Source organism: Bubalus bubalis, chromosome 9 (genome assembly GCF_019923935.1).
Source record: "Bubalus bubalis isolate 160015118507 breed Murrah chromosome 9, NDDB_SH_1, whole genome shotgun sequence".
NCBI classification, from domain to species: domain Eukaryota; kingdom Metazoa; phylum Chordata; class Mammalia; order Artiodactyla; family Bovidae; genus Bubalus; species Bubalus bubalis.
This window is the reverse complement of record NC_059165.1, coordinates 49,024,557-49,146,452: the sequence shown is the minus strand read 5'-3', so window position 1 is coordinate 49,146,452 and position 121,896 is coordinate 49,024,557. Positions and strand designations below refer to the sequence as shown.

The window sequence follows — 121,896 nt, the reverse complement described above, 5'->3', positions numbered from 1 at the left end:
TTTTTTAAAAGATAAATCACAGCATGCCAATGGAAATGATGCAAGAGAGGGAGGGGGAGAAACTGCTGAAGTGCATTCCTTGAATAGGTAAGAAGGTGAGACTGAGCGCAGTAAGTGGTGGCACTGGCTTTAGACAAGAGGAACATGAAAAATTCACTACAACAAGAGGCGGGAAAAGCTGAGTACAAATGAAAGTGGATGAGTGGCTACTTGTACATTTAAAAGGTATCTTTGCAAGCAATGATCCAGGAGAAAAGTTGGTAGAGTCCTAACAATGTAACATTTACACAACAGTTCTGAGATAGGGAGCTCAAGCAACATCTACCTATATAATGTTACAGTGAACTCAGCTGAGGTTTTACCTTAGTTCATTTTAAGAAATGAGAAGGGAGCATGCCCCACTGACTCTCAGGCTAACTGCGGACTCCACCCTCCCCAAGCACTGGCATGCTACTCCAATCAGCCATCATGAAACCAAACAAGACACACTCAAGCTTTGTCTGCTTTATTTCACTACATGAAGTTAAGCAATAAGGCAAAATAGTGACCTGTCATTCATAAAGACCAAGGAGTGCCTCTCATTCCCAAAATGGACCAAAAAGTATATTTCTTTACAAATATGCGTGACATTTAGCTCATTAAGTCTATTAACAGTCTGAACAAAAGAAAACTCTAGTGGGCCAATCAAATCACAAATTCAGATTAAGTTCCCCAAATTGCAGTTTCTAGTGCTAATGACATCTAATTTGCTTGCAGTGGTACACACTCACCATACTTTAAAAATCTTGCACTGATCTAATATAAAAAATGAACAAATTAAAGTCCAAATTCACCAGCTGCAGATATTGAACCATTTCTCCTAACACACAGAATTACCAGCCTGTAGTGAAAACTATCTCGAGGAAACAGTAAATCAAGAGCTCTGTTATTCTGCAAGCTAATTTGACTTCTGAGGAAACAATTCTATGATCAAAAGTGTTTTTGTGTTTCTGTGTCACATGGGGGTGATGAGACCCGTGACTTCAACACTGTTATTTCTGGGAACAAACACCAGCTATATGCCATAAATGCCTAACAGTGTGTAGTCTGTGCAAACATGTAAACACAGGACGTTCTTCTCTACCTTGAGGCTCATCTCCTCCACTGGCAAATATGCCGCACTGGCGTCACAGCAGGCTGTAGCGGGCAGTGAAATAGAAATTGATTTGACACTTTGTACGGTCACAAAAACTTAAACTATTTCTACAGTTTGCAAATTTGTCATTATACAACATGCTGCCCCAACTCCTAAGAGACTAAGCCTTATTACTGTCATAATATTAGAGATATGAGTTCTTTTTTTCTTACACTGCAGCATATATATTACTCTGTGGAATATTGTTTCATAATATTGGTTTGATCTTAAGAGTACTATTTAGTGTCTTTCAAAGGTTTCCTAAATATTTCTACCTTCCAAGGGGAGCTGAAAAGTTACTGTGTCCTATATTTTAAATTGCTATATACATTTTTTTTTTTAACTAAAGGCTTGAACTTAGAAACAAAACCAGGGTATACTCAGGAAATTTCTCTTTCCCCCAAAAGTCTGTTGGCCACTTGCTAACAATACATTTATGGAAACGTGGTGCAGCTGGTGGTCTACTTTGTCAAGTCTCATTTTAGAACACATCACAGAAACTAAGGTTGGCAAGCCAACTCCAGGATACCAAGTGAAAACAGCATGTGTGTTGTCAGGCAAGTATTCTGGGCTGCTTGTTGAACTATTTTATGGTTTATGATCAAAATGGTCTTATTTGACAAACCTATGATAAAAGTCATAAACTCAGGAAGGAGGAAGGTTTTTTTCTTAATATCCAGTTTTGGATTCAAGAGATTACAAATGTTACTTTCCTCTTCAATCACTGGAAAGAACATTAGTTCAGATCATGATAAAAATCTAACCTTTAAGATATTTTCTGCATTCCAGAAGTGAACTTGCCCACCAAGTTTTCTTTGGGCTCTTTCCGGGTCCCAAATACTCAACAACTTACTGAGTTAAAGAGGCAGAGAGGAGAAGGGGTATGGGGTAAGACATATAAAGCATGCCTCCCTGTGGCAGCATCAATCCCTGGATATTGTGGCAACAGTTAAAATGAATAGAATTTGCCACCCCAGTGACATGACATGCAATTGCTTCCTTCTCAAATTTTCCCTAAGAGAAAAAGTTCCATATTCTGCTGGGAAAAAGATTTTTAAAGCAACTAATACATAAGTATCCTACATTCACTTAAAGAGGTCAAATAAAGGTGCATTAACTATTTCACAGGTCCTTCCAATCATCGCAAAACTAAAGACAATGTGACAATTCTATTTTCCTGTCAAATGGATGGAAGCCAGGAGGCAAGGGAAGGGATATATATTTAGAGTGCTAGACTATATCCAGTGGAATGCAAAAAGCAGTTGGTACAACACTGAGACCAGTGCCAGGTCATCAATAGCAGGTCTAACTTTTGGTTATTTTACGTTTTCATCTGTGAGACTGATCCTTTATGAGATCAGGTCAGGAGATAGGATGGAGTTTCTCAAGTGGTCAATTGAATGCCACTCCAAGGAACAGCCACATCCTTTCTTGAGATGGAACTATGCTGTTGTGAGTCAACGTGCAGGGTTCAGTGAGGGAGACACAGACTTACGGGTGTGAACAGAGGAGAGAGCCAGAGGTACAGCAGTCGCTGTGTTCCTAACGCCTTGCCTACACGCCCACCCTCCTAGGAACAGGACTCAGTAGTGCATGGTACATCATTATAAACAAGGTCTAACAAAGCAGCGGCTTCCACATTTTAACGCAGGTTCGTGGTGATACTGTCCTTGGGGATCTGCCCGCCAGTGGAACATTTTAAGGAAGAAGCGGGCCCAAGCTGAGTTCCACATGCTGGGTGAGCCAGATGACTTCTGTGCCTTGGTCAGTTTCTTCGATGGGGCGGATGGGAGTGGCCAGGTTTTTAAAATCATGCTTCATCTTAAAGCACACGGTCACTTCGCCCTCCTCACGTTGTGGGGTCACTTTGATGAAAATACCCACTTTGTTGGCCTTTCTGAAGGCTATAATGCTATGGAAGGAAATAAGCACAGATTAAGCAGGTCACAGGTCAGCCAAGCCAGTTAGACTCACAGTCATTTTATGGCCCACAGGAAATCTCCGACGACAAAATATGACCAGACTCCCGTTTGTCAACAATGAAGAGTTTCTTCAGCAAAATGCCGATCTCCTTATTTTATTACAAAAGTAAAATACAGTCATAAAACTTAAGATAGGAAAAAGTGAATCTTTCTTCTTATTTTCTTCTCCAGTACGCAGAGAAAAACTGTCAACAGTTTGGCTCTTAACCTACTACGTATTTTTCCATGCACTTACTCTTTTATGCTTTTTTAACCAAGACAAAAGGGACACACTATTCTGTAACAAGTTTTTTCCCCACTGTTTATCACAAACACCTGTCCATATTGGTGTACATAGATCTCCTCCATCTTACTTAATGAGTGCATAGCAACCATAATTTGTTTACACCGATTTTCTGTTACAAACATATCTTCACATTAACTTTTATAAACATGTGGTTATATTTCTACAGGATACAGACTAATGCTAACTCAGAGCTTTAAACAATTTCTGGAATATCATAAATCAGTGTGTCTTGTAAATAGCCTCTGTGAATTAGGAATTTTTAGAATAGAAAAAAAATCTCTAGTTCAAGTTTCCATCTCAGTTTTTGATATGCACTTGAAGTTTGTGTTTAAACAGTTTAGCTTCAAAAGTAAAAAACAATGAAATAAACAGAACTTGATCTACTATCCAAATGATACTCAACTACTCTAAGAAAAGTAACTGAAACTAAACATTTACATATTATCCACTATTATGTACTATTAATTTCCAGACATCTGGAAGTCCTAAAAAGTACAATAATGTGAAATATAATTAAGCATTATACTAGCACAACCATTTTGAACCAACTAAATCTTTTATTTATATTAGATTCATTTAAAAAATTCAATTAAAAATAGTTAAAAAAAAATTCTTTCTAGCCTTAATTTCCCAGGCAACCACTGATGCCTGGGAAGCTTTTTTTTTTTTTTTTAAATTCAGATTCTTGGTGCCTACCTAGACCTGCTGAAGAGAAGCTGTGGGGATTGGTACTCTATATGGAATAAAAAAAAAAAATTAAAACACCCAACCTGGTGCTTTCTGAAGTTAACCCAAGTGTTGCAATCACTGTACTAACCTCACCTTTGCAGTCACTTGGTTTCTCTAATTTGGCCCATGTTATTATATTTGTTCTCTCCAGTATCTTGGTGAGGAAGCTTTTAATCATTTTGTTAAAAAGTCTTAAATATGCCCTATACTAGTGTATTAAATGCTATTGCTTTTCAGCTCAAAGCACATTCTTTGTTTTCTTATTTTCTTGGCTGCACCACACACCTTGTGGGATCTTAGTTCCCTGAACAGGGAAGGATTGGGCCCTCTGAAGTGGAGGTGTGCAGTCCTAACCACTGGACTGCCAGGGAATTCCCTAAGCCCACTTTCTGTATCTTGCTTTGTGACACAGGATTCTGCTAACCACACTCCTGCTTTTTAGGCTGGCTCCCTGTCAGGCTCCCTTCAGGGGCTCTAACAGAGACCAGTAGCCTGTGGGAAGAAGGGCTGCTCCTCCGGGGGAGCCTCCTATCTCTGTGCAGCTCCAGCGGGCAGCACTCCAGCAATGCGTCTTCACTCAGGAAGTGGCATATCCAGGTGCAGTTTTCCAACTGCATAACCAGCTTCAGCATGCCACTCCTCCTCTGCCAGCCTGCCATGCCAGCACTAGTCAGGCAGTGTCCCCTCCCTCCCCCATTTCCCAGAGGTCTGAGTTGCAGCTCCACGGGACTCCTCCTTCCTTCAAGCTTCTAAATTCTAATCATTTTAACCATTTCTCTTTATCCTCTTAGGCCTAGGGATGGTAACTGCTTCACTTAATTGCCATCTCTGGGATATTTCAGATTTCTTTTTAACTTTTAAAGTTACCCAGTTAACAAGTCTTCATATTAAATTTTCTCTGTTCAAATAACAGATGTGATTTCTGTTTTTTAGACTGAAAGCTAACCAAAGTATTCCTCATCTGGGAAAGGTTTCGCTTTTACTTCTCAGTTAATAACTGAGAAGTATTAGGTATGAGAGAATAAAATCTATTAATCACTCAGAGGGAAAGGTGGTGGGCAAGTCGACAAATCTAACGATAAATCTCTGGGGACAGAGTACTGTACCCTGTACACAACCATTAACAAACACACACCTGAACATTTTTTACCATGGGAAACACAGGTTAAAAAACTGTGCTTACAGAATGATCCTAATTATGGAAATGTTACTGGTGTTTATCTCTAGTGGTGAGATTTTATTTTCTTCTTCATATATATGATTTAATATATCATATAAAAATGGGCTTCCTTGTGGCTCAGCTGGTAAAGAATCCACCTGCAATGTGGGAGACCTGAGTTCAATCCCTGGGTTGGGAAGATCCCCTGGAGAAGGGAAAGGCTACCGACTCCAGTATTCTGGCCTGGAGAATTCCATGGACTCTATAGTCCATGGGGTCACAAAGAGTTGGACACGACTGAGCAACTTTCACTTTCACTTCACTAATATATCTTCATATATATCAGTTAATAATAATAAATAGGAAGAAAAAATTACTTAAATTCAGGTAAGAAAACTGAGATCTATCAGTGGGCCTCCTGTAAACCAGCCAACTGTGGTATGTGGGTGGGTGGGTCGGGGGCGAGTCACAGAAAGATCACTTACTCAGGATCGTCCTGAAAGTCCTGGGGTTCTGCCAACTCGTCATACTCTGCTGCTGCATCCTTGCCAGCTAAAACGAGCTCTTTGGGAGGCACCACCACCTGGAGAGCAGCACAGAGAGGCTGGCCTCAGAAGGGGTCAATGCACTGTACAACATTCATCCAATAGAATACAGCAAAGTACTGCCCTGACCCAGACATACAGAAGGAAGCAGCAAGTTTCAAGAAACATACATTACTTCACTTACAAAAAGTTTAAAAACATATTGTTTGGGAATACAGACATTTATGATAAAAGATTAAGAACAAAGAAATTTAAGGGAATGAAAAAGTCAAGAGAGTGCTTAGTTCATTGGGGTTGCCATGGGTAATTCAAGTGGGAGGACACGGGGGCTTCAATTGTGCCTTCACTGTTTCATTTCTTAAGGGGCTGGTAGAACATGGGTGTCTGTATATTGTTCTCTATACTCTGTGGTATAAAAAAAGAAAAAAAGGAGAAACACATAAAACATAAAAAGAAGAAACATATAACATAAAACAAAGGAGAAACATAAAACATATAAAGGAGAAAAACACATAAAGGGGAAGCTTAAAACTTCCAACAACGCAAGAGAAGACTCTACACATGGACATCACCAGATGGTCAATACTAACATCAAACTGATTATATTCTTTGCACCCAAAGATGGAGAAGGTCTATACAATCAGCAAAAACAAGACCGGGAGCTGACTGTGGCTCAGATCATGAACTCCTTACTGCAAAATTCAGACGTAAGTTGATGAAAGTAGGGAAAACCACTAGACCATTCAGGTATGACCTAAATCAAATCCTTTTTGATTATACAGTGGAAGTGACAGACTCAAGGAATTAGATCTGATAGACAGAGTGCCTGAAGAACTATGGACGGAGGTTCATGACGTTGTACAGGAGGCAGTGATCAAGACAATCCCCAAGAAAAAGAAATGTAAAAAGGCAAAATGGTTGTCTGAGGATGCCTTACAAACAGCTGAGAAAAGAAGATAAGCTAAAGGAGAGAAAAGGGAAGATACACCCATCTGAATGCAGAGTTCCAAAGAATAGCAAGGAGAGATAAGAAAGCCTTCCTCAGTGATCAATGGAAAGAAACAGAGGAAAAACAATAGAATGGGAAAGACTAGAGATGTCTTTGAGAAAATCAGAGATACCAAGGTAACATTTCATGCAACGATGGGCACAATAAAGGACAGAAATGGTATGGACCTGACAGAAGCAGAAGAGATTAAGAAGAGGTGGCAAGAATACACAGAAGAACTATACAAAAAAGATCTTAATGACCCAGATAACCACAATGGTGTTATCACTCACCTAGAGGCAGACATCCTGGAATGTGAAGTCAAATGGGCCTTAGGAAGCATCACTACAAAGCTAGTGGAGGTGATGGAATTCCAGGTGAGCTATTTCAAATCCTAAAAGATGATGCTGTTAAAGTGCTGCACTCAATACGCCAAAAATTTGGAAAACTCAGCAGCGGCCACAGGACTGGAAAAGGTCAGTTTTCATTCCAATCCCAAAGAATGTCCAAACTACTGCACAATGGCACTCATCTCACACGCTAGCAAAGTAATGCTCAAAATTCTCCAAGCCAGGCTTCAACAGTACGTGAACTGTGAACTTCCAGATGTTCAAGCTGGATTTAGAAAAGGCAGAGGAACCAGAGATCAAACTGTCAACATCTGTTAGATTATAGAAAAAGCAAGAAAGTTCCAGAAAAACATCTACTTCTGTTTTATTGACTATGCCAGAGCCTTTGACTATGTGGCTGTTTCCACCACAAACTGTGGAAAATTCTTCAAGAGATGGGAATACCAGACCACCTTACCTGCCTCCTGAGACATCTGCATGCAGGTCAAGAAGCAACAGTTAGAACCAGACATGGAACAACAGACTGGTTCCAAATTGGGAAAGGAGTTCATCAGTCAAGGCTGTATATTTTCACCCTGCTTATTTAACTTATATGCAGAGTACATCATGCAAAATGCCAGGCTGGATGAACCACAACCTGGAATCAAGACTGCCAGAAGAAATATCAATAACCTTAGATACGTAGATGACACCACTTTTATGGTAGAAAGGGAAAAAGAACTAAAGAGCCTCTTGATAAGAATGAAAGAGGATAGTGAAAAAGCTGGCTTAAAACTCAACATATAAAAAATGAAGATCATGGCATCTGGTCCCATCACTTCATGACAAATAGATGGGGAAACGGTGGAAATAGTAACATTTTATTTTGGGGGGCTCTAAAATCACTGCAGATGGTGACTACAGCCATGAAATAAAAAGATGCTAGCTCCTTGGAAGAAAAGCTATGACAAACCTAGACAGCATGTTAAAAATCAGAGACACTACTTTTCTGACAAAGGTCTGTCTAGTCAAAGCTATGGTTTTTCCAGCAGACATGTATGGATATGAGAGTTGGACTATAAAGAAGGCTGAGGGCTGAAGAATTGATGCTTTTGAACTGCAGTGTTGGAGAAGACTCTTAAGAGCCTTGGACCGCAAGGAGATCAAACCAGTATATCCTAAAGGAAATCAGTCCTGAACATTCTACTGATAGGACTGATGTGGAAGCTGAAATTCTAATACTTTGGCCAACTAATGCAAAGAACTGACTCCTTGGAAATGACCCGGATGCTGGGAAAGATCGAAGGCGGGAGGACAAGGGGACAACAGAGGATGAGATGGTTGGATAGCATCACCAACTTATTGGACATGAGTTTGAGCAAGCAAGCCCCATGAGTTAGTGATGGACAGGAATGCCTGGAGTCCTGCAGTCCATGGGGTTGCAAAGAGTCAGACACGACTGAGCGACTAAACTGAAGTGAAAGGAGAAACAGTGGTTCCAACATATTTTTTGAAATGGGAATACTGGCTATGTTTATGGCCATGAAAAACAGTTTTCTTCACACTTAGCCTTTGGTTGTAACTAGGCTTCAACTTTGCTCTGTTAGAGGTTAACAAATAACAATGTTAATAACATTTCTAATTATGGAAATAAATGTGGCTGGGGAGCTGAAAGAGAAAAGCAGCAAATTCATAAGCTGGGTATATTTATCAGGCACTTATTTCTATCTGGATAGAGACACTGGATAGACAGCTCATTAGTGTTATTTTAAAAAGGAGCAAGGACAGATGGGTGTCATCTCTCTTTGGAAGTGATGCCGGGAAATGATTCCATTAAAAAGCAGAAGGAAAAATAAAGAGATAAATTCTCTACTAAAAAGCATAACTCGAATAACAGCTAATTAAAGATATAGGCATCTTTTCTGCTGATTTGTTACAAATACCATGCTGAATTATGAGACAATAAAATGGCCTATTACAGAGAAAAGTTCTTGTTCTAAAATTTCAAGTACTAAATGAATCATGAAATAAAATGTAGAAAGGTCTCAGTTCATTCATTCAAGTAATACTGAGAGTCAGAATCGCCTATTTTAATATTTAGTGCCATGTATACTCTCACCGACTCGAAGGACGTGAGTTTGAGTGAACTCCGGGAGTTGGTGATGGACAGGGAGGCCTGCTGTGCTGCAATTCATGGGGTCGCAAAGAGTCGGACACGACTGAGCGACTGAACTGAACTGATACTCTATGTAGGCCTTCCCAGGTGGCGCTAGTGGTAAAGAACGCACCTGCCAATGCTGGAGACATGAGAAGCGGGTTCAATCCCTGGGTCGGGAAGATCCCCTGGAGGACGGCAAGACTACCCACTCCATTACTGTTGCCTGGAGAATCCCATGGACAGAGGAGCCTGGCAGACTATGGTCCACAGGGTTGCAAAAAGTTGGACATGACTGAGGTGACTTAGCATGCACACACACATGCATACTCTATGTAAGCAGAGGGCATCTAGCTGAGGCACATCAGCTTTTAAAAGGAAATGTCATTTCCTTTGCTTCTTGAAGAATGAGTATGCCTCAGGCAGAAAGAGAGGTATGGGCATGTCTGTCAGAAGAGTGGGATGAGAATTAAGAATTCTAGGTAAAATGAGTAGCATATGTAATTCTCCAGGAACATTAGAGTTTATGACCCATTGGATCTGCTTGGATCTCAACCATTAATGTGCATGATCTAGAGAACGCTAGATTTAGTTGTTCTAGGGAAGATCGTAATGGAAGAAAAGAGACGAGGATATTACGGAGCTCTTAAGCTTTGCCACGGAGAAGGCGATGGCACCCCACTCCAGTACTCTTGCCTGGAAAATCCCATGGATGGAGGAGCCTGGTAGGCTGCAGTCCATGGGGTCGCTAAGAGTCGGACACGACTGAGCGACTTCACTTTCACTTTTCACTTTCATGCACTGGAGGAGGAAATGGCAACCCACTCCAGTGTTCTTGCCTGGAGAATCCCAGGGACGGCGGGACCTGGTGGGCTGCTGTCTATGGGGTCGCACAGAGTCAGACACGACTGAAGCGACTTAGCAGCAGCAGCAGCAAGCTTTGCCAAGGAATCTAGTTTATTCCAATGTCAGAGAGACACCAAACAAGCAGCCTGCCATGATCAAAGCTAAATCTTAGAAAGATCATCCTAATGGCAAGAGAGAAGATGGGCTGGAGTGGAAGTGGGGGTGAACTAAAAACAGGAAGTTAGAAAGTTACTGTCCTAGTCCATGTGAGAAATGCTGAAACCCTCAAAAAGGGCAGTGGCAGTGTGCCTGCGGATGAAGTAGAAAACCCTAGAGGTGAAATCAAGAGAACCTGAAGACTGGATGTGAAAATGAGAGTGTGGAATCCTTTAAAGCAGGTCAAATGAGGCCAGTCCAGGAAAGTCAGGGTCACTCAGAATGAAGCAAAACACTCCTACCTTAGCAGTGCTGTTGATATTATCAGGGTCCCCCTCCTCGCACTCCAAAAGAGTCACGTGGGTAAGGTTCTCCACTGGATTCGTGAGAGTCAGGAGGACCTGGCTCTCCTGGGGAAAAGGAAAGGTATCTTTCAGACATGCTCCCTTGCTGCCACCTAGGTCCACCTTCTCTCATGATTATATCACAAAATCATCACCCCGTGCGCCCCCGCCTCCCACCATCACTCTTGAGCACCCCACCTGTACCTCTGCATCACTGCATTCTTAAATGCTCATCAACTCCTATATAACTTATACACTAGACTATATACTCTCTAGAGTTGCTATGTCACTGAGGAAATGAATCAGATTCCATAAAAAGGGCCAGTTACTCGATCCAGAAATTCTGAGACATATACATTATCTAAGTGACTGTTTAAAGTTTGTAACTCTTACCCTACCCAGGATGTCACTAGGACTTAAAAGAAGGAAGCCCTCATAAATAAAATATAGAAGCCACAGGCCAGCCAGATGTATTAATATAGCAAAAAAAAAAAAAAAAAAAAGGCATATCAAGACTATAGAAGACTTTTAAGATTTCTTGAACTTTTTTGGTATGCTCTTTAGCAAAAAAAAAAAAAAAAAAATCTTTGAAAGGAACAAGGACTATAAAAGTGTCTTTATTGCTGCAGAACATTCTGTAATTTGTTGGGAGGCATATGTGGGAGTTAAGGACTCAAAGAACAGAGGGGCTGTGGTAACGAAATCTATGACAATACACACACACACACAGATGGTGGAAAATCACACACACACACACACACAAAGATGTTAGAGAATCATACACACACACACACGGTGTACACACACACACACACAGGAGGAGAGCTGAAGCTGCCTGTGGGGTCTAACATCTCCTTTTTTACCAGCCATGATTCTACCACCATGTAATGTGCACCCTGCTCCTTCTGCATATATTTCAAAGACACTTAAAATCTCAGTCCCTTTATTATTTCAAACTTTCTTCTTTTCTATCTCTTGCTCATTGAATCCCCTGTCAAATATGCACAGCCACCACATACACTAAGCACACCTCCTCGACCAATTAACTCTCTCTCCCCATTAATATACATGGTACTAACCTTCATGTAGCGAAGGTTGGGAATTGACATGATTCTCACTTCTGGGATATAATTGCTGTAAGTGAATAAAAAATGCATTAATGTTCACTGCAGTCTCTTGTAAGAAATGATTTCTTCTTGTTAATTAGAACAAGTCAGAGAAAATTTTAAAGATTCTTCCTATCACTACAATAAGAATTTAAGACGTGAAATCAAACCGGTAATGAGTTCTTTCTGAAATCTCACGCATACCTCTATATATCCATGCATCAAGGTGGATATCTCCCTTATGTATTTATTAGATATGTCTTTTGAGATTTTTATTAATTCATTTCTGTAAATCTATAAGGCAACTGGCGATAAGATCCAACACTGATTTAATAATACATTGCAGGGGTACAAAAACAATACCACATACTAAACAAACACTTTTACGTAGCATTTACTATGTGCCAGGCAATATTTGAAATTTGTTAAAAATATTAACTCATGTAATCCTCATTGCAACCGCATTAAACAGGTATTACTATTATCCCCATTATAAAGATGAAGACACCAGGCTTAGGAGAAGCAGCCTGCTGGAAGTGGCCAGGATTCAAACCTAGGCAGTCTGGCTGCAGGGTCTTGCTCTTAACTGCTCTGTATGCTACCTCTCTGAATAAGACAATAGAATATTGTACTTATGTGTGCTTGTTCTGGACTCAAAACCATTGGGGTTCAAATTCCAACTTAGTATTTATATACTAAGATATTCCTTTGTAAAGAGCAGGGCAAGATATTTAGCTCTTTGTGTCTTGGTTTCTTCAATCATAAAATGAGAACATTGAAAGTTCCTTTTTATTGTGAAGAATAAATAGTATGTACAAAAAGTGCTTGGAACAAAGCACGCATAAATGTTATCATGCAAATATTAACTGAAGATAAAATCTTTTGCAGAAACACTTCAAGAGGGTGCGTGTGGGAGGGCATCTTAGCATTACGGTATTTTAACTTCCGACTAGGTATTTTTCATGATGGTCATCACGATTATCTGAGTAATTTGATATAAAATTCAAGGGCCCCCACTATCAAGGATTTGGATTTAGCTGGTCTGATTTGTGGCCAGAACATATGTATTAAGATTCCTTGGTGACTCTGCCATGATGCCAGGGAAAAAAAAACACACACACTTTTTTCCCCAAAGAACTCTTAAGAAACTGATGTGAAGCACATCTGGCCATTCGGGATTTCTGCAAGGAGTGTAATTCTTAATTAGGAAAGGAGTTTGTACCACATGTCACTTCTGTAGTCCTAATCAGTCATGAATTAAATAACAGTAGTTAGGAAAACAGAACATACTGTATGGGGATTTACAGTTACAAAGCATTTGCAAACGTAATAGCTCATTTGATCCTTCTTAACAAACCCAAGTGGAGAAGGAAATGGCAACCCACTCCAGTGTTCTTGCCTGGAGAATCCCAGGGACGGGGGAGCCTGGTGGGCTGCCATCTATGGGGTCGCACAGAGTTGGACACAACTGAAGCGACTTAGAAGCAGCAGCAGCAGCAACAAACACAAGAGGATGGCAGGACTGGTGTTATGCCCGTTCAGAGATGAGGAAAATCAGTTCAGACAAATTCTGTGACAGAACCCATATCTGGCCCTCCTAGTTCCTTCCTCCTAAGTTACCAGACCAGCACTTATCTGCCATTTGACTGCCAATGATTTACTTTTAATTGTTATATAATACTCTACATGCATGTATCTCAATTCAATCAACTATTTCTTTGTTAATGGTTAATCAGTTTGACATAAAAACTGTTTCCAGATTTTTACCATTAAAATGTTACAACACACATCTTTTAAAAATGTATCTTTATATATTACCAGTCTTTATATATTGCTTTTATTTCTATAGAATAGATTCCTGAGATAGTACTACCTGGTTAAAATGTGTATGTCATTTTGTCTTGATATTCCAAGTCACTCTCCAGAAAGACTCTAGCAACTCACTCTACCAACAATATGTACAAGTATGTTTACCCACATTCCCATGAGCACTCTGAACTAGTATTTAAAATTTTCCTATCAAGTCCCAGCATCTTTCCATGTATTTACCAGCCATTTGGAATTTCTATTCTGTGAACTACATATTCAAATCCTTTGCTCCACCTCATCTCCCCATCCCACCCATTCCAGGGATATTCAAGTTTTATTTATCATGCAGTAGCAAATATTCTTTCTTACTCGACTGTCTTAGGACTTTGTTGTCAATTTTGTTTTTTATAACTCATATTTTTCTGCTAAGGTCAGAGCTGGCTATTTTCCTTACTAGCTTCTGGGCTTCCTGCCTTATTCAGGAAAGGCTCTCTCACCCTAAAGTCAAGACAATAATTTACTAATTATTCTTTTTGATAAATGATTTTCATACACAAAATTCCCTTCTACTGACAAGTCCTAGTGAGTTAACATGAATTTAATTATTTTCATCCCATGCAACAAAGCACTATCAGAACATAGTTCAATAATAGTGTTACGCGATATTCTTCCATCTGCTATACTTTTTTTTTTTTTTTTTAAAGAGATCATTCCCAAACTTAGGTACTTTATCATTTGGAATGAATGACTCTCCAACCAACAACATACCACATTGCCAGAGACCATACTATTACATGTCCCTGATATAAACACCTTGGATTCTGTGTCTGTAGACTTGCCTTAAACTTCCTGTTATGTATTTCAAAACCAAAACAAGAACAGAATAGCAAGATTACTCTGATGTAGCTTCTCTCTTCTTTTTTAAGCCAAGAGTAAGCACATTTCATAGTGGGGGAAAAACAAAACAGTAACCTGAAACATCAATCCCAAATACTCACACAGCAACCATCTGGATTTTGAATTTGATAGATGTTGGATTAAATTCTGGCTTGCTCAGATTATGTTCACATTTCTAAAAAGAAAAAATATACATAATATGTATCAGAGGAAAACAAGAATAAAATCTGCTGATCTACACAGCTGCTAAATTCAAAAGCACAGCATTTAATACAGTTTGATTTTGCTGCAAGATCACATATATTTTAAAACAGTGTATATTAACTGATAACCAAAATATAGGAAAGATGATGTTTTGGACTTTTGGAAATAAGCAACCACACTATCAAATATTATAACCTTTAGTGCTTCAAATTGAAATAAAAACTTACAAATACTTAAAAAAATTTTTTATTTTTAAATTTATTTTTGGCTATGCTGGGTATTCACTGCCATGCACAGGCTTTCTCTATTTGTGGTTAGAGGGCTTCTCATTGTGGTGAGTTCTCTTGTTGCAGAGTACAGGCTCTTGGAGAAGGCAATGGCACCCCACTCCAGTACTCTTGCCTGGAAAATCCAATGGACGCAGGAGCCTGGTAGGCTGCAAGTCCATGGGGTCGTTATGAGTCAGACACAACTGAGCGACTTCACTTTCACTTTCACTTTCATGCATTGGAGAAGGATACGGCACCTCACTCCAGTGTTCTTGCCTGGAGAATCCCAGGGGCAGGGGAGCCTGGTGGGCTGCCGTCTATGGGGTCACACAGAGTCAGACAAGACTGAATCGACTTAGCAGCAGCAGCACAGGCTCTAGGTTCGCAGGCCTCAGTAGTTGCAGCTCGAGGGCTTAGTTGCTCCACAGCATGCAGGATCTTCCCGGATCAGAGAGTGAACCTGTGTCCCCTGCGTTGGCAGGTGGACTCAAAACCACTGAACCACCAGTGAAGTCCCTAACACACACTTCTAATTAAGTGTGAACAATGTGAATTTTGCTGAGTTTTCCTCTTTCCCGTTTTCTTTTCTTTTTGGCTGTGGCTTGCAGTGGCATGTGGGATCTTCCCCAGTCAGGGATTGAACCCATACCCCCTGCAGTGAAAGCATGGTGTCCTAACCACTGGACTGTTAGGGAAGTCCCTTCTTTGTTTTATGTTATTTTTATTAGTCCTTTTTAATTTCCTCTCTACTAGTCTAAAAGATACCCATTCTTGGTTTAAGTGAACTTAAACACCACACTGACTTGTAGGAGGTAGGTGTAGGTACTGTAAATATTGTCTGTATTTCACAGATGATAAAAATTGGGAAAGGTAAATAATCTGAGCAAATGTCACAGAGCCAGTAAGACTTGGAGCTGGGATTTAAATCCAAGTGCTGTGATTCCAGATCTCATGCTTTAGAATAAACAATTACTTGCTTACTATCTTGAATTGGCTCCACCTATATCCAGTTAAAAAATTTTTTAACTCTAGAAAAAAAAGAACAGTGTAAAGATACCAGTTACTGATCCTACTGTTCCTCTCCTCAGAGCCAACTAGTTTCTCATGTATAGCTGATGAGCATAAAAAGTATACACATACATCATCTTTCTTTTTCACAGTAACACAAAAGAGAACATTTTATATTCTTCTGCCTTTTCCACCAAATCTATCTCGCAAATTATATACCAACACACACAGAGGTATCTCTGTGTCCTATTTAATAATTCTGTAACTTATTTAACCAGACCCAAATTGATAAATGCTTCCACAATTTTGCTACTACAAATAACACAGCAGTGAGTAATCTTGTATGCAAATCACTTCCCACATGCATATATATAATCTGTAGGATAATTTCCTAAAAGTGCATTTGTTATTTTGATGGATATTGCCAAATTGCTAACTTCTGCCAATCTGATGATTATGAAATGGTTTCTCATTGCAGCTTTAATGTACACTTCCCGATTACTGTACATGTTTGAGTATCTCTCCTCTTTACTGGGAACTGGGATTCCGTCTGCCATAACTGGCACATTAGTATCTACTTGTCAATTTTACAATGGGGTATTATCTTTTCCTTACTGATTTGTTATACTTCTTCATATATTCTGGATACTAATTCTCTGTCAATTACATACTTTACAAATTACTCTTCTCAGTCTGTGATCTATCTTTTCATTTCTTTATGGGTTTTCCTTGTAATGGGGGTACAAATTTTAATGTGTCAAATATGTAATTTTATCCTTTATGGTTTATTTTACTTATGGACTACTTACTCCCTTAACCAGAAGCCATAAAGCCATATTTCCTTCTAGAAATATTGCTCTTCATATTTACTCTTTAAAGTTTTCAAGGTTCCTAAAATTGACTTCTGTGTATCATGTAAGTTAGAGGCCCCATTTTTTTTTTTCACAGAATCATTTGAGATGATTTCACAAGCTATTCTTTCCCCAGTGACTTGAAAGGCCATTACTTGGTAAAATCAAGTTTCCTGACATGCATAAGTCTATTTCTGCTTTCTCTATTCTGTTTCAACAGTCTATAAATCTAACATAAACATTTTTTATATGTGTGTGTGTGTATATATGTATATATTCCCTCTTTTCTTACATAAAAAGTTATGTGCCTGCTATACACCCTGTTTTTTTGCATTTATAAATACATCCCATGTTATGACATTATTTCTTATAGATCTACAGTACTCATTGGGTAGATGTATCCTAATCTCGGTCGGAAAAGGCAATGGCACCCCACTCCAGTACTCTTGCCTGGAAAATCCCATGGGCGGAGGAGCCTGGTAGGCTGCAGTCCATGGGGTCGCTAAGAGTCAGGCATGACTGAGTGACTTCACCTTCACTTTTCACTTTCATGCATTGGAGAAGGAAATGGCAACCCACTCCAGTATTCTTGCCTGGAGAATCCCAGGGACAGGGGAGCCTGGTGGGCTGCCGTCTATGGGGTCGCACAGAGTCGGACATGACTGAAGTGACTTAGCAGCAGTAGCAGCATCCTAATCTCGACATATTTTGGCTTGTATTTGTAGAGGTGTATCTCCAGGGAGGTTGATAGGTCAATATAATATTGATTTTTTGCCTGCTGGATCCGTCTATTTCTGAGAGACAGGTGTTGAAGTCTCCAACTATGATGGTGGATTCATCTATTTCTCCTTATAGCTCTATCAGATTTTGCCTCACATGGTTTGACACGCGATTGTTGGGCAAATGTACATTAAGAATGGTTATATCTTCTTGGAGAACCGACCTCTTTATCATTATGTAATATCCTTCTTTATCCCTGGTAACTGTCCTTACTTTGGAGTCTGCTTTGTCTGAAATGAATATGGCTACTCTTGCTTTCTTTTGATTAGTATTAGCATGGTATATTTTCTTCTTTCCTCTGATCCCTTCCTTCCTCTCTCTCTCCCTTCTTTCCTTCTTTCTATGCTTTGTTTGAATCAGGAATTAAAGTCTATATACTGTATTTGTTTGGTTGACAGGCCTGTCTCTTCTAATCTAATGCTGTGTTATTTGATAATAGCAGCTATTAGTCACATGTCATTATTTAAATGAATTTCATCTTAGAAAGACTCAGGACCCACAGCTGCACTACCATATTTCAAGTGCTCAGTAGGCTACATATGACTTGTGGCTAACATGCTGGACTGTAGAGATAAGGAACATTTCCATCACTACAGAAAGTTCTGTTGGATGGTACTGATCTAAAATGTTTCCTTTCCCTTTTTTGGGTATTTTTTCTTTTACAGTATTTTTTCTATTAACTGAAGAGACTGATGTTTCATAGATTCCCAGAGCCTAGATTTGCTTATTTTTCTTTCTTGCTTTTCTTTTAAATTGACTTTTAAAAATCAGTCCTTTTTGTTTCCTCCCTACTCTCCTAAAAGCTTTATATTCTTTCAGTATTCTTTTAGGGGTTAGCAGTATGAACTTAACCTTCAGATACCCCAGCTTCCACTTTTATAAAATAAGGCTAACAACAGTACTTACCTCACTGAGTTAGGGGCTTTAAGCTTATCTTGAAAGCTTTAAAACAGTGCCTGCACAATGGAACATTCTCTATAAACATTTTCTAGTTACTACTTTCCAGAGGTTTTGATACTGACCAGATCCCAACTGCATTTATTTTTGCTTTTCTCTTACAAAATGACAACTCTACAGAGAGGAATACTTACTCGGCAGCGCAGGGACCGTTTGATCAGAAGATGCTTATGACGAGGATAGAGCTGTGAAGCACAGACTGGCTGGAAGTCAGGCTGTAAGAGGCGCTGCTGAAGGGTGGTCACTAGCATGAAAGGCAGAAACCACGCTTAGTTTAAGTGACTCGCTCAAAATCAGATGTATATGTGATAACTACACAAAATAACACTGCCTTTGTGACTAGCACTCTTCAAAAAAAAATATGGAAATTTGACAGACATTTCTTCAAATGATTACCTCTATCTTATTTTCTGCATGATTCATTTTAGTACGAACAACTATACCACTAAAAATCTCAAATCAAAAATAAAAATCACAAGGCATAGAAGTAACAAAAACAGAATTAGATGTAAAATAGAAACGAAGTAGAATCATGTATAAAATTACCCTCTGTTAAATTTACTGGTCTCGTATAATAGTCTTCAGGTAGAGGTTCCACTTCATCTACAGCCTGAGCTGGCTCAATCTTTATCTCCTTCTGGTCCTCTCCTTCTTTAAGGCTAAAAGATAAAAGCAGTCATTTCTCAAGGGTCCACCTAAAAGTCCATGATACCACTAACTGAAGTACTCCTCTATTGTAGAATATTCTTTCTGGCTAGGTTTTTCCTAAATATGAGCATCTTCTTCCCCACTGGCAACTGTTACTTTAAAACCACATTCCTTCAACATTCATTTTGATACCAGCTTTTTCCTTCAAAGCCATTTAATGTCCAAACTTACGAAAGTCCAGCAAGGGTACTGATGGTTGTACCAGCTCGTGGTCGCTGAAGCCTGGTTCCAAGACCGTATTTGTCCTAAACAGAGTTAAGAAATTTCTCTTAGAAATTCTCTTTGTATATGTGTTATGTATCAAATAAAGAATTTGGGGAGGGACAGCATGAGAAGCTCAGGGAATAAGCAAAAAAGAAAAAAAGCTAATTTAATAAATGCTTCTTTTAAAGAGAGTAAGTGTAGCCCCACATCATCTTATTCTTAAAATGACAACAAAAGCACCAAACATGGAGACTGAAACTACATTAATACAGTGAAAAAGAGCAAAATGTGATTTTTAATCTAAAAATACCTAAGCAATAGCTTAGACCAGAAAACTATGTGAACTATCTAAGACACACGATGAATGTCTTCTTGGAACACCAGTGATCATCTGCTAACTTTAGGGTCAGCAAGAATCATAAAAGAACTTACCACTACATGAATAGTATGTTGCTGTAGGCACCAAAATAGCAGCAGGTTGCAACAGAGACAAAAAAATGCAGGATAAGATACAAGCAAACTCATACAGCAGGCAGGTCATAGGGGAAAGTTGGAAGAGTAACACATTTAATTCCAATTCCTCCCTAAATACACTACTACACATGCTGATTATACCACTGGATTGTTCAAAAAAATTCACGGAGACGTCATAAAAATCTCTGGCAAATGTGGATGCTTTGCAAATTGTAATGTTTTATTAAATTCTAAGACATTTTTATATGACTCTTACCAATTCTTAGGGTTTTAATGGCTTAACTAATTCTCAGGCAGAAGCAGTACAAGAATTTATTTAACCATTACAAGTCTCATTCCCTTCAGTGTAAAATGGGAATATACCACCTACTACACAGGACTGTTGTGAGGATTAAGCACAGTAATATGGATAAAGAACTCAGCACTGAGTTTGATACATCACTGCCATTCAAGAAACATTATTTATTAAATGCCAACCTGCTTGGCTCCAAGCAAACACACAAAAAGTAAATTATTCTGGGAGCAAATAAAACTTGGGGGGACAACGGCAAAAACTTCAAACCCTAATTTCTCATTTCTAACTGGTAGTTTACAAACTAGTAGAGAATAACTTTGATCAATAATTTCTATCAAAATTACACCTGTATATATTACTACTTATTTAACCATAAAAAAGCTCAGTATAAAAGTCAGTATTTTTCACATTGGAGAAATACTGGAAGGTGCCAAAAAATTATGATAACTGAAGTCCAGAAATCACTACTACCAGGATGCCAGAGGTGGGTGGACTACATGTGTAACATGAATAAAATCTACCATTTGTTCATATTCTTTTGACTTTCTGTAATATTCAAAAGCTGTAAATGTGGGTGCCTACAAAACTAATAGTAACCTCTTTAGGAAATAAGAAGATGATAGAGGGGAGTGATGGAGAAAGAAACACAAATGTACTTAAAACTCAAAGAACTCAAACAGACCTAATGATATGGCAAAAGCATACCCGTTGGACATAGACACCTATCACCTAAGGGACCTTTTTTTGCTAGCTATTATTCAGGAATCTAGGGACAATGGCCACTTTCTGAAATGTTCACCACTCTTATGCCATACTGGTCTTGATCAGTGAATTGGAAACTCCTCTTTATACCAAGTTCTCACCGAAAAAGCCAAAGGCATATAGTTTCTACGCCGTGCCAGTTTCTTGCGATCTCGCTCAACCTTCTCCTTCTGAGCAAGCTGCTGGTAATATTCAATCAGTTTGTTCATCTGTAAGAAATCAAAGTATTTGAAACAGCTAACAAGAAGCTTAGGAAATACATCAACTACACTGACTAGAGATATAATGAATAGAAAAGACACATTAAAGTGGGCAAGTGTCTCTTCCCAGAAGAGAATCTGTCTTCCTTACATGATCTATTTTCAGAATTGAAATGGAACTTTCAAGTTCAACAACAGAAGAAGTGAGCAATGAAAAGGCTTGAAAATTCCATGTTCTCTTTTCACTGCTCTTTTACTTCACTGCTTACTTCCCCTCATAACCAATCCTATTTTCCTGGCATGGCCACGGGACCATCTATTTCCAAGTGTGACATTTCATACTCTATTTTCTCCTCGACTCCAACATATATTTTCATTTCAAAAATATAGTTTAATCATAAAAGACATACAACTGTGAAAAGTTCAAGCAATATAGAAATTTAAAGAATAGAAAATAAAATTTCTCTTTTATGTCTTATGCCCATGTTCATTCTTCTCCTCACCACAGGTATCCACTACTACAGGTTAGAAATCTTTCTTACACACAGGCACAGGTATGATATATTCTGCATACATTAAAAATGCATGCATAGACATAGAATTTTTATATGTGCAAAATAAATATAGGTCTTTATATTTTTCATATAAGGGAAAAAAAACTTGCTCTTTTAAAACTTTTTTACTTTATGTGTGAATTTTCCACTCAGTACATATATTAATAGATTCACCTCATTCTTTTTAAAGTTTGCATCTTATTAAATGGTACAGGTGTCCTAAAGGTATTTAACCATTTCCTCTGAGAGCACTTAAATGGTCTCCTGATACCCACTCTTGTTCTATCAAGTCAACAGTAATTATTTTTTAGAAACACTTATCTGATCCTGTCAGCTCTTCTGCTTTAAAGGCTTCTCAAATGCCTTAACTTGGTCCACATGGTTCTGCACAGTTGGGCTCCAAATCCTTTTCTCTATTCACCTACCGCAACGCTCCACTATGGCACACTTGCCCACTGATCTACAACTTGTTCCTTCCACTTACAAGCTCTTTGCCTTGGGTGTTCCTCCACCCTAAATTCTTTCCCTTCTCTGCCTGTTGTCCTCAGATCCTAGTGCAATCCTCAGATGTAGACTTATCTAATTCAAATTCCCTACAATAAATGCTCACACGCACAGCTTCTCTCTCCTTCACATTACTTTGAGTTTTTCCTTTATCTGGGGATTAACTGATTTTGTTTTCCCATCAGTCTTAAACTCTGAGAGAGGAAAGGTCATATATTCCTATTGCTCAGCATGGTCCCTGGCACACAGAATGGAGCATATGCTTGGTAACTGAATATACATATTTTCGTGCATAAGTACAAGTATTTCTGTATGTCAGAGTCCAGGAAGTAGATACTGCTGAGAGACCAAGAAAACTGTACTAGTTCACACTGACAATAGTATATGAAAAGGTCCAACTGGATACACTCCCATCCAGGATATTTTCAGTATTTCTAATTTTAGCGGAGGTCATAAGTGAATAATTATTCATTATTATTTAATTTCCAGTTTGACTGTACAACTTCATTTCAATCACATTTCACCATCTTTCTAATACTCTGCTTCCGAGGCAACAAAATCAGTCCTAATTTACACAGCAGAGATCAATTCACTGTGAACTATTAAAGGATGTCTAAATCATGATTGCTACTGATTCCAAGAGCATCTTCTAAATTAGTGGTGTTTCCAAGACTTAAGATGTTTATATGCTGATATGTTTACATGTTGATGATATGATATTTCTGAGAACAAATGGACCTTTAACTTAGTTCATGGGTATATGGAAAACAGAAACATATTATTTCCTTTTTCCAATTCACAAGCGTACAGAAATAAAATTACTCTTAGGTTTCTCTATTAACTTAAGTCAGGTTGGAAAAAAACTGTCATTATGATGTAATGTCTTACACGAGAAGCACTTTCTAAGTGTAAAAGACACCAAAACACACACCATGGATTTATAAGCCTAAGCCATATTCACTGATAAAATGGTCTTTTTCCTCATCTTTCCTGTCATCCTCTCTCTGATGACCCTTTACTCACCCGTTGCGTGTGAGGATTTTCAGGTTCCTGCCAACCACCACTAGCTGAAAAATAAAGGAATATTAAACAAGGCTTACATAATCTGATTTTATTTTCACAAAAACAGGTCATCTGCAGGCCACAGACTTAAACTTAAAAACATAAAATCACAGAATTTTCAAGAAAGAGTCCTAGAAATTACATAGGCCAGAGTGCTTAGAATTAAATTCTTTCTTTAAATATAATGATGGTGATAATAATAACCACCACTAGGACCACCTCTACAACTAACACATTTATAATTTCTCTGCCAGGTATTTGAAATGTATCAAACTTCATTTTATTCTCATAATAACCCTCTGAGGTAGGAACTTTCATTATTAGTCTCATTTTACAAATGAGGAAATTGAAGCTCAGAGAGTTAAATAACTTGCCCAAAGTCAAGGAGATAGTAAGTAATAAAGCCACAATTCAAACTCAGGCAGTCTGACTCCAGAGAATTTGCCCTTCCCTATAATATTGTGCAATTTCTATGTTCTATGACCTTGGTTTAGAGAAGAGTTTCTTAACATAAGAAACAAAAGCACAAACAAATCATAAAGGAAAAAATTATTCCAGAAAGCTGAAAGTAAAACTGTAACGAATACTTTCAACAAATGGTACTGTAACAATTTACACAAATTTATAAAAAATTAACCTCAACCCTTAACCTCACAACATTTACAAAATTTGCCATGAAATGGTAATAAACTCACACTTAAAAGCTAAAACATAATATTCCTGGAAGAAAACAAAAGTGAAAATCTTAACAACCTTGGGTTAAGCTAAAGTTTCTTCACTAGGACACAAAAGGACAAATTATATATAAAAAAAATTGATAAACTGAACCTCATCAAAATTAAAAATTTGTGTTTTTCAAAAGACACTGTTGAGAAAATAAAAAGGCAAGCCACAGACTGGGAGGTAATATCTGTGAAACATATATTCAACAAAGGGCTTATATCCACAATACAGAACTCTCATAACTCAACAAAAAGATAAAAGCTCAGTTTAAAAACAGGCAAATAGGCAAAAGATTTGTACGAACACTTCACCAAAAAAAATACATAGATGGCAAATAAGCATATTAAGAAAATGCAACTTAAAACCACAATGAAGTATCACTATACTCACTAGAATGGCCAAAATGAAAAAGACCAACAATACTAATGGTTATTGAGGAAATGGAACTCTCCTCCTTTGCTGGTGAGGACCTGAAACTGTACAGCCTAACTGTACTTAGAGAAACAGTACTCTAACTGTACTTAGAGAAACAGTTTTCAGTCAAGGTAAACAAACACTTAACCCCATGACTCAGCAATTCAATTCCTAGGTAAATACTTGTGAAAAATGAAAATACATATTTACAGTAAAATTTGTAAGCAAATTTTCATAACCAGTTTTATTCATATGAGCCTCAAACTGGAAAAAATTTCAGTGTCTATATCAACTCCAGAATGAATAAACAAAATATGGTATACCCATACAATAGAATACAACTCAAAAAAAACCCAGCAAAAACATGAAAGAATCTCAGAAGCACTATACTAAGAGAAAGAAGCCAGACACAAAAGATTAAAACACTCCAACTATGTAAACTTCTAAAAAAGGCACAATTACAGTGAAAGAAAGCAAATTAGCTGTAGTCAAGGGCCAGGAGGTGTGGGGAGGGAACTGACTGGGGCATGAGAAAACTTTTTTGGGGTGACAGAAATATTCTATATCACCACTGTGGAGGTGGCTATGTGGCTATACATATTTGTTCAAAATCAAAGCATTCTACACTTAAAATTGCTGAGTTTCATTATATGTAAATTATATCTCAATAAAGCTAAGCCAAAAAAGGGAAAAAAAGTAGGAGGTGCCATTTCACAACCATGAGTTTGGAAAAACTTGAAAGAAGTCAACAGTACCAAGAGCTGCCAAGGATGTGGAGCAGTGAATAGTTCACTCATATATTTGTGGGAGCAAAAATTGGTAAACACGTTTTGGAGAGCTAATGATGTACACATCTTACAACCAGCAATTTTACTTTAAATTATGCAGAGAAATCCTTGCTCCTGTGACAGGAAACACATGTAAGAATGATTCTAACAGCACTGTTGTTAGAGGCAAAAAATTGAAAGCAACCTAAACGTCCATTCGGAAGAGACTGAAGAAGTAAACTGTGGTTAAGCCAGGCATGAGTCACTGACCATCACTACTACACACCACAAACAAGCTGGATAGAGAGAAGTTGTAGCAGGATACATAAAACAAGGTTCTATTGGTTTCAAGTTGAGAAACACACTTGCTAATGGCTACATAGGTTATGTGGAGAACTGCAAAAATATGCAAAGAACCGATGAAAACCTGAATTCAAGACTGATGACCCTCTCTCTATAGGAAACAGAAGGCAGATGGAATGGGAGGAAGGCTATACTGGGCTGACACTGTTTTAGTTCTGTTTAATTTCTTAAGTTGAGTGGTAAGTTGATGAATGTGTATTATTTTTATAAAAATAATTTTTTTCCCAAATAAAAACGACTCCTGTTGAAGGTGATACTGTAACTCCTTGCAGGAGATGGCAGCCGTAACAACCTTTAGTACAATATTTATATTTTAAAAGCTGTTTTACTTAAAGCAAACATGAAAAATAATTATGTGAAAAAAGTGTTTCAGTAATTAGAAAAATCTTAAGTTTTACCTAATTGCATTTTTAGAACTGCTGATTGATTCTAAACACAAATTTGAGAGCCATTATGATCTCATTATAAGTTTTTGCACATTACTGACACAAAGGCTTACTTATAAATAAACAAATAGTTGTAACTAAAGTGGTTTCAGGGCTTCTCAGATACCAATGACATCATGGAAGAAATGAAATTATTTGTACTTCTTAAGAGCTCCGAGTATTCAATTATCACTGTCAAGATACCCTTACAGAAGCTAGATTTCTAGAAATAAGCACAGGCTTTAAATTCTAAAAAATAAATTATCCAATCCTAATGGTTTATAGTTCAAAAAGTATCAAAAAAAGACTTACAGAGTAACAAACTGAGAAATCTATTTGGATTTCTAGGTTTTGTTTAAGCTGATAAAAACAAACAAAATACAAACATGGAAAAAATACACTTGAATTCACTGAACTAAGTGCCACTTTGAGGTTGTTTTTTACGTTTAACTTAAATTCATAAACAAATTTAAACAATTTACTTGCTACACTGACATTAAGACACAAATATTTACTGACAATCTAAAAAGATGGTACAGAAACTTTCCAATATAAATATCATATTTCAGGAAATACCTACCCACCAACAAACACTTTAAGAAACTTGTTTGTTAAATTTTTGAAGAATGTTTTATCAATATAATGTATGAAATTAGGAAAACAACCAAGAGCTCAGGCATTCCACACCAAAGCGCAAACTCAAGAAAATCAAGAATTAAGTTTTAAGAACAGAGTTGAATCTGAAAGAACTTCACCCATTTTTACTACCAAATTATATAAGAAACTATAGGAAATTTTTACCTAATGTCCATCTTTATTTGAGTTACATCAAATAACATAGTAACTTTTTAATTGGCTTCCTCATATATTAGTAAGCTCATTATTTTTCAAACTTTAAACATTTTGTATTGGGGTACAGCCGATTAACAATGCTGTGGCAGTTTCAGGTGAACAGCAAAGGGACTCAGCCATACATACACATGTATCCATTCTCCTCCAAACCTCCCTCTCATCCAGGCTAGCACATAACACTGAGTTCCATGTGCTATACAACAGGTCCTTGTTGGTAAGCTGACATTTTTAATGAAAACCTAAAAATGGTAATTTTTAATAAGTCTAAAAAAAAATTTTTAGAAAATTAATGAAATTTCAGAAAGAAAAAAGACAATGGAGAGTTAGCAGTGCTACTGTTTATATAAAAAACAAACAGCAACTCAAGATTCTGAACTGACTGTAATAAAGAGTGTGTCTCTGTTATTAACCATGGAGTACAGAAAATGAAAAAATAAAGGAAGTTTTCTAGTAAAGATTAAGTGCAACCTCTGCTTTGAAACACAAAAATGATGGAGAGGTAATTAACATTTTAGACTGTCTTTAGGTCCAAACACACATAACTTTTCTGTATCACTTATGATATACATAGATGTCTCTTTAAGCATGTGTTTGAATGTTCCAGGACATGGAATTTTTGGGTAAAAGAATAAAAGCAATTTAAAAGTTTAATAAATGTCAAACTGCTATCTAAGGTGGTAGCAGACAAACGATTTTCCTATATTTCTGTCATACTACCAGATTTTAAAAATTTTGCCAAATCAATGGATTAAGTTTTAATATGCATTTTCCTGATTACTAGTAAAACTGAAACATATCCTTTTGCATATTTATTGACTTAAAAAAAATCATCTCACCAAGTTGTGTGCAAAAAAATAAATTCCAATGATTTGTGCACATTCTGGTTATTGAACATTTTTATTTCCATTTCTGAGGGCTGCTGTTCATATTGACAATTTTTTTTTCTCTTGGGTAGCTTCCCTATTGATTTATAAGGGGTTCCTTATTTTTGGTTATTTATCTGTAGCCTGTTAAATATGATATAAGATTGGTCACTTTAATCTTTTAAGTTTGTTCATGGTGTATTTCACCATCAGCAGCAATTATTTTTTATGAAGAACATTAATCTTTTGATTGTAAAAAAAAATGTCAGATATATAAATGCTATTTTACCAACCTTAAGAATACCCAGTTTCCAATGAAATATCATGGTCATAAATATGAGAATTTGGGAACATAGAAGATTTAGTGGCAAAATACTCTGAATTTATCACCTACCTCCCAACAAGTAACAGAATTCATGATTTGTGTGCAATTACAACTCTGCTGATTTCACAAAATCTCATGCTAAAGTCCACCTCACTCACCCACAGATTTATCTGCCATGCCCACATCTCTAGATGTCCAGCGACAAAATCCACAGGCCAAATAGTAGGCTTTCTTCATGGTGGTCTTGGCTGGGTCATCTGGAAGCTGTGTAGAGATGCTTGTTGCCCGAGTGGAGAGGGTGTGCATACAGCCAGGACAGTCAAAGCAGTTGGCACATCTAGAATACAACAAACAACCACTGATTCATTCAACAAATATTTACCAAGCATCTACTACGTCAAGACATTGTTCTATATGTCAGGAATTCAAGACAGAAATATAAGGGTGGCTCCCAAACAAAAAGAAATCAAAAAGTACTCTGAAGAGACTTTTATAAACTGTTTTAAAATTTCAAAAACATTACATGCTAATTATTTTTTAAAACGTGCCATCATCACCAAAGTTCCTGATAACTACAACATGACGCAAGCCTATTTCACAGAGGGAATCACTGTTAACAGTCTGGAGTTAACTTTTAGACTCTTCTTATGCTTGCACAGACCACAAAGATTCTGTGGACAAAGAAACGTCACAGCTTATGACTTTAGAGAGGACAGACCAATTGAACAATGGAAAACTGAGAGGCAACAATTCAATAAGCTGTGAAATTGGGTTTGGAAAATAACTACTTGTTTGCTGTGCCAGAGAGCTGAAACAGATACCAAATAATGCTACCAAGGTGAAATGGTTCAGAAGGGTGGCATTTTCAGGGCTTTCTGCTCTCTTCAGGCATTACTTTTCCTAGTGAACCAGTCAACATTCCCCTACAGCAGCCCCCATGCCTTTTTGTTTTTCTAGTAGAAAGTTTTCTACTTTTCTACCATCTGAGATGATCAAGACTGTACCTTCAGTCATAGACGTGCTCTAAAGTTCCATAACTCCAATTTTCTGTGATATTTTGCTACTGGACAATATTCTCAAGTAAGAATAATAATAGTACCTACCTTAAAGGGATACTTTGAGGATTAAATGATAAAATAAAGGTATGGATGGCATACAAAGCTGGTTTATATGGACCTGTTTCTCCAGGACAGGAAGGACAAATAGTGGTTTATATCCATGGAGGTACAAGGTGTGACTGGTTGCAAAGGACTTCCACACCATGCTAAAAACCAAAATGGCACCAGTAACAATGAGCATATCTACTACTCAGATCTTGATTTTTAATACCAATCTCTAGTAAAAGGAACAAGGGCTCCTTGGAGAAATGGCTCTGGGACAGAAAATATAGGTAAGCCTGGAGTAAGTAGGAAAGTTCTCAAACAACTGAATAACGCTTCACTCCCCCTCAATGCCATAAAATGATGGGGGTACGCCAAAGGGAGACAGAAATCTACTAAAAGAGGGTTATAATGGCCAAAGCTGGAACAACCTGAGTTTAAAAAAAAATAGTAGTATTGGAGTATAACCTGAAGTATACAAAAATATTCACAAGTCCACACTGCTCTAAGTAAATGATTAAATAAATAAAAAAGAAAAAAGAGAAAAATCTTCCATGTAAAAGAATTCCAAATAATTCATGGAGATAGCTCTTATGGAAGGGAAGCATAGCTCGCTACTAGTTAAGTGTGGGCTGTATTAGTACATTTCCTTCCCGAGTATGATATGGAAAAGGAAAAGGGGATTAAAAAAAAGGGTAACTTTACATCAGAATAATCTGACAAACAATAGCTCAAGCCAAGTAATCAAGGTTAAAATCTACAGTGAAAAGTCATATTGGTGGTATATACCCCTGATATGATGTGGTGAGAGATACACTTTACCTACGTGATCCTCTTCCCCATAACACATTCTCTCAGATGATGACAAAAGCATCAGACAACTTCCAATCAAGGGACATTCTACAAAATATCTTACCAGTACTCCTCAAAACCAAGGAAAGTCTAACAAAACTTCACAGCAAGAGGGGCCTAAAGAGATATGACTATTAAATACAATGTAGGTATCCTGAATAGGATCCTAGAACACAAAAATGAGATTAGGAGAAAAACTGAGGAAATCTAAATTTAATAATAATGCTACCAATAATATTCATTAATTGAGACAAATAATACCATACTAATATATGACATTTACAATAGGGGAGACAGGGTAAGGATTAAAGGGAATTCTCTATATCATCTTCACAATAATCTTAAGTCCAAAACTGTTATAAAATACAATTTATTTTTTTTTTAAATGCAAGAGTCACCTTTGGCAAAAAAATGATGCTAAAAAAAGAAAAACAGCTAATTTCATGTGTTTTCTTACCAGCTATTAAAATATAGCTGTGGAAAATAGGAAAAATGGATCCCAGTCTTACCTGTTCTTTTTTAATTTGGCTTCAGCCGATGGCATATTTTCTAAACAACTGGGACAATAATGGGAGTCCACCTAGAATCAAACAAGAAATCAAAAAATCATCTTGGCTTGTGTATATACTTATAACAAACAGTGAAATTTAAAATAAATTATTCTGCAGCAGAAGGTGAGAGACCATCGTTGTGGCAAAGAACTCGGACTGTTTCCAGCATAGGGTTTATTCTTATAAAAATCGCCTGTTTTTTTCTTAACCTCTGAATTTCCTGAAATCCTTTTATTTTTCTTTTCTGAATTTTCCTATTCCCTTTCACCAGGGTTTTATGTATTAGACATGTTAAACTATGTTTATGTTAAAGAAGACTCTATGATAATCTAAATAGATTAACACATAATCCAATTTATGAAGCTGTGATCAAATATCCTTTTATCTAATCTAGCTTTACAGGACTGCAATAACTGGACTACACTTTAATAGTTAAGAGAGATTTTAAAAGTTCTCTAGTTACTGATATATTTATTACATGTTCACTGAAGAAAAGTATAAACTAACAGTTACAAAGTCAGCTATAGCCAACCAACTAGAGATTTTTAAATGGCAAATTAAACTACTAAGTTAACAAGATAGTCTTATTGTATTTAGCTCGAAAACACAGTATAAAAATTAAATTCACTGATAAAGTTGCTGCTCAAATAGTCACCAGGAACACAAATACAGTACTGTTAACTTATATTTGCACTTACTTATCATAAAAGGCAAAATGTAATTCATTTCTTTTTGTTCCTTTCTGAATTATGGTCCTCCCTTCAAGCGCAGCTCCAATTCCAGGCTCCCCATTAGAACTTTCTGGACTGCTTCAGCCCTCATTGGCATCATCCTTCCCCAAACCCTAATGGCTTCGGTTTCACAGGTGCACACCAGTCCATAAAAGATACAGTCACAGACTGATGTCCTAGCTGATGGTGTCCTTACAGATTATGAAAACTAGCTCCCTACTGATCACCAAATGAGAATCTAATCAGTAAATTCTGGAGGTGAAGCTGGGACAGGGAGGCATCATAGAGACAAAGGACCTGCCAAAGGGATAAGCATACAAAGTGCTAATAGAGAAAAACAAATGCTGTATATAATACAGCATTGATTTTTCTTTTTCCCTTGTGTTACTTAACTGCTTTTTCTGACTATTCTGAATAGTATGAAAAATATTCTCAATAAAATTGTAATTAATAATGTGTAAAATGGCTTATAGTATAGGACATATTCTCATAAGCATTTTTAACAGTCCAGGGATCCTGACTGAAGTCCATTGAATCAGGCTGCTTGGTTTCAAATCCTGGTCCTTCCTTCCTTCCTCAAATTTCTGGCTGTGTGACATAATGCAAACATTATGTGTGTTTCTTTAACTGTGAAGTACAAGAGTCATCAGTCACTTCTGTCCTGTCCGACCCTTTGCGACCCCTAGGCTGTAACCCACCAGGCTCCTCTGTCCATGGGATTCTCCAGGTAAGAATACGTAAGTCGGTTGTCATGCCATCCGCTAGAGGATCTTCCCCATCCGGGTATCGAACTAGCGTCTCCTGCACTGCAGGCGGATTCTTTACAGACTGAGCCACCATGAAACCCCTTAAAACGGTAAAGTGGTTTTTTTAAAAAAAGGTATTTATTCTGTTGGTTTGTAGAATGATTAAAGGAGATTATATAAAGCACATGGCATACAGAAAGTACTGAATAAGCAGAAACTATGTATTATTAATACTAATCAGCTTTTCCTTCAGGAGCCTGCAAGTAACTCAAGAGCAGGATTTATGTCTTAACCCGTCTTTTAATCCCCAAAGCTTACTGAATGAACACGTGCCAAGTGCTGCACACGTTTTGGGGCTTTGTTATTCGTTGATGATTTCCCCCTCAGGGTGGGGTCTTCTACATTCCGGGCAATCCCACCTCCAACGCCCACTTGTATCAGTGAAGGACAGAAATGTACCCCCAGGAGAAGCGCCATAAATATAATACTTTGAGCTTCTTAAACAACAGATCCGATTCTAAACGCTTTTCTCTTAGCTCACTCCATCCCAACCCTCTTCTCTGCTGCAGGCCTTGGGCTGGGCCAGGAAACAGAACAAGGCAGTCAGAAGGCGGGGTTTCTGCCCAAGGAGGGACAGGCAGAACTTCCAGGATAGGAGGCGCTTGGATGAGAACGACCGCGGACTTTCCCACTACCTCAATCAATCCTGGGAAGACCGTATCTCGCCCCTCAAGGGGCCTTAACTAAGCACCCCCACCATCTTTACCCCCCAAAACCTGCCCAATTACCAAACCCCCTAGCAGATAGCCAGGGTCCCCAAAGTCTAGTTTGTCCAATCAGAAGACGCGCTAGAACAGAAAGGCCGCTCAGCCCCACCCAAGGCCGCTCCTCCTTTCCAAGTGACAAATTATAAGCAAATTAAATCACAGACAAAACAGAGTGACGGAAGACAAAGCCAATCAGCATGCTAGGAAAATGACTACCCGCCTCCAACTGGCAGAACTTCCCCGCTGGTCGCGGTGACTAGGGGGAACGCCTCCCCCATCCCCCAACACACACACTCTTCACGGGACGACTGCATTACCTCGTGAGACACACATTCCAGCGACCGCAGATCGCTACAATAGCGGCAGAAGTAAAGCTGAGACAGCGGGGCCCGAACCTTCTTTTCTCCCTGGACTAGATACAGAACCCGCTCCGATTGCAGCAAGGACGCCATCTTGTGGGGGAGGAGTCAACGACGCTCCCGTCGCATCACGTGACCCGAGGGCCGGCGTTTTCCTAGCTTCCTTCCTTACGTATTTCAACGTAGACTTTGACGTAAGCTTTCCGAGCAAGTGGGGCTTTGCGCAGGACGAAAGTCAAAATGCGCATGCTCAGCTGGGATACCAGCTTTCTCCCCCAAGTTGGGGCCTGTCCTCCCAACTTCGACTCCCCAAGCTCGTCCCCCTCCGGCATTTTTGTGAGTGTCAACCGCCCGGACGGAACTCAGACCATTGTTTTGCTAGATGTGGAATCGCAGATCAAATCCAGACAGACTCAGTACTGTTCTTTCCTTCATTTCTAACAGGAAGGTTGCTCTTTTATTTAAAACTGCCTCTCCCGCTCTCACTTTCCAAACAAATCTCCAGAAGTTATATGGAGGGTTTCTGAGACAGAGTTTCTTGGAAACTAGAAACTTAAGAGTGCACACCAGCACTTCCCCTCCGACAATCTTACTATTGACCTATAGGAAACTTTCACAGATACTATCTCTTTTGTAGTTTCTTAGCTCAAGCTCTTGCACGCAGAAGGTATATCTCATTTCCTGGTTTTCCATATTTAGCATTAGAACCAAGTCTATATTGTGGATGTTAATGAAGCAATGAAATCAATGAATAGTGTTGCTAGGTGTCATTTACATTTTTCTAGTGCATGCATTAAGGCTTAGACATGTAAAATGACCACTTACAGCTAGGCTGGCAGAGACTGGAGCCCATGTTACCTGCTTCAGTTTACTGCTTTTCTCTTTATACTAGAATTGAAAGTGAAAGTCGCTCAGTAGTGTCCAGCTCTTGGCAACCCCATGGACTATACCCATGAAATTCTCCAGGCCAGAATACTGGAATGGGTAGCCTTTTCCTTCTCCAGGGGATCTTCCCAATCCAGGGATTGAACCCAGATCTCCTGCATTGCAGGTGGATTCTTTACCAGCTAAGCCACAAGGGAAGCCCAGTGTTGTATTACTACCTGTCTGATAGAGTTGGTGACTGAGAAGAAATAGAACTGAACAGTAATAATAGTCAACGTTTATTGAGCACTTACTGAATGCAGGACACTGTGTCAAAACTACGTAGTCTCATTTAATTTTCACCAGAACTCCAGAAGACAGGTGCTATCATTATTTTTATCTCACAATGCAGGACAGTGAGATCCCAGTGCTCTTCTCTTCTCCCTGGAAAGCTTGGCCATAACTGGGGCAGACTGAGATTCCTCTGCTTTGTGACTAGTAGTCACCAGTAGCAGAATCCCTAATGCATAGGGTAGTTACCAGCCTGGGCCCTGAGAAGCAGCAAGGCCCAGGCACTGGCATGGGAGGCAGGCACTGGGAACAGAAGGGGAAAGTGAGTCACAGGAGGATACCTGGCTTAATTTCTGAGGCTCACAGGGCCAGCCTGCGTCAGTGGTGCTGGCAAGTTTTTACCAAAACAGACAACAGCCACAGGTTGGAGTTTGCTGATGCATGCTATTGCTTCCTGGGGTAGTAGACCAGGTAACTGAGAATTATCATATACTAGAAAGATCCTAGTTCAATCCTTGTAACTTTCAAATAGAGAAAATGAAGTCCTGAGAGTCAAAGGAACATGCCCCAGGTTTTCTCACTCCTGGCAGAGTAGTATTTTGTGTTCTGATTCCACAAATGCAGTTCCTCGCATACTATGTCAATTCATTCATATTTACAGTTGAGTAGGAAACCAGTTGCTCTTTTAAAAAGAAAGCAAATGCTTTCTTCTCTTTTTAGAAAAAAGTGGAACATTAATGGATAGCCTACTCATTTTTGCCCTGGAAGTTTGCTGGGATTGCATCATTCCCATTTGGGACACATGAGTTTCACATCTCTAGAATGCTCTCTGCTTGGCTTCAACAGGAATTTCCCAAGCATATCTCAAGCCTAACCAAGGCTTGTCCCCTTCCCCTCACTTCCTCTGCTTGGTGGACTAACCATTTCAGTTCAGTTCAGTCACTCAGTCATGTCTGACTCTTTGTGACCCCATGGACTGCAGCATTCCAGGCTTCCCTGTCCATCACCAACTCCCAGATCTTGCTCTAACTCATTTCCATTGAGTTGGTGATGCCATCCAACCATCTCATCCTCTGTCATCCCTTTCCCCTCCTGCCTTCAGTCTGTCCCAGCATCAGGGTCGTTTCCAAGGAGTCAGTTCTTTGCATCAGATGGCCAAAGTATTGGAGTTTCAGTTTCAGCATCAGTCTTTCCAGTGAATATTCAGGACTGATTTCCTTTAGGATTGACTGGTTTGATCTCTTTGCAATCCAAGTGACTCTCAAGAGTCTTCTCCAGCACCACACAAAAGCATCAATTCTTCAGCGCTAAACTTTCTTTATAGTCCAACTCTCACATCCATACGTGACTGCTGGGAAAACCATAACTTTGACTATTTGGACCTTTGTCAGTAAAGTAATATTCCTGCTTTTTAATATGATGTCTAGGTTTGTCATAACTTTTCTTCCAAGGAGCCAGTGTCTTTTAATTCCATGGCTGCAGTCACCATCTGCAGTGATTTTGGAGCCCGAGAAAATAAAGTCTGTCACTATTTCCATTGTTTCCCCGTCTATTTACCACGAAGTGGTGGAACCAGATGCCATGATCTTAGTTTTTTGAATGCTGAGTTTTAAGCCAGCTTTTTCACTCTCCTCTTTTACACTCATCAAGAGGCTTTTTAGGGCATCTTCACTTTCTGCCATAAGGGTGGTGTCATCTGCATATCTGAGGTTATTGATATTTCTCCTGGCAATCTTGATTCCAGCTTGTGCTTCATCCAGCCCAGCATTTCGCATGATGTACTCTGCATAGAAGTTAAATAAGCAGGGTGACAATATACAGCCTTAATGTACCCCTTTCCCCATTTGGAACCAGTCCATTGTTCTATGTCTGGTTCTAACTGTTGCTTCTTGACCTGCATACAGATTTCTCAGGAGGCAGGTAAGGTGGTCTGGTATTCCTGTCTCTCAGAAATAGGTGTTTTTCTGGAATTCTCTCGCTTTTTCTATGATCCAATGGATGTTGGCAATTTGATCTCTGGTTCTTCTGCCTTTTCTAAATCTAGCTTGAACATCTGGAATTTCTCGGTTCACATACTGTTGAAGCCTAGCTTACAGAATGTTGAGCATTTCTTTGCTAGTGTGTGAGATGAGTGCAATTGTGCAGTAGTTTGAACATTCTTTGGCATTGCCTCTCTTTGGGATTGGTATAAAAATTGACCTTTTCCAGTCCTGCAGCCACTGCTGAGTTTTCCAAATTTCCGAATGCTACTTTGTGGCAGCAGGGAACACTTCCTCTGTGCTCTGGTGAGGATGCAGGGAGCTGAGATGGCATCCTCTTTTGGCTAAAGTTTGCAGAGGTGACTTCAGGTTAAACACTGCAGCCATTGCCTAGTTGCTGCTGGTGCTGAAGGCAGACTGCAGGCCCCTCAGGTGCTGGCTCATAAGAGATACTTCATGGCCATGCACTCTCTGTGCCACTGATCCCTTACTCCTGCTTGTTTGTCCACTCACCCCTGAGAACTTGCAACTGACACAAGAAGTTCATAGCTCTCAGTGAGAGTGAGATAAGGGCAAAGTCATGGAACTACAGAGCCAAAAGTGACATTCAGTTCAGTTCAGTTGCTCAGTTGTGTCCCACTCTTTGCGACCCCGTGAGTCGCAGCACGCCAGGCCTCCCTGTCCATCACCAACTCCTGGAGTTCACTCAAACTCACGTCCATCGAGTCAGTGATGCCATCCAGCCATCTCATCCTCTGTCATCCCCTTCTCCTCCTGCCCCCAATTCCTCCCAGCATCAGAGTCTTTTCTAATGAGTCAGCTCTTCACATGAGGTGACCAAAGTACTGGAGTTTCAGCTTTAGCATCATTTCCTTCCAAAGAACACCCAGGACTGATCTCCTTTAGAATGGACTGGTTGGATCTCCTTGCAAGTCCAAGGGACTCTCAAGAGTCTTCTCCAACACCACAGTTCAAAAGCATCAATTCTTCGGCACTCAGCTTTCTTCACAGTCCAACTCTCACATCCATACATGACTACTGGAAAAACCATAGCCTTGACTAGACGAACCTTTGTTGGCAAAGTAATGTCTCTGCTTATGATTATGCTATCTAGGTTGGTCATAACTTTCCTTCCAAGGAGTAAGCGTCTTTTAATTTCATGGCTGCAATCACCATCTGCCTGGATTTTGGAGCCCCCAAAAATAAAGTCTGACACTGTTTCCACTCTTTCCCCATCTATTTCCCATGAATTGATGGGACCAGATGCCATGATCTTAGTTTTCTGAACGTGGTCCACTGGAGAAGGGAATGGCAAACCACTTCAGTATTCTTGCCTTGAGAACCCCATGAACAGTATGAAAAGGCAAAATGATAGGATACTGAAAGAGGAACTCCCCAGGTCGGTAGGTGCCCAATATGCTACTGGAGATCAGTGGAGAAATAACTCCAGAAAGAATAAAGGGATGGAGCCAAAGCAAAAACAATACCCAGTTGTGGATGTGACTGGTGATAGAAGCAAGGTCCAATGCTGTAAAGAGCAATATTGCATAGGAACCTGGAATGTTAGGTCCATGAATCAAGGCAAATTGGAAGTCGTCAAACAGGAGATGGCAAGAGTGAACGTCGACGTTCTAGGAATCAGCAAACTAAAACGGACTGGAATGGGTGAATTTAACTCAGATGACCATTATATCTACTACTGTGGGCAGGAATCGCTTAGAAGAAATGGAGTGGCCATCATGGTCAACAAAAGGGTCCGAAATGCAGTACTTGGACGCAATCTCAAAAACGACAGAATGATCTGTGTTCGTTTCCAAGGCAAACCATTCACTATCACAGTAATCCAAGTCTATGCCCCAACCAGTAATGCTGAAGAAGCTGAAGTTCAACGGTTCTATGAAGACCTACAAGACCTTTTGGAACTAACACCCAAAAAAGATGTCCTTTTCATTATAGGGGACTGGAATGCAAAAGTAGGAAGTCAAGAAACACCTGGAGTAACAGGCAAATTTGGCCTTGGAATATGGAATGAAGCAGGGCAAAGGCTAATAGAATTTTGCCAAGAGAACGCACTGGTCATAGCAAACACCCTCTTCCAACAACACAAGAGAAAACTCTACACATGGACATCACCAGATGGTCAACACCAAAATCAGATTGATTATATTCTTTGGAGCCAAAGATGGAGAAGCTCTATACAGTCAACAAAAACAAGACCAGGAGCTGACTGTGGCTCAGATCATGAACTCCTTATTGCCAAATTCAGACTTAAAATTGAAGAAAGTAGGGGAAACCACTAGACCATTCAGATATGACCTAAATCAAATCCCTTATGATTTTACAGTGGAAGTGAGAAATAGATTTAAGGGACTAGATCTGATAGATAGAGTGCCTGATGAACTATGGATGGAGCTTTGTGACATTGTACAGGAGACAGGGATCAAGACCATCCCCATGGAAAAGAAATGCAAAAAAGCAAAATGGCTGTCTGGGGAAGCCTTACAAATAGCTGTGAAAAGAAGTGAAGCGAAAAGCAAAGGAGAAAAGGAAAGTGACCTTAGAGATTAATTAATCCTCTCCCCCTATTTTCAAGATGGAGAGCTGAAGCCCAGAGAAGGGAAGAGATCCACCCCAGATTCCCAAAGGGCGTTAGAGGTGAAGCTAGGGCTCAAATGCAGATCCCTGTTCCAACTTTATACCCTTTGCACGTTTAGCTGGACTTCCATGTCTCTACAGTTCACCTTCCAACCCTAAAGCTTGCTTCTAGGAGACTGCCAGTGTATTGCTTGAATTGAATAAAAGAGAATTGAAAATTAGATTCCAGCCTAACTCAGTAATACAATCTTCAACTATCTGAAACCTCTAAATTTAAAAAAAAAAAAAAATTTTTTTTTTTTTTGGTCTTTAAGTAACTTCTTTAAGAAGGTAAAGGAAGAAAGAGGAGAAGGAGGCTGGTCACAATTTTAAATAGGGTGGTCAGGGTTGGGCTCGTGAGAAGGTAAGATGGGAGCGAAGATTTGAAGGAGGTGGGGAGTGGACCAGGTGGCCATCTGGGGAAAGAGGTTTCCGGCCAGAGTCTGAGCAAAGTTTTAAGGCCTAACTGAGGAACAGCAGGGAGGCAGTGGGGCTGAGAAGGAGTGAGCAAGGGGGAGAGGTATAGGCATGCAGCTCGTGTAGGACCTTGAAGGCATTTTAATGACGTTGGATTTTGCTTTGAAAGATGTAGGGGGCCATTACAGAATTTCAAACAGAGCAGTGATGTGATCTAAAGTACATTTAACAAGTGTCACTCTGGATGCTGTTTTGGGAATGGACTTCAGAGGAACAAGGATAGAAGCGGGGGTTCAGTCTGGAGATGACTGCAGTGACCCAAGCAACAGGCAACAGTGTTATGGACCAGGGATTCTGACTATATTTTGAAGTAAAGCTCACAGGATTTCCTGATGCCAAACTCTGGAAAGACGTGTATAGAGACTGGCATATGAAGGGTAATTTGGAGTCTCATCAGAGATGTCCTTGTTGGGCTGGGGAAAATCCATTTCATGATTTGGCCAAACTCAGCTGCTGGGTGATTATTTCCTCAGCAATTATCAAGACTCTCTGTTTCTTGTGCCGGAGATCAAAACAAAAAAGCATCACGGAAAGGATTAGACAGTTTTATGTTTAAAGGAAGCAGATAAAGCTAGTTTGTTTGGTCTCTAGTTAACTGTGTTCCAAGTCACAAAACATGATGATTGCCACACAGGAAAGCATATTTCACAAGAGGCCCAGAGAAGGAGCCAGCCCATTACCAAACTCATGAATCAGATCTTTAGAGCTCCAGCTCAGGCTGAGAATGGGAAGCTGGTGTGGGAGCACCCAACCCATTAGCAATGGTGCCAAGAGCTCTTCCAAACAAGTTTTGCCCTTCATCGTGGAAGTAAAGTGTGTTGAAAATTAAAGCGACATGACAGAACATGATAAATTGCTACCTAAGCATTTGTTCTGAGGCCACAGAGTTTAGCCCAGTCTCTTCATTTACAAGTGAGAAAACAGTTCCAGAGGGAGGAAGAGTTTGTCTGAAGTTACACACATCTCCGGCTTACTCAGTGAACACTGAGCTGCTTTCCTTTATTATGTTTGGACGATTGGGATCTCCAGGCTTTCCCACCCTCTCATCTGTGCCTCTTGAGTGCCTCTTACAGCTCATTTCTGGGAAGCTCTTTTAGACTTTTGAGCTGTTGCTTTGCATCAGAGACTCTTTCTGCCCTCCCAGGGAAGCTCAATGGGTTATTTTGTTACTTTTGACTACCTGTAGAAGCCAGCCTGCACCTTGTCCTTCAGTGGTATTATACCCTTGTATATCCCCTTCCTCACTGTACCAGGTTTGGTCTGTGCGACCAACAGCATACAACAAAAGTGGCAGTGACACTTGTGAGGTTACCTTCTGAAAGGCTGTGCTTTCTATGCGGGTGCCCTCTTGCTGTGTACAGTGCTCTCTCCTCTCTTGTTTGGGATAAGCAAGCTGCTGTTTTGTGAGCAGCCCTATGAAGAGGCTTGCGTGGTAAGGAACTGAAGCCTCTGCCAAGAGCCAGTGAGGAGCAAGGCCTGCCAACAACTAGTGTGTGAGCTTGGAAGTGGATTCTCCTGTTCTAGTCAAGTATTGAGATGACTACAAACCCAGCTGATAGCCTGACTGCAGTCTCCTGAGAGACCCTGAGTTACAACGGCCTATCTAAGCAGCTCCTGGACTTCTGACACTCATAACTGTGAGATAATAAATGGTTGTTTTAAGCTGCTAATTTTTTTTTTTTGAGATGGGGTTCATTATCAATTTTATTTTGACTCTTTCATTTTTGAAAAATGTAAATGTTAAGAAGTTTTGTTCACATGAATAGGTAGGAAGAAATGAAAAGTTTTTCTCACAGCACTGTCACACAATTCTTTATGTACCAAAAACTGCTTTCCTCTGAGTTATGTACCAAAAATTCCATCATGATCCTCAGAAATTAATGTTCATGATTCATTAACTGACAATTCCATTAGTCACTTCAGCAATTTTGTTGAAAGCAAAGAATTAGCAACCACTTGTGTTGCAAAAGTTCCTGCAAGGCAGAGATTGGAGTCATTCATTTTTCCGTATCAACACCCTTGTTTTGGCTGGCCCAGTTTTTTAGTGCTCAGAGGTTTCTGCCCCCTGGGGCAATGCACCAAGTTCAGCCACATTGGGAGTAAAGGGGAAAGAGGATTGTGTTTCTTCTATAAAATGAGAGAAGGGCTGTTGAGAAAGAGGAGATGGGGAAGGAGAACCTACCTGTCAGAAACTCAGGTACGTCTTTTAAAGAAGTCAGTTCAGTTCAATTCAGTCATTCAGTCATGTCTCTTTGCAACCCCATGGACTGCAGCACACCAGGCTTCCCTGTCCATCACCAACTCCCAGAGCTTGCTCTAACTCATGTCCATTGAGTCAGTGATGCCATCCAACCATCTCGTCCTCTGTCATCCCCTTCTCCTCCTGCCTTCAATCTTTCCTAGCATCAGGGTCTTTTCCAATGAGTCAGTTCTTTGCATCAGGTGGCCAAAGTATTGGAGCTTCAGCTTCAGCATCAGTCTTTCCAGTGAATATTCATGACTGATTTCCTTTAGGATTGACTGGTTTGATCTCCTTGCTGTCCAAGGGACTCTCAAGAGGCTTCTTCAACACCACAGTTCAAAAGCATCAATTCTTTGGTAGTCAGCTTTCCTTATGGTCCAACGCTCACATCCATACATGACTAATGGAAAAACCATAGCTTTAATTATTTGGACCTTTGTTGGTAAAGTAATGTTTCTGCTTTTTAATATACTGTCTAGGGTAGGAATTTAAGAGTCTAGAAATTGTTTTCTTTACAACTGAATGTGCCAACGGACTCGTGACAACTCTTCATGTTGCCATGAAGAACATACATACATATCTATCACACTTTTCTCATCCTTTCCTTCATGGCTGGATACTTGTTTTGGCTACTGTAAATAATGCTGTAATGAACACAGGGGTGCAGATCTCTTTTCAAGTTAGTGCCTTCTTTTTCTTCTGATAAGCTGCTACATTTTCAGATACTTTGTCACACAGGAATAGATAACATAACCAGCTTCCTTTCCCACTACAACAGTTAGTCTTTTTTGCACTGCGACTTGTCGTTCCATCTCTGTCCTGTCCACCATCCTTGTCTCATCACCTTGTGCCTTCACATGTATCCTCATCACGAACACTCCTGAGGTCAAACTCAGACGTCATCAAACCTGCTAGACTACACATGGTACCAGTTGGAGTAGATTGTGGACTTAACTTGGAATTTGAGAAAAGCTGAATAAAGCAACTACTTGCAAAAGTGTGAGTAGGGCAGAGGGTAAGGAATATTGTAGTACCCCAGGGCTAGTAGAGGTAAGCAGCTGTTACAGCCTGATGCCTGATGGAATAAGGTGAGGAAGCACTAGTTGGCACCTCGAGACAGAGAGAACTCTGTGAAGAAGGCCCCCTGACAGGAGTTGGACCTGTCGGTCCAGGACCCAGCCAGGCATTGACATGCCAACTGGGAGGGTAGAATGCAAAACACCTCAGTTCCTGCTGGTGCTTCTCTCTCAGCTAAATCTAGCAGGAAGACATCAGGGAAACCTATGTTAGTTTGGCTTCCCTTAGAAAACTATGCAATAAAGGCATAAGTAAAAGTCATTCATTTGAGAGGTTCAGGGAAAACTAGTAGAGAAGGGAGGAAGTGACGCAGGGAAGAGAAGGTAGCCAGGAAGACTGTGTTATACTAAACCAACTATCAGAGTGGGTGCCTGGAGCTGAGTCCCACAGAGCAACTCAGGAAAATGACATAAATGCACGCCTCATAAGGGTCTCATCATTTCTGCTGTTACAGAACTCCACCAAAGGGTGAGGGAGTGGGGGCGTTTATACCTCTAAAGTCTTTGGTTGAGAGCTGTTCCTGGGGATGACTATTAATTCCTGGGTATGTATAGAATGCCAGGCCAGCAGATTGGCCTTGTGTGGTTCTGGGAAAAGCCCTCAGACACAAAGATGCAGATACAGTAGCAGTTGGAAGTCTGCAGAGAATGGAAGAGGGTGAAGTCTGAAGGTTTTGGGCAGGGCATCAACAGGGTCTGCCGCAGGGGCTGGATGCAGTAGAGACGCCCCTCCCCATATACAACACAGAGTGGAGAAGTGTGTGAAGGGTGAATCTGGAGGGACAAATAAAACTTACATGCATATCCAAAGTAACTAGGTAATCACTTTGCTGACAAAGATCCATGTAGTCAAAGCTATGGTCTTTCCAATATCATGTACAGGTGTGAGAGCCAGACTGTAAAAAAGACTTGAGCACTGAAGAATTGCTGCTTTTGAACTGTGGTGTTGGAGAAGACTCTTGAGAGTCCCTTGGACAGCAAGGAGATCAAACCAATCAATCCTAAAGGAAATCAGTCATGAATATTCACTGGAAAGACTGATGCTGAAGCTCCAATACTTTGGCCACCTGATGCAAAGAACTGACTCATTGGAAAAGACTCTGATGCTGGGAGGGCTGGGGGGCAGGAGGAGAAGGGGATGACAGGGGATGAGATGGTTGGATGGCATCACCGACTCAATGGACATGAGTTAGAGCAAACTCTGGGAGATGGTGAAGGACAGGGAAGCCTGGCATGCTGCAGTCCATGGGTCTCAAAGAGTCAGACACGATTGAGTGATTGAACAACAACTATATTTACCAATACTCTGTAAAATTTAGTAGCACTGTTTGCTTTCAAAACTGCTTTTCCTTTTGAGTCTCACAATTACTTCCTCTATCACTGCACTTCCTCTATCATGCATCTAGTGGTCTGATTGTGCATTAACCATGGCAGGAATTACTCCAGTACATGCAGCAGAAAACAGAGGCACAGAGAGGACTTAACTCAGTAAAAGTCAGCTTGGTGCAGGGCATTTAGAATCAGTTCTGCCACTTAGTGGCTGGGTTATCTTAGATAAGTGAACTTATACTCTTTGGGAGGTTAAGTTAATAACATTGAGGGTACTGACATTTTCACAACAGAATTGTTGCAAGGAATAAGTGGTATGATGCATGTAAAATCCTAGCTACATGGTATGTGCTCTTAAAGGAATGTTTTTTAAGTGAGTAATCTTTTTTGAGGAAAAAAAAAAGCAAAGGCTTTTATTACATGTATTTTTCTTGAGCTCATAGTTTACTTCAAAAATTAGTTCAACTGGACTGAGATATCTTCCAGTAATAGGCATTCTCTTCTCTCTCAGCTACATGACTGTGTGATAATTGAACAGTCTGGAATTAAGCCATGAGAATTGATTCAAATAATAACCACATTAATGAGACCACATGACCGCCACTCCACTTGAAAGCTATAAAACAGAAACTTTCATTTCCTTTTCTTTATTCCTGTACTCTCAGAAGCCTGTTTTATCTCAAATTCCACATATTTGGAGAGAGTTATTTCATTTTACCTTCTTGCCTAATCATTAGTTCAGAAAGTTCTTTCAGCTGCAGTTAAAAAAAAAAAAAAGTTGTCAATTAAAAAATGCCTGTATCTAGTTTTCAGACTAAAAGCGTATTTCTTTTCATAGTTAGCAAGCAAGTGGGGCTTCCCCAGAGTAAGAAGGCATTTTGCCCAAGGGTCTGTAGAGCACAAAGACCTTGAGAATTTTTCCAGGGGGAAGGGAAGCAGAGAAACACAGTGATCAGAGGAATCCTGGTGCCCAGTGCCTGAACTCTCTGGAAAGAATTGAGCTGTCTGGGGGCCTGTAAAGAGGGAGTTTATGTCTGAGCCAGGCCACAACCATACCTGGAATGAGATGAATCACCCCACATGCCTATGTTTTTAACTCAAAACTGTGGTCATCTTATGATCCGCGAGTCTTAGCTTTAAAGGGATTTTGGAAGTGTAAGTGTCTTAAAAGAATACCTAATTTATCTCTCCCCCCGACCCTTTTGGGGTCAAAAGACCTGGAGAGGGGTAGGGACTCACTGAAGATCACTTTGTAAGCTAGTTAGAGCCAGCAGAAGAAGCCAGAATACAGTATGATTCAGTGGCAGTTTTATGCCCATTACTTTGTGTCCATGGGGCACTCACTTCCCTCTGACTCCCCAACTTTCCACCATTCCAACGGAATCCTCTATTTGTGTACCTCCAATGTAGGGAGCTCATGACACCCCAAGAAAGCTCATTCTGTTCCATTTTAAGACAGCTCAAAAAGAATTCTTCTTTAGAGTGAACTAAGAACTGCTTCTCCTTGGCTGAAATTCTGGGTCTAGGCTGGCCCTCGAGGTGGCTCTCTTTGTCCCAGTATACCTTAGAGCTTTGCTCAGAGTCCACATGGCCTCCAAGAACCCCCCATCTCTGCATCCTGGTTTCTTATAATCCTGTATTTTTTGGACTGCTTTAGAAGCTGAGAGGAATTTTATATTCTCAGTTCAGTTCAGTCACTCAGTCATGTCCAACTCTTTGCAACCCCATAGACTGGAGCACACCAGGCTTCCCTGTTCATCACCAACACCCGGAGTTTACTCAAACTCCTATCCATCATGTCAGTGATGCCATCCAACCATCTCATCCTCTGTCATCTCCTTCTCCTCCCACCTCCAGTCTTTCCCAGCATCAGTTTCTCATTTCCAATGAGTCGGTTCTTCACATCAGGTGGCCACAGTATTGGAGTTTCAGCTTCAGCATCAGTCCTTCCAATGAGTATTCAGGACTGATTTCCTTTAGGATTGACAGGTTGGATCTCCTTGCAGTCCAAGGGACTCTCCAGAGTCTTCTCCAACACCACAGTTCAAAAGCAGCAATTCTTTAGCACTCAGCTTTTTTTATAGTCCAACTGTCACATCCATATATGACTACTGGAAAAACCATAGCTTTGACTAGACAGACCTTTGTTGGTAAAGTACATACAGAATTACCTAGTTAAGGTTTCCTTGAGACTGGACGGCTAGAAGTAAACACAAATGTGATGGCTAATTTTGTGCATCAGCTGGGCAATAGTACCTAGATACTTGGGCAAACACTTCTTGGTGTTGCTATGAAGGTACTTTTTAGATGAGATTGCTAATTTAATAAGTAGACTTTAGTAAAGCAGATTATCATCCATAATGTGAGTGGGCCTCCTGCAGTCAGTTGAAGGCCTTAAGAAAAAGACTGTCCACCTCTGAAGAAGTGGAAATTCTGCCAACAACACTTCCTCTGGGCCTTCAGCCTGCTATTCTACCCTAAAGATTTTGAAGTTTTCAGCCTCCACAATCATATGAGCCAATTCCTTAAAATAAATCAACCTGTTTCCCCCCATCTCTCTTTATCACACACACACAATTGGTTCTGTTTGTTTGGATAACCCTGACTAATATATGTTTTCAAGTGTAGGACTTTGCCTTTAGGCAGAACTTCAGACCTCTCAGCATCCTTCAGTCATTCATTCAACAGAGAGAACATTATTCTGAACCAAGTGCTGGTGATAGAAAGGAAAATATTGCAAAGACAGTTCTGAACTTAGGGCCTTGATAAACTCATGGCTCAGAACGTAAAGCATCTGGCTGCAATGCGGGAGACCCAGGTTTGATCCCTGGGTTGGCGAGATCCCCTAGGGAAGGAAATGGCAATCTACTCCAGTACTCTTGCCTGGAAAATCCCATGGATGGAGGAGCCTGGTAGGCTACAGTCCATGGGGTTACAAAGAGTCAGACACGACTAAGCGACTTCACTTACCTTACCTTAAACTCATACTCTGACCAAAATCATAGTGCAGAGTGTCAGAATGATACAATGCAATCAGGATAGTCCTGGGTTCCTGTCCAGCTTTGACAATTGCCAGCTGGTGTCCTTGGGAACTCACTCACCCTTCCTGAGCCTCAGTTTAGTTTCCCCATCTGTAACAGGAGGGAATTGGATTAGATGATTGTTAATTTTCCCTTTGATTTTATATATTCAGTGTCCTAGTTTATTGAAAATTCAGGAAGGGAAGAACTGTAAATAGTATCAGGCAACCAATGGGATGACAAAGAATGCTGAAATAAGACTGATAAAATTAGATGCAGAATTGGTTAGTGCTCTAAAGGGCAATAAAAACATCTACTTTAGGGCTCAGGAAAAAACCTATAGATGAATATATAATTTATATTCACTATGTATACATAGTGAAAGGAGTGTGACAAAGCTGTATATTGTCACCCTGTTTATTTAACCTATATACAGAGTACATCATGCAAAATGCTGAACTGGATGAATCACAGCTGGAATCAAGACTGCTGACAGAAATATCAATAACCTCAGATATGAAAATGATACCACTCTAAAAGCAAAGAAAGTGAAGAGGAACTAAAGAGCTTATTGATGACGGTCAAAGAGGGGAGTGAAGAAGCTGGCTTAAAACTCAAAAAACTAAGATCATGGCATCCAATCCCATCACTTCATGGAAAATAGAAGGAGAAAAAGTGAAAGCAGTGACAGATTTTATATTCTTGGGTTCCAAAATCATTGCAGACAGTGACTGTAGCCATGAACTTAAAAGACACTTGCTCCTTAGAAGGAAAGCTATGACAAACCTAGATAGCATATTAAAAAGCAAAGACATCACTTGGCTGATGACAAAGGTCCAAAGAGTCAAAGCTATGGTTTTTCTAGTAGTTATGTACAGATGTGAGAGTTGGACCATGAGGAAGGCTGAGCGCCAAAGAACTGATGCTTTCTAACCGGTGCTGGAGAAGACTCTTGAGAATCCCTTGGGCTGCGAGGAGATCAAACCAGTCAATCCTAAAGGCAATCAACCCTGAATATTCATTGGAAAGACTGATGCTGAAGCTTAAACACCAATACTTTGGCCACCTGATGTGAAAAGCCAACTCATTGGAAAAGACCCTGATGCTGGAAAGGATTGAAGGCAAAAGGAAATGAGGGCAGCAGGATGAGAGCACGGAGTTAGTGTGAGAGTTAGTATCTCACACTAACTCTGTGAGGTAGTGAAGGACAGGCAAGCCTGATGTTCCGCAGTCAAGGGGTTTGCAACAAGTTGGACACGACTGAGCAACAGATGTATACCAATAAGCAGTGTTACCAGTTATAAGAAGGGAAAATTGAGACTCATAGACAGTAAATGCTTTGTCCAAGTCACATAGTTAGTAAGTGCCAGAACTAGGATCTATTCCTAGTGCTGTATCCTCTCTGAATAGTTTGTCCAGGTATAATTTTGAAAATGCTAAAAGTATTCATATATATAGTAAGCATGTATCAAAGTTTTATTTAGATGTTTAAACAAAGGAAATATAAGATGACAAAGAATGCTGACAAAATATTGCTGTTAGATGCAAAATTGGTTAATGCCCCATAGGCCAGTAAAAACATAACTTTGGGGGTTATCTTTTCTATCAGACAGGAGTAATTTGCATCTCTACTGGACAAACCAACCAAACAACCAACTAACCAAACAAACAAACTATACCTTATCAAACATTCTACAAGTTAGCATCTAACTTTATACAATTAATAAATCTCTGGACCCTAATTAACAGTAAATAGTAAATCAAACAAACATATGTGTTTCTAGAGAGTCAGATGATCTTTAGGCAGCTTGTTAGGCCATGCTCTTGAATGATGTTGACAGGACATCTGGTCATCCTTTTGATTTATTCCTGAGTTCTGGGTAACTTCATCAGTTCACCTCTATGACTAAAAACTTTAAAAATTGTTTATGATCACAAAAATGGCTGGTTTCATTATACGTTGGGGATATTTGACCTGACTCATCTACATAGAAGACTCCTTGTTATATGGTGGTCAGCAAATCTAGAACACGTGGTGCTGAACAACTACCACAGCTGGAGGACCGATTTCTGCTTGAGATTTCACAAGAAGCTAGGATTGAATGTTCATTACCCACTATCATTCCGAACATATTTTTAACTTGACTGAGATATAATTCACATATCACACACTTCATTCACTTGAAGTGTGCAGTTCATTGGCTTTTAATATGTTCACAAAGCTGTGCAACTATCATAACAATCAATTCTAGAAGATTTTCATTATTCCAGAAAGAAATCTCACCTTCTTTAGATGTTGCTCCTCAACCCCCTAACTACTCTGACCCCTGCTGCTGCTAAGTCGCTTCAGTCGTGTCTGACTCTGTGCAACCCCACAGATGGCCTCCTACCAGGCTCCCCCCGTCCTTGGGATTCTTCAGGCAAGAACACTGGAGTGGGTTGCCATTTCCTTCTCCAATGCATGAAAGTGAAAAGTGAAAGTGAAGTCGCTCAGTCGTGTCCGACTCTTAGAGACCTCATGGACTGCAGTCCACCAGGCTCCTCTGTCCATGGGATTTCCCAGGCAAAAGTACTGGAGTGGGGTGCCACTGCCTTCTCCGACTCTGAGCCCTTGGAAACCATTAATGTTTCCACCTCTATTGATTCACTTGTTTTTGATGTTTTATGTGAATGGAATCACATAATATGAGGTCCCTTGTGACTGGCATCTTCCATTTAGCATGATATTTTCAAGGTTCATCTTGAAGTCTGCACCAGTACTTCATTTTTTTTTATTGCTGAGTAATATTCCATTGTAAGGTCATGAAGAATTACTCTGTTTTCCTTTTAGAGTTTCACAGTTTTAACTCTTTCATTTATGCCTTTGATTCATTTTGACTTAATTTTTGTATGAGGTATGAGGTGGGAATCCAGTTTTACTCTTTGGCACGAGGATATCCTGTTGTCTCAGCACTTCTGTTGAAGAGACTGTTCTTTCCCCCACTTAATTGTTTTGGCACCCTTATAAACACTTGACTGTAAATGTGAAGGTTTATTTCTGACTCCTCACTTTTATTTCATTGATCTATATGCCTATCATTATTCTAATACTGCACTGTTTTGATTACTGTAGCCTTGTAAGTTTTGAAATTGAAAAATGGGAATACTCCAACTTTGTTCTTATTTTTAAAGATTGTTTTGGATACTTAAGGTCCCTTGCATTTTCATATGAATTTAATTTACAAGCTTGTCCATTTCTGTGAAAAATACACTTGGGCTTTTGATAGAAATTGAATCAATGTGTATTTATTGAGATGATCATGTTATTTTTGTCCTTGACTCTCTTGATGTGGCATAGTACATTGATTTTTGGATGTTAAACAACCTCGTATTTCTGGGATAAATCTCACTTGGTCATGTTTTTGTGTATCTGTGGTCTTGTGGCTAGGTGCATATATGTTTATAATTTCCTGATGGATTGGCCCATTATAAAAGTGCCTCTTTTTGTATAGTTGGATGTACACCTGCCATTTCATTTTTTAAATATCTCATATGCATTTTTGTTCTTTCATTCCTCCTTTACTGTTTTCTTTTGTATCAAGTAGTATTTTCTATAATTTAATGATATTTAAAAATTGCTCTTCTTTGCTCATCTATTCCAGCCTGAGAAACCCAAAGCTAAGAAATTAACCTCTATCAGATTTTACTTGCAGTCCCTAAAAGTAAGTGACTTCATCTTTTCTCAAGGCCCCCAACATTTGCTAAGCTTCCTGACCTGCCAGCAAGTGAACTTCTTCCTATCTTACTAGCATAATGCTGGGCTCTGTAAGCCATAAAATAGGTTTATCAGACCAGTCTCCTGGGAGGATTCATGGTCTAGCTTCCACAAGGAAGTACAACTCCTGGTCCTTAATGGTTACATGATCATATTTTCTCAAAAGTAAAACCATTTGAATGGCTTTGTTTGTGCAATAGATTTGTTCAGTTACATCCTGATAGAGATTAAGGGCAGATTCTTTGATTCTTGGCCATTATTCTTTGCAAATAATTACTAGGGGCTCACTAAAAGTCTTCACTTTTGAATTCCAAGGGGTCAGTGAGAATGAAGTATCATTTTTAAATATTTCCTTTTAGTTTGTATAAGCATAGCTTGCCATATTGGGGGTTAGAGAGATCAGGAAGAAAGCAAAAGAGAAAAAAGGCTATTCTCACAGGCACAACAAATATAAAACATTAAAAATAGTCCAACGACAATATTCTACAACAAATGACCACAGTCCACAATTATGCTCCCCTCATCAACTTATTAGGCTTATATGACTTATTCTTGACTCACAAATCTTGGACCAGAAGCGTACTTCCATGAAGCTTTCACTTGTGGACTAGCAAGAGTCCTAGCGATCCTGCCTCAGTGCTGTAGTTCAGTCTATGGGTATCTACTTGTGGCTGCAATGCCAGCTAGCATGGAGAAGTGGTGCCTGGTGCAGTCTTTCCCACCAAGACATTGGGACTGTCCTTGGCTGAAGACTTAAGCATGCAGTAGAAGGCTTGAGGTAAGCATGCAAGGAAAGCCAAAACCTCTTGATCTTGATCAGACCGATGGCTCTGTTAATTTATTTGAGAAAATAACTAATACTGATTTTATTCTAAAATCCTACTGATTGCAGACTTTGTCAGGGTTTCCTCAAAGGGAAGAATATACTGTGGACATGGGGATACTGATAAATCTACTTCAAAAAATAGACATAGGGAAGAGAGAACTTCCTTTTTTGATGGAACAGCTTGTCTCATTTTGTGGGCTTAATATATAATGTGTATCCTACAACAGTATTAAGCCAATTAAGAAAACAGAGCATATCAAACACACCTAAGTAACTTTCTTATCCTTCCTGACTGTGAATGACAAACCATGGATTATAAGGTAAGAGGCCAAGCCTTTGATATTTTAGTCATCCTAAATAGAAAACAACAAAGATGGTTTGACATGTAAAAACACATTAATACTTACATTTTTATAAGCTACAAAACAGATCTTGGGAAGGTAATATTGAAAAGAATTTTCAAAGAACCATCAATAGCTTAAAACAGAAGCACAGATGCCTGGGGACAATGAATGGTTGTAGCTTGGCTACTTATTAACCAGAGTGACAGTGCTTGCTTGCTTAGTTATGCTCAGTCATGTCTGACTCTTACGACCCCATAGACTATAGCTTGCCAAGCTCCTCTGTCCATGGGATTCTCCAGGCAAGAATACTGGAGTGGATTGCTATGCTGTCCTCCAGGATATCTTCCTGATCTAGGGATCAAACCTGGGTCTCCTGCATTGCAGGTGGATTCTTTATCAGCTGAGCTACCAGGGAACACTGGTACTAAATAAACATAACTGTAGGTATAATTATAAGGAACTTCAACTGTTAAAAAAATGAGGAACTTCTGCTATTGTTTCGTTTTGAAATAATCAAGGGCACGACAAAGTCAGCAGAAAGTACAGACAGTTTCTTCTGGTTAGATATATAATATTTGATATCTGCGCAGATTACACTGAAATTAAAATTAACTTTTACTATCTCTTGCTGAGAACAAACTAAATGGTGGTGGTGGTTCAGTCGCTCAGTCGTGTCCAACTCTTGCGACTCTGTGGACTGTAGCCCACCAGGCTCCTCTGTCCATGGGGATTCTCCAGGCAAGAATACTGGAGTGGGCTGCCATTTCCTTCTCCAGGGGATTTTCCAACCCAAGGATCGAACCCAGGTCTCCCACATTGCAGGTGGGTTCTTTACCAGCTGAGCCAGAAGAGAAGCCCACAAACTGAATAGTCCAAGACAAGTTTGTAATTTTAACATAGAGAAAAAAAATAAAATTCTACTCTTGTATTAATATAACAGTTGGCATCAAAGAGCTTTTTAACAAGTTTTATGAGTAACAAGCCCATTAAAGCAGAACCAATTTTGCCAAAAGTTTTAATGTATTTCATTGCTTCTTTTGAGACTTATTATTTGTAGGTATTATAAACCATAGAAAACAAAGTTTTCTTTACCTTGAACTTCTACAGTGTACTCATTCAAATTTTGTCTCTTACTAATCTTTCACATTCTGACACAGTCATTTATTTTACCTCAAGACAAATTGCTCTTTTATGTTGATAAAACCATGCTCATAATCTTACATACACATTCATATTTCTTTGCTACTTCAATTCTTAATATAGTCTCAATGGCCCATATAAATTAAAACTTTTTAAAATGTATACATTTACTTGAAGAGAACTGACATTATCACAACTAGATTCTTTTCTTCTAGAAAAGTGATACGTTCATATGTTTGCTTGTATCTTATTTTGTGTATCTCAAAAAGATTTTTCTTGTTTTCATCATATTGAATAAAACGGGATCCTAACAGAATAGATAGCCCAGAAATAAACCCACAACGCCTATGGTCAATTAATCTTCAACAAAAGAGGCATCAGTATACAATGGAGAAAAGATATTCTCTTCAGCAAGCAGTGTTAGAAAAGCTGGACAGCGTGTGTAAAGCAATAAAGTTAGAGCATTCTCTCACATTATACACAAAAATAAACTCAAAATGGCTTAACGACTTAAATATAAGACATGATACCATAAAACTCTTAGAAGAAAATAAAGACAAAACACTCTCTGACATAAACTGTACTGATGTTTTCTTAGGTCAGTCTCCCGAGACAAAAGAAATAAAAGCAAAAATAAGCAGATGAGACCTAATCCAACTTAAAGGCTTTTATATAGCAAAGAAAACTGTAAACAAAATGAAAAGACAACTTACAGAATGGGAGAAGATATTTGCAAATGATGTGGCTGAGAAAGGCTTAATTTCCAAAATATACAAATAGCTCATACAACTCAGTATCAAAAAAACAAACAACCCAATCAAACCTAAATAAACATTTCTCCAAAGAAGACACATAGATGGCCAAAAGGCAGATGAAAAGATGCTCAACATTGCTAATTATTAGGGAAATACAAATCAAAATTACCACAAGGTATCACCTCTCATTGGTCACAATGGCCATCATCAGAATGTCTGTAAGTAATAAATGCTGGAGAAGGTATGGAGAAAAGGTAACCTTCCTATACTGTTGGAGGGTATATAAATTGGTGAAGTCACTACACAGTTTCCTTTAAAAACTAAAAATAGAGCTAACATTTGATCCAGCAACCTCACTGCTAGGCATGTGTCCAGAAAAGATGAAAACTCTAATTTGAAAACATATATGTATCCCAATGTTCATAGCCACAGCATTTACAATAGCAAAGACATGGAAGCAGCCTAAATGGCCACTGACAAATGAATGGAGAAAGAAAGAGGTGTCCCCTACAACGGAATATTATTCAGTCATGAAAAAGAATGAAAAAATTCCATTTGAAGCAACATGGATGGACCTAGAGATTATCACACTAAGTGAAATAAGTCAGATAGAGAAAGACAAATGTCATATGATAGCACTTATATGTGAAATCTAAAGAAATGATACAAACGAACTTAATTACAAAACAGAAATAAACTCATAGACACAGAAAACAAACTTATAGTTACCAAAGGGGAAGGGGTAGGAGGGATAAACTAGGAGTTTGGGAGAAGGCAATGGCAACCCATTCCAGTACTCTTGCCTGGAAAATCCCATGGACAGAGGAGCCTGGTAGGCTGCAGTCCATGGGGTCACTAAGAGTTGGACACGACCGAGCGACTTCACTTTCACTTTTCACTTGCATGCATTGGAGAAGGCAATGGCAACCCACTCCAGTGTTCTTGCCTGGAGAATCCCAGGGACAGGGGAGTCTGGTGGGCTGCCGTCTATGGGGTTGCACAGGGTCGGACACGATTTAAGCGACTTAGCAGCAGCAGCAAATACAAAACAAGTGAACATCAAGGTCCTGTTGCATAGCACAGGGAATTTATATTCAGTATCTTGTAATAGCCTATAATGGAAAAGAATCTGAAAAAGGTTATATATTTATATACAATATATAACTCATTGTGCTGTACACCTGAAATTAACACATTGTAAATCAACTATGCTGTAATTTTTTTTTTTTAAAGATCATACCCATTTCTCTTTTTTTTCCAGCACTACTGAGATATGCTATGCTATGCTAAGTCACTTCAGTCATGTCCGACTCTGTGTGACCCCAGAGACAGCAGCCCACCAGGCTCCCCCGTCCCTGGGATTCTCCAGGCAAGAACACTGGAGTGGGTTGCCATTTCCTTCTCCAATGCATGAAAGTGAAAAGAGAGTGAAGTCGTTCAGTCATGTCTGACTCCTAGCGACCCCATGGACTGCCGCCCACCAGGCTCCTCCATCCATGGGATTTTCCAGGCAAGTGTACTGGAGTGGGGTGCCATTGCCTTCTCCGACTGAGATATAATTGACACTTAACACTGTATAAGTTTAAGATGTATAACATGTTGATTTGATACATTTATAAACTGTAAAATTATTAGCACCATAATATTGGATACCACCTCCATCCCATCACATAGTTACCATTCCCTTTGTGTGCTGAGAACATTAGGTTCTACTCTCTTAGCATATAAATTACAACATTTAACCAATGTAACTGCCTTCTATTTCCTCATGGAGATTACTGTAGGCAAGTAACTGAATACACTTTGAAATACACAAACATTTAGCTACTAGCAAAACAAACATTACAAAACCTCCTCTGGCTACACACATCACTTTTACATTTCTTAAGGTGGCAAACTAAAGATATATACTTGCTGCTGTTGTTCAGTCATTCATTCATGTCCAGCTCTTTGTGATCCCATGTACTGCAGCACACCAGGCTTCCCTGTCCATCACCAACTCCCGGAGCTTACTCAAACTCATGTCCATCGAGTTGGTGATGCCATCCAACCATCTCGTCCTCCGTCATCCCCTTCCCCTCCTGCCTTCAGTCTTTCCCAGCATCAGGGTCTTTCCCAATGAGTCAGTTATTTGCATCAGATGACCAAAGTATTGGAGTTTCAGTTTCAGCATCAGTCCTTCCAATGAATATTCAGGACTGATTTCCTTTAGGATTGACTAGTTTGATCTCCTTGCTGTCCAAGTGACTCTCAAGAGTCTTCTCCAACACCACTCAAAGGCACCAATTCTTCAGCACTCAGCTTTCTTTATAGTTCCAACTCTCACATCCATACATGACTACTGGAAAAACCATAGCTTTGACTATTTGGACCCTTGTCAGTAAAGTAATGTCCCTGCTTTTTAATATGCTGTCTAGGTTTGTCATAGCTTTTCTTCCAAGAAGCCAGTGTCTTTTAATTTCACAGCTTTAGTCACCATCTGCAGTGATTTTGGAGCCCAAGAAAATAAAGTCTGACACTGTTTCCATTGTTTACCCATCTATTTGCCATGAAGTGATGGAACTAGATGCCATGATCTTAGTTTTCTGAATGCTGAGTTTTAAGCCAGCTTTTTCACTCTCCTCTTTCACCTTCATCAAGAGGCTTTTTAGTTCCTCTTCACTTTCTGCCATAAGGGTGGGGTCATCTGCATATCTGAGATTATTGATATTTCTCCCTGTAATCTTGATTCCAGCTTGTGCTTCATCCAGCCCAGCATTTTGTATGATGTACTCTGCATGGAAGTAAATAAGCAGGTTAACAATATACAGCCTTGATGTACCCCTTTCCCCATTTGGAACCAGTAGGTTGTTCCATGTCTGGTTCTGACTGTTGCTTCTTGACCTGCATACAGATTTCTCAGGAGGCAGGTAAGGTGGTCTGATATTCCCATCTCTTGAAGAATTTCCCACAGTTTGTTGTGATCCACACAGTCAAAAGCTTTAGTGTAGGCAATGAAACAGAAGTAGGTGTTTTTCTGGAATTCTCTTGCTTTTTCTATGATCCGATGGATATTGGCAATTTGATCTCTGGCAAAGGTTTGATCTCTTTGCAAAGGCAAAGGTTCCTTTGACTTTTCTAAATCCTTTCTTTGGGATTGGAATGAAAACTGACCTTTTCCAGTCCTGTGGTCACTGCTGAATTTTCCAAATTTGCTGGCATATTGAGTGCAGTACTTTCAAAGCATCATCTTTTAGGATTTGAAATAGCTCCATCACCTCCACAAGCTTTGTTCATAGCAATACTTTCTAAGGCCCACTTTACTCAATAATTGTATTAGATGAGAGGAATATGTCTTATTTTACTATTTTACAAGAGAGGCAACTGAGCCAATAATGGTTATTTAGCTACTGAGTGACACACTTAGAATTTTGCTTTCCTGATTTCTAATCCAATATACCACATTATTTCTCAAAACTTGTGCATGTGCAAATGAAAAATATACCAAAGAAAATATATTGAAGAAGAAAATTCTTGCACAGATGTGATTAACAGAGAAGGTATCTGAAATGGTTTGCATCCTAGTGGAGTAGCCTTTAGACAGCATTTTGACAGAACCTAATGATATTAGACTACAGTTTCTTTTATTCAAATTCCCTCTACTATGGGGGAGGGGAAGATCTCCCAATAAGTTGAGCTCCTGATGGTTTTCCCTTTGGAGTACTTGTAATGGAGGATCAAAAAAGTGAAATGTGAATGGTTTCCTGATTTTTGTTGTAACAAAAGCTTGTTGCTGAAATTAGCTCTTCTCCCCCTCCTACTACCCAAACACAGCATCCGTTATTCTTCCCTTCCAAAGCCATCTCAGCAAAATCAGCCCACCTGAGACACCAGACCTAATGTAGGACATCTCCCATAGGATACTCAAGCTTCCTCTCTGGCTTGCTTTTTGGGTGGCAGGGCAAATTGTGACTAAAGAGAGACGCTGCTGCTGCTGCTAAATCGCTAAAAGAGAAACTGAGACACCGCCAAATGTGAAGTCAGACTAAGCCTGGCTGTAACTAGCTCTGTCTGGGGCCTCTGCAGTCCCTAAGAAGGAAGCAGTGTTCACATAGGGCACTTGGAGTTACCAGTGGTTCACCCAAAGGAACCCCCTCTCTCTGTCCCCGATACCCAAAGAACATTTTGTGTTGAGATTGTCCTCCCTTAACTTCTTAATTTTTCCCTGTCACCAGTTTTGTATTCAACCACTCAGAATTCTCTGGGTACTTTAGGATCCCTTTTCATTAAAACATGCTGTTGGGTAACAATTGCTAGAATTTTCTTCAAGTCATTTTTCTTGTCAGTTCCCTTCATCCTCATTGTTCTCCCTCTAAAAAACTGGCATCTGGTAGGGATGATTTAAAGGTCGTTTCTGCTGAGCCTATCACTGACTCAGAGAAAACAGTAGGGGTTAAGTCCGGTGCCTACACCACACAAAATTTAGTCCTGGGCAAGTATAATTCCTACTGTACATATCTATTGGCCAAAGGAAGAAACGAAACACATCTGGGCTCTAAGACTCCTCAAGGTTGCACTGATGGTCAAGGTCTGAGCTCTATTTTTTAGAATAGTAAGACTGAATAATGCTGTGTGCTGTGGGTGTGCGTGCTAAGTCACTTCAGTTGTGTTCTGCTCTTTGCAACCCTATGGACTGTGCCTGCCAGGCTCCTCTGTCCATGGGATCCTCCAGGCAAGAATACTGGAGTGGGTAGCCATGCTCTTCTCCAAGGGATCTTCCTGACCCAGGGATGGAACTCGCATCTCTTATGTCTCCTGCATTGGCAGGTGGGTTCTTCACCCCTAGTACCACCAGGGAAGCCAAGAACGCTGGGCTACTGAATTTAAATATTGTAGGTGCCAAGGTGGGACTGGGAGTCTCCCTCAGTGGGTGGATCACAGAGGCGTGTAGGAGATTGCAGAGTTGGCACGTCCTGTGGAAGCTGGGGTGGAGAACTGGTAGGGCCTGGGAGGCCTCTCAGACACTGGGATCTAATGGGCCTTAGACTGGGCCCTTTCACTGTTAGCACAAAATAAACAGGAGATGCAGAGGCATGTTACAGCAGACAACCAACCAACTTCATTCTGGCCCTCCAACTCTGTCCGTACAACAGGACTGGGAGGCAGGTGTTGCCGCCCCCATTTTACAGAGAAAGCAGCTGTCAGGAAGATGAAGCCTCTTGTTAAGGATCCTATGCTCAGTACATTGCAAAGGAAGAGCTTTGAGTTCTGCTCCTTGATTCAAACCTCCTCCCAAACCAAATTCCACCTTTCCCACGTACAAGACTACAGCTGAAAAGGATCACGGAGGACACATTTTAGGTCAACTCTCTCTTGGTTTACAATACAAGGGAATGGAGATCCTCGACAGAAGTGATTGCTAAGGTCACAAGGCGTGCGCGTGACAAGCTGCACTCTCGGGAACCAAGACTCAGTTTCTTCTTTCCTGTGCAGCCTCCTGGGGAGGTGGGGGAGGGGCTGCAGCTGCCCGGGCCCTGGCGTTCAGGGGCGGTCCCTGGCGGCCGTGCATTCCACAACCACCCGAGCACAGCGAGCCGGGTGCCGAGCTGCGCGTGCCGGCCACTCCTGCGCGCTCCCGCCTGCCCGCGGCTCCGAGCTACCCGGCACGTTGACTGCCGAGGTCCGAGAGCCAGGGGTCGCATCCCGCTGCTGTGGAGCCCGCCGTCCCCAGGACATCTAGAGAAGCGTTCCAGCTGCCTCTGCCCCAGGAACTTTTCGCAGACCTGGCACGATCCAGCAGCGGCGGTGGCCGCGGGTTTTCAAAGCAGCTGCGCGGATCTCGGGTGAGTGGGGTCATCGGGTGCCCTTCGTGGGCTCCGGCTCTCGTGCTGCCTCTACCCAAGTGCCCTCCCAACTGCCCTCTTTTTATCTCCTTCCCCCCCCTCATTTCTCCCTCTTCACTACTTCTGCTTTTTCTTATCTCCTTCTGTCCGCCCTTAAGTTCCAGCGACCTTCGGCGCTCGATCTTGGGCCTCCCCGGAGGCCGGAGCTCGTATGGGTGGGCTCCAGCCCTCCGGGAGGCAAGTCTGTTCCGCGTTTGCCTGCCCCTGCCTGTGGTCGCGGGAGGAAAGGGCGAAGCGCGCCCGGTCCTTGAGCAGGTTCTGCTCTCTCTTTGATCTCCAGGCGCGGCGGCGGAGCTCGGCTCCCGGCCTTAGCGCACCCGCTGTGGGCGCTGCGCTGGCAGTTTGGGTCTTTGCACCCTCCAGAGCAGCAGGCTTTCTGTCTTACTTTTCTCAGAGCCCTGCGTGGAAGGAGCCGGAGTTGGAAGTCAGGGGTGGTGGGTTCCAGCCGTGGTCTGTTACTAGCAGTTCTCTGCCTTTGAAATGGGAAAAATACCCTCTGCATTCCAATCAAATGAGAAAGGGAAAGTTCAAAGTATCTTGGAGACAAAGAAGCCTTCCTCCCAAGCTCCTCCTGCCTCTTTATTTAGGGTTGTTCCGACTGCCAGTTCTCCCGCACCGCTCACCCACCTCCACAAATTCCTTGAGGGTAGGCTCTGTCTCTCATCCTCAGCACCTGGCACAGGACGCCCAATACTGCCTACTGAATGAAAGAGAGATATAAATCTTAAAAACCTCGTACAACTGTTAAGGTTGCTTTTTGAATTGAGTGGCCAGTCTGGGCTCTTACTCATGCAGCTCCTGACTCACTTGTTCTAGTCTTGTAGGCACCTGGGGGCTCCTGTGTCACCCATTTATCTACAGATTCCCTCGAAGCTCTAGGCTGCAGCGGTGAGAGCCCCTCAGTCATTCGATCATGGAAGATTCCCTGATCATCTGCTAGGATCTGTGATCCCACTGTTGGGGGTAAATAGTCCATAATCCCGCAGGACTGTGAAGGCCTGAGTAGGCGTGGGGGTAAGGGGTTGGGGTGGTAAGAACTGTTTCCCTGGGAGTCAGGAAACACTCTGAGTACCTTGAGGGGTTTCCATATCTGGACTTTACCTTTGCCATCCCCGTAAAATAAGGAAGTGGAGGTGGAAAAGTTGGGTGTCTGTGGTTAAATGGGATGTGCTTTGGGGTTATTCAGGCCACTCAGCAATCCTCTGAGCACATCCGAAACAGCCCAGCTGGGCTTCAGGACATCATGTACTTCTGTAGTAAAACCCAAGAAAAGCCAAGGAGAAATGCTTCTCTGCTGTAGCCGAGACCTCGAGTTTCCAGCGGTCTCGGGGTTATGAATCACGCCACGGGGGTTATAAGTCATGCCCCATCAAATCTTCCAAACACTTGACCACTCAGCGCGTCAGTACTGTGGGCTCCGCAGCACACAAAAAGGTCTGGGGATTTCCCATTTCTGGCCCAGCCTGAGAATCACTGGGCTGTGGTGAGGTGTTTGAGACAGAAAACCAATCAGATGCTCTACTCTGGGGGCTGAGTACGGCTGGGTCACATATTGGGCTCTGGGGTGTCAGACTAAGGGGACAATAAGAGGTAGGTACAACCTTAGATGCTTTCCCAGCCATATTCTGACCCTTCTTTTAAGAAGAGTGCTTCTGCTTCTTCTCCATGAAAGCACTTCTTCTGTTTCTTCTTCTATGTTTTAATAGAAACCCAGAAAATATTTCTGGGGACAGAGGATCTTTATCTTGACTGTCTTACACTGTTGCTATTGGCAGTGGTATCAAAGCCAGGCACGTGTCCTCCCACTCACAGTTTGTAAGAGTAAACACTAGTATTACCACACCCTGCTGACCGCTGCCTGGTTGGCCAGGTAAGCCGAATAATGTGACAATAATCATATTTGTTGTTGTTTAGTTGCTAAGTTGTGTCCGACTCTTTTGTGACCCCATGGACTGTAGCCCGCCAGGCTCCTCTGTCCATGGGATTTCTCAAGCAAGAATACTGGAGTGGGTTACCATTTCCTTCTCAGAGGATCTTCCTGACCCAGGGATCAAACATGCATCTCCTGCATTGGCAGCAGATTCTTTACCACTGAGCCACCTGACATTTACTGAGTGCTTGCTATTAGCCAGGTATTATTCTAAGCATTTTATATGTATTAACTCATTTAGTCTTTACCATAATCCTATGAGGTAGGGATCATCATTGCATCCATTTTATAGATGAGGAAACTGGGGTCCAGAGAGAGTAGCTTACACATATCACACAGGAAGTAAGTGGCAGAGCTGCAGTTTGAACCCAGGCAGTTTGGCTTCGGGGCCTATACTCTGAACCTCATTGCAATTGAGGGGATCTAGGTTCAGATCTTGCCTCTGTCAATTACTTACAGGGTGACCTGGGGGAGTTAATTGAGAATTTGGCAGCCTCTTGACCAGTGAATCACTAGGCCCCCTAGTATCAGTTCATCTCACTCATAGACAGTGAACCTCAACTGAGAGTGATGTACATGTGGTGTAAAGATTAAGAGTTAGGGAACCAGGAAGGGTAACAGGCCAGAATTATGACTTCTTGGCATATCAGAAAGCAGCAAAACAGATCCAGTGACTAAACTGTGTACTTCAAACTGCTTAGTTGTGTACACATACAGCTTCGTTATTTTGGTGATTTGGATCCTGGTGGGCTAATTGGGCATGTGAATTGCTGATGACCCACTGCATAGGATAGGATAGGGGAAAAAGACATGGAGGAGGGAGACAAAAAGACAGAGAAGACAACTGGGCTCCCCAGATCAGTTACGATCAAGACGACACGTCTGGCACACACATCTCTCCTCCTAACTCCCTGCCTCAGGCTGACACTGACATTCAGGACTTTTCAACAAACCTCTATAGGGAGGGAAGATCCTTCTTAACTTGGTGCTCTGGCCTCTACTGAGGGACTGTGAAGCATCTGTCTAGCCCTCCCTGACTTCCCGCTTCCTTTTTCTTGGTCAGAGAAGTAACAAGGGGGCAAAACAGGAGACTTTTCTCTTTGAGTGCCCTGGTGGCATCTTAGGGAACATCTTGGGGCTGTTTAAAGATTCATCTTTTTCCCTCACTCTTTTCTAGATTTTCTTGAATGGTTTTCAACCCAATGCCATCCTGACTGGGGCAGGGCTCTAGGGGCAGCAGAGTCAGTCTTTGAGAGCTGGCCCTTAAGAGGTCACCTTGTCCATCCTCTCCTATTGACCTACAGGAAACTGAAGCTCAGTTTGAAAGAGGAAAATACTCAAGATCGCACCCTGCATTCATCTTCTAATGCTGTAACAAATCACCACAAAATTTAATGGCTTCAAATATATTGTGATACAGTTCTAGCAATCATAGGTCTAGTATGGGTCTCCTTAGAGTAAATCAAGGCATCATCAGCTTGCGTTTCTCTCTGGAGCTTTGAGGGGACTTGGTCCCCTGCTTATTTGAGTTGTTGGTAGAATTCAGTTCTGTGGTTGTAAGACCAAGGTCACTGTTTTCTTGCTGGCTGCAAGCTGAGGGGCATTCCCTCTTCTCAGGCCACTGCATTCCTTGGCTCATAGCCCCCTTTCTCCATCTTCAAAATAAGCAACAGTGAGTCAGATCCTTTTCCTATCATATTTCTCCCACTCTTCTGCCTTCCTTTTCACTTTTAAGGATGCATGTGAGTAGATTGGGTTCACCTAGATAATCAGGCTAATCTCCCCATCTCAAAGTCCTTAACTTTAATCACATCTGTAAAGTCCCTTTGCCTTGGCTCCTCCCTCTGAGTCATGCTTCCTTGTTCATATTCAAGGTTTTGAGGACCAGGACGTGTACATCTTTGTGGGGTCGTCTTTCTGCCTACCATATACAGCGAGGCCCACTTTAGGAGAATGGCTTGTTCTGGATCACACACCTTGGCAGGAGGTTTCCACCACTGTGGTGCACTTGCAGCTCTATCAGTGACACCCCTCTTCCCCCCAGCTCCCCAACAGTCCATCTATGGAGAGTCTCCTTTGTCAGCCCAGCAGCAGCAGGCACTTAGTCAGTGGCAAATAGCAATGGACGGTGGAGGCTTAAACAGGATACTGTGGATTTGGGCCTGGGTTTCTCCTCTGCTGGCTCCCTGCTGATTTCTAAGACTCTGTGATTGGCTGGGTCAGATGGTACGTGCAGTCGTGAATAGCTCTGGCTTGATTTCTAAAGTCTTTGCAATATCTTGGTGTTTTTCCATTTTTCCAGCCACAGAAGAGCAGATAGAAACTCAGGCAGGGAATAAGTCTTTGTACTGTTAAGAATTTTGAAGGCGATAGAAGCCAACTGGGGTAAAATGAGAACAGAGTTCTCCCCAGAGACCTGGGGTCATTGGAGAAAGTCCTCTGGTTTGATTTGTTTCACATTTTTGATACTTGTGTGTCCTGCCCATTCCTTCCTCTGGCCCCTTTCTTTGGAACAAAGGTCCCTGGTGAAATGGACTCCTTGCTGAGTTGGTAAATGCTTGAGGCTAACTATAACACTGTTTCCAAGAGTAAATATGAGGCTGGGATGGCCATTTCACGCTGGACTCAGCATGAGGAATCCCCTCCCCTTTTTTCAGCCTCCCTGTCCTCTTTAGAGAACAGTGAGAGAAAACTCCATATTCTGGGCAGCAAGTCCCCAACCCCTACACCTACATCAATGCCCAGCCCCTGAGCACAAGGAATTGAAACTTGAATTTGAACCACCAACCCAAGCAAGTCGGGAAGAGGGAAGTCTAGAGAATGTTATTCAGAAAGGCCAGTGCTTGTTTGTCTAGTACATACAGGATGAACTGGGAAAGAAAGAGGCCCCATAATCCTTTGGGAATGTACAGAGATCAAATCAGAGGATGTCATTTTATTTAAAAGATAACGTTCTAACTTTAAGGTCATTGAACAGGGGTAAGCATCCTTTCTGGACCTCCCCCACTAAGTTCCAGGAGTTAAGTCAAATCTAATGTTCCCCAGCCTGTCCATATTCATTTCTTTGTCAGTCTTATATTCATCAGACACTTCCTGTGTGCTAGGGCCTGTGATGGGTGCTGAGGGAACAGCAGTGAACAAGAGACTTCTCTCTTCTTTGTATTTGCTTCTTCTCTCTTTGTATTTGCATTTGAGTCAGCAAAGATGGCCAATAAAAACAAACAAGCAAAGAGGCTAATCTGAGGCTGTGAAAAGTGTGTGCAGAAAATAAAACAAGGTATGAGACAGAGAATGGCTAGTGGATGAAGGTGGTAATTTAATAGAGAGGGTCTGGAAAGGCTTTTTCAAAGACTTAACGTTTAAAAGTTGAGGTCATGGTCATTGAGACACTGCATGTTGAAGGGAAGATTTAAGATGATCTAAGTGCATTCTAGGAAGGGCGAACAGCAAACAAAAAGGTCTTGAAATGGGACCAGCCCTTAGGATATAAGTCACTAAGTAGCCCAGCTACTGGGTGGCCAGTGGGATCCCTTCTGTCTGGCCTAAATGCTCAGTCTTTTCTGACGATCTCACCGGCTCTTTCTGAGGGTGGAGCCTCGGGAAGAGGTGCTGTGAACCAGGCCATGCAGGTAAACCCCCTGGTCCACTGCCCTGTGAGCCATTACCTTGTTGTTGACATTCTGCAAGATGCTTCAAGAGATTCCTCCAGCTTCAGTGACTCAGAGCCGGTTCTGGCGGCCTCCTCTGTGGCCTCCGTGTCTAGTGGAAAGGAGACGGCAGCACTTGGTGCTCAGTCAGAGCTATGGACTAAGTCCACACCTTCAGGGAGTCACCTGCCTCTATCTGCCTTTTCTCCCACTGTGGCATAATTAAGCTTGAAGCAGCAGGAAGTCACTTCTTTTATTGTGTTCTTCCTTGGAAAACTCCTTGGTGGTAAAACCGGTTGGATAGCCGTTGGCAGTCTCTCAAAAGTTAACTGTTAGCTGCAGTTCAGATGTAGAGAGTGTGCATTTCCGGTGGAAGGTTAAAGATGGGAAGACATCAAAGGCTGTTTGTTTATGAAACTATCACTGCAGTTTCTTGATCAGACACAGAGCAGTCATGGTGCCTAAACTCAGAGGTAGGAGCCACTGAACTTTGTGTGACTTTAGGAGCTGTGGTCGCTAGCTCAGTTTAACATTTACGAAGCCCTTACTGGTGCCTCAGACAGTAAAGAATCTGCCTGCAATGCCGGAGACCTGGGTTCGATCCCTGGGTTGGGAAGATCCCCTGGAGGAGGACATGGCAACCCACTCCGGTATTCTTGCTTGGAGAATCCCCATGGACAGAGGAGCCTGGCAGGCTACAGTCCATGGGGTCACAAAAGTCAGACTTAGACTGAGCAACTTAGCACACACACTCTACTGTGTACCAGGCACTGTCCAAGTAAGTGCTTTGTATGCGTTAGCTCATTCAACTTCCAGGGCATCCCCATGAAGAACTTACTATTATTAGTTAATATTATTCCCATGTTTACAAATGAGACTGGAGCTTTTAAAGGTTAGGTTTCCTGCCAAAGCCATTAGCACTACATATGCTCCCAATAGACCAAGTAACTTGTCAGCTCTGGGCTTTGTTGATGATGGTTTTCTACTAATCCTGCCTTTCTCCTTGTTTCTTTCTTTTGAACTCCTACATATCTTCAAAGTCCATATCAAAACCCCCCTTTTGGGTGGAGTCTTCTATTTTACATAGACAAAAACAAAGGCATGAGAATTAATATTTTTTTGAGCATCTATTATTTTCTAGGACTCCGTACATATTATCTCCTATTATCCTCACAATAGGATGTTGCAGTGCAGTGCTTCTAATGTCCTTATTTGGAAGATGAGAAGACGAAGGTTTAGAGATTTTAAATAACTAGCCCAAAGTTACACTTCTATGGGTGAAAAACAGAATTCAAATCAGGTACTCTTTCTGCTTTTTTTTCCTGCTTGGAGATGGCATATGGTTTGTACCTTCAGTCTACTTCTCTGCCTTTTATTGCAATTTGTGATTGTAATTAATGTCTTTTCCTCCAGAAGAGTGTGAGCTTCTTAAGGAAAAACACCGTATTTATCTCCACACCCACTCCTCAGTGTTAATCACAGTGCCATGAACGTTTATTGAATTAGACTGAATTGCTACTCCACTAGTTTCATACTTAGACTGGAAAAATAGGTCAGATTAACCAATGCTGCTGCTGGTTGATTAAAAAAACATCATTAATATGGATTAAGCATCTATCAGCTTCTGTAACGTCTCAGATGGTAAATAATCTGCCTGCAAGGCAGGAGATTCGGGTTTGATTCCTGGGTCGGGAAGATCCCCTGGAGAAGGGAATGGCAACCCACTCCAGTATTCTTGCCTGGAAAATTCCATGGACAGAGGAACCTGGCAGGCTACAGTCCATGGGACTGCAAAGAGTCAGACATGACTGAGCAACTAACACTTTTACTTTTAAGGATCTATCATCTTTGTTGATAAAGTGAAGTACAGTCCAAGTTAGGGATGTTACCAAACTCTAGCCAAAGCGGGTGAATATTTGCTTAGGCCAGAGAGTCCCTGTGGTCAGGGATTATTAATCAAAGGATGAACATTTGTAGAGTGCTTACTGTTTGTCAGAACACTACTAAGTACTATATGCAGTTATCTCATGGAATTCTCCTTAACCCTATAAGGCAGACTATTATTTTCCCATTTTTGTTTTCAGCTGAGTAAATGGAATCATTAGGAAGGTTAAGTAACTTATTCAAGGGAGGTCAGCTAGAAAGTGGTAAATCTCTTGGATTTAAAACAGCCACATTTAAATCCAAGCCAACTGGCCTCCTAGTCTGGCCTTTTAACACTACTCTGTAGTCTGAGTGTTTTAGAAATATTTCCCTGTTGTTTCCAAGTATTCTTTATACTTCTAAGAACTTCCATCACCTTACCAGATTACAGTAGTTTGAGAATTTGTTGATTTAAGAAATGTTTATTCAGTACCTATACCACTGAGTAGAGAGGGAAGGCATTCTGTGAGGGCAGCTGTGCTGGGTACAATCAGTGCTGGGGAAGAACTGGAATCCAGGCAAAGTCCATTCCGCTCCCAGGTTTCAACTTCTATGCATGTTGGCTTTCCCCTCCAGTTTGGTGAAATCTCTCATTACAAGTAGGATTCTGGTGTCTCCCTCTCTTCTCTGATGTTCTTACCCATGGTGAGGAGTGAATAACTTACAAGGTTTACCCTTCCCTTCTTCTCTGGGTTGATTTGCATTTGGACCTTAAGTCAAAGGGATGAAACACAAAGGGTGGGTATCCGTGAATGATTCTGACAGGACCCTGCTTTGCTTTTTAGGGGTGTGTCTGTGTGTTCCTGGAAAACCATCTCACTGCCTCACCTTTGAGGAAGTTGCTTAGGACTCTGAGCCCAAAGTTCCCCCTAGGTGTTTACAGTAAAAAGGTATAGTCAAGAAGCCTGTGGAAAACAGTATGGAGGTTTCTCAGAAAACTGAAAATAGACGTACTATATGTTTAGCAGTCCCACTCCTGGGCATATATCTGGACAAAACTTTAATCCAAAATGATACATGCACCCCTATGTTCTTAGCAGCACTATTCACAATAGCTAAGTCATGGAAACAACCTCAATATCCATTGACAGATGAGTGGAGAAAGATGTGGTGAGTGAAGTGTGAAAGTTGCTCAGTCATGTCTGACTCTTTGTGACCCCATGGACTATATATAGTCCATGGAATTCTCCAGGCCAGAATACTGGAGTGGGTAGCCTTTCCCTTTTCCAGGGGATCTTGCCAACCAAGGGATTGAACCCAGGTCTCCCTCATTGCAGGCAGATTCTTTACCAGCTGAGCCACAAGGGAAGCCCAAAGACATAGTACATATATACAATGAAATACTACTCAGCGTAAAAAAGAATAAAATAATGCCATTTGCAGCAACATAGATGCAACTAGAGATTATCATACTAAGTGAAGTAAATCAGAAAGAGAAAGACAAATACCATACGATATCACTTATATGTGGAATCTAAAATATGACGCAAATGAACCTACCTGTGAAATACAAACAGACCACAAACATAGAAATCAGACTTGTGGTTGCCAATGGGGAGGAAGTTGGGGGAGGGATGGAGTGGGAGGTTGGGGTTAGCAGATGTAAGCTATTGTGTATAGAATGGATAAACACCAAGGTCCTATTGTGTAGCACAGAGAATTATATTCACTATCCTATGATAAAACATAATGGGAAAGAATATGAGAAAGAATATATATGTATAACTTGAATCACTTTTCTATACAGCAGGAATTAACACAACATTGTCAATCAACTATACTTTGATAAAAAGCAAGGAAGCCTGGCTGGCTCTCATTCTTTATATTAGTTTATTCTCTATCACTGCTTACTCCAACCTGCTGCCCTACTGCCTTCTCCTGACTCCCATCTGAAATGGGATAGTGATGGAGTTGAAAAAGAGTGCTGCAAATCTGGAGACCTGAGTTGTCCCCTGAGTCCTGCCATTAAATTGCTTTGATGACCTTGGGTAAGTCATGTCCTTCATCTGTAAAATGGAAGGTAGACTAAAGTAGATAGTGTCTAAATCCTGTGTAGATTTCTAGAATATCATTGGTTTGAAGAAGTTTCATCTCCGCAGAACACTCAGTAGGATGTAATATTGCTGTATTAGTTTTCTATTGCTGCCATAACAAATTACCACACTTTAGTGGCTTAAAACATACATATATAATCTTAGTTTCCTTGAGTCAGGAGTCCAAATACAGTTTAGCTGGGTCCTTACAGAGATGCAGTCAAGATGTCAGCCAGGCTGCCCTGTCATCTGGGGGACCCAATAGGGAAGAATCTGCCCACAGCTCTTTCAGGTTGTTGGTAGTTTTGTTTCTTGCGCCTCAAGGCCAGCAGAAAAGTATCGTTGACCTCGGGAAGGTTTCAGCCTTCTTTTAGACTTCCACCTTATTAAGTCAGACCCACCCAAGATAATCTTTCTGATTACTTTAAAGCCAGCAGTTCTGGAGCCTTAATTACATCTGCAAAATCCCTCACCCTTGTTATGTGACCTAACCTAATCACAGGGTAACTCCAGGGAACAGATTGTGGGAGCCATCTTAGAATTCTGCTTCCTGTCATTGTTTTACAGAAATAGCCTGTTTGCAGTTATAACTGGAGCATATTCTTTCCTGAGTCAGGTCAAATGACTTAGCATATGAAATCAGTTCTAAAACTTACTTGTTCCTACACTAAAACTACCCTGCTTTGAACTTGCTTTTGGAACACAATATATTACGCTTCCCTTTATTCTTATATAATTATCCTCTAAGTTATTTTCTTCCAATACTGTTCATGAATATATAGTTATGCATTGTTGTTGTGTCAGTTGCTCAGTCATGTCCAACTCTTTGCAACCCCATGGGCTGTAGCCTGCCAGGCTCCTCTGTCTGTGGGATTCTGCAGGCAAGAATATTGGAGTTGGTTGCCATTCCTTTCTCCATGGGGTCTTCCTGACCCAGGATTCAAACCCAGGTCTCCTGCATTGTAGACAGATTCTTTATCATTTGAGCTATTGAGGAAATAATTTAAATTTAACTTATTTTAAGTTAGTTTTTCTATTTGAAATCATATATTGTAAAAAAATACTAAAGAGTCATCTTTGTCCTTAGGTGATTCTTAAAAGTATTTTGTTCCATCAATATTTGAGAGAGATGTATTGAACTCCCCCACCATAATTGTAAATTTATCTATTTCTTATAATTCTGAGATTAAGTATATAAAAATTAAAAATCATTGGATCTTTTGGTATCTCTAGTTATACTTTTTACTTAAATGTCTACTTTGTTCAATGGTAAAACAGCTCTACTAGCTTACAGAATTCATGATAGATGGTATTTCTTTTGTTTCCAATTACTTTCAATATTTCTGAACCCCCATGTGTCTCTTGTAAAAGGTATTTATATTTTTATATACTCTGATAGTTTTTGTTAGTTTTGGTTTAAATCTACTATTCCTTATGTGCTTTCTATTTGTCTCACATGTTCTATTCCCCTCCCCTTCCCTTATTTTCTCTGGAAATTATGTATCCATTTACTACTTTTAAATGGCTACCCTAGAGATTACAATATACATCCTTAATTTCACAAAGTTCAGTGTTACTAGTTATTTTGCCCTTTGCCAGAAAATAAGAACACTTTGATTCTGTTTCTTCTCCTTATTATTATTGAATATTTAAATTTTCTATTTTATCTGAAATTTTATTTCATCTTAATTCTCAGTTATTTTTGTTCACTTTAAAGAAATCATTGTTTTCTAGATTGCATTGTTTCTGATGAGATGTTAGCTGTCAGTCTAATTGGTTTTCACTTGAATATAACCTTTTTTTCTCTTTGTCTTTGATTTTCAGCAGATTTACTATGATGCACCTAACTATGGATTTTACTTGCTCTAACTAGAACTTTATAGGGCTTCTTGAGTTTGTGAATTCATATATTTCATCAGCTTTGAAAAATTCTGCTATTTCTTACTGTAATGTTTTTTCTTCCCCATTCTGTCTTCTCTCTTTCTAGGACTCCAGTTACATGGATGTTGTATTGTGGCACTGTTTCCTGTATACCCCTCACCCAGTTTATTCTTCATCCTTTTATTTCCCTGCATCATTATATTTTTTTCCCTCTGATCCTCCAGTTCACTAATTCTTTTTTTCCGCTATGTTTCATCTGCTGTTAAGCCTATTCACTGAATTTTTATTTTCAATTATTGTATTCTTCAGTTCTAGAATTTCTATTTGGCTCTTTTAAAAAATCTGTTGTGTTCTTTCTTATAGTTTTCAGTTCTCTGTCAAAATTCTCAATCTTGTTTTATTTTCTCCTCAAACATATTAACCAAAGTTACTTAAAATGTGTGTGTTTGACAACTGCAGTATCTGGAGCCTGTAAGTCTTTGTCTGTTGTCTGTTGTTTCTGATGTTTCCATTCTAGTCTTTTGTCTTTTTTCCCTGCTGCTTATTTTTAGTTACGATTGGACATTATATTTGAATAAGAAATTTGAATAAAAGTTGGAATTGTGCTGTTATCTCCTCTACAGTGGATATAAGTTTGCTTCTGCCAGACACCTGGAGGTACTAGCAATCTAGAACAAGCTTAATTCAATTTCAAGGACTGTGATGATTCAAAGCTGGGTTGCAGTCTTGGGGTTTAGTATACTTCTTGTTCACTCCTGGCACTAAGAGTGCTCTTTGAAGTCCAAACCCAAAATGCAAGGGCTTTATTCTCTCTGTCTTGGCAATCTTATACTCACTCCTGAGTCTGTCAGAAACACTGTTAGCCTCCATCCTTCACTAAGGGAGATGCTGCTTCAAATACCAGGCTTACCTCCCTGGATTTGTCTTCCCCTAGATCTTAGCCTGGTAATTCTTCATTATTTTGCTATTTCTTAGTGCCTTTGAGCAGATTTTTTTTTTTTTTTTGGGGGGGGGGGGTCTAATTTTTCTAGTTGTCCTCAGTAAGGACCTGTCCACAGGTCAAAATTATCTAGCTTGACATTACCAGAAGTGAAAACCCTAATCTTTACAGATTCTGTCTCTTTTTCTTTTTTTTAATTGAGGTACAGTTGGCATATAACAAGATATCAATTTCAGGTGTGCAACATAAATGATTCACAATATGTATATGGCATAAAATAATCATCACAATAACTCTAGTTACCATCTGTAACCATACAAAGTTACAGAATATTTTTTGTGATGAGAACTTTTTTTTTTTTGAGAACTTTTAAGATTTACTCTCATCACTTTTCAAATATGCAATACAATATTCTTGACTATGGTTACCATGCTGCCGATTTTTTAATCAATTTTTTTTGTTGAGTTGTATGAGTTACTTATATATTTTGATTATTGACCCCTTGTCAGATATATGCTTTGCAAATATCTTCTCCCATTTAATAGGGTTCCTTTTTCTTTTGCTGATGGTGTCCTTTGCTGTGCAGAAGCTTTTTAGTTTAATGTAGTCCCACTAATTTATTTTTACTTTTGTTGCTCTTGCCTTTGGAGTCAGATCCAAAGAATCTTTGCCTAGACCAGTGTCAAGGAGTTTACTGTCTATGCTTTCTTCTAGTTTTATGGTTTCAGGTCTTTAATCTACTTTGAACTAATTTTTATATATGGTCTAAGATACTAGTCTTGATTATTTTGCATGTGGCTGTCTAATTTTCCCAATGCCATTTGTAAAAGAGACTATCCTTTCCTTATTGTATATTCTTGCCCCCTTTGTAGTAAATTGACTATATGTGTGGGATTATTTCTGGGCTCTCCATTCTGTTCCAGTGATCTGTGTGTTCATTTTTATGCCACTACTATTTTTGTGTGTGTGATTACTGTGATTTTGGGGCTTCCCTGGTGTCTCAGACAGTAAAGAATCTGCCTGCAATGCAGGAGACCCATGTTCAATCCCTGGGAAGATCCTCTGGAGAAGGAAATGGCACCCTACTCCAGTATTCTTGCCTGGAGAATCGCATGGACAGAGGAGCCTAGTGGGCCCCATGGGCCCTAGACAGAGTTACTAGTCCTGATAGTGCTCAAATTGGTCTACCAGAGAGGTGAAAGTTACTTGTGGGGGAAGGGAGTCTCACAGTTGAAAGGTAGATAGCACAGATGAGACACTTTGAATTCAGTTATTCTAATACTTCTGACTTGTAGAAATTTTTAATTTATGAAATTTATATATATATATGTCTAAATATATATATATAGTTGCCACTAGAAGATTTGCCAGATGATAGAATTGACTGGAAGGATTATTATTATCTTGTAAACAAACTTTCAGTTGCTTAAGAAAAACAGTCCCAGAAGTAAAACTTGATGTTTCAGAATCAGGCAGCAGGGAACCTGCACTTTCCTTCCTGCTGCTGCTGCTGCTGCTGCTAAGTCACTTCAGTCGTGTCCGACTCTGTGTGACCCCATAGACAGCAGCCCACCAGGCTCCCCCGTCCCTGGGATTCTCAGGCAAGAACACTGGAGTGGGTTGCCATTTCCTTCTCCAATGCATGAAAGTGAAAAGACAAAGTAAAGTCTCTCAGTCGTGTCCGACTCTTAGTGATCCCATGGACTGCAGCCTACCAGGCTCCCCCGTCCATGGGATTTTCCAGGCAAGAGAAATGGAGTGGGGTGCCATTGCTTTCTTCCTAGTTTGGACCAAATAGACTACTTGATGGATGGGATGAATATTCTACCTTTGGAGAAGGTACAATGTTTTGCTCCTTTGAAGGAACTACAGTTTTTTACTCTTTCACTTAGTCTTGTTAGTAGATACAAAATAGTCCTTTTGGGTTTCTTAACTTTTCCACTGAATTGTCTAAACCGCTTAAGTTTGTGGTCTAAAGTGGAGCCAGGGTGTCTCCAGGTCACAGGGCAGGTGGTGTAGGGCCTGGAAGGCACCTATGATTGACAATGCAGTAGCTTCTTTGTCTGTTCAGGGTGACTTTAACATAGTCTTTTAGATAAACATTGAATATATGTTAAAGTTCATCTTTCATTAATGAGGTAAATAGCAGATAAAGTATGCCAGTTTGAGTTAACAAGAATTTAGGCCTGACTGCTGTTTTGCCTCCCATGGTCATAAAAACATTGTATTTTTATTTTATTTATTTATTTTTTTTACATTGTATTTTTAATCAATGATAAGGTTAAATTTATGACATGGTTTGTGCCATATCCTCTGACATGACCTATTAATCAGAAATCACAAGTAATATATCTGCATAGTAAACAATGAGCTTGTTGATCTATAGTTACTCATTAGATGTATCAAGAAACAGTTTTACATCCTCACAAGGCGCCAATCACCCAGATGCCAGAGGTCAAACAGAAGTCAGCTAGCAGCAGCTTAGCTGAGTCCTGCTTTTTCTCAAGTAAAATTTTCTAGCATGCCATTAATAGTGCTGAACATATGGTTTGTGTAGTTCCTATTTTGGGGAAAAATTTTTTTTCTTTCACAGTGGGGAGAGGTGGAAGTGACCGGAATCTCTGTTACGTGGGAGGGAACAGGTCATGAGAGAGCACGTGGGAGGACTAAGAGGATTGAAACAGGGAGATGGAGCTCCTGGTGCCCTCTGACACTTGGCCATGTGTACGTCCAGCCTTAGAGCCCTGGAACAGGGGCTCCAGAAGGGTCCTCAGAGAACATTACAGCCAGTGGCTTTCAGTCTGTGTTTTGAGAAGCCCAAGGGGTCAAGGAGCAGCTAAACAGTTATGCTGTGCCAAGTGAGCAGGCTAGCTGGGAAAAATTATGTTCACAGATTTTTTCAGTTACAAGAAAAAAATGACTTCAATTTCATCATAAAATGTACATTTTGGTGTTACGGTTTAGTATTGTTTTTAGTTTGAATTGTATATATGAAGGGGGTGGGCACCCTAATGTCTAGTGTTTAATGTCTGCTCTAAGGATGTTTATTCAGCTCTGCTGATGGGATAGGACCCCCAACCCACTCTCTCTGGGCCCTCCCCAGCAATCTGGAGCAGCTCCAATTTTATCTGTTTTTGTGATTGGGTTTTAAACAATTTCATGTGTGAAAAAATAATAGTGATATAGTCTAGAATACAGATTAGAGACAGAGTTTCTTTTATTCATCTATTTGTTCTGATTTGTTTCAGTTAGGGTCAGTGATCTGATCAGATTTAGGTCTTTGAGTGATTATTCTGGAAGCGGGTGGGCTTGAAGTTGAGGGAAAACCTCAGGACCTCAGTTTTGCCACCTAGGAAACAAGGCTGATGCTAGCTTCAGTGGGTTTTGGTTGTGGATCAGCCTTGGAGCTCAAGTTCCTGTAAATGACAGGTTTTCCTTATGAAAATCAGCCAGGGAGATTATGTGTTCCTGGCATTTGGAGTTCCAGAGACTGTTTGATGTTAATGGGTTTACCAGAAAGGGCTTTTGTGGGGTTCTTTTGGCCCAAGGCAAGCTAGCTATTGATGTAATCAGGAGACCACAACGGATGATTTCCCCCACCCCGTCTCTCTTCAACAGTGTGCTTCTCCTGTGACTCACGCTTCAGTACCTTAGACCTTGGAGAAAGTGACCTTGTTTCTGAGGCTGAGGCAGGGCCGGCCTGTGCCTCTTCCTCCAAGGCCTGATAATCCCCCTGACTGATAATCTGATGGCCTGGAGAGCCTTGCCAGAGGCTTCTCCTCCATCCTAGAACTTGCCCACATCTGTCCAGACTAACTACAGAATACAGAGGAATCAGTTCCCACAACATGGAGCTAGGAAGAGTTGTAGAAGCCATAGAGATCATCTTGTCCAGGGGTTCCCAAACCCAGCTGCACATTCAAATCACCTGGGAAACATGGGGAACAAGGCCCCTCTGGAGTCTAATTCATCTGTAATGGGACCTTGAATCGACATTTTTTAAAACTGTCCTAAGGTGGTTTTCACTTACCATGGTTTATGGCTTTTAGTGACTTGGAACAATGCATGGTGTATAACAAGCATTATATATTTGTTAAATAAATGAATGAAAATTGTTGCACAGTAGTCCATTATATGGATATACTCTACTATATATGGCTACTTCTGTTGTGTTGGTTTCTATAGCAAATGGTGCAGAAACAAACTTCCTGGTATGCATGTCTTGGAGGCTGTACCTTGGGTATGGCAATCAGTAAACTTACTTAACGCAACCACAGTAGGCACAGAGCCAAAAAGCATGAAAAAGGAAAGGTTACTGATGCAAGTAGAAGCAGGAAATAGGACTGAAATTGGGAATTTTGCCCAGGACCTTGAATCACAGAATTATAGATCTTTTAGATCTAGAAGAAACCATAGGAGATTGTTCTAGCCTGTGACTTCTGGGCAGGGAATGTATCACACCTGTGGCTTCCAGGTTGCATACTTACCTGGGGAGCCAAAGAGAACTCACTGGAAAAGTGTGTGTCTGGGGGCTGCGGGATCTTTAAAATTTTTGACAGGAACATTGACATTTGACACCTCTCAGACATTGTGACAACGACTAGCTCAAGACAGTTTACAGTCTGACATTAATCATACTGCATTCCTTTTGGTGGTGCTACATTTTGTGATGCTGAGTCTTTGGCGGTTGCCATGATAGGGCAAGCACTGCGCACAAATGAACGTGGAAGAGGAAGTGAGCACGGCCCCGTCCCATCTGACTCCTCAGCTCAAGAAGTTGTGAAGTGCCTCACAGTTGCACACGTGTCGTTAGGAAGTAACTGGCTTAAGAATGAAATACAGACTTTTTTCTTTCAATTTGTGTGTATTATTTTTTGCAAACAGCCACGCATTTGTTAGGACATAAATGCTTAGTAAATTGAACCTAACTACATGATAAATGGAACTGCTAGGTATTTCTTTTGTCCTGGAGTGCTGTGAGAAAACTGACACAAAGGATGCTGTGAATCAAAAAGTTTGGGGACAACTGATTTACGTCTTTTAGCTGCAAGTGAGAGAAACTAAACTGACACTGGCTTCAGCAAAACCAGAGTATTATTCGCATATATACCTGGATGTCCAGGGTTGCAGATGGTGTCAGATTGGCTGGGTTGGGGTGCTCACCTGAGGTTGTCAAGACTCCACTTCTCTTTCCATGTCTAGGACATGCTCTCACATGTGGGTGAGATAGCCCCATGCCCATCCTTTCCACACTCACATCCTTTCATTTTAGCAATCCCAACAGAAAGCATCATCTTTCTCAATAGTTTGTGCACAAAAGTTCCGGGAGGACTTTGGTTGACCTAGCCCGAGTTATTTGCCTATCCCTGAATAGAGGCTTTGGAGATCTGTAATGGCCAAGCTTAGGTTACAGTCTTTCCCTGTGCTCAGGTGCGTGCCTTAACTAAACCACACAGAAAAGGTAGGTTCTCCAGAAAAGAGGAGGTTCTGTTACCAGAAGAGGAGAAGGGCTGCAGGACCAAAACCAATGAATTTTCCACCTTACAGATAAGGGAACAGTCTGGTGGTATGATAGTTTAATAGTTCAACATGGAGGCTCTGGAGTCCTACCCATCTGGCTTTGTTTCCTTGGGCAAATTAACTACATCTACACCTTTTAAGGCTTTAGTGTCTTCATCTCTAAAGTGGAAATAACTGAAGATAAAGGCCAAGAAATAAAAAAGCACGATGATAATAGTCCCTACCTCAGAGGGTTGGTGGTTGAAGGACTGAGTGAGTTAATACACATAAAGTGCTTAGCCTAGGGCCTGGCATATAGGAAGCCCACAGTAAATGAGGCTTTTATTATTATTAATCAGGCAACATCAATAAGTACACAGCAGCTGGTAGGTGACCTACCTTCTGACTCCTAGAGCAGGATTCCATCCAACTAGGAAGGCAGGGAGAAGGCACAGAACGGTGATTTGCTCTTTCCTGTTTGTTGCAGAGTGGAGCAGCATGGAAGCCACCAGCCAGATCCCCATGGAAGTTGTGCTCCCCAAGCACATCCTGGACATCTGGGTCATTGTCCTCATCATCCTGGCCACCATTGTCATCATGACCTCCTTGTTGCTGTGCCCGGCCACCGCAGTCATCATCTATCGCATGCGATCCCATCCCATCCTGAATGGGGCCGTCTGAGAACCTCCCAGGAGGGGCGGGTGAGGGATGAGGACAGCGTCCTGACCCCCAGCATCTTCCCCTTTCCTAGAAAAGCAGCAGGGGGAACTTTGCAGCATGGACTTTGGAGCTCGACATGTGAGGAGACCTGAGTTCTAGCTTTGATTCTGCCACTGGCCAGCGGTGTGAGTTTGGTCTAGGGACCTAATTCCATGAGTTCCAGGTTCCTTATCTTCCAAACGGGGATCATGCTCCCTGCCGTCCTACCTCATGGAGTTGTGAGAACCCATGACCTGGTGGAGGTTAAAGCTTGTTAGTGAGCAGATTCACAGGTGTTAACTGTTGGCTGTTGATCAGCTTTGAAGAACCATAGACCCTTATTACTGATGAGAGCCTTCAAGGTGGTGAGGGAGACCCTGGGGCAGAGCAGCCTTGCCAGTGACCCTCAGGTGAAATGAAGCAAAAGCACCCTGTCCTTGTTCCAAGGGACCAACAGCATGTGGCTCAATGTTGTTTTCTTTGAGGTGCCACTCCCTTGAGTTTTCTAATTTGGGAGGGAATTAAGTGTGGCAGGGGGAGGGAGTTGAGTGGATCTTCCCAGGACACCAGAAGCTCTCCCCCCGTGCAATCTGGAGGGGGCTCCACCATTTTTTGGCAATGACAAGGGATCTGGGGTGATGGACTTCATTTTGCATTAGATTTGCAAAGCTTTGACACTCAAGCAGTGTTGGCAAATGCAGAATGACTGAGTTCCCTGGCCAGCTTTCAGGATCTCAGCCCCCATCCCCTGTGAGCTCCTCTGCCCCAGCTCCTGCATAACACATACTCCCTTCATTCCCTCCCGCCAACACTACAACCATTCCAAGGTATAGGCTTATATTTTAAGAGATGTTCCCAGGAATTTGAAACTAACTCAAACAACAATGTTTATTTTTAATGCTATGACTTATATTTATATGTATAGAGAGATTTCTGGACTACTCGAGCTTTTTGGTCAAAACCAGGAGCATCTGGAGATTGGTTAAATTATGTAAGAAGATAGCACAGGTTATCAGGATATTATTGTGTGAAAATTATATACTTTTACTTTGATCTGATTTCATTGATGTACACAATTAATTTCCAATAAAGTGCTAGAATGTAGAATGAACATGTCTGAAGTCTTTCTTTTTAAACAGCACCTGTTAAACTCAGTAAGAGGATTCCACAGAATTTATGGCCTTAGGGACAGGTTGAATGTTGGAACAGAAAGGGAAAGAGGACAATGAAATTGACTTCCAAGGGTCTAGCTCGTGGGTGAGTAGTTGTGTGGTTTACACAAAGAATGCAGGGAGAGGAACAGATTTTGGAACTAAGATGATGAGTTTAGTATTGGGTTGAGTATGTTGAGTTTCAGGTGCTTGTGATATGCAGGTGGACCCTTTCAGGATGCTACTGGAAACCTGGGAAAACTTTTATGGCTGGGATTATGTTTGGGGGGGGATTATCTGTGTATGGTAGATATGCTACACAGGGGGACAGGAACACCCAGGCAGAGTACAGACCGGGAGGAGTTAGGCCCTAATGCAGTACTGGGAGGATGGCTAAGAGGAGTGGAAGGGGAAGGGGGAGGCAAAGCAAGGAGACTGAAAGGCCATGTGATATGAACCGACTATGAGAAGGATGCAACTGTACTTTGTAAGTGAAGGAAGGATGGGAGGTTAGGAAGTGGAGACAGTGGGAACAGACAATTCTTTCCAGTAATAGAATGTAGTATAGAAGTAACAGAGGAAGGTTTAGGAGAAAATGGTCAAGGGGGGATAGACATATAAGATTCCGATTGGTTTGCTCAGTACCTATATTCCAACATGCCTTCCTGGGTGGCAGAGGCTGGAAAGTGAAAAACTATACTGAATGTGGAAAACTCCCATTTTCCTAACTTTACCCAGAGATTCATACATGATTTGGTGATGGTGGTTTAGTTGCTAAGTTACGTCCGACTTTTTGTGGTCCCATGGACTGTAGCCCACCAAGGCTCCTCTGTCCGTGAGATTTTCTAGGCAAGAATACCAAGGTTGCCATTTCCTTCTCCAGGGGGTCTTCCTGACCCAGGATTGAACCTGTGTCTCCTGCATTGCAGGCAGAGTCTTTACCTGCTGAGCCATTGGGGAGCTAAATAAGGGAGGGAGGGAGGTTGGCTATCAGGCTGTGTTCACCCATCTGAGGCTGGCACTGTGTAGCCTCAGCTACAGAGGCGGCCAATGGGTGTGCGTGCCCCATGCCATGTGGTGTGTTCAGTCATTCAGGCATGTCCAACTCTGTGACACCATGGACTGTAGCCCACCAGGCTCCTCTGTCCATGGGATTTCCCAGGCAAGGACACTGGAGTGGGTTGCCATTTCCACATGCCCACGTGTGCTCTTTTTTTTTTTAATGGATTTTTTTTTTTTTTTTGGACCATGCAGCATGATGTTCTTAGTTCCCCAACCAGGGATAGAAACTGTGCAGAGTCTTAACCACTGGAGGCATTCGCGGTGCTGATGTGAATCCAATAAGAAGCAGTGGACTGGGAAACTTCTGGGTATGGGCCCGAAGCTGTGTGTGCTGCCCAGCCTTCCTGAATCATATTCCTGGTCTGTATACTGGAGGGTATTTGAGTGAAGTAATTCAGAAAGAGAAAAATAAATATTATATATATGCATATATGTGGAATCTAGAAAAATGTTATAGATGATCTTATTTGCAAAGGAGAAATAGAGACACAGATGTAGAGATCAAATATATGGACACCAGGGGGAAAGAAGGGGTAGGATGAATTGGGAGATTGGATTGACATATATACACTACTGATACCACATACAAAATAGATAACTAATGAGAACCTACTGCATCGCACAGGGAGTTCTACTCAATGCTCGGTGGTGACCTAAATGGAAAGGACATCTAAAAAAGCAGGGGCATATATATACATATATTTGATTCATTTTGCTGTTCAGTAGAAACTAACACATTGTAAAGCAACTATACTCCAATAAAATTTAATTGAAACAAAAAAAAAAGTGGATGGTATCAGAATTAAATGAGAAAACCCTCCACCAGTTTTAGGTTATCTGAACATGAAGACTTTTAGGCAGCCCACCAGATGGCAATAGAGCTCTTTTTTCCATGTGGAGCAGTCAGCTCACAGAAATTTCCAGGCAATCCTATCATGTTTCTGGCAGCTCAAGAGTTTATTTTACATTTCTGCCTTCAGAGACTCCAGATGTAAGTAACATAGGGACCACCCAATCCAGCCTCCCCTGAAATGAAGGAATCCCCTTATTAACCATACAGTTGCCAGCTGCTGCCTATTTGGTGTTTCTCTGTGTGGCCCTGGGCTTCCCTGGTGACTCAAGATGGTAAAGAATCCACCTGCATTGTAGGAGATCTGGGTTCAAACCCCCAGGTTGGGAAGATCCCTGGGAAGAGGACGTGAAGACCCTCTTCAGAATTGTTGCCTGGAGAATCCCCATGGAAAGAGGAGCCTGGAGGGCTACAGTCCATGGGGTCGCAAAGAGTCGGATGTGACTGAGCAACTAACCACACACACACATGTGTGGCCCTAGGCCATCTGCATCAGGGTCACCCAGGAGCATTTGCTTACACACGCAGCCCTCAGGACCCTGCTTCACACTCACTGAGAATCCCTGGGAGAAGGTCTTGAGTGTCTGCTTTGTAAAAACAACCTCCCTGGGTGATCAGAGAGCAGGTTAAAATCGGAGAACCGTGTTTCAGGGAAAAGGAATCATTTTCTTGCTGAAACTACTCCTGTCAGAATTCTTCCTTTCAGTGAGACAGGAGGGGACCCAGGGGCGCCAGCTTGACCCTCTTGGGGCCACCCTGAAGAGATCAAATTTGTTTTCCTTGTGACAGTGCCTGAACATTTTGAAGATAGCTCTCATGACTTATCTCATCCCATCATCTCTGAGTGGAAGATTCATCTTTTGCATTAGGTGTTGGCTGTCTTCCTCCTTCCCTCCCTTTCTGGGAGTCAGTATAGCAGGAGATTAAGAGCAAGGGCCTGAAGAATATGGGCTTCGTGATTCACTAGCTTTGTGGTCGTGGGCGAGTAACGTAAATTCTTTGAGCCTCAATTTCCTCATCTTGTAAGATAGATGTAAAATGACACTCACATCACAGAATTGTTATGAGTATTAAGTGAGGTCACAGGTGCAAGGTGGAAAGATAAAACACACCAAATACTCAATAAATGTGATCTGTATGACGAATCTCAGTTTCTCCACCTGTCTGATGGTCATGACAGCTCCTTCTGAGTGTGGGAAGGATTAAATGAGATAATGTAAGTAGAGGATTTGGCCAGTGTCTGACTCGTAGGAGTCTTTCAATAATGGTAACTGTCAGGTAGCCCATAATGTAAAAACACCAAAGTAAAACACCAAATGTAAAAACACCTGTGATCCTAATGGGTGGGATTTTAAAAATCACTAGTTAGAACCATGAGAAATTTCCCTACTGACCCCCTGAGGGTTGGCACTAAATACACCAATGGCCCTAGAACTAGTATAAAAATTATACCTCTCCTCCTTTCAGAAATTATTTCATAACCAATTCACAATTAATAAAATACCAAGTTTTCAATTTCTAAGTTTTAATTCTCCACAGAAATGGCCTTCTAAACTTTTAAGAGCACAATCTTCAAAATCTTTAAGAAAGATTAAACTTTAATCAGGTCTTTACATGACTCTTGCTAAAGAGAGAGAATGGAAAAAGGATTGTGAGATGATCATGGTAATAATAAATTTTCCTTTGAAACCCTTAATCCCCAAAGTTGAAGAAGCAACTTTTACATTGTCTAAATCACACAAATAATTTAATTCAGGTATATGAAAGACTCTTCAATTTCCATAAAGATTTACATGCTAGAAAAAAAGTTTCTGTGTTAGCAGGTCTCTAACATTATTTATCAAAATCGTAGAAATGATTGTATGTGTTTACCTTTGGACAGATACCATTATAGAGTGAATTGTTTACATGCAAAATCTTCTAAGTCAAGCAGACTGAATTCCTCTCTGGCTCCACCAGTGTGTTTCTTGAAAGTAGCTGTCTTGGAACTTTGCTGCCCTTATAAGTAAAAGGAGATCATGTTTATCTCTACAGGGCCCCTGGAAGGATCATGACATGCTCTGGACTTAAAATATTTATAGAGAGCCGGGCCTGTGTAAATACTCAATGCTTATGTTATCTAAAAACAAAGAGGGATTTCCTTGGTGGTCCAGTGGTTAAGAATCTGCCTTGCAATGCAGGGGACATGGGTTCAATCCCTGGTTATGGAACTAAGATCCCATATGCCATGGAGCAACTAAGCTTCTGTACCAAAACCAATCCCAAAGTGTGTGTGTGTGTGTGTGTGTGTGTGTGTGTGCATGCACACGCACATACATGCGCATGTGTGTGCACATGTGGGAGGTGGGGGGCAGGAGAGGGAGGGGTTTCCTTGCACCAATAAGCAATTCTCAGACACCTAGGTGTCCAATAATTCAACTCAATTCTGGCACTATCTACCTGGGAATAGCATTAGATTCTACAGGGAAAGAACTCAGTCCCATAAGACCACCCTCTACTTCAGATGCCAACTGCAAGCCCAGGTTGTTACTTGTCCTTCTGACTGGCTATAAATCAGAGGTTTCCCTGACCTCCTTGTGTTTGATTAATTTTCTAGAACAGCTCACAGACCTCAGGAAATTTACTCCCTACATTGCTCACTTATTAAGAAGGATATTAAAGGACTTCAATCAACAACCAGATGAGGAGACATATAGGGCAAGTTTCCAAACAAAAGGGTTTCTGTCCTCATGGAGTCTGGGGCTAGGTATGCAGGAACATAAAAAAATTCTGGCTTTCCTAACCAGGAAGCTCTCCAAATCCCCTGCATTTGGGTTTTTATGGAGGCTTCATTATTAGGTGTGATCAATTAACTCACTGACCATTGGTGAGTGATTCAACCTCTAGATTGAAAGTTCCACCCCTCTATTCCTGGGTTTGGTTTCCCTGGCACCCAGCCCCCATCCTTAGCTGCTTTCCAAAAATCACCTCATGAACATAACCCAGATGTGGTGAAAAGGGGCTCATTATGAATAATAAGACACCTATTTCACCTTTATAGCTCTGAAGGGTTTTCGGGAACTGAGAACAAGAGATCAAATATTATAACAAATGAGTATTGCTCTTACTGCTCAGGAAATTCCAAGGGCTTGGGGAGTTGAGAGTCAGAACTGTGGATGAAGACCAAAAATATATGAGAAATATACTTCGGTCATGTATTTCTTATAAATTATAATATCACAGCAGCTAAACAATCTGAGAAATTAGGGTAAGGTAAGCTAGCTAAAGCTGAGTTGGAGGGTTGTGGTTGGTGAATGTTGGGATCCCTTGTATTTCCAGTAAGTGACTGAGGTTTCAATAGGTGATGTAGGCTGGACCATGGGGTCACCCTCCATTTTCTGGGTCCCAATATATGAATTAACTTTATCACACCAAATGTGCATATGTGCTCAGTCATGTCACAACAATATAAGGAATATATTTTAAGGAATTTTAAATTGTTATTAGTGGCTTTAGAATTTCCACTACTGGAGTTTTTTTTATACTTATACTTTTAATTAAGATTTATACTTCAGAAAACACACTTAGAATTGTGTTAGAAAAAAATCCAATATGAAAGTTGTTGTGTTGTTGAACACAACGATTACTTGGGTCATGTATAACAAACAGTGGATATCTACTCTAAAAATGAAGATATTTTGTGATCTAGAAGTTGAACAGCAAATGGCCAAAGAATAATTTATGGAATTTCTGAACATCAGGGCAGTAGACTGCTCTTATTTTTCCTATGTTCATACTTAGTACTGAATTATTTTGGAATTTTGGGAAGTTAAGCTAAATAAAGTACAACTTTCCATTTTGTTGCAAGAAGACTGATGCTTTCAGAAGGGACTAATACTCTTTCTTAGTGTAATGGATTAAATGTCCACTCCCTCCCACCCCAAATAGGATGTCCACTGCCTAATTCTCTGAACCCATGAATGTGAACTTATTTGATAAAAAGTTCTTTGATGATGTCATTAAGGATTTTGAGATAAAAGAGATCATCCTGGATTATTTGAGTGGGCTCTAAATCCAATGACAAGCATCCTTATGAAAGTCACATAGAGGAGAGACAAAGAGAAAGAGGAAGAAGTAATGTGACCACAGAGGCAGAGACTGGGAAGATGTGGCTACAAGACAAGGGATGCTCAGAGCCACCAAAGGATAGAAGAGCCAGCAATGCATTGTCCCCCAGAGCCTTTGGAGGGAGTGTGTCTCTGCTGACACCTCAACTTCAGACCTCTGGCACCCTACACTGTAAGAGAATAATCTTCCCTTGTTTTAAGCCGCTAAATTTGTGGAAATTTGTTAAGGCAGCCCTAGAAAACTAATACACTTGGTAAACTGATGTGGGATGACAAAGTTTTTCAACAATTCCATGAATGGACTAAAAATGCTAAAGAGTAAACATTATTGGATAAGGAAGTATAACATGATACACACTGAAAAGGGAAAGGAGGTGGAAAGGGGAGAAATAGAGAGAAAGAAGGGTGGTAATCAATGTGAATGAAGCTTTGCCAGCTTTCCAGGGATAGTACAAACTGCTGGGGCCCAGGGCAGGCTGCCCCCAGATATGCCACAATGGCATATGGCTTTGAATTACAGTTATTTAAGAAGCAACTGACACAAAAGGGACACTTTGACCCTCTTCTCTGTCTCCCTGAAAGCAGGAAATAAACCTCCCATGTGAAAGGTGCTCTCCCTGTTTCTGGAGGCAGAAGGACACCCTTTTCACCAGAGATGAGGAATTCAGGCCAAGAAGTCTGTGTGAACAAACCCTTTTACCTCTTTAATTCACTAAGTCAAGCCAATATAATTCTTTATATTATCAGAATGTTTTAAGATGAAGCACATCTTTAGGCATAGGGGAGCAAATACATAGTAAAAAAAACTAATTCTTTTAGAAGATACATCACCTACAAACATACATGTACCTAATAAAATAGCTTTAAAGTTGATAACACACAAAATAATAGAATCAGAGAGAAACCAAGATACTCACAGTAAGAACAGGCTAAACATATCTTTCAATTATCGACAACTCAAGAAGAATAAAACCACACAAGTAATCTTATCCTGATAAATATAGATATATAGACATCTGTAGTGAGCAATTAAAGAACACACATTCTCACCAAAACTATAAAACACATTTATAAAAATTGATTCTGTAGTAACTAGGTCATAAGCTATTGAGAAATACCAATAACCTCAGATGTGCAGATGATACCACCCTAATGGCAGAAAGCAAAGAGGAACTAGAGAGCCTCTTGATGAAAATGAAAGAGAGTGAAAAAACTGGCTTAAAACTCAGCATTCAAAAAACTAAGATCATGGCACCTGGTCCCATCACTTCATGGCAAATAGATGGGGAAACAATGGAAATAGTAACAGACTTTATTTTCTTGGGCTCCAAAATCACTGCAGATGGTGACTTCAGCCATGAAATTTAAAGATGCTTGCTCCTTGGAAGGAAAGCTATGACAAACCTAGACAGTGTATTAAAAAGCAGAGACATCACTTTGCTGACAAAAGTTCATATAGCCAATACTATGTTTTTCCCAGTAGTCATGTATGGATGTGAGAGTTGGACCATAAAAAAGGCTGAGCACCAAAGAATTGATGCTTTCAAACTGTGGTGCTGGAGATGACTCTTGAGAGTTCTTGGACAGCAAGGAGATCAAACCAATCAATCCTAAAGGAAGTCAACCCATAATATTCATTGGAAGGACTGATGCTGAAGCTGAAGTTCCAATACTTTGGCCACCTGGTACAAAGAGGTGACTCACTGGAAAAGACCCTGATGCTGGCAAAGATTGAGGGCAGGAGGAGAAGAGGGTAACAAGAGGATGAGACAGTTGGATGGCATCACTGACTCAATGGACATGAGTTTGACCAAACTCCAGGAGATGGTGAAGGACAGGAAAGTCTGGTGTGCTGCATTCCGTGGGGTTGCAAAGAGTTGGACATGACTGAGTGGACAACAAGAAACTCATCTTCACAAACTTCAAAGAATAGGCATGTTTATTGACCACAACACAATTGGAAGTTAGTACAAAAAAGGTGAGTTTAATGCCTAATATATTTGAAAATTAAAGGCACGTGTATAAATAACCCAGAGTTCAAAGAAGAAACCATGTACATTAAAATATCAATAAATTAATGATTATGAAATCATGTATCAAAATCTTTTTGGTTTTGTAAAAAAAAGAGCTTTTTGGTTTTGCATATTTTATTGTATACTCATGGGTTATTATCTTAGAAATGGAGACTGCAGAATAAAAGTGAGTCCAAATAAAGAAGGTAAGAAATGTACAATAAAATCATTCCTGATAAAGATATGTGAAGGTGCTAAGAGCAGATTTAGTAAGAAAACAAAGGAAACCAATAAAAATGATTGATTAGAAAACAAAAGTAAAATGGAGAGAATCAAGAAAATCAAAAGATCATCCTTGGACAAGAGAATTTAAAAAGACACATAACTATCAATTCAGTCTAGATTAAAATATGGTAAGAGAATACCAGAAAGTAATTTGTATTGATAATTTCATGACTATTTCTGAGAAAATATAACTTACTATATATCAAGAATAAAAAACCTATAGTCCTATAACAATGAATAAAATTACAAAAAAAGTTATTATCTTCTCCTATACAAAACACATGTACAGCAAGTTATATAGGCAATTCTCCAACAATTTCAAAAAGAGTTAATTCTAATCCCTTACAAAATCCCTGAATGTGAGAAAAAGGGAACCACATCCAAAGTTTATGCAGTGAAGCTAGTTTTACTTGATAACATAGTCGTATGAAGACAGGATAAGAAAGGCACACTAGAGTGCCTTTTCACACATGAATGTATATATAACAATTAAATTATTGGCACAATAAATCCAACAGTCACTGGATGATTTTTCATTATGACAAACAAAAGTAAACATAACTGGAGTCCCACAAGAAGAAGAAAGTAGAGAACAAGGCAGAAGAAATATTTGAAGACATAATGACTAAGAATTTTTCAAAAACAATGAAAGATATCAAACCAAAGTTTCATGTTTGAAAAACCTCAGATAGAATAAATGATGAGCAATGTAAACAGCAAAACCCCCAAATAACCAACCAAATAACTCCACCCTTAAATCTAAACTCATTATTTTTGAACTTCTGACCATCAATGATGAAAAGAAAATTTTTAAGACATCAAGAAGATGAAGACATTAAATCAGAGGAATAAGGATAAGAAATACATGTCCTAGCAGGAAGCCAATGGTATGACATCTTTAAAGTTCTTAATCTCAAAACTGTCCACCCAGAATTCCAGTCATAATAAAAACACCTTTCAAAATCAAGGTGTCAGGAGTTCGGTATTGGAGCAGCCAATGACAAGGAAAAATAAAAATAACAGACAAGTTTTTAATTACTTACTGTCATAGTACAAGCAAGAGGAGAAAGCATTGACTCCTCCATTCCATTTTCCCTCATGGAATGGTAACTCCTATTAAGGGTTAAGTGGATTAGCAAAGATGTGGGGCTTGTCTCACTGCTGAGGGTGCCCCTGATCTGAAAGCTCCTGCAATTTTATGAACCTGGAGGCCAGGGGCAGGGAGAGCAGGGAAGACTAGACTGGAAAGGTATTGGGTACTGAGTCAGTGTGGAGAACATGGGTTCCCTCCTCTGTTCCCAACAAAGGGGTTTCAGCAGAAGTGTCTGAGGAAGGCTTCTGCCAAGAGACCCCAATAAAGAGATCTCCAGAGACACTTGAACCAGGAACGCTGATATACAAAAGAGCACGTGTGGCCGGGTGGACTGTGTCATTGACTGCAATTCCTTTCAGAGACTGCAATGCACAAGCTGTGTGCCAAGTCTAGGCTGGTGTGAGAAGGGCAGCCGGATAAAGTTATAAAAAATTAATAAACAGAAACCTCAATTAAATAGAGTTGGGAGACCAGAAAGGGGAGCTCTCACACTCAGCACCATTGCAGAGCCCAATAGGAAGAAGATTAATCTTCTTTCCTGGCAAGAACTCAGACAGTGAAAAGCCATGAATTCTTTATTAACTACAGCCCCCTCCCCTAATTTCCTCCCCTGCTCTATAAACATGTTCTGTGTGGGGACTTGCATGTGGCTCCCCATTGTTGCAGATCCCGAGTTGCAATTCTCTGCTGATCCTGAATAAACCCACATTTGCTGGAGAAATATTTGTCAGTCTATTTGTTTTAGGTCAAGAAAGACTTTGTAATTGCCTATGGCCAGACCTGGAAAAAAATCACACATAGGTTTTTAATCAGAAACAGGACTACTTGCCAGGTAAATTAAAGACTCTATGAGACAAATAAAAGTTGAGAGAATTGATTACCAGCAGAATATGCTACAAAAATATTAAGGACATTCTTTAGGGAGAAGGAACATTATAGTAGACAGAAACTACAACACCAAGAGTGAACCATAATATAAACTATGGAGGTGGGGTGATTATGATGTTCAATGTCACTTCCTCAATTGCAACAAATGTGCCCCTCTGATGGGAAATGTTAAAAATAGAAGAGGCTGTGCATGTAGAGGGGTAGGGGAGTCTATGAGAAATTTCTCTACATTCCTCTTTATTTTGCTTTAAACATAAAACTATCTTTAAAAAAAAAAAAAGTAAGGTCTCATAAAACAGAGAAACAAAACACCAAGCCATCACTCTTGCCATCATTTATGTTTTCATTAGTCATGAGTCACAGAGCCCTTAGGCGTCCCTTACATGCTGGCTCTCCTGTGTCGTGCTTTTTTTTGTTTTTTTTTTGGTTTGCAAAGTTGCTTCAGTCGTGTCTGATTCTTTGCAACCCTATGGACTGTAGCCCACCAAGCTCCTCTGTCCATGGGATTCTTCAGAAAAGAATACTGGAGTGGGTTGCCATGCCCTTCTCCAGGGAGTCTTCCCCACTCAGGAATCGAACCCGAGTCTCTTACATCTCCTAATGGGTTCTTTACCACCAGCACCATCTGGGAAGCCCTTGAGCACCATATGCTATGCTAGGCAGTTTACTGACATTCTCATTAGATTTCCATGAGTATTATTTTTAGAAAACAGAAGTTCAGTTCGAGCTAACACAAGTTGAGCATTTCATGTGTGCCATACCTTGTGCTATCTACTTTTCACAATTGTCCTATTTAATCCTCACCACTAAGCTTTGAGGTCATAGGTTCTATTATTTTCCTAATTCATGGTTGAAAAATCCGAAAGACAGAGTGCTTAAGTAATGTGCCCAAGCACATACAAGTAGGAAGCATTGGTGTTGGGATTCCAAAGACACATATGCAAAGCACTAGCTAGCTACATGATTGCCTGGAAAAAGTGGAAACGACAGCAGAATGAATACGGCAAGAAAATTAAAGCATTATAAAGAGCAAAGCAGAAAACTGGAGAGTTTTCCACCTGGAAAAGATAAGATTAAATGTTGGAAAACAGTGCTAGCTATCTTTAAATGTTTCCAAATTCTGGAGGGGAGAGCAGTCATGCTCTATGTGGTTAGAGCTGACTTGGGTCACTGGGGCTATATTCTCATTTAAAGAAGAACTTTAAAGTATGGAGTTCCCTAACATCTCAGTGGGCAGCTTCAGTAGGTGTTCTAATGTGCTGGAGTCTACCATAGTGCATGACGCTATAAAGGGAATTTCTGTAAGTCAGACATGGATCTTGGTTGACTAAGAAAGCTGGAACTTCTGGAGGGACAACCTGGAACCAATGGCAAAATGCTCCATTTTAAAAAAAGAGCCATGCTGCCACCTGGTGATCATAACAATTATTATTTTTTATTATTTTGTTTCTGAGTCATTGGAAGAAAATCCATTAATATCCATCAATAATTAAGATATAAAAATTTCCTTAACTTGTTGACCTTTTTCCTTCAGTGCATTGTCTCTGTAACATTCCCTCCTGAAAAGGGCCTGTTTTGTTTTTACATTTTATTTCCGTAAGTAATAAATTTTTGCATCTATATCCTTATCCACTTATCTGATAATTTCTCTGCAACAATTTTCTTAGAAAGGAAATGCTGCATCAAAGGGTATTGTTTAATTTTTAAACTTTTTTTAAATTATTTTTTTTATTGAAGGATAATTGCTTTACAGAATTTTGTTTTCTGTCAAACCTCAACATGAATCAGCCATAGGTATACATATATCCCCTCCCTTTTGAAACTCCCTTCCATCTCCCGTCCCATCCCACTCTTCTAGGTTGATACAGAGCTCCTGTTTGAGTTTCCTGAGCCATACAGCAAATTCCCGTTGGCTATTCATTTTACATGTGGTAATGTGAGTTTCCATGTTACTCTTTCCATGCATCTCACCCTCTCCTCCCCACTCCCCGTGTCCATAAGTCTATTCTCTGTCTGTCTCCATTGTTGCCCTGTAAATAAATTCTTCAGTACAATTTTTCTAGATTCTGTATGTATGTGTTAGAATACGGTATTTCTCTTTCTCTTTCTGATTCATTTCACTTTTGATATGCATTTTCCTATCACTCTTCTCAGAAATATTGTGCCAACATCCCATCATTTTATAAGGAAATCTTCTTCCCTGCACGCAGATCTACATAAAATCTTCAAGCTGTTTCTTTGCCTATTCGAGTTTATTCAATTGTATATGGGTAGAACATCCTCTTCTGTAAGTTTGTAATTTCTAAATACTACTTATGTTGAATATTCAGATACACACTTTGTAAATATTTTTGGTTTTACTTTCTGCTGTTTTTTTTTTTTAGCCTGTTCAACTTTACTTATTGATTTGAAGGGTTCTTTATAAAATAAAGTAATACTTTATTATAAAATATTGAACATCTTTATAAGCCAGGCACAGGGCTGGTAAAACACATGTTTGAAAATAGCTCAAATTCTGTGGGAGTTTTTTTCTTTTCTACCCCATCAACATGTAATCGGTTTTTTAAAAATTAACTATCAAATATGCACTAGGCATATCAGTGCTGGTGATACATTCATGCATTTCTGCCCTGTTGCTGTTTAGTTGCTAAGTCATGTCTTTAAAGAACATACTGCATAGGAACTTGGAATGCTGTTGTGCTATGCTCAGTCAAGTCCGACTCTTTGCAACCCTGTGCACTGTAGCCCACCCGGCTCCTCTGTCCATGGGATTTTCCAGGCAAGAATACTGGAGCGGGTTGCCATTTCCTTCTCCAGGGGATATTCCCCACCCAAAGATAAAACCCACGTCTCCTGCATTGGCAGGCAGTTCTTTAGCCACCAGGGAAGCCCTTCCTGTCCTGACTCAGAAGTAAACAAGTCGTTAAAAAATAATTGCATTTATGGTTAAATAGGGAACAATGCAATGGCACCCCACTCCAGTTCTCTTGCCTGGAAAATCCATGGACAGAGGAGCCTGGTAGGCTGCAGTCCATGGGGTCGCTAAGAGTCAGACACGACTGAGTGACTTCACTTTCACTTTTCTCTTTCATGCATTGAAGAAGGAAATGGCAACCCAGTCCAGTATTTTTTCCTGGAGAATCCCAGGGACGGCGGAGCCTGGTGGGCTGCTCTCTGTGGGGTCACACAGAGTCGGACACGACTGAAGTGACTTAGCAGCAGCAGCAGGGAACAATAGCTAAATTTGCCTCCTCTCATGTGCAGAATACCACTTCTATGACACAAAATTTTTTTAAAATTAATGAATCCTTATAAGGGCCAGAAAAAAGAGAAAAATATTCTATAGGGATTACAAAATTTATATGAAGATATTGTGAATCAATTTGACAATAAATTTGACAACTTAGATGAAATGTATTAATTCCTAGAAAACATGACTTGCTAAAACCAATTCATGAAAATATAGAAAATCTGAACAGGTCTATCTATTAAAACAACTGAATAAAACATTAAAAACCATCCCATGAAGAAAGCTATAAGTTCAGATGATTTTCAAGAGAAATTCTTCTGAACATTTATAATGGAAGAAAGCAAAAATCTACCACAAACTTTTCTAGAGAATAGAAAAACATGGCTACTCTTCACCACATTTTGTAAAGGCAGTGTAACTTTTATGCCCAACTTGATAAAACATTATAGGAAATGAAAATTATAGGATACCAGGGCTTCCCTGGTAGGTCAGCTGGTAAAGAATCCACCTGCAATGCAGGAGACCCCGGTTTGCTTCCTGGGTTAGGAAGATCCACTGGAGAAGGGATAGGCTACCCACTCCAGTAATCTTGGGCTTCCCTGGTGGGTCAGCTGGTAAAGAATCTGTGTGCAATGTGGGAGACCTGGGTTCGATCCCTGGGTTGGGAAGTTCCCTTGGAGAAGGAAATGACAACCCACTGCAGTATTCTGGCCTGGACAATTCCATGGACTGTATGGTCCATGGGATCCCAAAGAGTTGGACATGACTGAGCGAAACAGTCTAGTCTACGTTAATAAAATGAATCAACTTATCTATCAATCCGTGTGTCACAACTGTTAAGTTTATTATTAAGTTTATTTTCAGAATTCAATGCTGATTAATATTTGAAAATAAATTGTTGAAAACCACCACAAGGTAAGACACAGAAGGAGAAAAAATATGATCATCTCAATGACTGCAGAACGAGCATTTGAGAAGGACTGAATGCAATATTTATCTGCAAGATAAGCCTAGGAAACACCAGTGAGGAAACTGGGAAAGTGATACTAGGGTGAAAATAAGGCTAAAGGGCAGGTTACTATTGTGGAAAACTGGAACTCTCTGAACGAGTGTGAGAAATATGTCTCAGAATAACACTAACAAGGACAAGGGTGCTGAGATTTTATCCAGTTTGTCACTCCCTGCACATCTGGCTGCTCCTTCTAGCAGCTGAGAAAGCTCCCGTGGTGCTTAAGAAAGTGCCCAGGCAGAGAAGAGAGCTCCAGGCTCCCAATGTGGAAAGCTGACAGGGCAAATATCTCTTGCTGCTACTACTGAACTCAGGTGGGCCCACGAGATTTGGGGCAGGGCACCGACAGCACATGAATCCAAGGGGTTAACGTAAAAGACAAGAAGAAGTCAAGAATGAAAATTTGATAAAATGTTTAAGAGCTAGTTTTTCCTTAAGGAAAAGAAATACAAAGGTCAACCTAAATGATGAGAAAACATTGTTATGGAAGGTGGCAGAGGATAGCAAATGCAGCTCCTACTTTCTATGTCAGAGTAGCTATGGGAATGTATTAGCTTTAGAAATTAAGTCTATTGTTTAATAAAATAATAGGTAAGATTAATGGAAAGTATATTTTATAAACATTACTATTAAGTGCTTTTTAACCTGTGATTTAATGAATTATTTTTTGGCCAGGCTGTGCAGCTTTGTGGGATCTTAGTTCCCCAACCAGGGATTGAACCCAGACCATTAGCAGTGAAAGTGTGGAGGCCTAACCACTGGACTGCCAGAGAATTCCCTACCTGTGATTTTAAAAAGCTGACTCTCCCAACCCCATCAGATAATTATGACAATTGCTATTAACCCTCCCCCCACCCCCGCCACCATCTTTTCCTGTTAAGAAAATGAAGACTAGAGAGGTTCAGAAACACGGTTGGGGTCACACCTCCCAAGCAGTGGCACTAGGAAACGCTCCCAAGCTGCCTGACTCCAGAGCCAGCGCTTTTATCCACAATGCTGTATTTTGCATGCTAAATAACTTGAGTCATGTCTGACTCTTTGCGACCCCATGGACTGTAGCCCGCCAGGCTCCTCTGTCCATGGGATTCTCCAGGCAAGAATACTGGAGTGGGTTGCTATGTCTTCCTCCAATTGCTGCATTATGGCTTTATGCTAAAAAAGTAAGTGCAATTACATAATAGATAAGTGAAATAGGAAACAAATACTGAAATGATAGAACTAAACCAAAATAAACATTAATTCCACTGAGTGTAAACAAACTATACTAATTACAAGTAAAGACTATTAGACTAAATGGAATACTGAACCACATGTTCCTCATGTGAGATGTAACATAAATATGCGCTTAGTCACTCAGTCATGTCTGACTCTTTGCAATCCCATGGACTATAGCCCACCAGCACCTCTGTCCATGGGGATTCTCCAGGTAAAAATACTGGAATAGGTTGTCATGCCCTTCTCCAGGGGATCTTCCCAACCCAGGGATCAAACCCAGGTCTCCTGCCTTTCAGGCAGGGCCACCAGGGAAGTAACATAAATACAAAGCAAACTAAAAAGTTATTTCAGTTGCAGGAAGAAAGCCCCATATAAAGTCTGACAAAAGGAAAACTTGGGTACTGTGCTAAAATTAGTCAGAGTAGGCTTTATAGAATAAAGAATAACTAGATTTATGAAAAGACACTTAAGAATTGTAAAAAGTTCACTAGGAATATATAATAATTGTTTCAGCTTAAATAGCAGCAGCCATTGAATAATGGCATATTTTTGTGTTGTGTGACAATACACTTATTTTCATTAAATCAGTATTATAAAGGAGATAAAATACACCCTTGATCAGGAAAAGATGGCCTTATGTCCTGAAGCAAAAGCAAGGGATTCTATCAGGTGAACTCTGTTGCCTAGCTTAAGTTTGGTGGTTCTGTGACTCTGAGTTTCCATGGTGTTTGAGTCCCTGCTTCTAACCCCAACCAAGTCAGTTATTGAGGCAGCTAATGCCATTCTCTCTGTCCTGTCTGGAAATTCCTGTAGTGGGAATGGACTCATCTTGGCCCCCATGTGGGAGAATTCATAACCTTAACAGCCGGAAACAATGCTCCTGCAAGGTGCCAGGATGACCAACTTGGGACAAGAAGAGGACTTAGAAGTTTATGTGTTTTCTCTAGAGCACTGGCTTATCCTGATTTAACATAAAATTAGGCTTTTTATAGCTTAGATTAGAATGCATCCCTACGGCTTGACTTGGGTAACCTCACTGTGAAGGCTGTAGATATGGATGAGTTGGATGATATTAAATGTTGAAGACAGGGCACAATGACTGTCATATGTAAAACAAATGTGAATTTAAAAAAAAAAAAAAAAGAAGCTTGACAAAGATACTGCTGATAAACTGATGGAAATTTTACCCACCTGACTGGACAGACTGAAGTTAGGGTTGCTCAGACTAAAGTCAGCTTTAAGATGGCGGGTTCCACTGGATGTCACGTGTAGGGCTTTGAGCAATGCTGTTCAGACCTGAGATACGGTTTCTTGCACTGCCCCCTACCCTCCCAATTCACCCTGTTGGGTCTCCTCTGTTTTCCCATCTGCTCCATTTTTTCTCCATGCACCACTCTTGCATCTCTGTTCCTTCTTCACTCCTGTATTTCCCCTGCCCCTCTCTCTGCTGCTAAGTTTCAAACAACTTTTAAGGAGATCTCCAGGGAGGTTTGGGGAATGAGGGCACAGCAAGGAGTTCAGGTCTTATTTCACACAGTCTGTCCGGCTTCTCCCAGAGCCCTGAATGGAAGGCCAGAGCTTTGCACCAGGGTGACAGGTTCCAGATCTGGCTCTCCTGTTAACTGACCACCTGCCTCACCAAGAAGCCTCAATTCCCCATGTATGGAACCATGAAAGACCCAGAATAGCCAAAGCAATCTTGAGAAGGAACAATAAAACTGGTGGCATCATGATCCCTGTATTACAAGGCTACAATAATCAGAGTAGTCCAGTACTGGCATAAAAACAGACACAGATCAATGGAGCAGAAAAGAGAGCCTAGAAAATAAATCACACGTGTAAGGTGAATTAATTTATGTCAAGAGAGGCAAGAACACACAGTGGGGAAAGGACGTGCGTGTGTGCTAAGTTGCTTCAGTCATGTCTGACTCTTTGCGGCTCCATGGACTGTAGCCCACCAGGCTCCTCTGTCCATGGGATTCTCCAGGCAAGAATATTGTAGTGGGTTGCCATACCCTTCTCCAGGGGATCTTCCCAACCCAGGGATCAAACCCACGTCTCATACATCTCCTGCATTGGCAGGCAGGTTCTTTACCACTAGCGCCACCTGGGAAGCCCTAGTGGTAAAGAAGGGGAAAGGACAGTCTCTTTAGTAAATACTGTTGGCAGAACTGGACAGCCACACACAAAAAGAGTGAAGCTGGACCACTGTCTTACACCATGCACAAAAATTAACTCCAAATGGATGAAAGATTTCCATGTAAAACCTGAAACCATAAAACTCTTAGGAGAGAACATAGGAAGCTCCTTGACACTGGTCTTGGCCATGATTTTTTGGATTTGACAGCCAAAGCAAATGCAAGAAAAGCAAAAATAAACAAGTGGAGCTACATCAAACTAAAAAGCTTCTACATAGAAAAGGAAACCATCAGCAAAATGAAAAGGCAACCAGTGACTAGGAGGAAATAGTTGCAGATTACATACCTGACAGAGTTAATATCCTATCCAGTCTCTCCTTCTCTCAGGAAACATTTATCCACAATTTCTAGTGTGACCTCACAGAAAATTCAACACATACACTGGTACATCTAATTTACACCATAAGAAGGAGCGCCGTTCAGTGGGAACACAGACTCTAGAGTTGCCTTGTTCAGTTTGGAATCCTGGCTGCCCCTCACCTGTGTAGTCTTGGGTAAGCAACGATTCCCTCTGGGCCTTGTTCCTGCAGGAGATAGGTTCTAAAGTGGCCCCCAGTGATCGCTGCCTCCTTCTAGCCACAGTCTTACATAAGCCCATCCTTTTGAGTAACTTGTGTCTAACCAACAGAAGCAATGATGAGGAGATAATACTTCCACTAGATTCCAGAATTTTATGGCTTTTATATTGCTGGCAAACTTGCTGTTTTTCTGAGTTTGATGGGGCAAGCCGACATGCTGAAGAGGCCCACAAATAAATAAGAGTGGCAACCAGCCAATAGCCAGCAAGGAACAGAGGCCCACAACACAACAGCCCTTGAGGGACTGGATTCAGCAACAACTTATGTGAGCTTGGCAGCAGATCCCTTCTCAATGAAGTCTTCAGACGAATCCTTGGAACTGGCTAACACCTTGACTGCAGCCCTGTGAGAGGCTGAGGGCATGCCCAAATTCCTGAGCCCTAAAACTGTGAGATGATAAATATGTGTTGTCCAAAGTCGATATGTAGCAAATTTGAATAATTTGCTATGTAGCAATAGATGAATAACACGTTTCCCTCTAATGTAAAAAAGAGAGAGCAGCACTTACTAACATATTTGTTATGAAGATTAAAGAATGTGTTCAAGGATACAGAACAGTAACTAGAATATACTAAGCATTATGTAAGTGCTTTTTAAAATAAATAATTTTGATATTTGGCAAAACTAATACAATTATGTAAAGTTTAAAAATAAAATAAAAAAAAATTTACATTTATACCAAAAAGAGAAGATAAAAATGTAAATGTTCCCCACCAACTTTATGGACTCCTTGAATTCCATTCATAGACTGCCAAGGGCCTTATGGACCTCAGGTTAAGAATTCTTGGGTCTAACATGTACCCCCCAAGAGTGTTCACTGCAGCAATATTTACAATAGCTAGCACATGGAAGCAATGCAGATGTCCATCAACAGATGAATGGATAAAGAAGTTGTGGTACATATATACAACGGAGTATGTATATGTGCATAAAAGAAATGCATTTGGGTCAGTTCTAGTGAGGTGGACGAACCTAGAGCCTATTATACAGGGTGAAGTGAGTCAGAAGAGAAAAACAAGTGTCATATATTAATGCTTATATTTGGAATCTAGGAAAAAGGTACTGATGAACCTATCTGCAGGGCAGGAATAGAGATGCAACCACAGAGAACAGACTTTGGACACAGTGAAGGAAGGAGAGGGTAGCACAAATTGAGAGAGTAGCACTGAAACATATACGTCACCATATGTAAAAGAGATAGCTAGTAGGAAGTTGCTATATAACACAGAGTTCAACTCAGCACGACTCTGTGACAGTCTGGAGGGGTGGGATGGGGCTGGAGTGGGAGGAAGTTCAACAGGGAGGGGACATATGTATAGTCATGGCTGGTTCACATTGTTGTATGAAAGAAGCCAACACAGTATTGCACAATAATTATTCCCCAATTAAAAATAAATTAAAAAGAATTCTTGGGTCTAGAACAAATGGAGGGCATTAGGCAAATGTCTTCTCCTGGCTTCTCCAAATCATTTCTGCCTAAACCATCTTTTCCTCCTGTACCAGAGAAGAAAGGTCCTCTTAGGTCCCCACTTTCTCCTAAGCCCCAAGATCCATGCTCTCACCACCCCATCTAATTCATCACCATGTCTTATTGATTTAATCCCTTTATGATTCTTGAATTTGGCACCTCTTTTCTCTTAACAATTACTGTCCTAAATCAGCTCACTATATCTTGCCTAGATTGTTGTGTAGCCTCATATTAATAACTGGTCAGATTCCACAGACGTTCATCTTAAAGCCATTTTTCAAGAAGCTACTGGAACCCTTTTCCTAAAACCTAACCGTCATTTGTCACAGTCTTGCTGTAAACTCCTTTGGCCTTAAAATGCCTTCTGTGGCTTGATGCCTGTTGACTCCATCCTCAGCACATCCTCCAGTCTATGTGGTAATTTCTAGCAATCTTGCACAACTTTTGCTTCCTGACCCATGGCCCCATGGTATTCTTCCTGAGGCCCCCAGATCTGTGTTCACTTCACTATCACTGTCTGTGACTGGCAATAAGCCTACTCCTTGTGGTGGACCCAAATGTTGAATGCAGCACATCTTGTGAGTTCTATGAATATCTCTCTCCTTCCAGAACCTTGGAAGAGTAGACTTAGGCTCCCATATCCCTCCAGAGGGTCACAGGGTCTATAGCAGGGTGGCACTATGTTTTGGGGGAGGGAGGTTGTTGGGGGCCAAGGACACATGGGTGTGAGATGGTGACAGTTCACAGTGGACAAGAGAGGATTAAAAGCGGCCAGGCGCAGCGGCTTAGGCTGAGGTGGAGGCTCCTGAGAGAGCCAAAGAGTTGCAGTCTTGTTGTCGGCTGCTCACATTGTAGCACACAGCGAGGCTGCAGGGAACTGGTGCATCAGGCTAGAGGATGGCCCTCCAGACTGCCCACCATGGTTCCACACCCTGCGTGGGGGCCAATCTGCGTCCACGGGCTCAATCATCTCTGGTACAATAGGCTAAGTGGTCAACAATCACTGACCCCGTCCCATCCTCAGTTGCTCTGGGCTGTCCCACCCTCTGGGGGTTTGAGGCTAAAAGGGGATTAGTGTGAGGTGTGTGCATAGGAAAGCACGTGGGAGCCCCAAGGTGGTGAGGCCAAAATGTGGCAGGAATGGAACTGGATCCAGACAGGGAAGAGCTGAACCAGCAAGTTCCACCTTCCTTTGCCTGTGGAGAAGATCCACACACACTCGGATACCCAACGCCAAATTCTCCATGCGCTTCTTACAGAGGAAGGTGCTGAAATCCACTCCCATCTACTTAACATCCTACTGGATCTGTCCCCACTGGAACTGAGTGTATTAACTCATACACTGCACATCTTCTACCATCTTCATCTTATGCCTGAGTAAAGTGAGGTTCCCAAGGCTACAGGTTACTAAGGAGCGAAGATGGATTTCACACCAGGTAGGCGAGCCCTGGAAGCCCTAAGGAACACATGCCCTTGCTCAGGTTGTTTGGACAGAAGAGCAGAGACCAACTACAAGCAGACTCTCAGTAATAACATAAAATACATGAGAGCTGGAGGTGCTTCGGGTGAACTAAGTTCCAGACACACAGAGGTTTAGGACATGGTAGGCAAATTTTTTCTGTAAAAGGCAAGATAACATTTTAGCCTTGTGAAGCCATATGGTCTCTGTTACAGTCACTCAACTCTGCCACAGTGGCACAGAAACAGCCATAGAAAACATGTAAAAGAAAGTTGTTTTCCAGTAAAACTTTATTTCCAAAACAAGTAGCGGGTTGGATACAGCCCATGGTTGGCTGACCTCTGGTCTACAAGGAAAGCTAAGCTGCTCAGATTGATGAGCAAGTGAACTTGAGTAGGCCTGGGGGTAGGGAAGGGTGGGGGAGTTCAAGTCTGAGGTTTGAGAGTCAGTAAGGCTGTCCCACACAGTTCTGCAGGCAGCTCACGGCACCAGGGCACCTGGCTCCCCTGGCTCAGAGCTGAGGGTGAGAGTCCACAATCCAGGCTGCGTTTCTTTCACCAGCTGTGTGATCATCACGGTGCTGGCTTGCCTCAGCCTGGAATCTACTAGCCAGACTGTCTGAGGGGCTAGGTCTGCCTAGAGGGCCCCTTTGTCTAAGGGCACTATGTATGGGTTCACCGCATTCACCAGACACTGTGCTTGTAGGAGCTAGGGAAACAGATCCTTATGAGGTTGATAAGGAAACTGGGACAAGAGATAATGTGTCTTTTCAGCTGTCTTCACAAAAGATAGCCTTAAGCAACAAATCTATGTTGCTGCATTACATGGTTCAAATGGCTCAAGTCTACAAAGACCTTAGAGCTGACCAGGTGAGTCTAGGCATTTCAGTCCCTCCCTTTAAGAATTATAGAGCAGAACAAAGACAGTGATGCAAAGAATACACTCCAATGTGGAACTGAAGCTGTTAGGTGTCTCTGTGGCAGGACTCCCAAATATGGTATGGATTCAAAGGAAGGAGAGATATGACATGGCCCCAGAGGTTCACCAAGCCTTTGTGGAGGAAGAGACCTTCGACTGAGTGTATAAGGGGGATTGTGGAAAGTAACACCAGACAGGACGATTGAGGATGTTCAATGGGCCTTGCATGCCAGAGGGAGGGACGGAGGGAGGGATTTGCATGTACTTATTTTAGCAGATGGCAGGGAGCCATTCTATGGACAGAGGAGCCTGGTGGGCTACAGTCCATGAGGTCACAAAGAGTTGGACATGACTGAGCGACTAAAATGATGAGATCAGTGATGTACTTAATGTACTTAATCCAAATTAGGGCTTGGCCTGTCAAGAAAAAGAGGTTGATGTGAGAAGTGAAGTAGAATGCACAGGACTTGGTCCCTCTTTGAACAGAGTGAGTAGAATATGGCTAGGCCAAGGGTTAACAGCCCTGTTTGAACTTAAGATAGCAATCCACAGGCATGGATCTGCACAGGCAATCAATTCGCAGGCCACGCCTCCATCTGAAAGTTGCCACCAGTTGCTCTTTTTACCTTCAGGTGTGTTGCTCTTTAAGTGCTGGAGATCTTTCCATTTACTGGAAAAACCTCCCAAGACTATCAGGGAAGAGCTCGAGCAGTGCTCAGGCCATCCCAGCTGGGACAGAGTGGATTTAGCTGCCTTTGAGGCAGAGGACTGGAGAAGGCAATGGCACCCTACTCCAGTACTCTTGCCTGGAAAATCCCATGGACAGAGGAGCCTGGTGGGCTGCCATCTATGGGGTCGCACAGAGTCGGACACGACTGAAGTGACTTAGCAGCAGTAGCAGCAGCAGAGACAGAGGGCAAGAAGAGTCTACCTAAGATTCGGGAGAAAATCGCGCCATGGTGCTTTGCTGCTACAAAGCAGTTGGTGCTGTGAGGCTCATGTGAAAACATGAACTGCCTTTGGAATCTATTCTGCAGCTGTATGAACAAAAAGTGTACAAAAATAAAGGGGTATGAGGACATTCACTTGCGCTCTTTTTAACACTTGAACTGCTCAAGCAAAACATGAATCACTACCATGTGACAGGGTGTTAAAGAGACTGGACTTGACATCAAAAATTCCTCTAATTACAAGCCCTTGAGTTATTCAAGGGATAGGGAGAGGCCTTCACTCATTTCCTTCTCTATTTGTTTCTTCCCCCTCAGCACAGGTCATGAATATCTTCAGAGAAGAACATCAAGATCAGGTCAGCATCAGGTTGACTTCACATCATCTCTGAGCTAGTTAAAGTCATCTCTTCTGGTTATGCTTAATGGGGAGCGAGGACTCCAAGAGTCCTCCTAGCAGTCTTATGGGAGCACATACTCTTGCCATCATGAAACCTGCGATACCTGGCAAAAGGATGGCAGCAGGGGCAGGGGAGGCAGCAATGACGGCAGGTACTATGACATGGCATCCACCATCTTCACACTTGGGGCAGATCAACCCAGCACTGGCAGGAGCAGCCTTCATGAATCCAGGAAGAAGCAGAGCCAGCGTGGCCAGGGCAGGTGCTTCCAACATGTACCCACCTATGAGGTAGCAAGGCCTGTGAGCATCTCCTTGTCCTCAGAGGGCAATTCAGCATGTCGGCAGGAGGTACCAGTCTCTCCCCAGAAGGCAGCATGGGTGTAGTGCTTGCAGAAGATACCACCAGCAAGCCTGTATCAGAACAGCTAAAGTTTCAGTGGTGGGATCCCTCATCTCAAGCTTGCAGACTGAAAGCTGCATGATTAACAGGATGGAAGCCAGAAGGTCTCCCAAACCATGCTGAAGCCTAGAGGAAAAGAAAGGAAAATGACTGAACTCCTGATAAAAGTTCCCATCACCATATGACTGGAAGAAGACAAATCAACTCTTAACGTCATCCTTCTGCTGGCCCTTTGCCTGGCACGGAACCACCAGGGGTGAAAAAGAAGGGAAAAGGCGGCAGCAGCCCAGGATGTAGGGGACACAGATCCTCCTTCAATGGAAAGCCAAACAAAAACAAAAATCCATTGGCCACAGCCTCATTCACTGGGTGTGTGGTCAGATTTCTCTTCCTTTCTTACTTTCCACTAACTTCAATATAATTGTGAAAAGCCCTGTACTCAGGTCTGGGTGGTGAATCTGGGGAAGCGTTTACTAATCCTCTTCACAAGGACTTCACTGTAGAGTAGAGTGTATTGTCATCTTTTCTGTTACTCTCTTTGCCTGCTCATGAGAATCATTAATGCTAAATCACAAACAGTACAAGGTAGACTGAGGAGTGTCCTCGGATAGGAAATCATGTACAGTAAAGCTGAAATGATCAGAATGTTTTTCTGTCTGGACTATGGGCTCCAAAAGAATAGGGGCATAGCATACAGGTCAACTCAGCTGTGCAGTGAGAAGAAAAACAGTCTGCGGCTGCCTCCTATGTGCCAGGCGTTGTACTTGGCCCATAACCTACATACCTAATTCTCATAACAATTTTAGAATTAAGGTATCAACATCTGTTTTACAAATTAAAAAAACAAAGGTTCAGAGGACTTGAGCAACTTACCCAGAGTTACATAGGTAATAAGTGATAACCTAGGTCTGTAACCTAAGTCTTTCTTATTATCTTAACTATGCCAGCAGTTCACAAAAGCTAATAGGCAAAACCTCACTTACATTTTAAAAAACCTTATATTGACCTACAGTAAAGTTGCAAAAATAGTGGAGAGTTTCCATATACTCCTCACCCAGCCTCCCCTAATGTTAATACTATAGTACAATGATCATAACAAGGAAATTAACACTGGTAACAATATCACTAACTAAACTAAAACTTTCATTTGTTTTTCATCAGTTTTGCCACAAAAGTCCTTTTTTATTCCAGGATTCCATTAAGGATCCCACACTAATGATTTTTTTCCACAGTAGTTTCATGCTAACAAGGATATGAATAAGGTACATACCTTATATTTTGCCGAAATCTTTAATTTTATGACACATAATGTAAATGATACTTTGTAAATGGTCTATAGGCACTTGAGAAAAAGTTATATTTGTACTCTGCTATTGGGATCTGATCTGATCTGACTGTGTTGTGGCATATCCTATAACTGTCAATTAGGTGAAGTTGGTTCAGAGTAATGTTTAAGTCTACTGTGTCCTTAATGATTTTCTTTCTACTTGTTCTGTCAATTACTAAGATATTGTTATTGACATTCCTGAGTGTATACTGTACATGTGTCACTTTCTTCTCACAGACTTATAGGTTTTCTGCTTCATGTATTTTGAAACTTTGCTATTTGGTGTACAAAGAATTAGAATTGTCTTATCTTCTTATAACATTGGCCCTTTATCATTTCTACATAGTCCTCCATTCCTGTAAATATTCTATACTCTGAAATCTAATTTGATTGCTATTAATATAGCCACTTTCCATTTCTCTGGATTAGCATTTGCATGCTATGTATTATTTTCTATCTTTACTTTTCAGCAACATTTGCATTTTTATTGGGTTTCTTATACACAACATATTGTTGTGCCTTGTTTGTTTTTTTAATCTAATTTAACAGTCTGACATTTAGTTGGGTCTTTTGGCTTCACTGTGGCTCAGCTGGTAAAGAATCCGCCTGCAGTGTGGGAGACCTGGGTTTGATCCCTGGGTTGAGATGATCCCCTGGAGAAGGGAAAGGCTACCCACTCCAGTATTCTGGCCTGGAGAATTCCATGGACTTTTTATAGTCCATGGGGTCACAAAGAGCTGAACATGACAGAGCAACTTTCACTTCACTTTGGACCATTTATGTGTAATGTTACTATTGATACGCTTGTGTGCCAACACCTTTCTATTTGTTTTGAACTGGCTTATCTCTTTGCATTCTTTTTCCTATTAGACTATTTTTAATTATGTTTAATCCGGTCCCATCACTTCACGGCAAACAGATGGGGAAACAGTGGCTGACTTTATTTTTCTGGGCTCCAAAAATCACTGCAAATGGTGACTGCAGCCATGAAATTAAAAGATGCTTACTCCTTGGAAGAAAAGTTATAACCAATCTAGACAGCATATTAAAAAGCAGACACATCAGTTTGTCAACAAAGGTCCATCTAGTCAAGGCTGTGGTTTTTCCAGTGGTCATATATAGATGTGAGAGTTGGACTATAAAGAAAGCTGAAAGCCAAAGAATTGATGCTTTTGAACTGTGGTATTGAAGAAGACTCTTTGAGAGTCCCTTGGACTGCAAGGAGATCTAATCAGTCCATCCTAAAGGAGATCAATCCTGGGTGTTCATTAGAAGGACTGATGTTGAAGCTGAAACTCCAATACTTTGGCCACCTGATGCAAAGAGCTAACTCATTTGAAAAGACCCTGATGCTGGGAAAGACTGAGGGCAGGAGGAGAAGGCGACGACAGAAGATGAGATGGTTGGATGGCATCACCAACTCAATGGACATGGGTTTGGATGGACTCTGAGAGTTGGTGATGGACAGGGAGGCCTGGGGTGCTGCGGTTCATGGGGTCACAAGGAGTCAGACACGACTGAGCGACTGAACTGAACTGAATTATGTTATAATTTTGCTTTACATTATGATGAATTCTTAGATAACTATTTATAGTATACATCTTTAAATACAGACCACCTTCAAGCAATATTAAACTTCATGGCACTTTGGGGGTCATATAATAATACACTTCCATTTACCTCATTCTTGTGTAAGTACTATTCTTATCACTCATTTCCATATACATCATAAAACTACAAATATGCAATTTTTTTAGCTTTAAATAGTCAATTATCTCCTGAAGAGATTTAAATTGTAAGGGGAAAAGAGTCCTGTATTTGTTCTAGATTTATTTTCAATGAATTTCATTTCTTGTACAAATTCAGATTTCCACATGCTCTATTTCCTTGAGATTACAGGCTTTCCTTTGACATTTACAGTAAAGCTCTGCTGGCAATTAATTCTTTAACCTTTTGCAGGGATGAGTAAGTATTTTACATTTGTGTATGAAATTCATTTCTGGTGGGTAGACTGTAGACTGACAGCTTAAAAAATTTTTTTTAATACTTAAAAGAAGTTACCCATATTTTCCTCTGACATGCATTTTTTTCCACTGACAAGTCTGCTGTAATTCTTATTACAGAATAAGAATAATGCATCTTTTTTCTGTTTCTGGACTTCAGATTTTCCTTTTATCATTAGATTTAAGTAATTTAATTACGGTGTGATTTTGTGCAGTTTTCTTCATGATTCTCATGCTTTGGGTTCACTGAGCTTCTTAGAGCTCTGAGTTTTCACTATCAAACTTGAGAAATGCCAGCCAATATTCTTTCAGAGAACTTAGCACTATCTCAATACAATGTACAACAGTTAACTGACAAAGTCAGAGACGGATGGGTAATGCTCATGATCACAATGCATTCACACGCACACAGGTCACATCACGCAGACTGATGCAGCAACAGGTGATTCATCGCTGTGAACTGCAAATTATGGTTGCCAATATCAGTAATGGGGGGAAAAACAGTGACAGTGACTGAAAAAGGTAGATAATCTATGCTGTATTCATCTGATATTAAAAAGATTGTTACTTTCAAACCTATTTTGCGGGCTGTTGCATTGGTTTTGTTTTCCTCCAACCTTCTGTACCCATTATAGAAAACTGGAGATTTTCATATCAAGTAAAGGTTTCCTGAGATACATGACTTTCATTACCGAAACCAGGCTAGTCCCAGGCAAACTGGAATGATTTATTACTCTAGGGCCAAGCTTCTCGGAGCCTGTCTGGAGAGCACCAAAGCTACCAAACCATGTTTTCACCCACCTCCCCAAGAGAGTTGATTCACCTAAGGAGAGGATTTGATATGGATGGCAGGAATCAGTATCACACAGGGGGAAGAGAAGCTCAGTAAAAGAACTCAGTAAGGGAAAGAGAAAGAGAAGAACCTGTATTACAAACTGGAATCAATGTGGATGAAGTTTTGACCACAGTAGTGGTCTCCCCTGTTCTGATAAATCAACTATATGATGGTCCGTTTAAGTGGAATTTATTATTGCACTGATGGAAACCTGACAATATCAACTCTAATCCCCAGGAGACTTTAACTTTCATATACTTCTAGCACAAAAAACAGTAAAGATAATTTTAAGAGAAAGGAAAAGAATCCATACTTTTCAACAACTGAGAGACAGGATTTGAATGGACAGATCAGAAAGTATCCAGAAGTTTGAGTCATATTTCCACCAGTGTCAGACATATAAACTGTTATCGGTAATAAGACTATGCAATGTGAAAAAAAGAGAGGCCAAAGACTATGACAAAAATATTCTGCCAAGATTTACTGTTTCAGAGAGCCAAATCGTAGTAGAAATTCAATGTACTGACATGTCTGTAATTTTTACTCTAGTTAAAAATAAGCGTATTAGAGAAATTGATGAAGAGTAAAAAGATGGGAATTACAGATTTTCAGAACAAGGTCAACTGTGATGAAGATGTTTCTCATAGAACATGGAAATTCAGAAGACACAGAGAATGAAGAGACAGGAAAAAACTTAGCACACAAGTATGAGTAATTACTAGCTCTCTGCTGCTACAATTAGCAAACTGAAGCATACTCTGAATCTCTGGAAGTGATCTCAGTAAGTTCCATAGAAAAATTTATTTTATATCTTAAAAGTTAAAAGATTGTGAATCTAGGTATCAAAATGGTAACACTGTTCATGGCAAAGTGATGATTAGATGATAAACTACATGTGATATGCATTCAATTGAATATGTAATTAAAGGGAAAATTGACTTTTTCATACCAACTTGGCTGTGGATGAGAGAAGGTGAGAGGAGGTAAGGAAGGAAGCAAGGGAGGGAGGGGGAAAGTACTTTAAAAATTGTTCAATATGGTTTTTATGAGCTAGACTATGAAAACAAAGCTTTTGAATAAAATATGAAGGCCGTATGGAAAAATGCAGAGAAAAATTGGGAATAAAGAAACTTTCTAAGTGTCAATTCCAAAGTAACAAAGGTTGAGCAATTTTGGAGATGTGTTAGATAAAAGAAGAGTCTTGGGGAGGGAAGAATAAATGCTTTAATCCAACTGGTGCTCTCCAAGCACATTCATCCTTGAGGCCAGGCAAGCCCATGCCATGGAAAATGTTCATGTCTTCCAAAATTGAAGAGAAAGAACCTGGGCAATGCCAGAGAGAGGTTTGCTCCAAACTACCCAGAAATCAAACTTCAGAAAGATGCAACAGAAACTATGCCTTTGGAAAAGGATCAATCCCAGATTAAAGACTTTTGAGTCATTTTATTGCAGAACATTTTTCCTCCCTATAGAAGAGTGATAGGGAAACTGCATTGATCTTTACCCCATCACTACTCTATTAAGTTTTGCTTAATATGAACTATTCAGCCAAAATGGACAAATTAAATATATGAAGTCCTCAATGGGTGATGAGTGGCAATGCCAAGTCATGTCCTCCTGGGTGACTGTTGAGGATGACTTCACCTATTTTCTAGTTGTCACTCTGCACAAAGTCAGCACTGTGAAATGTATGGGTCTATAGATGGCAGATTAGGAGGAACTGAAATTAGAAAAATGCAGCAGCATTTTGGACATAGATTTACTTAGATCATGGAAATAAGAACAGTCCCAATTGGCAGCTGGCATTGAACATTATTAACAAATTGAACAAATATTAACAATATTGTATTTCAACTCAAAATTGTCCTTGCTTGAGACAGACATCATGGCAGAGTTAAAGGACTGCAAGAACTGGAAGCTGGGTGTTCAGAATCCCAATCTCAGTTCTGTTAACAGGACTAAATTCATCAGTGAATGTCTTTAGACCTCAGTTTCTCCACATGGAAAATGAGGGATTGGGTTCAACATGTAATTCAATGTAACATAAATCAAGTGCCTCATATGCTCCAGGAATTTTACTGGAATAAGAAATTGTTAGGATTCTAACCATTTGGGGGCTCCTGTTACAATTCTCCTTAAAGAGGGATCCTCACCTTTTGTCTGATTGATATGCATAGAGTGTATTACTAGGGAAGAAAATTATCAGACTGTTTTTTCTAAACTTTTTTTCAGAGTACTATACATTCTTTATAATGCCTAACTGGGAGGATCAGAAATATATGGAAAATAAATATCACCCATGGATATAAAAAGAAAACTAATTCATTCCATCTTAAGTATTTTTTCACATTATATATTTACTTTTAAAATATGGACATTTATATATTTTTAACTTAGTATTTTCTGAAATATTCATTCATGAAATTAAATGCTTTTAGAGATTCATAATTCATATTGTATTTCATATCTCTGATTACTTTTAAAGTAAGAAATTTTAACTTTATTTAATCAGGTATTCACCCAAATTAACACTGGGGAAAGTTTTCTTCAGGAGAACGTTTGAGAAAGTTTAAATTATCTCTAAGTTATCCCCTTATTTGAAAGTGGGTGGTATCTACAATTTGAGTTTCTTTCTACTTAACTTCTTGTGATAGTTTGTCTGTCTTTTGCTGTAGTGTACTGAGGTGGACATCTCATCTGCTCCATTATGGGAACCAGGCTACTCAGGGTGGTAGAATTAAGGGAAAGGGCCCCTACATTATTCTTAACTGAAGGCAGACTAAGGGAGGCTGAAGTTTAAAGTCCATGTAGGAATCTATTGTATTGGGCAAATAACATCTTTTTTACAACAGAAAGATTGAGAATAATAAGTAATTCAGCCAAAATAAAACCAAGATTCCTAACCAAAGTAGTGCTACCAGGAAATGACCCTTCATATTCCTGCTTTCCAAGCCTTCAGTCTCTATTAAATACATATAAAACTCTTTTAGATAATCATTTACTCTTGCAAGTCACCACCTTACTTCACCAGGCCCCAACAATAGACAAACTCAAATGACAGTCATCGCATTGCCCCAGCCCACTTACGTTTAGATCTTCCTTGCACCGCAATGAAGAAAACAACCATGGAAATAGCAGACCACAGTTAAAATAATACTCAAAATTATCCATATTATTATTTCTGTCAAGAAGGAAAATAGAGACATCAATTAGGATAAGTAGCACTGTCTGTCAGTACATACTCAATTTCTCAGAAGAGCCTGGTATCTAGTTCATGCTGAGCTTAAAGCAGAGTTCCATTTCTCTGTCTTTTAGCTTTGAATAAACTTAAATTCTTTACTGTGGCCCCTGTCTACACTAGAGGGGGTGGTCTTGTACTAATCTGATCATGCCACACATGCCCTTACCATTTTTAAATCCACCAGTGAAATAATTAAATCACCTCCCCAGTATCTTACAGACAAAACAATCATGTCAATGATTTTAATAAAATTTAACTGTTTATTGTGTCATTGTATAAATGTTATGAATAAAAGAGGAACTTATGTAGGGATAAGAGAAAACTGTGACTTCACTGTGTTGCCAGTCAACAATTTGCTGTTAACAATTACTATATTCATTATTTAAAATCAGACTCTGCTAAGAAACCCAACCTCAAGAAAAAATATTTTGAATTTAATATCACACCTCACACTTAGTAGCAAAGTTATGCTAACAACCCTAGTCCAAGTAAGCCTTTGAATAGAATAATTCAATTTGGTATTAAGAGGTTGCCTAAAAAGTATGGTGCAGGGACTCAATCATTTTCCGTGCTATGAGAAATTCAACATTACACAAGAAACACAGCTGTTAAAACACCACTCAAGGCAATGAGATGTAATAATATAGAAACTAACCTGCCAATAGAAATAGTCATTTCCTTCTTCTGGTTGAGTCTGGGGTTGAGGACCAAAGAGGTCACAGTTAAGCAGAACTAAAGACTCAACGAAGAACATGCCGTTTCCACCTGCTCTGGTATTTTCAGAGTGTGGCTTTAAATTCTGTCCTCAGGGATCTCCCCAGCTTGCCTCAGGTTCTAGGTACCAGCCTGCAGCTGGACACACCAGATGAACTACTCTGGCATAACTGTTCTTGATGAGGAAGTGTGGGGAACTTCCTAATCCTGTAAAATGTGAAAGGGACAAGGAACTCAATTAAGTAAGCAACATCCAAAAATTGTTTGGATCCTAGGTTTTAGACATCTAACCAAAAAGAATGATTGTCCATCTCTTGTGTATCTTAAGTAAGAAGAAGATTCTTTAAATGATTTTCTCAGAATGAATGATTACCCTAAGAGATCAAAGGTAGCTGAAAAAGAATAAGAAATCTTAAAGGAATGAGGTATTAACAAATAGTCAAGGAAAGAAGTCAAGTAATAATAAGAAGTTGAGTGTTAGGATTTATAGTAATCTCAGAGGCTTGTTGAGGACAGTTCTGATTACGTCATTACACTGCCACAGATGTTGAACTGTCAGAGCAGATTCACTGAGAAATTCCCTGGGAAAAAGGAGCTTTGCAAAGAAATACAAAAACAACCAAAATTGTCTAAGAGAATCCTAACTGAGCCCAAGAAAGCAGGAATCAGAACTCTTGAAACTTTTTGGATTCAAGAATATCACTACTTCCAGAAAACTACTCCAAATAAAAAATTTTCAAGCTTCTTTTGCATTAGTTCAAGCTTAGAAAACATTCATGTATTCCAAGTCCACACCTACATAACTCCAAACATTCAGCCAGACTGGAGTGATGCCTAGTATAATTACAATAAGCAATTAAGTTTGAGAACCATATTTCTAGATGATAAACAAAATTTTTATAATAACTTAAAAGCAGAAATTACTCTGTATTTTGATTCATTTAGCTCTTATCTATGAAAAAAAGATATTTTTATTGATGGAGTCATGATACTTGGCTTAAGAAAAGACCATATATTCTGGAATTCTACTTTCAAGATCCCCAAAAAACTTGTCTTACTCTTGGGACAAATGCAACTTAAAAATTTATCTGGACTTTCCTCCATAGACTTTGCACTATGAATCAGTTGCCAAACTAATGCTCTTATAATCCCAGTCCCCAACGATATGGGTGTCAATGTCACAAGAGCCTCCTCTCAGGTCAGCAACAGCAGGTCTGATTCATGGAGCTTCCTGGTCGACAAAGAGGAACGGTATCATGAACACAAATAAGTCATTACCTAGGTGAATTAACCTGCCATAATCAGTGGGTGATTCAGTTCTTTCACAGCTGAATTCCTATAGATTCCATCTCTATCCTCTCAATCTCAACAGATGTTCAGACTCTCAGATTACTACTGCTGAGGTCATCCTTTCTCCCAAGCACTGTCTCCTTGGCTGTATGGAATCCCAGGTCAAGTTCTCTGCTCTGACAAAATTTATGTTAAGGCACACTTAACTTCAGCTACCAAAATCTCCATGTTCTCACGCTCACATGTGAGAGATTTTATTTATTCAAATCATTTAGCAAATTATTATTGGATACACACAGCTATAGAGGAAAGGTTTGTATCCCTTCAAAAACTTATGTTGAAAACTAGCACCCAAAATGACGCTATTTAGAGGCGGGGCTGTTGTGAGGCAACTAGGTCATAAGAGTGGAGTCCTCATGAATGGAATTAGTGCCCTTGTAAACAACACCCCAGAGAGCTCCCTCACCCTTTCTGCACTATGAGGACACAGTGAGGCCACTGTCTATGATTCAAGAAAAGGACTCTCATGAGACACTGAATTGGCCAGTGTTTTGATCCTGGACTTCTCAGCCTCTAGAACTGTGAGGATAAATTTGTTTTTAAGCAGTCTATGGTATTTTTGTTAAAGCAACCTGAATGGACTAAGACATCTACTGTACGACAAACATGTTCCAAGTCTTAAGGATAGAACATGTATTGTCATGAACAGTAAAGAGGTCAGTGTGGCTGGAGCACTGACAGTAAAAGCAGGTGGTTAGTTATGGCTTCTTCGTGTTACATTTCCTTCAAATAATGCCAAGTCACTGTTATTATTCCTCCAAGCACAATTCAAGTGTTTTCACTGGAAGTCTGTGCAATTACTACAAGGTTTTCCCTTTGGAAGTGAGACATGACCTCAACTCAAGAACTTTTAAAATTCAGTTCCCTCTGTAAGCACTTCTCTCCATCAGGGCTCACTCCTTCACAGTCTTCAATGTCTGAAAGTCATTGTAGCAAATACACTTATAATGAGAGTACAGATAACAAGAGATTGCTCTATTTGTGGTGTGTGATCCCACTGGAAAATATATGCATGTATAGCCCAAGGCTAACACACTGCCAGTTTGAAACTTTTATCTTAGTCCCTTTTGCCAGACATTTTTCTGTTTTTTACAGATTTCTCTGCTGATGCTATGAGAAAGGTAAGTACCATCATCCTCATTTATAGTTGATAAAACTGAGATAGAGGGAAGCTAACAGATTTGTTTAGTGTCTTCTTGGCAACGAACAGGGATTCTGATCCTAGCTCTTAGCCTATAGGTATAACTAATTAGATAACCTGTATAGGAAAAGCAACCAAGCCAAACCAACCAACCAAACCAACAAACAAAAGCCCCTTGAATTCTAAGATTTCTTCACCATTAAAATTAAAATAACTGATTCTGGGATTATTGAGTAGAGACAAAGTGGCTTCTATCATGAGTTGGGTAGGGCCAACCGTATCCGTATCAGAGTGGACCTTATCCTGCCTATTCCCAGATGCTACTTCAGAATATTCGGTCATTTTCACCACAAGTGGTAGAACTTCCATCACACACTCACACACACACGTACACCCCCCAAAATGTGTGGTAATCCCTTATTTTGTATAGATAGAAAAGAGGTGAACAAACTCAGTATCTTTCTCTGCTGGGCCTGGATTTTCTTGAATATAGATAGTATTTAAATAACATTCCAAAAATGTTGAGAGCTTTGGAGATGGAATGGAGCAACTCCGCTGCTGTTTGCTTGTTGTCTCTAAGCTGAGAGACATCAGAGAAGAGGTAAGTGCCAACAATGTGGGGAGGGACTCTTCGGGTCCTCTCAGCCCGTCAGGTGCTTTCCCACACTCTAAGGGCACATTTTAGCCAACATTTCACCTTCCACTCAGTACTAAAACCAGGTCTTCAAATGGATATGGAGGCTCAAACAACGACTCGTATATAATGTGAAAAATATGTTTAAATACAAACAATGAACATTCATTGTAGAAAAAAGGGGAATAAAAATAAGAATAAAGCAAACATTATTTCTTTTTTTTAGAAACAAAGTGAGAAAGATGAACTATTTCAGCTGGAGGAATATGAAACAAGCAACTGCCCAGAAGCAGATTTGTGTAGATGATTGGAGGTCAAAGGCATACCACTATGGGGAGGGAAACTTGCACCACAAAGGTAATTAGGCGCTGAGTTGACAAGGAGCACTAAGTGTCAGAACAGAAGTTTTCAATCTACCTTGAAGTCCTTAGGGAAATACTTTTTGAAGAATTATTGCACAAACTTGTGACTTCATTTTGTAGGTTTAATGAAACATGTTTGCATTCCTACTTTGGTCATATAATTCAGCAGGTCACTAATGTAACAGGAAGTCTATTGCAAGTAGACTGAAAGGAATTGAGAAATTATTAAAAAAAAAAAAAGCAAAACAACAAAAAAATGTGTTCAAGAATGGCTGTCCTTCCCCGTTTCCTCAAATTTCAGTATTGTTTAAATAATGCTGTATTTGAAACAAGTAAGGCAATAAAGTAATAATAATACTCTACAGAGTGCATAATGAAAGGTCAAGACACTTCATTAGTTGGGACCTGGTCTAAATTTTTGTCTTATAAGATGAAACCACATTAAAATATTTTATATTAATAGTTGACTGTGCTTCAGTGGGAAAAGTGTTTGGATTTCTACAGAAAATGATTTTAGTTTAGTAGCTTGAAACGTCATCCACTGGAAATCAAAAAGGTAATTCCTAACATGAAGTTCCTAATTTACAAACTACTCATAGAGATCACCTACCTATATCCACATTGTTTATTTGGTACTAATTCCTCTGCCCCCAGCCACATTCTCAGAGAAGATAAAAACAGAAACCTGACAGGGCATACTCTTGAGAAGACCCCCTCAGCCCCCAGAGCCAAAATAAACCACCAGGGAGACACAAACTTGTTGTTGGATGTAACATGATGGGGATGTAACATGCTGGGATGTAACATGCAGGCAGACTGAAGGTTAGACAGAGAGGGACAGGGAGACTGAGATGGCAGGGCAGCATGGATAAGAGAAAAAGAAATTGCTTTTACAATGAAAAATTGGTGTAAGAGTGAAAAATTGGTGTCACTAAGAAGTTTTGTGATACGAATAATAGAAGAGAGATGCTGATTTTAATAAAATTTTGGAATCCATACTTCTATATTACCTTAAATATTTTCAAAATAGATGATTAAAGTCATGACTATGTGAGTTTTGGCTTACCAGCAAAAATAGGGATCTGTATCTGTGATTATATAAACTGTTCCAGAATATAACTTTACTGAGTATCTTTTCTGTGCCAAATACCACAGGCTTTTGAAATAACTGTGGAAAACTTACACTGTTATCATTCCCTTCTGAGGGTAAATGGTAGGAAATGCAGTCTTGTTTTGTTTCAGTGAATTTTTATCCAAGTATATGCAGCACAAAGAGAGACGACAAGATCCAGGAATCAGCACATGGAAACTTCATAGCCTGGGTCATGACATACTGGTTGTCCAGATAATGAAACTGAAACTTGCAGTGGAAATTGCAACTGAAATCAGTTGCAACTGCAGGGTGATCAGTGAGAGAAGATCCATTCCACTGTCTAGGATCTTAAGGGAGAAATAGACTGGGAGGAAGGTGTAAGTTAAAACTGTAAATTAAAACTGTAAGTGTGGGTTCACTCTGTCACATTATAGACCAGATTGTCTCCATAGTGACACAACTGTCTGAAGGAAAGGAGGGAATGCTGAGAAAGAATTTCAAACGGATTGTTCTTGAGGCTCAGTGAACAAGAAACTGTGGTCAACTAAGTACATACATCCCTTCTTTCCCAGTGACCCAAGTCCAAACACAGGTCTAGTGGACTTTCTTGGGAGCTTCACCTCCCAGTACTGATTACCACCAGAAAACCTCTCTTCACTCATTGTAGATACCAGAGTTTCAAAGTGTTTCCTGTTCTCTGAAGGATGATGCTTTCTGAAAATGGAGAAAATCAGTTTCCTATCAATAAGCATAACAAAGCAGGGATCCAAAATTACACACATTTTGAAAAGGAAGGTCATCTAATGTACTTTTACTTCCATCCATGAAAAGGTAACAGCCTCACAAAAAGTTCTCCCATCCTAAGTGAGTGAACTGAAAAAAATTTCTGAAACAGCTATTTTCAGATAATGGACAATAGGTAATACAGGATTGTGATCAGTGAGGAAGGGAAACAAGCAAACCAAGCCCTAAAATCACCCCAGTTTTCTACCTGGTGATTTCCAGGCACCTGCATAAAAAGTGGGAATCAACAGAAACCCTGCCATTCTTAGAGAATTGTGTCCAAAACTCTTTAAAGGAATAAAACAAAATCTGTCACTCAATAATGTAAAAATCACACATTCAGCATACAATTAAAATAAGCAGAAATGGGAAGAAATAGGCAAATGTGACTGGTAACCACAGGAGACAAAGAAGAAAGAGCAAAAACAGAGTGAGTGGACAAGGGATTTACACATATGCTCAAGTATTTTAAAAATAAACATAATGAGATAAATGGACAATATAAAGAAGAATGAAATGGAACTTCTAGATATGGAAAATATAATATCTGAAATTATGTCACTAAATGAAACTAAAAGCAGATTTAACTCTAAGGAGGAAAAAAAAAAAACGAAAAACAGTGAAATTGTAGGTGTAATAGCAGGCATCACACAAAATAAAAGATTTTAAAACAAATTTACCGAATGACAAGAGTCTTAGGACATGTGACATATATCAAGCAGTACATGGAACTGGAGTCTTAGAAGACGAAAAAGAAAAAATAATTGTTGAAAATATTTAAAACAAGTTGAAAACTGTAATAAAATTCTATACATGAGATAAAAAATTCTAAAGCAACCAAAGGAAAAAGAGAAATCGCAGGTAGAAGAACAAAAAGGTAAGAATCACTGCAAACTTACTGTCACAAATAACAAAGGTCAGCAGAGAGACAATTTTATAGGGTTAAAATGGAAAATTTTCTATCTAAAATTCTACATCCAGCAAAAATGTTGCAAAACACTTTCACTTCCAAATTAGTTCTTTCAAGTTCAAACATGTTTAGGAACCAACTGAAAATGTGTACAACCATGAAGAAATAATTATTTTTTTTAATATATTCAACGTCAGCTATAGTACACACAGTTTAACTCCATTATGAATGTAAAAACATTAAAACCTTTCTTTGGACTATTGGAGTCTCATTTTGTTGGAGTATAGCAGCTTGTTAGAATGAAAAAATGAATTTTGTGTGTACTACAACTGAAATTTTCTCATGGGTTTCTTAATTTAGTAAATTTATAGTTTTAACTATGACTCCAATATTTTTATATTATTACCATCATAAAACATACAGTTCGGGAATTTCCTGATGGTCCAGTGGTTAGGACTCTGCAATCTTGCTGCAAGGACCTCAGTTCAGTCCCTAGTTGGGGATCTGGGATCCCACAAGGCATGTAGCACGGCCAAAAATGCAACAAAACAAAACAAAAATACAGTTGATCCTTGAACAACACAGGTTCAACTGTGCTGGTCCACTTATACACAGATTTTTTTCAATAAAAATATTGGAAACTATTTTTGGAGGTCTACAACAGACCAGAAATATTGAAAAAATTAAGAAAAAGTTAGGTATGTCATGAATGTAATATATATTATACAATGTGTTATTTTCATGCACTGGAGAAGGAAATGGCAACCCACTCCAGTGTTCTTGCCTGGAGAATCCCAGGGACAGGGGAGCCTGGTGGGCTGCTGTTTATGGGGTCACACAGAGTTGGACACAACTGAAGCGACTTAGCAGCAGTAGCAGCAGACTACTTCAAAGTAGTACTCCTTCAAGTTCTGAAGGATCAAAAATTATACATGGATTTTCTAGGGCAAGGGGCAGGGTGGTCAGCGCCCCTAACCTCTGCACTGCTCTAGAATCAACTGCAATTTCACAGTCAATGTTAAACTTTTGAGCTAAATTTATACTTTCAGTTATGTAACTTGTTTCATATTCAACAAAATGAGATTCCAAAAATTTTTTTTTACTGTGTGAACTGAATAAAAGAAACAAATTGTTATTAAAATTAACTAATTTTCTGGTTGATGCAGCTAAAGACATTGATAAAAACTGGCCTCTTTCAAACTCTTGGCAAAATTCTTCCAGTGAAACAACACAGTAACATTAGAACGGCGCACAAGACAACTTGAAGGAAAAATGAACAAAGCTGTTTTAGAAAAACAGTTTAGAAAAACAGTGACTAAATAAAAGGACATGTGCCACAAACTGACATTCAAACCCCCTTCTGCTGTCTTATATGTAAATTTATCATCTTTGGCTAGAGTCTTCTTAGGATACTTATTTTTTAAAAAAACGCTGAAGCTTCTTCAGCTAATTTTCATGGGGTGAGTGATATCACTACTACTCTTAAGGCAGGTGGAAAATACTTCCTGTAAGGAGCACACACATAATCAACTCTCTTTAAAATAAACACAATTTAATCATCTAATATTTTATTAAATGTAAACTTTTCAGGTTTTCTGGCTCAGTGTTGCCCAAAAGAGTCATTGCCAAATGGGAAAATGTTTAAGCCATAAAATAGCTGAAGGTTTATACCATAGAGTTTGTGGCAAAATCATCCTAGCTAGTGTTCAGGCTACTCTTTATAACACTGCACATGGGAGGACCACTTATCTTCTGTTTCCCACATAACATCTCATTACAGCTGTTGTGTAACTGCCCACTGGTAGTCAGGAGCTGAGGGAATATGGCTCACACAAAGTTCCAGTCACTTGCTTCAGTCTGAAATCATTCTGCAAGGCCAATCCAGCTCCAGAGCTCCTTGTGGGATCAAAGTCTCTCTCATCACTGCCTCACAGTTCACCTTGCGCTTTCTCCACTTTCTTCCTAATAAAAGCTGCACTCAAATGTTCCTCTCCAATCTGCTTCCCAGAGATCTTGAACTAAGACCCAAGAGTCTTTCTGGGATCCAGCATGCCACATCTCTCAAAGGCTAAAAAGAAACTGTGCAGGTGTAGGCTTGCCTGAGAGCTGAGAAGAAAATCTGGGTAAGTGTTCATGGAAGCTGCCATGCAGGATACTGAGGTGCAAAGAGATGTTTGGGCCAGTCAAGGCTGCCATGAGCACAAGAATGCATAGGTGGTAGAGCGCTGAGATCTAGAGAGACCTGCTGGGAGTTGGAAAGAGTAACATGCATGCTTTCTACTTAGACTTGAGTTCAGTTTGCTGACTGCTGTACAGAGGATTTAGCAGTCTCTTATGTGGAAAGGGAGAAGAATACAGATAGGTAATAATATAAGCTTATAGAAAGTAAGAGCAGTATATCCAAAGGATGCTATGTTTGGTTGTAAAGCTTTAAAGGGTGATTTTCTTTAAGCCTTGTGATGCTACAGTTCGTGTGAGAAAACGTGTCCTGTGTTTTCAGAAGCTATACTTATTAGAAAAGGCGTATTCAGAAAAGGCCTCTCCTTGCCGCTATCATTCAGAAAAGGTCCTTCCCTTGCAGCAGCCATCAGAGATTAAGGCATCTCAGGCTTAAATAAGACATCCCCACCCACAGCTCAGAAACTTTCACAGGATCTACAAAGAGAAGAATTGCTCTGAGCTGATCTCTGCCAGTTTCTGTTTCAATTATCTGTTTCTATGTAACAGGTCACCTTCAAATTAGTGGCTTCAATCAGCAACAATTATCATCCTGGCTCAAGAGTCTGGATTTGCTGAGCTCACCTGGGTAGTTCCTTCCTTATGCGGTATGAGCTGTGGCTGCAGCCATCTGGAGGCTCAAATGGTCTGGAATGTCCAAGATGGCTCACTGAAGGCTCAACTGATTTGGAATGTCCCAGATGGTGGCAGCTGGAGCTGCCTAAAGGCTGGGATTTCTTGCGGGGCTGTCAGTCAGAGCACTTTGATCTTCCTTTATACGTCATCTTCAAGTGATTCACTTGGGCTTTCTTAAAAGTCTGGTAGTCTCAGGATAATCAGACTTCTTCTATGGTGACTGAACCCTAAGAATACAAAATTAGAAGCAGTCATGTCCTTTTAGGTCTCAGGGCAGGAGTAATATAATAAATAACACTTATGTCACATTCTATTAAAGCAAGCCATCAGATTCAAGAGGAGGGGACCAAATGAGACCTCCAGGAGTCATTCATTCCTGGTCACTGATGTAGAGATTACCACAGCTTCCCAATATTTCTATTTTCAAACTGAAATGTTCACAGTGGTTATCCTGTCTCTCTTTCTTCATTGGACGTTATGTGTGAATTTAGTCTCCCCTAACCCTAACCCTAACCCTAACCCTAACCCTAACCCTCTGGATTAAGAGGCAGATGTGAAACTTACGCAGAAACTATCATGCAATGCTGAACTTTGAGACTAAGCCAAATGATAGGAATTCAGGTCGCCTCCCTTAGGGAGGATATTATGCACATTAAAAGAAGGTAAATAACCAAGTAATGTATTAGATAATACATATTATAATGTTAATACAGTATAACATAAAATATATCCTATAATATACAAACTATATAATAAATATACCTTAAATATATATTATCATATACAATATATTAATATAAATAATATTAAGAATATTTTAGAGATAATGTTCTTAAAATTGTTTGAATTCTTAAGAAAATTTTTAAGGTAAATTTTGTGAAGGAGCCTGAGCCTGTGCCTGATAGGAATCTGCTTTCTGACTTCAGACTATACTACAAAGCTACAGTAATCAAAATGTTACCAAATTCGCAAGCCCATGTGCCAGGCACACAGTGAGGCCTATCAATTCTAAACATTA

At 40.3% G+C, this 121,896-nt stretch overlaps 2 protein-coding genes across 4 annotated transcripts; one reads left to right on the top strand and one right to left on the bottom strand.

The window, feature by feature from the left end:
* Positions 1-489: 489 nt before the first annotated feature.
* DCTN4 (dynactin subunit 4) lies at positions 490-33,315 on the bottom strand. 2 transcript variants are annotated; one of them, XM_006042017.3, is made up of 14 exons: positions 33,134-33,315; positions 30,531-30,601; positions 28,228-28,406; positions 23,299-23,342; positions 21,119-21,226; positions 19,919-19,939; positions 19,454-19,527; positions 19,121-19,233; positions 18,709-18,818; positions 14,607-14,680; positions 11,773-11,827; positions 10,652-10,759; positions 5,816-5,913; positions 490-3,086 (listed from the first exon to the last, which is right to left on the bottom strand). In XM_006042017.3, exons 1-14 carry the CDS (start codon positions 33,266-33,268, stop codon positions 2,873-2,875), a joined length of 1,404 nt encoding a protein of 467 aa, XP_006042079.1. In that variant the 5' UTR covers positions 33,269-33,315; the 3' UTR covers positions 490-2,872. The 2 variants fall into 2 exon arrangements, with proteins under 2 accessions (XP_006042079.1, XP_006042080.1); XM_006042018.4 differs by lacking the exon at positions 19,919-19,939 and having other exon boundaries at positions 33,134-33,313.
* Positions 33,316-59,384: 26,069 nt separating this feature from the next.
* Positions 59,385-79,451, top strand: SMIM3 (small integral membrane protein 3). Of its 2 annotated transcripts, none has more exons than XM_006042016.4 (2): positions 59,385-59,728; positions 78,129-79,451. In XM_006042016.4, exon 2 carries the CDS (start codon positions 78,140-78,142, stop codon positions 78,320-78,322), a length of 183 nt encoding a protein of 60 aa, XP_006042078.1. In that variant the 5' UTR covers positions 59,385-59,728; positions 78,129-78,139; the 3' UTR covers positions 78,323-79,451. The 2 variants fall into 2 exon arrangements, with proteins under 2 accessions (XP_006042078.1, XP_044803379.1); XM_044947444.2 differs by lacking the exon at positions 59,385-59,728 and adding an exon at positions 66,083-66,665.
* Positions 79,452-121,896: the final 42,445 nt, after the last annotated feature.

Excerpts from the sequence above, each read along its gene's own strand:
- DCTN4 (XM_006042017.3), bottom strand. The coding sequence starts at position 33,268 with ATGGCGTCCTTGCTGCAATCGGAGCGGGTTCTGTATCTAGTCCAGGGA. Across the intron at positions 30,602-33,133 it reads TGGAATGTGTGTCTCACGAG|GTGGACTCCCATTATTGTCC; the intron begins GTAATGCAGTCG and ends GTTTGATTCTAG. Across the intron at positions 10,760-11,772 it reads CCAACCTTCGCTACATGAAG|GAGAGCCAGGTCCTCCTGAC; the intron begins GTTAGTACCATG and ends CCTTTTCCCCAG.
- SMIM3 (XM_006042016.4), top strand. The coding sequence starts at position 78,140 with ATGGAAGCCACCAGCCAGATCCCCATGGAAGTTGTGCTCCCCAAGCAC.